The sequence below is a fragment of the Emys orbicularis genome, chromosome 6 (assembly GCF_028017835.1).
Source record: "Emys orbicularis isolate rEmyOrb1 chromosome 6, rEmyOrb1.hap1, whole genome shotgun sequence".
NCBI classification, from domain to species: domain Eukaryota; kingdom Metazoa; phylum Chordata; order Testudines; family Emydidae; genus Emys; species Emys orbicularis.
The window spans coordinates 136,053,574-136,197,752 of NC_088688.1; the positions used below are offsets into that span (position 1 = coordinate 136,053,574).

A 144,179-nucleotide genomic window follows, 5' to 3' on the forward strand; every position below is an offset into this window, starting at 1 on the left:
GGTCGCTGGGAGAGCATTGTATCCTAGTGAATGTTGCACCCCCTCTGATAAGGAAATTCTGTGTACATGCCCACATAATGTTCTAACGAATCTGTCTAGGTTCGAAGTGGCCATTACTGAGAAACTGGCGCACACGGAGCTGGTCCAGATGAACGATACCTACTGGTGTGTGACTGCCCAGAACCACTCCATCGAGCTAAATGGAAAGCCCTGTCCCTTGAGACACCCATCCGTGTGCATGACAGTCCCCTGAAGGGCAACCCTGACTGTTGACGGGACGCGGCTCCACCGTACTCCGCCCATGATGGGTGACCTAACCTGGGATCCGGAATGGCACTACGGCAGTAAGTATCTAGAGGAGGGTCTACAGGCCCTGCAGGCGAAGATCGAGGAGTTGGTGGCCGAGGCCCAGAGGCATACTGGGGAAGGCCGTCTGAGCTACACTCGGATAGGGGAAACCGTGGACCAGGCTGATGTGAAGTACTCGAAGGCAAGGAACCCGGCAGTGGAGGTTAAAGCGATGATTATGGGCGATGCCATCTCAGGTGATACGGTCCCCTAGGAATGGATCTGGGTGGTATTTTGTCAAGTTATGTGGGGAGTGTTATCCTGACGTTCCTGATGGTACTGGTGCTTTACCGGCGACTCCGCAGTAGGCTGGGTATATTAAAATTAGTATATTTGACCTGGTGGGTTAGGGAACCCTAGGGTCAAGAGGAGGGACTGAAGGGTTAAAATTCATGTGCTGTTATATAACAACTTGGTATATTGATTGTGTCAGCTCTCTTACAGGCCCAAAAGTCCAGAGTTTGGTCAAGAGACCAGAGGCCTAGCAAATAATGATTAGCTAAGAGAAGCAGAATAAACAAAAGATAACCTTGCTTTGTGTTAAGATAGTCTGGTCAGCAAAAATTGCCAGTTGTTGGGACAATAATTGTGTCTTATTCAAAGTTGCAAAACAAAACAAAGAAGCCCTGTTTCTGTTGTGTTTGTTTCTTTGTAAGGAAATGTTCTTCCCACACACCAACCTTGAGTTTATGAAAGGTTCAAGCATGTCAGTATAAGATATGGCCTCCTCCCACTTCCCTTTCCCAGGGACCAATGTCTGCCTTAAAATGAGCAACTTGAAAGACAATCTTTATTGTCATATACTTTCACTGTTTCTTTGCTTTATCCCCTAGATATGTATCTGTTGGACAATCAAAGGAGTTGCTTCATTCCTATGGACCCGAAATCAGAATTCAACATATATATTTTATGCTAATACATTTCATTACAGTATTAATTAAATGTTAACTTGCTAACTTGAGACCATGGGCGGAGACATTATGTAACCTTTTAACCATTGGCTACTGTGCTATCTTGTCTTGCTGCTAGAACCTATCCGGGGGTGTGGAACTGCCTACCCCATCACTTTCCCCGGCCCATGGAAAATCCATATATTCCAGTGTAATCAACTGATTGACCGTGTCTCTGAGCCTAATAAGCAAGGTAACACTCCGTCAGCGCTGTACGTAATAAACTCCTATGCTTGACTTCTACACGGTGTGGATTTATGTCCTTCAAAACCCTTCGTTTTACTCTTAACATTTCTTGCTAGCCTCAACTCCAAGTGTGATTTGACCTTTCTGATTTCACTCCTGCATGCCTGAGCAATATGTTTATACTCCTCCCTGGTCATTTGTCCAATCTTCCACTTCTTGTAAGCTTCTTTTTTGTGTTTAAGATCAGCAAGGATTTCACTGTTAAGCCAAGCTGGTCGCCTGCCATATTTACTATTCTTTCTACACTTCGGGATTGTTTGTTCCTGCAACCGCATTAAGGATTCTTTAAAATACAGCCAGCTCTCCTGGACTCCTTTGCCCCTCGTGTTATTCTCCCAGGGGATCCTGCCCATCAGTTCCCTGAGGGAGTCAAAGTCTGCTTTTCTGAAGTCCAGGGTCCATATTCTACTGCTCTTCTTTCTTCCTTGTGTCAGGATCCTGAACTCGACCATCTCATGGTCACTGCCTCCCAGGTTCCCATCCACTTTTGCTTCCCCTACTAATTCTTCCCGGTTTGTGAGCAGCAGGTATAGAAGAGCTCTGCCCCTAGTTGGTTCCTCCAGCACTTGCACTAGGAAATTGTCCCCTACACTTTCCAAAAACGTCCTGGATTGTCTGTGCACTGCTGTATTGCTCTCCCAGCAGATATCAGGGTGATTAAAGTCTCCCATGAGAACCAGGGCCTGCGATCTAGTAACTTCTGATAGTTGCCGGAAGAAAGCCTCGTCCGCCTCATCCCCCTGGTCTGGTGGTCTATAGCAGACTCCCACCATGACATCACCCTTGTTGCTCACACTTCTAAACTTAATCCAGAGACTCTCCGGTTTTTCTGCAGATTCGTACTGGAGCTCTGAACAGTCATACTTCTCTCTTACATACAGTGCAACTCCCCCACCTTTTCTGCCCTGCCTGTCCTTCCTGAACAGTTTATATCCATCCATGACTGTACTCCAGTCATGTGAGTTATCCCACCAAGTTTCTGTTATTCTAATCACATCATAATTCCTTGACTGTGCCAGGACTTCCAGTTCTCCTTGCTTGTTTCCCAGGCTTCTTGCATTTGTGTATAGGCACTTAAGATAACTCGCTGATTGCCCCACTTTCTCAGTCTGAGACAGGAGTCCTCCCCTCTTGCACTCTCCTGCTCGTGCTTCCTCCCGGTATCCCATTTTCCCACTTACCTCAGGGCTTTGGTCTCCTTCCTCTGGTGAACCTAGTTTTAAGCCCTCCTCACTAGGTTAGCCAGCCTGCTTGCGAAGATGCTCTTCCCGCTCTTTGTTAGGTGGAGCCCGCCTCCTTCTTGGAACACCATCCCATGGTCAAAGAATCCAAAGCCTTCTCTCCAACACCACCTACGTAGCCATTTGTTGACTTTCACAATTCGATGGTCCCTACCTGGGCCTTTTCCTTGCACAGGAAGGATGGACAAGAACACCACTTGCACCTCAAACTCCTTTTTCCTTCTTCCCAGAGCCACGTAGTCTGCAGTGATCCACTCAAGGTCATTCTTGGCAGAATCATTGGTGCTCACGTGGAGAAGCAGGAAGGGGTAGCGATCCGAGGGCTTGATGAGTCTCGGCAGTCTCTCTGTCACATCGTGAATCCTAGCTCCTGGCAAGCAGCACACTTCTCGGTTTTCTCGGTCAGGGCAGCAGATAGATGACTCAGTCCCCCTGAGGAGGGGGTCCCCGACCACCACCACCTGCATCCCCATGCTGCACCCCATGGACCCCTGTGTCCCAGTGCCCCTGCCATGGTGCTGTGCCTGCCTCCCTAGGGCCTTGTCTTTACTAGGAGAAGAGACGTTTTCTTGCCATGTGTTACACAGAACACGGTGACTAACAGGAGCTAACATCTGAGGGCACGTCTTCACTACTCGCCGGCTCGGCGGGTAGCAATCGATCTATTGGGGATCGACTTATCGCGTCTAGTGAAGACGCGATAAAATCGATCCCTGATCGCTCTGCCGTCGACTCCGGAAATCCACTGTGGCAAGAGGCGGAAGTGGAGTCGACGGCGAAGCGGCAGATGTCGACTCGCCGCCGTCCTCACAGCCAGGTAAGTCGACCTAAAATAGGCAACTTCAGCTACGCTATTCACGTAGCTGAAGTTGCGTATCTTAGGTCGACCCCCCTCCCCCCCCCCGTAATGTAGACCTAGCCTGAGTGAAGATGAGGCAGGTGTCAGTTTAACATGAGTTAGCTGGTCAAGTTAAAGACAAGGCTCCCCACTAGGCTGTCCCTTGACCTGTTAACGTGGGTGGAGATTACACGTGGCCTTGTCTTCAGTAGGGTTTTAGCACATGTTCCCTGACACACTGTGAGAAACACCTGTTGTCCAGTGTGGACACCCCCTACACCAGCAGACTGGCTGTGCTGAGTCAGGCTGAGAGCACCAGAAAATGAAAGTAGCCACTATGCGATAGCTATTGGCTTCCCTTTGTGTAGAATAATGAATTACTGCCAGGGATCCATTTCCCACTAAATCATCCTAATCTTCCCCAATGCAAATCCCACAGGGCCGTAGCCTCCTTGCAGACTGAGCTCCAGCCGTATCCATCTCCAGCTCAATCCCGCAGATGGTTTCACAGGAAGTTCAGTCTGTGTTCTTCGCTGGCGATCTTATCAGACCACTGACGCCTTTGGCCACTCTGTGTAGTGCCATTCCTTTGTAAACACGCTTTGGGAGTCATTGGTCCTCTATCCTCATAGATCCACACTAGAAAACGGCCGAAACCAAACCAGTGCTGATGGAAGAGATTGCTGGGGTCAGCTCCAAATATTCTCATTGCTGACCTTGATGGCCACTTAGTATGGAGCAGGTAATGAAGGCAGGTTGCCCCCTTCACACTATTTAGCATCATATTAAAATAAATAAATAAATACAAATCAATGTGGCCAAATTAGGGTTCGAATGAACAAGTGGTTACTAACATTTCAACCTTGCACCTTTCCCCCAATTCAAAGGTGTTAAGGACAGAAGGCTCCATTCTGATCATCTCATCTGGCCTTTGAGAAAGGCTGGGTTAGGAACGTGAGACAGGAGGGGACATTTTAAGAAATGATTGGTTTTTAACCCTATATTTAGCCAATTTTCCCCCAGAAAATTCAGCTGTCCTGTGACGTGTTGTTGTGCCAGAACTGGAGTCTCTGTGTAACGCTCACACCATGGTAGGGGGCAGGTCAGTCCTGCTTTTTGTGCATTTTCCAATCCAGGCTAAGTACAGAATCACGACTAATGACCCCAGAGACACTAGCTGGAGTACAGGTGGATCAGGAGGGTGTTGGTGCCCTCTGCTGGCTCCAGGACTCTTCACACCCCACTCCCAGCATTCAAGATCCCTCTGCCAACAGAATTTTCATTTATCCTATGTTTTACCATAGTGGCCATGGGCATGAACCAGGGTCCCACTGCGCTAGGTGCTGTACAAACACAGAACAGACTATCCCTGGTTTCTTTCTCAGGCTCTATTGAACTGTCTTAGTTGCATTATAGTTTGACCAGCATTGACTGTGATAATGAAGGCGAAAGCCCTGTTATAATGGGGGCTGGGAGGCAGGAACTATGGGGAGAGCTGGTCAAAACCTGAAATTTCTATTTTATGGGGAATTTTAACACATTGAAATTTGCTTTTGATCCAATTCAGAATGAAAACAAATATTTGTTTGTAAATGCCAATAGAGAGAATTTAAAAAAAAAGAAAAAAATTATTTTAGAAAATATAACCATGTTGACATTTCATTTATTTTAGTATATTTTTTTACATGATTTCTTGTATTTCACTGCCACTACTGACATATCCAAATAGACTATATAAAATATTTTCTTTTATAAAATCATTAAGGGCAGCTGCTACTTAGGTACCAGTAGAAACATTTTAACTTTCTAGATCAGCGGTTCTCAAACTGTGGGTCGGGACCCCAAAGTGGGCTGCGAACCCATTTTAATGGGGTCACCAGGCTGGCTTAGACTTTCCTGAGGGCTTCAGCGCTAGACGATGGGGCTCAGGTTACAGGCCCCCCTTGGGCTTCGACCCCCCCCCGAGCAGTGGGGCTCAGGTGGCCTTGGACTTTGGTCCCCCCTCCTGGGGACATGTAGTAATTTTTGTTGTCAAAAAGGGGTCATGGTGCAATGATGTTTGAGAACCCATTCTAGATCAAAACATCCCGTCAGCCGCTCGCTCACACAGAGCCACCGGGCTGCCTGAAACTGGCACAGTCGTCATCACAGCCACAACAGAGTGAAACTACACCAGATCACAGCAGCTACAACAGCCCTCCATCAAGAAGGGAACTCATCACACAGAGAGGAGGCAGCCCCAGCTCCTGGGAGACCGCAGGGGGGGTATGGATGAGCCTGGAGTGGGCTCCAGGATGAGGGATAGGCACAGGGAGTTCCCCAACCCAACCAACACCGAGCCCCCCCATCCCCACACCAACTAGTGCAAATCACTGTCCATGCAGCTCAAACGCTATTCATCTCAATGTAAAGGAAGATTTGAGGGGGCTTTTGACCTTTGAACTCTGGAGAAATAGGGGTAGGTAAGGGTACAAGGCCCTGCTCAGAGTGAGCTGTTTGATGCCAGCTCACGCCCTGCGATGGGTCAGAGAATCAGCTCCCTTTTGGGTGAAGGTGCTTGGTTCAGAGGCATCTTTAAGCCCAGCCACCCATGAGCAGAGGGGAAGGCTATGAAGTTTGCATTGGCTGCTCCTGTGCTCTCTGCCACTGGGAGAGATGAACCCTGGGCACTAAGCAGCCAAATTCCCAAGGGAGAAGCCACCAGCACCCGAGGCCCCACCATGTCCCTGTTACACTGTGGTGTGCCACACAGCCACGCAGGAGGTTAGGGCCCACCCAGCAAGTCCTGCAGGCTCCATGGGACAGGCAGAGGGGACTGGCCCAGTCTGTGGAAGCTGGTAGGGGAGGGGTCTCCAGGCCAACTCTGTCTCTTAGGCCTGGTCTACACTAGGCGTTTATGTCCAATTTAGCGCCGTTACATCGAATTAACCCTGCACCCGTCCACACCACGAGGCTATTTAGTTCGACATAGAGGGCTCTTAAATTCGACTTCTGTACTCCTCCCCAATGAGGGGAGTAGTGCTAAATTCGACATGGCCATATCGAATTAGGCTTGGTGTGGATGGAAATCGACGCTAATAGCTCCGGGAGCTATCCCACAGTGCACCACTCTGTTGACGCTCTGGACAGCAGTCCGAGCTCGGATGCTCTGACCAGCCACACAGGAAAAGCCCCGGGAAAATTTGAATTCCTTTTCCTGTCTGGGCAGTTTGAATCTCATTTCCTGTTTGGACAGCGTGGCAAGCTCAGCAGCACTGGCAACGATGCAGAGCTCTCCAGCAGAGATGGCCATGCAATCCCAGAATAGAAAGAGGGCCCCAGCATGGACTGATCGGGAAGTCTTGGATCTCATCGCTGTGTGGGGCGATGAGTCCGTGCTTTCCGAGCTGCGCTCCAAAAGACGGAACGCAAAGATCTATGAGAAGATCTCTAAAGCCATGGCAGAGAGAGGATACAGCCGGGATGCAACGCAGTGCCGCGTGAAAATCAAGGAGCTGAGACAAGGCTACCAGAAGACCAAAGAGGCAAACGGACTATCCGGATCCCAGCCCCACACATCCCGTTTCTACGAGGCACTGCATTCCATCCTAGGTGCGGCCGCCACCACTACCCCACCACTGACCGTGGACTCTGAGGATGGGATATTGTCCACGGCCGCTTCCTCGGACATGTTAGAGGACGGGGAAGATGAGGAAGGAGATGAGGCGGACGAGGCAGTCGGCAGCGCTTACCAAGCTGATTTCCCCGACAGCCAGGAGCTCTTCATCACCCTTACAGAGATCCCCTACCAACCCTCCCCAGCATTTAACCCGGACACAGAGTCAGGGGAAGGATCAAGCAGTAAGTGTTTTAAACATCTAAACATTTATTTTTAACAAAACTGGAATATTAAGAATAAGAACAATGTGTTCTTCATGATTTCTTAACCCTGGGCGCTTAAGTATTCAGTTCCAACTATTTAAAAAAAATCTAACAGTGTCCGGTTGTGCATGATTCTGCTGCCCAAGCTGCTCCACTCTTTAGTCCCTGCCACTGCAGCTATATTAAAATGCGGTCTATATGACCGGGGATGGAGCTGAAATCCTCCACGGACATCTCGAGGAAGCTCTCCTGGAGGTAATGGGAAAGCCTGTTCATCAGGTTCCTGGGGAGAGCGGCCTTAGTGGGTCCTCCGAAGTAGGAGACGTTCCCGCGCCAGGAGATCCTCAAGTACTCAGGGATCATTGCCTTGCACAGCATGGCGGCATAGGGCCCTGGTCTTTGCAGGCTTTCCCGAAGCATCCTTTCCTTCTCGCTGTCCGAGATCCTCATGAGTGTGATGTCGCTCATGATGACCTGCTTTGAATTAGGTAGGGGACTGTTAGTATTGGGACTGCTTGCAAGTTCCTTTACAGAACTGTAACCGCTGGTTTACAGCCACGCGGTGGAGGCGGGAGAGGGGCAGCATACAGGGATCTTTCCCTGGGACAGCCGCGAGGGGGTGGGACAGGGCCAGAGTTCATGCTTGGCCGATTGCTGGCAGCAGAGACTGGCATTGCTTTCAATGTGAAAGGAGGCCAGTGGTACTACTACAGTTTTAAGCAGCCACAAGTCTACGGCTTACCATGTCTGCCTGCTACAGAAATTCCTGTGTCCTGCCCCGCTTCCCAGATCGGCAGTGCAAGACCCCAGGCACTGAAGGCGAGGTCCGAAAATTCAACCTTGTCCTGAGTGCGCATGTGATAGGTGCGGTGCATGGTCTTGTTCACAGAGAAAGACTATGTTCTCTGTTCACAACTACATTTGTGTTTCAGAGGAATTCACTACCTTTTTCTCATTCCCACAGCCACATCTGCGACTGTCTCCCAACCCAGCCTGGCATCACACTCCCAGAGGCTAGCGCACATTAGGCGGAGGAAGAAGAAGACGTGAGAGGACATGTTCTCAGAACTAATGGGCTGCTCCCGAGCCCAGGCAGCACAGCAGAACCATTGGAGGGAGAATTTGTCCCAAATGCACTGGACACACATGGAACGTGAGGAGAGGTGGCGGCAGGAAGACCAGCAGGCGACTCAAACGCTGCTTGGACTTCAGAGGGAGCAAACGGACATGCTCCGGCGCCTTGTTGATGTTCTGCAGGAACGGAGGCAGGAGGACAGAGCCCCGCTGCAGTCTATCAGTAACCGCACTCCCCCGCCACCAAGTCCCATACCCCCCTCGCCCAAAGTCCAAAGAAGGAGGGGCGGCAGAGTCCGTGAAAACTCTCACTCCACCCCTGCAGACTGCTCAAGCACCAGAAGGCTGTCATTCCCCAAAATTTGAAAAGTCCTTTTCTGCCCGCCTCCCCCAAGCCCCCGTCCAAGTTTCACCCCCCAGTTTCATGTGTGGTTGTTAATAAAAAATACGTTTCTGTTCATTACTGTTTCAATCATGTTCTTTTGAGGGAGAGTCTGTCTGAAGGGGGGGAAGGGGCTTGGTACTTGGACAGGACAGTCACCTTTAGCAGGGTACAGAGGCGGGGGCAGGTCCAGCAGCAGGGCACATACACAGTGCAGTGACTAGTTACCCTGGTCAGTCTGGGAGGTGGTTTTCATGTTCTGTGCGTGGGGGGGGGGTTGCTCTGTGACTTTGTGGCAGGGGAGGGCAGTTACAGATCTTATGCAGCAGTCCTTGTCCTGGATCACAGAGCCACACAGCAGGGGATCTGTAACCCTCCTCCCCCTGCCATAAAGTCACATAGCCTCCACATACACGCAGTCCCGGTCAGGAGGGCTGGCAGGCTCCGTTCAAACAACCAGTCCGCCACTGCAAATCCTGTCATTCCTGGAGTTTAGAAGGATCATTTGCATCAGTACACTACACCCGCTCCCCACCACAGTCTGCGTCCCAGGTTTAAAACATTCCCGCGAAAACAGTAATAAAGACAACGGTGTTCATTAACAAAATAAAACTGATTTTATTTTTTTGGAAGGGGGTGGAGGGGGTCTGTAACTGGAGAGGATAGTCAACATTAACTGGGTAAAGAAACGGTGGCAGGTTCAGCTTCTCTGTACAGAAACTTAAAAGTCACTGGTTACCCTGCTCACTGTGGAACCTAGCTTTCAAAGCCTCCCGGATGCACAGCGCGTCCCGCTGGGCTCTTCTAATCGCCTGGCTGTCTGGCTGGGTGTAATCAGATGCCAGGCTATTTGCCTCAACCTCCCACCCCGCCATAAAGGTCTCCCCCTTGCTCTCACACAGATTGTGGAGCACACAGCAAGCTGCTATAACAATGGGGATATTGGTTTCGCTGAGATCACAGCGAGTCAGTAAGCTTCTCCATCTCCCCTTGAGACGGCCAAAAGCACACTCCACCACCATTCTGCACTTGCTCAGCCGGTAGTTGAACAGTTCTTTTTCAGTGTCCAGGGCGCCAGTGTAGGGCTTCATGAGCCAGGGCATTAGCGGGTAGGCTGGGTCCCCAAGGATCACTGTAGGCATCTCCACATCCCCAAGACTTATTTTGTGCTCCGGGAAGTAAAGACCTTCCTGCAGCCGTCTAAACAGACCAGAGTTCCTGAAGACGCGAGCGTCATGAACCTTGCCCGGCCATCCGACGTTGATGTTTGTAAAACGTCCCCGATGGTCCACCAGTGCTTGCAGCACCATTGAAAAGTATCCCTTTCTGTTAATGTACTGGCTGGCCTGGTGGTCCGGTCCCAGGATAGGGATGTGAGTTCCATCTATAGCCCCACCACAGTTTGGGAATCCCATCGCGGCGAAGCCATCTATGATGACCTCCACGTTTCCCAGGGTCACTACCTTTGAGAGCAGTACCTTAACGATTGCGTTGGCTACTTACATCACAACAACCCCCACGGTAGATTTGCCCACGCCAAACTGGTTCGCGACAGACCGGTAGCTGTCCGGCGTTGCAAGCTTCCAGAGGGCTATGGCCACTCGCTTCTGGACAGTCAGGGCTGCTCGCATCCGGGTGTCACTGCGCTTCAGGGCAGGGGACAGCAACTCACAAAGTTCAAGGAAAGTCCCCTTCCGCATGCGAAAGTTTCGCAGCCACTGGGATTCATCCCAGACCTGCAGCACTATGCGGTCCCACCAGTCCGTGCTTGTTTCCCGTGCCCAGAATCGCCGTTCCACAACATCCACATGACCCATTGTCACCGTGATGTTCTCGGCGCTGGGTCCCGTGCTTTCTGACAGGCCTGTGCTACTCTCTGACTTCAGGTCCTCACCGCGGTGCCGTAGCCTCCTCGCCTGGTTTATCTGCATCTGCCTCTGGTAAAGGTGGATGATAACCTGCGAGGCGTTGACAACGGCCATAACTGCAGCGATGGTCGCAGCGGGATCCATGCTCGCAGTGCTGTGGCGGCCGCGCTGTCACTGACCGGAAAAGTGCGCAAACTGATTTCCCGCCGGCGCTTTCAGGGAGGGAGGGAGGGCGGTAGTGACGGACGGATGATGACAATTACCCAAAAGCACCCTCGACCCTTTTTTTTTTACTCAGAAGGCATTGGCGGCTCGACCCAGAATTCCAATGGGCAGCGGGGACTGCGGGAACTGTGGGATAGCTGCCCACAGTGCACCGCTTCCAATGTCGACGCTTTCCCCATTAGTGTGGACTCACAAAGTCGAATTACTGTCCTTAGTGTGGACACACACGTTCGACTTTGCAATATCGATTCTACATTTTTGATTTAAGAGAAATCGAAATACCCTCGTAGTGTAGACATACCCTTAGCTGCAGCCCTCACCAGCCTGTGGTGGGTCCATGCAGCCCCACTATGGAAGAAGGAACAAGGCAGATCCCCTGCAGTGCTCCTGAGCACACTGGACAATAGTATCAGGTGCAGCATCACTAACAGGGACAGATACAGTAAAATCACAGATTCACTGGAACAGAAAGGATTATGGACACGCTAACCTGCAAGGTTCTTACTGGGCACCCATGTGAGTTTTAGTTAAAAGCTGCTTTTGCTGATAAGTGGAAATTATAAGGTTTTGCTGTTGCTAAAGAAATTGTTTTAGCCCATTAGGGGTTATGATTGGTTAGATGTAGGGTACAGCCATGCTTTGAGTAAAACAATTGGTGAAGGTATTAATAAGAACTCTCATTTTAACTATATGAGGGTGAGAAAACAAGCTCATTGGAACTTGAGCTGTATTCCCAAATTAAGACCAGAACGACTAGGATTTTTAACCCTTACATGACGTGGAGAAGCCAGAGCCCCAGATGACACAACTCTGACTGGCCATTAGGAAATGTCTGTCTGCTTTATTGGGAGTGATGAGCATTAGATGCTTGGTGTGCGTGTTCTGCTGATCAATTGTTGATTGCTAATAAATACATGAACATGTTTAAAAATATTCACTGTGTGATAAAGACTCTTTCAGTGGAAAAAGATCCTGTTAACCCGTAGAGGGTCATAGCACCCGGAGGGGGAGGAGAGAGCTATAAATTATGAGGGCAAAAGAGGAGGTCTTAAGTGGGATTCCACAGGGATCTGTTCTGGGTCCAGTGTTTAACATCTTTATTAATGACCTGGATGTAGGTATAGAGCATACTTATCAATGTTAAAGATGACACAAAGCTGCGGGGTGGGGGGAAGGAGGTTGCCAACACTTCGGAGGATAGAGCTAAAATTCAGAGGGATCTTGATAAATTGGAGAACTGGGCAACAGACAACAAAATGAAATTCAATAAAGACAAATGTGAGGTGCGCCACGTAGGGAAGAAAAACCAAATGCTCAAATACGGAATGAGGAAAACTGGCTTGGCAGCAGCACTGCTGAGAAGGATCTGGGAGTTGTGGTGTGTGTGTGTTTGTTATTGGAAAGGCTTGAATCATAAAAGATAAAGAGTTCAGGTGTACTAAGTGTTTCTTTCAAACTTTGATACTTATGGTAAATAAACCACAAAAGGCTAAAAAAGGTTTGAATATGTTTATCTATCCATAGGCAGATATGCCTACAAGAACTGTATTTGACAAAACTCATACAAAACTTAAAACTGTTGCCTGAAAGTATTTTTAATGCTAATATTTGCATCTATTTGACATTTTTCTAAATACTTTCTCAAAGTTTCAGATAAATTACATCTTTCTTGGAGACAAGTATCAGAGGGGTAGCCATGTTTTTGTGGATACAGACTAACAACGAGGAGTCCGGTGACACCTTAAAGACTAACCGATTTATTTGGGCATAAGCTTTTGTGGGCCCACAAAAGCTTATGCCCAAATAAATTGGTTAGTCTTTAAGGTGCCACCAGACTCCTCGTTATCTTTCTTGGAGGTTATTTTTAGGCTATACACTGATTTATATTTTTAGTGCATTAAATGAAAAATAAAATCAAACAATATAGGCCCTAGGTATATTTCACTGTATGTGTTCATTGAACAGGGGCACTTGTGGTGTGAAAAATGTTTCTCTTGAGTCTGGACTGTGACTATATCTTGACCAAGAAATTTGGACTTAGACAAAAATAATTAGCTACCCCTGCATTAAGGGCTGCTATGAAGAGGACGGTGATCAATTGTTCTCCACGTGCACTGACGGTAGGAGAAGGGAGAATTTAGGTTAGACATTAGGAAAAACTTTCTAGCTACAAGGACAATTAACTGTGGAACAGGTTGTCACAGACTCACAGGCCAGTGCTCTCTTGGCTCTGTATGGCCCCTGAGAGGAACCGCCCTTTAGAGTATTGACCCTATATCAGGTCACACTCTCTGCTTGGGGTTTAAGCTGTAGGCTTCTCCTCCGCCTCCCAGTACCGCATGTCTGAGCCTTCAGCATGCCTGCCTCTCTCTAGCCTCAGTGATTCTCAGCCAGCGCAACACAGAAGTGTTTATTGTATGTCTGGAGCACAGCACAAGATGTTCTCAGGGTCTGTCCCCGTCCAGGTGGGCTCAGGCCACTCTTCGTTCCCAGCCCAGAAGTGACTCCTCCTTTCTGCGGCCCACCCTATATCACCTCCAAGGCCCCTCCTCCATCTTTGTCTTCTTTCCCAGGCAAACAGATCTCCAGGTGACTCTCTCTTCAGCTCTTTGTTCTCTCTGCTGCCCATAACTGTCTGGCTCCAAGTTGCGATGGGCCTTCAGGTCATCAGTCGCTAAGTTACAAAGTGTCTAGGCCATGGTCTGGGGTCCAGGCTGCTAGACTGGGTCACACCTGGTCCTCTGCAACAATAGACACCCCCCCTCCCACTTTGGTTAGACATGCAGCACATAGAATCACAGAATATCAGGGTTGGAAGGGACCTCAGGAGGTCATCTAGTCCAACCCCCTGCTCAAAGCAGGACCTAATCCCAACTAAATCATCCCAGCCAGGGCTTTGTCAAGCCTGACCTTAAAAACCTCTAAGGAAGGAGAGTCCACCACCTCCCTAGGTAACCCATTCCAGTGCTTCACCACCCTCCTAGTGAAATAGTTTTTCCTAATATCCAATCTAAAACTCCCCCACTGCAACTTGAGACCATTACTCCTTGTTCTGTCATCTGCTACCACTGAGAACAGTCTAGATCCATCCTCTTTGGAACGCCCTTTCAGGTAGTTGAAAGCAGCTATCAAATCCCCCCTCATTCTTCTCTTCTGCAGACTAAACAATCCCAGTTCCCTCAGCCTCTCCTCATAAGTCATGTGCTCCAGCCCCCTAATCATTTTTGTTGCCCTCCACTGGACTCTTTCCAATTTTTCCACATCCTTCTTGTAGTGTCTTGGGGGAAACTGAGGCACACACAGGATACATACGCGACGTTAGGAAAATATCCCACTTCATCACACAGGTTGCCTAGAGAGGATGTGGAATCCCCGTCATTGGAGGTTTTTAAGAACAGGTTGGACAAACACCTGTCAGGGATGGTCTAGGTTTCCATGGTGTTGCCTGAGATCAGGGGTTGGACTTGATGACCTCTTGAGGTCACTTCTAGCGCAGCATTTCTCTGACTCTATGAATGGTGAAAAGGACATTAGAGGCTCTTATAAACTAAACACAGACACTTATTCCTGTCCAACAGATGTCCTCAGCTGATGATGGCAACAGCACTACCAGCTGCGAGTAGACCAGGCAATTTACCATGTTATAATCATGAAATTCTACAGAAAAAAAATACATCCCCACCACATACACACAAGCAGTTACTGCTCACATATCTAGCGTACTGTACAGGGTGTGCAAACACCACAGCACAGAGCACTGAGTGCACACACTAAATGTAGCAAGTACTAAACTCCTACTAAAAGAGTTTTTATCCATTAAAATTTTTGAAATTATTTTGTGCAAATAAAACATTATTACAGAATCTATTACATCTGAAAAGTAAAAAGTGGTTCAGTGAACAGATAGATGAGCCTAGAAATCCCACACAGGACGCTCCAAGTGCCAGAGAAAAGCTAGGGAGAGGTTGATTGATTCTTGTCGGGAGACAGAGCAGAGCTCATCAATTGTCCTCTCTGGGATCCCCTCAGGTTGTGGCACAGACTCCAACAGGCTCTGTTAAGCTGCAGAAATTAAACACAGGCAACGTCTATTAAAGGGAACCTGCCATAATGTTTTGCAATGACAGTGCACACTGCTGTGGGACGGTCACCCTAGTGGCTGCAGTGTTCAGTGGACAAAATCTCTAACCCTGCTGACAAAGAGACCTGTGTTCCTGGAGCCTCAGGTGCTGGGCTCTGTCCCTCCTGCTTCCTCCCTGCAGTTTCACTGTAGACTGTTCTCTGAAGCAGCTGGATTTATCATTACAAAAGCTGATCTCAGCCCACGCTGTATCAGCAGCCACAGCGAAATCCCTCTCACCAGAGTCTTTCACACCTAAATTCATCGCAGAGAAAACAAGGGGGATTTGGCTGCAAACCTGTTCCTGCACCCCCAGTGTGAATAAAAGGGAAATAAAAGATCCAGAACTCCCCTGTTCTGCTCCCTGGGGCTGGTTTGCTCGAGGGGCCGGGCCAGTGAGACTCGGGGTGCAATGACTTGGACGAGGTGTCTCTCTCCAGAGGCCAGAGACAGAGCAGTGAACCCCTAGGCTAGAGCCCCCCTCACTTACCCCTGGCAGATACGTCACAGCCACTAGATCCTTGGTCACTTGCTGCACAGAGGAGGAGGAGAAGGGAGAGGATATGAGCATCTCTCACAGGCAGGGTTCCAGCGTAGTTAGTAGATACGGGGACTCTTATCCAAAGGGACCAGTCATCACCTGACTCTTCCCTAGCAGTGAGGTGGTTGGTGCACAGACCAGTCTACAGTGCAGCTGCCCTGGATTTCCATTATTCACATGCAAAAACCGTTACCATTGTAGGGGGTCAGCACTGCTTTGTGCTTCTCATGCCTCTGCAGAACGGGAGCACTGAATACTCCACATTCGAAGGCTGGAAAAGTAGGGGATGCTGGGCTAAGGATACTCCTGTCAAACAACCGCAACTCTGCCCCCTTCGGTCTGTGCCCAGAGGGGTCCCTCAAGCAGACCACAGACTTCACCCTCACTCCCTGCCAATGAACAGCAATTCCCGCCTGAATCAATGCACTGCACAGAACAGTGTGGACGGTATGAAGAGACATGCTGATTTGGGGTGGTGCTGGGCGCACAGACAAGGGCAAGTTTGGTTTGGCCTGGTGCTGTTCTACTTCCTGTTCCTATTCCCAGACCCACTGGGGCAGAGTTTGAGTTGCGTGGGAAGCATCATAATTAAGACCTTACCAAATTCATGGTCCGTTTTGCTCAATTTCACAGTCATAGGATTTAAAAAATTGTAATTTTCGTTATTTCAGGTATTTAAATCTGAAATTTCACAGTGTTGTACCTGTAGGGGTCCTGACCCAAAAAGGGGCTGGGGGGCCAGCAAGGTTATTGTAGATGGGTCACGGTATTGCCACCCTTACTTCTGCACTGCTGCTGGTGGGGCACTGCCTTCAGGCTGGGTGCCCGGCCAGCAGCCACCGTTCTCTGGCTACCCAGCTCTGAAGGAAGCACAGAAGTAAGGGTGGCAATACTGTAATCCCCTACAATAACCTTGCAACCAGCCCCACCCCCCCTCACAACCCTCTTTTGGGTCAGGACCCCCAGTTTGAGAAACGCTGGTCTCTCCTGTGAAATCTGTACAGATTTCATGGTCCGTGATGCGTTTTTTATGGCTGTGAATTTGGCGATAATACCTCTGCATATCCTGGTTTGCCAACCTTTGACTTCTGGGAATTAAACACTCCCATTCTGAAAGGACACAGGGAGCCCAAGGCAGGGCTGAGCACCCGCAACCTTAACTCCATGTTAACAAAGTTCTTGCATGTGAATTTCCCTTGTTCTGGAGTAAAGAGGAGGAGTGAGGGAGGCTCCTCTGCCATGTACGTTGGCCAAACCGGACAGTCTCTACGCAAAAGAATAAATTGACACAAATCTGACATCAGGAATTACAACATTCAAAAAACAGTAGAACACTTCAACCTCCCTGGTCACTCAGTATCAGACTTAAAAGTGGCAATTCTTCAAAAAAAAAAAACAACAACTTCAGAAACAGACTCCAGTGTGAAACTGCAGAACTGGAATTAATTTGCAAACTGGACACCACCAAATTAGGCCTGAATAAAGACTGGGAGTGGATGAGTCATTACAAAACCTAATTTTACCATACTGATTTCACTGGTCTACAAATTTTGAGAAGTCGTCTGCTTCAGAGATAAAATGTGCTATTTATTATGTATTTTGATGTGCTGAATTCAAATACGACAATTAAAACAACTGATTGGCTACTGTTTCTAAGATATTTAAGTTTTTACATTTTATGTCTATGTATATTGTGTAGATAGTAGAGTTTTAATCATAAATTGTAAACCTAGGTCTTTTCATGTGTTTATGGTTGCTTTACGTGATAATATTTCACCTGTCCTGTTTATGTAACACTTTAAAAATCAGCAAAAGGGTTATATAAATAAAATTTATTATGAAACAAAAGGCAAAAAACTATTATGTACATAGTTTAGTCCTATTCAGTGTCTACTCGGTGCTTCTTGGCTTGTCTCTTGTATTCATTAAATGGAGCATCTCTTGTCACTGTCCAGCAATAGTCTGCAAGCATTGATGGGCTCCATTTGCCCTGATAGCGTTTCTCCATTGTTGCAACGTCCTGGTGAAATCGCTCGCCGTGCTCGTCGCTCACTGCTCCGCAGTTCGGTGGAAAAAAATCTAGATGAGAGTGCAAAAAATGTATCTTTAGTGACATGTTGCAACCAAGGCTTTTGTATGCCTTGAGGAGGTTTTCCACCAACAACCTGTAGTTGTCTGCCTTGTTGTTTCCGAGAAAATTTATTGCCACTAACTGGAAGGCTTTCCATGCCGTCTTTTCCTTGCCACGCAGTGCATGGTCAAATGCATCATCTCGAAGAAGTTCACGAATCTGAGGACCAACAAAGACACCTTCCTTTATCTTAGCTTCACTTAACCTTGGAAATTTTCCACGGAGGTACTTGAAAGCTGCTTGTGTTTTGTCAATGGCCTTGACAAAGTTCTTCATCAGACCCAGCTTGATCTGTAAGTGTGGTATCAAAATCTTCCTTGATTCAACAAGTGGTGGATGCTGAACACTTTTCCTCCCAGGCTCCAATGACTGTCAGAGTGGCCAATCTTTCTTGATGTAGTGGGAATCTCTTGCACGACTATCCCATTCGCAGAGAAAACAGCAGTACTTTGTGTATCCAGTCTGCAGACCAAGCAAGAGAGCAACAACCTTCAAATCGCCACAAAGCTGCCACTGATGTTGGTCATAGTTTATGCACCTCAAAAGTTGTTTCATGTTGTCATAGGTTTCCTTCATATGGACTGCATGACCAACTGGAATTGATGGCAAAACATTGCCATTATGCAGTAAAACAGCTTTAAGACTCGTCTTCGATGAATCAATGAACAGTCTCCACTCATCTGGATCGTGAACGATGTTGAGGGCTGCCATCACACCATCGATGTTGTTGCAGGCTACAAGATCACCTTCCATGAAGAAGAATGGGACAAGATCCTTTTGACGGTCACGGAACATGGAAACCCTAACATCACCTGCCAGGAGATTCCACTGCTGTAGTCTGGAGCCCAACAGCTCTGCCTTACTCTTGGGTAGTTCCAAATCCCTGACAAGGTCATTCAGTTCACCTTGTGTTATGAGGTGTGGTTCGGAGGAGGATGGGAGAAAATGTGGGTCCTGTGACATTGATGGTTCAGGACCAGAAGTTTCATCCTCTTCCTCGTCTGACTCAAGTGAGAATGATTCTGGTGCATCAGGAACCGGCAGTCCTTCTCCGTGGGGTACTGGGCGTATAGCTGATGGAATGTTTGGATAATGCACAGTCCACTTTTTCTTCTTTGACACACCTTTCCCAACTGGAGGCACCTTGCAGAAGTAACAATTGCTGGTATGATCTGTTGGCTCTCTCCAAATCATTGGCACTGCAAAAAGCATAGATTTCCTTTTCCTGTTCAACCAGTGGCGAAGATTTGTTGCACAAGTGTTGCAGCATATGTGTGGGGCCCACCTCTTGTCCTGATCTCCAATTTTGCAGCCAAAATAAAGGTGATAGGCTTTCTTAACCATAGTGATTATACTGCGCTTTTGTGATGCAAAAGTCACTTCACCACAAACATAGCAGAAGTTATCTGCACTGTTCACACAAGTATGAGGCATCTCTGCTCACTTTGGCTAAACAGAAATGTGTCCCTTTGCAAAATCAAACACTGACAAATAAGAGAGCACGACACTGTATGATTTCTAGAGCTGATATAGGGCAATTTGTTCAGCAGAGTGATGTAAGCTTCGTTATGATTGCATCATCCATGACTTCTAGGAATAACATGATGCAATTCATATCATGTATGACGCAATACCAGCTTCAGATTGCATCATTCATTGTTTTGCCTAAAAAGCAAGTACTGTCCAAACCCAGTCATAGATTTATTCATAGATCCAGTCAAAGATGTATTTTAGTCATTTCTGGTTTAAATTGAGATCCCTTCCCTTTATAACTCACTTATCCTCCGCCATTCCCAAGTCAAGGGTCGTATATACTGACCCAATAGCATATCTTGAAAACTAGAGCCAATCAACAATTTTAAGCATCATTTTCGTTCTCAGTGACCCAGAATTAGTAAAGTTTGACTACATTTATTTCAGAAGCATTTTGGCTGTAGAGCAGTGTTTCCCCCTACTGTTACTCACACCTTCTTGTCAACTGTTGGAAATGGGCCACCCTCATTACCACTACAAAAGTGATTTTTCCTCTCTTGATATTCTACTGTTAATTGAATTGTCTCGTTAGACTGACCCCCCACCTGGTAAGGCAAGTCCCATCTTTTCATGTACTACGTATAAATATACCTGCTCCTGTATTTCCCACTCCATGCATCTGATGAAGTGGGTTCTAGCCCACGAAAGCTTATGCCCAAATAAATTTGTTAGTCTCTAAGGTGCCACACGGACTCCTCGTTGTTTTTGCTGATACAGACTAACACGGCTACCCTTCTGAAACCTGTTATAGGCCATGTCTCTACAGCCACTCTACACTACTGAAGAAGACCTCTGCTGGGAAAATAACAGACCAGGGCACAGATTATCCAACAAATTCTTGGAATGTATTGGAGACAATTTTTCTTTCTGAATGTGGAGAAAGCTACTGGGGAGAGGCTGTTCTAGATTTGGCTTTGACAAATAAGAAGGAACTAGTTGAGAATTTGAAAGTGGAAGGCAGCTTGGGTGAAAGTGATCATGAAATGGTAGAGTTCATGATTCTAAAGAATGGTAGGAGGGAAAACAACACAATAAAATAATGGATTTCAAGAAGGCAGACTTTAGCAACTCCCTGAGTTTGCTAAGATAAGATCCCATGGGAAGCAGGCAAGCCTAAGGGGAAAAACAGTGCAGGAGAGTTTGGAAAGTTCTCAAAGAGATATTATCAAGAGCACAAGTGCAAACTAACCCATTGCACAGGAAAGAAATGAAGGATGGCAAGAGGCCACGCTGGCTTAACCAGGAGATCTTCAATGATCTAAAAATCAAAAAAAGAGTCCTAAACAAAGTGGAAACTAGGTCAAATTACAAAGGATAACTGTAAACAAACAACACAAGTATGTAGGGACAAAATTAGAAAGGCCAAGGTGCAAAACGAAATCAAACTAGCTAGAGACATAAAGGGTAACAAGAAAACATTCTACAAATACATTAGAAGCAAGATGAAGACCAAGGACAGGGTAGGCCCATTAGTCAATGAGGAAGGAAAGACAACAACAGAACATGTGAAAATGGGAAAAGGGCTAAATGACTTTTTTGTTTCAGTTTTCACCAAAATGTTTCATAGCGATTGGACGTCGAACATAGTGAACACCAGTGAAATTGATGTAGAATCTGAGGCTAAAATAGGGAAAGAACAAGTTAAAAATTATTTAGACACGTTAGATGTCTTCAAGTTACCAAGGCCTGATGAAAAACATCCTAGAATACTCAAGGAGCTGACTGAGGAGATATCTGAGCCAATATCTCTGAAAAGTCATGCAAGATGGGGGAGAGGACTGGAAGAGGGGAAATAAAGTGCCAATCTATAAAAAGGGGATTAAGGACAACCCAGGGAATTACAGACCAGTCAGTTTAACTTCAGTACCCAGAAAGATAATGGGGCAAATAATTAAGCAATCAATTTGCAAACACCTAAAAGATAATAAGGTGATAAGTAACAATCAGCATGGATTTGTCAAGAACAAATTGCATCCAACCAACCTGCTTTGGCTTCTATAAGGTGAGTGCAGAACTGGTTGGAAAACCATTCCCAGAGAGTAGTTATCAATAGTTCACAGTCATGTTGGAAGGGCATAACGAGTAGTGTCCCTCAGGGATCAGTTCTGGGTCTGGTTCTGTTCAATCTTCATCAATGATTTAGATAATGGCATAGAGAGTGCACTTATAAAGTTTGCGGATGATACCAAGCTGGGAGGGGTTGCAAGTGCTTTGGAGGATAGGATGAAAATTCAAAATGATCTGGACAAACTGGAGAAATGGTCTGAAGTAAATAGGATGAAATTCAATAAGAACAAATGTACATTACCCCACTTAGGAAGGAACAATCAGTTGCACACATAAATAATTGGGAAATGACTGCCTAGGAAGGAGTACCGCAGAAAGGGATCTAGGAGTCATAGTGGATCACAAGTTAAATGTGAGTCAGCAGTGTAACACTGTTGCAAAAAAAGCAAACATCCTTCTGGGATGTATTAGCAGGAGTGTTGTGAGCAAGACACGAGAAGTATTTATTCCACTTAACTCCGCGCTGATACAGCCTCAACTGGAGTACTGTGTCCAGGAGGGATGTGGACAAATTGGAGAAAGTCCATGGGAGAGCAACAAGAATGATTAAAGATCTAGAAAACATGACCTATGAGGAAAGATTGAAAGAATTGGATTTGTTTAGTCACAGAAGAGAAGACTGAGAGGGGACATGATAACAGTTTTCAAGAACATAAAAGGTTGTTACAAGGAGGAGGGGAAAAATTGTTTTCATCAACCGCTGAGGACAGGACAAGAAGCGATGGGCTTAAATTGCAGCAAGGGAGGCTTAGGTTGGACATTAGGAAAAAAATCCTGTCAGGATGGTTAAGCACTGAAATAAATTGCCTAGAGAGGTTGTGGAATCTCCCTCATTGGAGGTTTTTAAGCGAAGGTTAGTCAGGGATGGTCTAAATAATACCTAGTCCTGCCGTGAGTGCAGGGAACTGGACTAGGTGTCCTCTCGAGGTCCCTTCCAGTCCTACGATTCTATGGTACTAGAGCAATAGTTGGAGATTTCCCTAAAATCCTCAGTGTAGACAAGGCCTATGAGTGGGAGCGAGGATCTCCTGTCAGTGTCTCTAGGCTAAAATCCACAAGCAAATACTGATGGCTGTTCAGGGATGGCCACTTGAAAAGAGGTGATGGGTCTCTTGTCACTTACCCTGAGCTACAGCGTAGCCGTCTCCCTTCCTCCCTGCAGAGAGAAGGCAAATTTCAGTGAATGCAGCTCCCAAGGCAGGAACCGACTGCAATCGGTGTCCACAGCTCAGAAACAGGGGCCCCTGGCCCAGCACAGCCCCCTGGCGCTCAGTAATGGACTCAAGGTCCCAGGCGCTCACAATAGGCAGGAGAGAAAGACACAATGAGACACTTTCCAAAGACCTCAGTGCACTGGGTGCTGAGCTCTTTGGAAAATCTATATAAACTGTAACCCACACCCAATTTCTGGGTCTGGCCCTCCAGCAGCTCCCATGGGGGGTCATTAGCTCAGTCCCGCAGTGGGGCAGTCACACCGTACTGACACTGGCTCCTGTACTGCTGTTGCCCTTAGGGGTATGCGCAGGGCCCAGCAAGTCCAGGGATCCCCCCATCCCAGGCTTTTTACCTGGGCATCTCTTTTTCCAGACGACTACTCCAATTATAACACCTATCAGTGCAGTGATAACTCCAGCCACAATGGGAATCAGATTGTTATTTGGTTCTGAAATGGAATGGAGAGAATGATCAATGAGGAAAAATCCCCCCACACCCCACTAAAACCCTCTTACATCCCACTGCAGGGATCAGTCAGTCAGCTTCCCAGATAAGGGCTGAGTCCTGCAACCCTCCACCCCTTCCACTGCAGCCACCACGCATTACACCCCACCATAGAAAGTCCTGGACACTAGACCCAGCCTCTACCACTTCAATTCATAATAAATATTAATCAATCTTCATAAACCTAATTATGGGAGAGCAGGGATGTCAGTATTGTCCCTAAACGGGAAAGGGGGGAGACCTGCTGAAGATCACACAGTGATTCAGTGCAAGAGCCAGGAATAGACCCCAGCAATCCTGACTTCCAGCCCCTCCTGCTCTAACCCACTAGCCCCCACTCCCCTTCTAGAGCCAAGGACAGAACCCAGGAGTCCTGGCTCCCAGCCCCTAACCCCCCTTGACCATGCTGACTTTCATGACTAATGGAACACAATCCCATTGTGGGAGTCTGGTGACAAACTGGAAACTGACCTCAATGCTCTGGATTTCCCTGCCATGAATGGCGTTACAGACACAATGCATGTTTTTTGAGGGGGCAGGAAGTGAAGAGGGGATGACAGAGATATTTTAATACTATTATTGGTTTATATAAACCTGTTAAACCCCGAGTTCTCTATACACATTCAGTTTCACTAATCAGCTTCTCCTGTTGTCTGAAAGAGGCATATCATAATACAGCAAAAAGAAAAATATTTCTAAGAGAATAAGGAAATGTGGTTTAGGACACAAAAATTGGCAGGGGACGTGGTAGCAGGATTATGATGTGTAACCAGCTGTTGACTAGATTTCCAGAGCAGGTTGCCCTTTTAGAAATTGTTTGCACTTCCAAATGCTGCATTTTTCCACATCCTGATTAACCAAGCAAAAAGATGGCTGGAAGGCAGCTCCACATGTAATAAATTCTTCCTCAACATTCTTGTGCTAGGGGCATAGGAGACTCTCCCCCCGATGCAGGGCTCTAATCTGCCTCCTCGCTCCATTCCAAGGCCACACCCTCTCTTCCAGCATCACTGCGCACAGAAACAAGCTGCTCCCAACATTAAACCTCTCTCTCTGGCCACATGGGCAAGGATGAAGGGCCCGTAGAGCTGTGTTTCTGAGAACCTGCTGGATCATAGGACTGGAAGGGACCTCGAGAGGTCATCTAGTCCCATCCCCTGCACTCATGGCAGGACCACGAGTGCATGAAGTTGAGACCGGGCTGCAAGCTAAAGCAAGACCAATTCTGTCTGGAAATAAGGGGCAAATTTGAGCTTCCCCTGGGCTGTGGTAAATTCTCCATCCCTTGGAGACTTTACATCTGGAATGGGCATCTCTTTCTGAAGGATCAGATCTAGTTTGCCCACAGATGACCAGACTGGATGCTGGGGTCCCTGGTGTGATTCTCCCCTGCCCTGGGCTATGCAGGAGCTCAGATGATTAGAACGGTCCCTTCAGGCCTTAATGTCTCATGATTAATCTTCTCCCTTCAGAGACACTGTATTGCTGTGATGTATCCAACAGCACCAGAGGCAGCAAACTGGAGAGCAAGACATGAGTCCCAGGCACTGTAGATCCCAACTCTAGCACAAGAACTTGACTGCAGAGGGACAGGGCCAAAGGGGACAGGGCCTCACAGACCCTCAGGAAATTCCGGCTACAGCCTATAAATCCGAATGAGAATTTTTCAGGGGTTGAGTTTAATGGATTCCCCCTCTCCCACTAGGAAAACACACAAACACACAAACTCCTTACCCCAGGAGACAGAGAGTGGCTCTAACAGGCTTTCATGCTCCACGTGACATGAATAATGGGCTTTGATCTTGGGATCAATCTCCATTGTCACCCAGGTCTGGTAGGTCCCGTCCCCATTGGGTAGGATGCCTTCAGAGTAGGTCTCCTGCTGCCTGCTCTCCCCATTTTTCAGCCAGGTCACGGTGATGTCACGGGGGTAGAACCCACTGACCTTACAGGAGAGGGTGGTGAGGCCGTCATAAGATGACCTGTCACTCACTCTGGCTGTTGGGCGCACTGGAAAAAAGAAGAAACTGAAGTTAGTTGTTTTCAAACTCTAATCCAGGCACTCTTTGCTGGAACTTTGCAACATGAAATTCTGAGACCCCAGCAATGGGAGAGGATGAGAGTCCATGAGATAGAAACCCTCCTATGAGAGAGAACCACCATGTTAGAGAATTTCTGTGCCGAATTCACAGCATCAGCAACGGTGAATCCTGAATCCAGGTCCCTGACCTGGCCTCTGCTCCCAACCACAGTGACACAAGTACCTTGAAAGGCTTCACTAAGCTCCAGATACAGGTGTCAATCATGTGCTAGATTTGTGCCCATCTCCTCTCAGTCCCTGGATTTGAAAGAGAGAAGAATTTTTGCCCTGGCCTGGTTGCAAAAAATGGACTGGATAAACTGACCAATTAGAGATGGAAAGGGCCCATTAAACAAAAAGTGACACACGATACTAAATTGCCCCTCAAACTAGCTAATATTAATTGGCTAATTTCTTGTAGGTTGTTACCAAATCTATTTACCCCAATATTATGGATTTCAAAAGGAATTACGCTAATGTTGAAAAATCAGTTTACCAGCCCCTTAGCACTCAAATACACATAACATGGCTGTGTATGGCTTTTTCTTGTGGGCATTTGTAAAGATGGCAAAGGATAAGATAACGTTCTGCTCAGGTTTGTGAGAGAATAAGCAACTAGTATAACTGTTGCAAAAAACTGGGTACAAATGTCAAGTAACCTTGAACAGGAAGCGCAAACTGTTTGGGAAGGGAAAGATTAGGGTGTGAAATGATGCTAACTAATTTGGGAAATTTGTGTCCACGGTAACAGACAAGCTACATAAATGGGTAATAGTGAGTTAACATTTTGAAGCAGACGATGCTGCAACTGTCCTCCTGAGTCGGAGTGGTAAAGCATTTAACCTCTTCCCTTCTATGTTTGTGATGATTAATCTTTAACTAAAAAGCTTTGGTAATAAATGTGACTGAGTGTGATTATCTGATGCCTTATTGATAAAAGAATCAAGTAATAAGTATGAAAGTGTTACAGCAAAGGTAGGTCTGGAGGAGGAAAACTTTAAGGACAAGGGTAGCCTTCTTCCAGGTTAGTATGGGGAGGGCAATTCCACATGTAGGGGATGGCATGGAAGGAAGCACATAGATGACTGTGGGAGAAGTTTGGACAAAGAGGCAACAAGAACAAAGCTACCATCATTGGTGGAGCACAGGGGCTGTGGGTAACACAAGAAATATGATGCTGCAGACAGTGAATGAGTAAGAATTACATGGTGTTTGAAGCTGGTGTCCATAGAAGTAGTGGCACTTCCATAATTAAGCTTGAGTGGCACTTCCATAATTAAGCAAAGTGCTCTAAAATGCACATGCACAGGCAGATTGCCTTGATAACTACTGTGTCACACCAGGAGAAGAGGAAGAATTTGTGCTGCAAATTTGGGCTCATTTGGTCAAGTGGCTCTGGAGATGCAGCTTCTCTACAGTGAGCTGCTTTTAACATTTTCAATTTCTTACCTTTTTTTCCAGCAGAGCTGGGGGGGAAGGGGTTGTTTCCCCACCCATCCCTGGTACAAGGTTCGCTGAACAGCCCCCTACCCCCCGCTCCATTTTGGAACTGGGACTAGGGAATGGAAATGTAATTAGCAGTGACCTCCTGGGTGGGGCTTGTCCCCCTGCCTTACCTTTCCTCTGTAGCGTCTCCTTCCCGTACTCTAGAGCATTCCTTAGCCAGGGAATACAATCCTCCTCCAGGTAGCGTTTCCACTGCTGGTTGTCAAATACTTCAGCATGCCAGCTCCTCTTGGTGATCTGAGCCCCAATATCTGCTGCTACCCAAGTCATGGTCTCCTTATCGAAGGTAAGAAAGTCTCGTCCATCATATGAATCCTGGTGAAATCCCTGAAAGACGTTGTCTTCCCGGAGATCACAGCCGTATATCGTCTGGATAATGTGAAACCCTGAAACAGAACTGAGGGTCAGCAGCAGCCTCTCTCTGAAAATCTCACCAAGACCCCACTGCAGGTAGCCCAGTGGTTCTTCTCCTTGCTACTGGGCCCTCCCCTGAGAAATGGGGTTCCCACTTATGCTGTTGGGTCCTATACCCTCCCAGCTCCTTTCAGGAGGGAACCCAGACCCGCAGGAGGCACCCTCTCCATCTGTTGGGTCTTGTACACTAAAGACCCTCCACTGCATAGAGCTCACAACCTTCAAGGAGTACCTCACTGCTGCTTGTTCTTGTATGTCCCTGCAGGGGGTGCAGGGTGGCACGACCCCAAAGGGAGTACTCCGGATATTGCAGGGGTCTTTCCCCTCCAACTCCCTTCTGCTCTCTGAGGATTCCCCCAATTCTGGTAGTCAGGGTCATTTTAGGGAAGAGAGGGAGTGCAGAGGGTCTGTACCCCGCTCTCTCCTGCTCTGGTTGTATTAATTTTGCAGGGTCCTCAGGGTCACGTGGTGCCCCACCTCCTCCATTCACAGTACCCCCATGTCCCTGTGAGGAGGGGATACAGGAGGTCTGTCCCCCACACTAACCTCTGCTCTGATTTAATGACCTCACAGAATCCCCAGGTCACTCTGTTTCCCTGCCCCATCTTCCCCATGCCCCCAACTCAATCTAGGAACGGCAAAGAACCAACTTTGGCTGCTTGGCCTCTTTTTCGCATGGCCACTGTAAGGATCAGGCCATTGACAGCCCTTAGTTCAGCTGGCCACCATTTTCCCACAGCCAGGCTAATCTTCACAACAACGGCCCCCATCTCACACACAACCAAGAGCAGACTCAGTTAATACAGCCACCCCTGGGCTGACAGGAGGCAGGGAGGGAGACTCGGGGGGGGGGGGCAGGGGGATGTGGGGAAGGCGACAGAAGGAGAATTTAGGGGAGAGGGAGGGAGGCTGTGGTGAACAGAGAACACTGTGGGGATCATGAGGAAGCCTGAAACATGTGGGGAACGGATCAGACCCCCCTCGCTTGGCAAACAGGGCAGAATGTGGGGACACAAAAATAACCCACACAGGGTCCCAAATATTTTTCCCGCTCCCCACCCCCCCGCATTAGATACATCGAGGTAAATGCCTAGATTTTCAGCAATGATCAGTGATTTTGGGTGCCCAACTGAGACCCTTTAAAGGGGCCTGATCAGAAAGTGGGAGCACCCGGCCTCTGAATATCAGACACCCAAAAATCACTAATCACTTCTGGAAAAATGTAGGCCAAGGGGTTAAAATACAATTTGGTGTCACAGCCAGAGGTGAGAGCCAAGCCCACTAAGCCTATCCCTGAACTATGCCCCAGGTTTGGACAAAAAACAGTTACTAACCTTCCTGTAACGGTTGTTCTTAGAGATGTGTTGCACACGTCCATTCCACGCTAGGTGTGCGTGCCCAGCACACAGTCGCCAGAAACGTTTCCCCTCAGTGATACCCCTCAGGCTGGCTCTAGCGCCCTCTAGTGCAGTGCTCTCATGTCGCGGTGCAAGGGGACTGGTTGACCCCGCACCTTCTCACCAGCAACTCCAACAGAGGAGTAGGATGGTGGCTCGTGGAATGGACGTGTGCAACATATCTCAAAGAACAACAGTTACAGAAAGGTTAGTAACCATTTTTTCTTCTTTAAATGCTGGCACATGTCCATTCCATGTTCGGTGACTCCCAAGCAGTACCGTAAGAGGTAGGCTCCGAGTTCATGGACACGTGGATTACAACACTGCCCAACCAAACCCAGTGCATCTCTAACTTGCTGAGCGATGGCGTAGTTGGAAGAAAAAGTATGTCCCGACGCCCAGGTCGCCACTCTGCAAATGTCCTGGATCGGGCCTGGGCCATGAACACCACTGAGGAATCTTGTGCTCTCACAGAATGGGCCGTCAGGAAGGCAGGTGGTGGGACACCTGCCTGCTCATAGCACATGCGAATGCACAATGTGATTCAGGATGAAATTCTCTGAGCCTTTCATCCTATCAGCTACTGCCACAAAGAGCTGCGTGGATTTACGGATCGACTTTCTATATAGAATACTAGGGCTTGCCTAATGTCCAGAGTATGGAGATGTCATTCCTCCCTATTCTTGTGCGGCTTCAGGAAGAAAATGGGCAGGAAAATAGCCTGATTACTATGAAATGGTGAGACTACCTTTGGGAGGGCGGGGGGGTGACATTGTATCTTGTCATTAAAGAACACTGTATACGGAGGTTTTGACATAAGAGCGCTAATCTCCGAGACCCTCTTGATTGAGGTAATTGCTACCAGAAAGGCGACCTTCCAGGAAAGGTACAACAGAGGGCACAATGCCAGTGGCTGAAAGGGAGGCCCCGTGAGTTCTGACAGGACCAGGTTTAAGTCCCCCACAGGGATGGTGTCAAGGCTGATTCCCCACTCTGGCACTTCGGGTGCAGAAGGTGGGGGCCTGCAAAGAGTCTACAAATTAATACTGGCCACTCCAGGCTGGTAATGCTGCCACCACCCAAGTGAAAAACTGCCTTTTGCCAATCCAGAAAAACTCACTTGGGAAGTTTTTCTGAGGCCCCTCAGCTTTTCCACCCCTAACTCGGGGAAGCCGAGAAAGGAAACAAAAGAAAAGGGGAACCCAGATGTTGTATCAGCTGATTAAAATATGCACAATCTCTTTACCTCATAAGACACAGAAATCCAATCATGTTCTTAAAAAAAAGGAAACTTTATTTAAAAAAAAAAGAAAGAAAACACCTTTGGAAAACTTAGGTTATTGCTAGATCTTAAAAGAGCAACTGCAAGGATTAATTACCAAGAGTAGCTTTCTTGGGGTCCCAGCTTAACCGTAACAACAAAACAAAGGCACCTGGGGTTAGCACAGAGGAATCAACAAGCCATAAAAAGAGATAAGCCTAATCGCATCTACCTGAACATTTCCTGTTCTACTTCCATAGCTGTGGTTCCAAATGAGTAGTTTCTAGGTATGATCCTGATGATTTTTTATACCTGGCCCAGAGCTTTTTACAGCATAACTGCGGCCCTGTCCCTCTATAGCCGAGAGAACAAAAGACCCACATATCCAGCAGTTTTTCCCAATTTGAAAGGGTACCGCTTCCTTATTGGTTACACTGGTCAGGTGCCAACTCATTTATGTTTACCTCTTAACCCTTCACAGGTAAGGCAGTTAGGGTCCAGCTGCTAAGGAGGATTCTGTAGCTGACTGAATGGTTGGGCAGTTACACAAGGGTGCTACCCACCCTCGTTTATCACAGATGGGTTCCCAGATTTGCGGGTAAAGCCTTTCAAAGCCTTTGAGGAAGTGAATGGACATTTAATGTGAAAAAACTGATCGACCACCCAGCAGGGGGTAGAATGCCGAGATCTCTGCCAGGTGTACCTTAACAGATGAAATCGCTAGACCTTGCTGTTTCCAGACTGTTCTGGAGTATCTGCTTCATCTGCGAGATGACTCAGTGGGTGAGAGGCAGGGGTGCCGGAACAGGGGGACCAAGGGGCCATGGCCCTGCCACTTCAGCAGCAGGTGAGAGCAGGGGGGAAGGAGCGGAGCCTCAGGAGAAGAGGTGGAGCGGGGGGGCATCAGGGGAAGAGGCGGAGTCACAGTTTCAGCACTGGTGGCCCCCCACTCATAGGGAGGTTCTGGCACCGCATTGAGAGGCCTTGCTGGGGAGACCAAATGGAGAAACGCTTCCACTTGGCGAGGTAAGTAGCTCTGGTAGATGGTTTCCTACTGCCTAGCAAGACCTAACAGACCTGCTCCTAACAGGCCTGTTCTGCAGGTTTAACCATGGAGCTGTCAGGCAGATGGAGCATTTGGCCGTGATCTAGCGAGATCAGGTCCGGAAGCTGAAGGAGCGGCATTGGAGTTGCTACTGACAGGTCTAGAAATAAGCCAAACTAGTGCCGAGGTGGCCAAGCTGAGGCTATGAGAATAACCTTCGCCCTTGACCTTCAGCAATACCTTGTGCACAAAAGGAATGGGGGGGAAAGGCGCAGAACAGATGCTTTCTCCAAGGGAGTAAGAAGGCATCTGAGAGCGAGTCCGGGTTGCAGTCACACAGACAGCAGAACTGCTGATGTTTCCTGTTCTGTCTGGTTGTAAACAAGTCTACGAGGGGAGTTCCCCACCACTGGAAAATGGTCCTTGCTATGTCGGGGCATAGGGACCATTCGTGGAGAGAAGAGCTGATCTGCCAGCTCGTTCTGGGCTCCCGAAAGGTGAGAAGCTTCGAGGTGGATCAAGTGCTTTATGCAGAGCTCCCACAAGCAAATGGCCTCCTGACACGGGGGGAGAAGAGCAGGATGCTCTCTGCCTGTTGGTGTAAAACATGGCTGCCATGTTGTCAGTAAGAACTCGCACCGCCTTGCTTGCAATGTGAGGTAAGAACACCTGACATGCTAGACGGACCGCCCTGAGCTGTTTATCCGTAGCAAGAGTTCCTGCTGGGACCACTGACCTTGTGTCCTGAGGTGCCCGAGATGGGCTCCCAACCGAGCTTGGATGCATCCAAGATTAGGGATACCCAAGCCTACCAACCAGGGGTCTGTCCAGTAGTCGAGGGGGTCAAGGACTGGGGCAGGCACTGTGAGCAGTGAGTCCAAATGACGGCTGTTTGGCCAGTACAGCAAGGACAGCTAAGCCTGAAGGGGTCTGAGGTGCAACCTCGCATACTGCACCACGTATATGCACATGGCCATGTGAGCCAACACCGAGTGGGCCTTGACCTGTGACGACACCGACTGGAATTGGGCTTCTGGGAGGAAGGCCCTGGCCTGGGTAGAATCGAGCACCGCTCCGATAAACTCTATCCTCTGAACCGAGAGAAGTGTTGACTTCTGCTCGTTTATTAGCAGGCCCAGTGCTCAAAAGGTTGCTTGGATGAGGTGGATGCGGGCTTTCACCTGGGATTGGACGGGCCCTTGACCAGCCAGTCACTGAGGTACAGATAAACCAGCACCCCTCGCCTTCTCAGGAAGGCTGCCACTATTACCATGCATTTCATAAAGACCCATTTGGCTGCTGACAGGCCGAACGGGAGGACGGTAAACTGGTAATGAGTCTGGTTCACAACAATCCTGAGAAACCTTCTGTGGCCTCAGAAAATAGAGATGTGGAAATAATTCCCTGCATCCAGGGAAGGAAAGATGGAGGTGAGGGGGATCAAGCACAACTTCAGCTTTTGAGGTGCTGCAGGTCTAGAATGGGTCAGAGACCCACTTTGGCACTCAGGGTTAAGGAATTGTGACGTTGCATGCCATATGCTTTATGGAAATATGCTTATGAATGTGAATATGATGTAACTGGAATATGCTTTATGCAAAAGGTCTCTTGTATGATGTGTTCATGCTATTTGTTTGCATGTATGATTTCTATGTCTGGAGTTGAGGAAATAAGATATAAACTTGTATCACTGTTGTAGTCATACCAGGTGAGGGCTGTCAATGGGGCATTAGGAACTTGATGGCTCCCATTGATTAGGACAATTGATGGTAAATGGCTTATTTACCTGAAAGCCTTCCTGTGTGGAGGGGAGGGGGGGCAACCCAGGAGGAATGGAGACTAGAGGTCTGAGAGACATGTGACCCTGTAGTGAAATCCATCTTAAATCTGGTACTTTTCCATTTTACAGGAGGGGCGGGGACCCAGCGAGACAAAAGATTCCCACCTTGATCCAAAGTTATAAAAAGGGGGTGCCAGTCATGAGAAAACCCCTGTTTATCACCTGAGATGTCTGCTGGATCTAACAAAGACTGTACCAGGGGAAAGGATTGGGCCCAGACTAGGAAAGAGTCCAGTCTGTGAAGTAAACTTATTGGAACATTTTTGAGGGTGAGATATTTCCTGTAATCAGTTTCTTAATGTATTAGGCTTAGACTTGTGTGTTTTGTTTCATTTTGCTCTGTGACTTAGAATCATAGAATATCAGGGTTGGAAGAGTCCTCAGGAGGTCATCTAGTCCAACCCCCTGCTCAAAGCAGGAGCAAACCCCAACTAAATAATCCCAGCCAGGGCTTTGTCAAGCTGGGCCTTAAAAACCTCTAAGGATGGAGATTCCACCATCTCCCTAGGTAACCCATTCCAGTGCTTCACCACCCTCCTAGTGAAAAAGTTTTTCTTAATATCCAACCTAAACCTCCCCAACTGCAACTTGAGACCATTACTCCTTGTTCTGTCATCTGCCACCACTGAGAACAGCCGAGCTCCATCCTCTTTGGAACCCCCCTTCAGGTAGTTGAAGGCTGCTAACCCAGGTTCCCTCAGCCTCTCCTCATAAGTCATGTGCCTCAGCCCCCTAACCATTTTCGTTGCTCTCCACTGGACTCTCTCCAATTTGTCCAAATCCCTTCTGTAATGGGGGGACCAAAACTGGACGCAATACTCCAGGTGTGGCCTCACCAGTGCCGAATAGAGGGGAATAATCACTTCCCTCAATCTGTTGGCAGTGCTCCTACTAATACAGCCCAATATGCCGTTGGCCTTCTTGGCAACAAGAGCACACTGTTGACTCATATCCAACTTCTCATCCACTGTAATCCCCAGGTCCTCTTCTGCAGAACTGTTGCTTAGCCAGTTGGTCCCCAGCCTGTAGCGGTGCATGGGATTCTTCCGTCCTAAGTGCAGGACTCTGCACTTGTTCTTGTTAAACCTCATCAGATTTCTTTTGGCCCAATCCTCCAATTTCTCTAGGTCACTCTGGACCCTATCCCTACCCTCCAGCATATCTACCTCTCCCACCAATTTAGTGTCATCTGTGAACTTGCTGAGGGTGCAATTAATCCCATCATCCAAATCATTAATAAACATGTTGAACAAAACCGGCCCCAGGACCGAACCCTGGGGCACTCCGCTTGATACCAGCTGCCAACTAGGCATCTCTGACCCACTGGGCCTGCTGAAAAACGAGCAGAAGTCAATACTCCTCCCAGTTCAGACGATAGAGTTTATCGGAGCGGTGCTCGATTCTAGCCAGGCCAGAACCTTCCTCCCAGAAGCCCACTTCCAGTCAGTGTCGTCACAGGTCAAGGCCCACTCAGGCTTTTGGGTCACATGGGCCTGTGCATATACGTGGTGCGTTATGCGAGGTTGCACCTCAGACCCCTTCAGGCTTGGCTGTCCTTGCTGTACTGGCCAAACAGCCATCATTTGAACTCGGTGCTCACAGTGCCTGCCCATCTCAGGCACCTCAGGACACAAGGTCAGTGGTCCCAGCAGGAACTCTTGCTACAGATAAGAACCGAAATGACCAGGAGAACAAAAATAACGTGTGTAGGATCTAATGTCATTAATATGTATGTACATGTCACCAATATGTAAAAACATACTAGCCTATGGAGTAAGTGTACCCTAACATTTTTGTGGGTGAGGAATGAAGTTTGGGCATAGGAAGAAGGATTTCAGGCACCTACGCCATATAAAAGAGGTAACCCACTGTAGCAGGGAAGTCATCCCGCTCTGGTCCTGAAGGGGTTAAAACAGCCCTGGAAAAGGGCTGCCCTGGGGAGCCAATAGGGTAGGCTGAGTGGGAAGGCAGCCACAGCTGGGGCCACGCCCCAATCAGGCTACACCTGGCCCTGTTATAAGGGCTCAGGGAGGAGCTGCAGCACTCTCTCTCCAGGTTTGGAGGAAGAAGGACTTGGCTGCTTGGGACCTCAGGGTACAGGGAACTGAGCAGGGCTGGGGAGCTCTGGTCTGGCAACTCCCCAGCCTGCAGGCCTTGGGAAAAGGCCAAAACAGGTACTGGGGCTGCAGAGGGGCAGCCCAGGGTTAGGCAGAGGCAGCTGGTCTGAACCCCTTGCCAATGATGAGTGGCCATTACAGACTGCAGTCTGCCCCAGTGAACGGGGGCAAGAGGATGACTGGCAGTCGCCACTGAGGCAAGGAGGGTTAGATGGTTGGGGGTTCCCTGGGAGGGGAAACCCAGAGTAAGGGGGTACTGCTGGGGGCAGAACTCTGAGGTAAAGAGGCACCGGGGTCTGGGAGGGACATGGAGCCAGTGGCAGGCAAGACACCAGCCAGCAGAGGGCGCTCTGGGCTGGACAAGAGCTAATTCCCAAGATGGCCAGCAGGAGGTCCCGCACCAGTGAGTCTCACTTCACTACACCCACCTTGCTAGAGGACTCTATCTATTCTTTGACGATGACTACTATTAGTAGGCTGTACTTGGTTTTTCTCAAACTTTCTAAGTTCCAAGGGGACTAGGCTAAACTTGGTTTCCTTAAGATTTTGTTCTTAGTTTTGTTTATTAGGTTTTAATTTTAAGTTTGTTAGTTAAGTAAACTCTAAGTTAGCTTTGATAACTCTTAGTTACAGCTTCTTCTAAGCTTTGCACCTCTCACTCAATAATTGAGGAACCTGAACCACCAGAGGCAAGGCTGGTCCTGTGTCTCTCCCCACCAAGTTATCAAGGAAGGGTGTGAATGTTAACCAAAGCTTTGTAGCATATAACACCATAATATCATATGTATCTTTTGAATAGCAATAATACCATTATAACTTTGTAACTCCTGATTATTTTACCATTTAATTACTACTTCATTTATCTTCATAAAAAGTTTTTAAGGCTATATCTGTCTGAGTGTGAGCTTCCTGTCATACCCCCAAGGGTCCTTTGTAATTCTGTGGAGCCTGATTCGGGACAAGAACTTTTATCTTCTGATCCTACAGACTGGTGAGTCTAAATACCATACTATCCAAATTAATATGATTAACCTCCCAAATCAGGCAACAGACTGGCGAGCCAGTTAGGAGACTTGAGGAGTGTGTGACAGGAATTTTCAGGGATTCCAGGCACCCTTAGACCTCTGAGAATCTCACCTGAGGCAAAAGTAAACAGTTAAAGTTACAGAGAATTAGCAAGCAAAATCATGTGTCTTACTCACACACTCTTAGGAACCTGATTTCCTGTGACTGCTTCTTGGCAGCAATCCCAGTATTTCCTGTTATGTACTGTGGTTTGACTTAGAGTTTTAGCTTATAGGTTTTAAATTTAATCTTGCAAGATAAAGAGTAATAGTGTTATTATTTAAAGTGATACGCGTGTTTAAGGGACTTTGTTAAAGGTTGAAGTTATAACGAATGGTACTGATAAGATAGTGGTGGCGGGGTAGTTGATAATCTATGTATTAATTGCCACCAAGAGGCCGCAGTAACTCAGAACTTGTACAGTTCGCGGTACCTTATTTCAGTCCCCTCAACTCTCCAGGGCTGCTCCTCTGGTCTGTCTGCCTCAGTTTCTCCCAGCTGTTTGGCAGGTCCCGACAGAGGAAAGAGACCTCTCGATCAGCTATGAGCCATCAAGGGAAGAGAGGGGAACATACCCCCACCCCTCTATCGTTTACTTGGGACTTATTGAACTAAGTGTAAAAACCGGTTTGGGGTGTTTCCTGTTGTTTCTGTGAAGGGACACCTTCAGTTTTCAGAGTAAAGAACAGCATTCTATACAGTTCATTATATAGTTTATTACATAGGCTAGTCAATAGTGAAGTTTTAGAATTGAAATGAGTTCGATGTTATGTGTTCAGATGAGCGGAGCAAGGGCAAGAGTAGAGTCTGTTGGAGTTACCTGCAGTATGGCTTTAGAAAACTGCCAGAAAATACATTCAGGAACATGGAGGTTTAGAACAGCTGAGGAATAGCGAGATGATCTCTCAGCATTGTAACCCATGGGGTTTTGTGAGTGAGGTGTTTGATGTAGAAACAGAGCAGAAAAAAAGAGAGGCTAAACTGGTGAAGGGAATAGCTGTTGAATATCTGTTCATGGCTTGTAGTTCGCTGGGGGAAAAAAGTGAATAAAAAATTACTCAGGAAAGCCCACAAACTTTGGATGAGGGAGGAAAGGTCATTCAGGATTTAACAAATTGGCTACATATAGTGTCAGAGGAGCAGTCAGTACTTTTCCAAAAGAAACAGGACCTAGAGAAAACGTTAGAACCGTGTAGGTACCAGATACAGGAAGTAGGAGAGGAAGCACATTGTTGACAGGAGTGAGTGGATGCCAGCTTAAAATCGCTGGATGGCTATAAATCAGACCGTGGTCAGCTGTTGGAAAGAATCAGAGAATTGGAAAAGATAGAAGATGTGTTAGAGGAGGACAAAGAATCGGTTCCCATCCCTATTGGCATGGTGGAACAGACAGAGATAGAGAAACCTGCAGGGCCAATTACTAGAAGTAGGGCGAGAGAGGTAGTTCAGGCTGATACAGTACCTTTAGGAGCGGAGTTGGCGATTGAGTCTCAGAAGCCACAGGGAGAGTCAAAAGATAAAGTTAGCAGTGCAGAAGCTACTAGCAGTCTGCAGATAGAAAAAGGAAGTCCCAGGGTGGCACCACAGGAGGTGGTGAAAGGATGAAATGAGCAGAGCAAAGGGGGAGGAAATATCCTCTCCTGTTAGTGTCCGCCCCTAATAGTGAAGAGGGAGTGTCTTTAGAGACTGCGATGTTCAGTGACTAGAAGATGTGGTGTCACAAGTGTAGCCTGACCCAAAGTTGGGTAAATAAAATTGTAACTTGAGGATTAACAGGTTCTTATTCATAGATTTGTAGATTCTAGGACTGGAAGGGACCTCAACAGGTCATCGAGTCCAGTCCCCTGCCTTCATGGCAGGACCAAATAATGTCTAGACCATCCCTGATAGACATTTATCTAACCTACTCTTAAATATCTCCAGAGATGGAGATTCCACAACCTCCCTAGGCAATTTATTCCAGTGTTTAACCAGCCTGAGAGTTAGGAACTTTTTCCTAATGTCCAACCTAAACCTCCCTTGCTGCAGGTTAAGCCCATTGCTTCTTGTTCTATCCTTAGAGGCTAAGGTGAACAAGTTTTCTCCCTCCTCATGACCCCCTTTTAGATACCTGAAAACTGCTATCATGTCCCCTCTCAGTCTTCTCTTTTCCAAACTAAACAAACCCAATTCTTTCAGCCTTCCTTCATAGGTCATGTTCTCAAGACCTTTAATCATTCTTGTTGCTCTTCTCTGGACCCTCTCCAATTTCTCCACATCTTTCTTGAAATGCGGTGCCCGGAACTGGACACAATACTCCAGTTGAGGCCTAACTAGCGCAGCGCAGAGTAGAGGGAAAGAATGACTTCTCGTGTCTTACTCACAACACACCTGTTAATGCATCCCAGAATCATGTTTGCTTTTTTTTGCAACAGCATCACACTGTTGACTCATGTTTAGCTTGTGGTCCACTATAACCCCTAGATCCCTTTCTGCCGTACTCCTTCCTAGACCGTCTCTTCCCATTCTGTATGTGTGAAACTGATTGTTCCTTCCTAAGTGGAGCACTTTGCATTTGTCTTTGTTAAACTTCATCCTGTTTACCTCAGACCATTTCTCCAATTTGTCCAGATCATTTTGAATTATGACCCTGTCCTCCAAAGCAGTTGCAATCCCTCCCAGTTTGGTATCATCTGCAAACTTAATAAGCATACTTTCTATGCCAATCTCTAAGTCATTGATGAAGATATTGAACAGAGCCAGTCCCAAAACAGACCCCTGCGGAACCCCACTTGTTATATCTTTCCAGCAGGATTGGGAACCATTAATAACTACTCTCTGAGTACAGTTATCCAGCCAGTTATGCACCCACCTTATAGTAGCCCCATCTAAGTTGTATTTGCCTAGTTTATCGATAAGAATATCCTGTGAGACCATATCAAATGCCTTACTAAAGTCTAGGTATACCAGATCCACCGCTTCTCCCTTATCCACAAGACTCATCATCCTATCAAAGAAAGCTATCAGATTGGTTTGACATAATTTGTTCTTTATAAATCCATGCTGGCTATTCCCTATCACCTGTCCCAAGATCAGGCCCAGTAAGATTATTGTAAAATCATCATATAATTTGAGAACCCCGATGTGCACAGGTGCAACACTCACACTATAGGAACACACTCTCTATATCGTATATGATTTATTAATAACTTAAACTTAACAAAGAAGATAATGCAGAAAGTACATTTGGACATCCATACTTACAACCTTATCTTTCATATTTAACCATTATCTCTCATCACCATCATTGTCCTCATCTTCCCCAGTGGCCATCATTCTGGCCACTCCCAAGGTCTACATCTTTCCAACCTATCTGCTGCCCCTGGGATGTTACTTTTATAGTAGGTTACGCTGCCGCTGCCATGACCAGTGCATATTCAATAGAGGTCCTTATTTGTATTTCCTCCCCTTAAGATGTTCGTTTTCTATACGTTAGTATATGTATGCTGTTACCCTATTTGCATACATGTCAATTTGCTGTCATGGCAGCCTTGTGGTTGGAGGTCCTGTCCGGAACTTTCCGGATGCTGGTGTCAGCTATGTTCTGTGGGTGGCTGATGTCAGTATTCTAGACAAAATTCCCCCTCTTGCATGCTACTTTCAGTTCCCTATAACTTATGAGTTGCTTAAGTTTATCTATGCCAAAGGTTATAGGCCTCAAGCCTCACACTATCTACTAAAGCCAAATCTTACAGGATAAAAACCTGTACGTTCCTTGCATTACTACTAAATATAATAAAGCAGGGTAACACAGCAAATATAAAGCAACAGAGGGTCCTGTGGCACCTTTAAGACTAACAGAAGACTAACTTTCTGTTAGTCTTAAAGGTGCCACAGGACCCTCTGTTGCTTTTTACAGATTCAGACTAACACGGCTACCCCTCTGATACTTGACAGCAAATATAATACAGGTAAGCTGACCCACCAGGCTACACAAGTGACATGAGTAGCTACTACCTGTAATGTAGTAATCTCTAGGTTACAACAGAGAGAGAAACAATCATAGAATCATAGAATATCAGGGTTGGAAGGAACCTCAGGAGGTCATCTAGCCCAACCCCCTGCTCAAAGCAGGACCAATACCCAACTAAATCATCCCAGCCAGGGCTTTGTCAAGCTGGGCCTTAAAAACCTCCAAAGAAGGAGACTCCACCACCTCCCTAGGTAACGCATTCCAGTGCTTCACCACCCTCCTAGTGAAAAAGTTTTTCCTAATATCCAACCTAGTCCTCCCCCACTGCAACTTGAGACCATTGCTCCTTGTTCTGTCATCTGCCACCACTGAGAACAGCCGAGCTCCATCCTCTTTGGAACCCCCCCTCAGGTAGTTGAAAGCAGCTATCAAATCCCCCCTCATTCTTCTCTTCTGGAGACTAAACAATCCCAGTTCCCTCAGCCTCTCCTCATAAGTCATGTGCTCCAGACCCCTAATCATTTTTGTTGCCCTCCGCTGGACTCTTTCCAATTTTTCCACATCCTTCTTGTAGTGTGGGGCCCAAAACTGGACACAGTATTCCAGTTGAGGCCTCACCAATGTCGAATAAAGGGGAACGATCACGTTCCTCTATCTGCTGGCAATGCCCCTACTTATACAGCCCAAAATGCCGTTAGCCTTCTTGGCAACAAGAGCACACTGTTGACTCATATCCAGCTTCTCATCCACTGTGACCCCTAGGTCCTTTTCTGCATAACTGCTACCCAGCCATTCGGTCCCTAGTCTGTAGCAGTGCATGGGATTCTTCCGTCCTAAGAGTAGGACTCTGCACTTGTCCTTGTTGAACCTCATCAGGTTTTTTTTTGGCCCAATCCTCTAATTTGTCTAGGTCCCTCTGTATCCGATCCCTACCCTCTAGTGTATCTACCACGCCTCCCAGTTTAGTGTCATCTGCAAACTTGCTGAGAGTGCAGTCCACACCATCCTCCAGATCATTAATAAAAATATTAAACAAAACCGGCCCCAGGACTGACCCTTGGGGCACTCCGCTTGAAACCGGCTGCCAACTAGACATGGAGCCATTGATCACTACCCGTTGAGCCCGACGATCTAGCCAGCTTTCTATCCACCTTACAGTCCATTCATCCAGCCCATACTTCTTTAACTTGGCGGCAAGAATACTGTGGGAGACCGTATCAAAAGCTTTGCTAAAGTCAAGGAATAACACATCCACTGCTTTCCCCTCATCCACAGAGCCAGTTATCTCATCATAGAAGGCAATTAGGTTAGTCAGGCATGACTTGCCCTTGGTGAATCCATGCTGACTGTTCCTGATAACTTTCCTCTCCTCTAAGTGTTTCATAATTGATTCCTTGAGGACCTGCTCCATGATTTTTCCAGGGACTGAGGTGATGCTGACTGGCCTGTAGTTCCCCAGATCCTCCTTCTTCCCTTTTTTAAAGATGGGCACTACATTAGCCTTTTTCCAGTCATCCGGGACCTCCCCCGATTGCCATGAATTTTCAAAAATAATGGCTAATGGCTCTGCAATCTCATCCGCCAACTCCTTTAGCACCCTCGGATGCAGCGCATCCGGCCCCATAGACTTGTGCACGTCCAGTTTTTCTAAATAGTCCCTGTCATAACTATAAAGGGAAGGGTAACAGCTCTCCTGTGTACAGTACTATAAAATCCCTCCTGGCCAGAGACTCCAAAATCCTTTTACCTGTAAAGGGTTAAGAAGCTCGGGTAACCTGGCTGACACCTGACCCAAAGGACCAATAAGGGGACAAGATACTTTCAAATCTTGGGGGGGGGGGGGGGGGAAAGGCTTTTGTTTATGCTCTTTGTTTTGGGGGTTGTTCGCTCTTGGGACTGAGAGGGACCAGACATCAATCCAGGTTCTCCCCATCTTTCTAAACAAGTCTCTCATATTTCAAACTTGTAAGTAAAAAGCCAGGCAAGGCGTCTTAGTTTTACTTTGTTTTCTCAACTTGTAAATGTACCTTTTACTAGAGTGTTTCTCTGTTTGCTGTACTTTGAACCTGAGACTAGAGGGGGGGTCCTCTGAGCTCTCTAAGTTTGATTACCCTGTAAAGTTATTTTCCATATTGATTTTACAGAGATGATTTTTACCTTTTTCTTTAATTAAAAGCCTTCTTTTTAAGAACCTGATTGATTTCTCCTTGTTTTAGATCCAAGGGGGTTGGATCTGTACTCACCAGGAGTTGGTGGAAGGAAGGAGGGGGGATGGTTAATTTCTCCTTGTTTTAGATCCAAGGGAGTTGGAACTGTATTCACCAGGAGTTGGTGGAAGGAAGGAGGGGGGATGGTTAATTTCTCCTTGTTTTAGATCCAAGGGGTTTGGATCTGTATTCACCAGGGAATTGGTGAAAGGTTTCTCAAGGCTTCCCAGGGAAGGGAATTAGCTTTGGGAATGGTGGCAGCGGACCAGATCTAAGCTGGTAGTTAAGCTTAGAAGTTTTCTTGCAGGCCCCCACATTTGTACCCTAAAGTTCAAAGTGGGGAAGCAGCCTTGACAGTCCCGAACCACTTCTTTCTCCACAGAGGGCTGGTCACCTTCTTCCCATACTGTGCTGCTCAGTGCAGTAGTCTGGGAGCTGACCTTGTTCGTGAAGACAGAGGCAAAAAAATCATTGAGCTTTTTCCACATCCTCGGTCACTCGGTTGCCTCCCTCATTCAGTAAGGGGCCCACACTTTCCTTGACTTTCTTCTTGTTGCTAACATACCGGAAGAAACCCTTCTTGTTACTCTTAACATCTCTTGCTAGCTGCAGCTCCAAGTGTGATTTGGCCTTCCTGATTTCACTCCTGCATGCCTGAGCAATATTTTTATACTCCTCCCTGGTCATTTGTCCAATCTTCCACTTCTTGTAAGCTTCTTTTTTGCGTTTAAGATCAGCAAGGATTTCACTGTTTAGCCAAACTGGTCGCCAAGGGATGCAATTCCTGCTCCTCCACCAAATGTTACATTGGCACCATACAGATCAGGAGATCCAGCCCCTTTGGAGGGACACTTATTGGCATTTGGGCAATCTTCAACATTGCCTAGGTCCCTAGAATTTCGTGGACCCTCTACACCACCTTGATATATGCTGGTATCACCTGTTGTACTGGTAGAACACCCTACTACACCAGATCTTAATGGACTAAGATGTCCTGAGTCAGCGTGGAGATGCCTTGAGTATAGGACATAGAGGTTTTATGGAAAACTACCCTGCTCATCCAGGATTATTTCCAGAGGAAAGTTCTGATAGCTCTGATTAGGAAAATGTGGATTTGGGTAGGAGAACTCAAAACACAGAAATTATAGATTCAAACTCAGATAGAAGCTCAGATCCTGATCCGGAGAAAAGATCCTCAGATTCTAATTCTGATTGCCCTGTAGCAGTTGTTACAGATATTAAGACCCTAGATCTGGTAGCTAAGCAAGTCAGGATAATGGAGAATTCTTCGGCTGCAATGCATGCATAACATGTACAAGAAACAGCAAAAGTGTTTGGCTTCCCAAGGAAAGATTGGGTTAAAATCTTACAACTCAGTGAATCGAGCATTATGGAGTACTTTGCCACCTGAGTTTAGGGCAGGAGAGAGATCTTTTAAAGACACAGTAGCCCTATTGGAACATAATCAGCATCTGGGGCAAGCTGGAGTGGCCATCCTGTCTAACCTAAAGCAGAGACCTAATGAGTCCCTCCCCCCCCATCAATTTCACCTGCGGTTAAGGGCAGCATGGCAGTCACATGAAAAAGGAAACAGATGAGCCACTGTACGTTAGTTTGTTGGTCAATAACTCTCTTCCCCATTTGCAGGAAAAGGTTAACATGCATATACATGATGGCACTTCTTTGAAGGAGACATCAGCCTTACTGGCCAAGGCATATTCTCAGGGAGGCCCTAAAATAGATTGGCATGGAGCCCCTGTTGCAATACTTCAGGAACCACGAGCTAATCCCACAGTAAGGATTGAGGGACCCCCCCAGGGTTAGGCCAAGGTGTTCCTAGATTCCTTAGGTACCAGTGTTGGCAAACTGATCCTAACCCACATAATAATCCTGGACCTTCGAGTGGGCATGCCCCTCCACAGGGTTATCTGTTTGGATCCCATGTAGAGGCCCGGGACTGTGTTCCTTTCTTTTCAGATGCCACCCAGAACAATTCAAGCACGCAGAGATCCAAGTCACTGCCTCTCCCCAAAGATGAGGAGTCAGTTGAAATGATGTTTAAGACAGTGTAGCAGACGCTTGAGGCTCAATGACGGGATCTCCGTGTATGTGTGAATGAAGTGATGATGGAAGGCCAAGGCCCAGCACCTTCTAACTGTCTGCTGGCATCCGTTGACCCATCTCCTTCTCTTCAGTGGACAGCCTCTCCTCCTCCACAGTTAGAAGGAGAACCCATAGATTATTTGTATGCATACGCTACAAATTACTCAGCATGACGCCAACCGGCCCCGAGTGTAGTCATAGCTCCTTTAGGCAGGCATGCAAGTGGGAGACCCACAGTATCTGCAGTGGTAGGGGGCCGCCCCAGGAATTTTATTTTAGATACTGGGGCAGCAATTAGCATTATCCATGTCAAGGACCCTAGAGCCTCTTCTCTGTCATCGGGGCGTACAAAAACACTTTCAACTTTTGCAAGCAATCAGGTTACAACCACACTTTCTAAACACACTGAAGTACAGATTGCGCTGATAAAATTAGCAGACCCAAGAAATTGCTTATTGGGAACTGATTTCCTGTACAAACAGGGCTGTGTTCTTGATCTGGGTAACCAATTGTTGTGTCTTACTGTAGAACAGGCAAAGGCTGACTCACCAGTGATCATACCTGAGTGTGGCATGGTATCTCTAGTGGAGGACTCTGAACCTGAGGGGTATGATTTGAACAAAATAGTGGCTAATCATGCAAACCAACCTGAGTTACAGGCTTTACTTCGCAAGCATGCGGATGCCTTTGCTAAACACAAACATGATTGCGGATGTGTGGCAGTCACTATTGTATAAGGAGGAGATGTATCAGCCCAAAGACAATATTCTTACCCAGACCAGGCAAACCCATACATAGAAAAGATTATCAAGTCTTTACTGACACAGGGAGTACTATGTAGAAGTACTTCCACTGCCAATTCCCCTATTGGGCCTGTGAAGAAACCAGATGGCTTTTGGTGTCTCGATTAGACACCTGAATCGGGTCACACCCACTTGTGCCCCTACAGTGGCCAAGATGACAGATCTAATAAAGTCCTTTGATCCAGAGGTTGTGTGGTTTACTGTCCTTGACATCAGTAACAGCTTTCTGACATTACCATTGGCCAGCATTTTACAGTACTGTTTTGCATTTAGTTTCCAGAGGGTCCAATATTCCTGGACATGTTTACCCCAGGGGTATAAAAATTCTCCAGCTTTATTCCATGCGCAAATGAGGCAGGTACTGTCGCAATTTTCTAAACCAACTGTTCTGTTTCAATACATAGATGACCTTTCTTTGGCAACATGGACCAAAAAGGAGCATTTGGAAAGGCATGACGAGCTCCTGCAAATCCTAAAGGAAGCAGGGTTAAAGTGCAGTCTGGCCAAGGCACAGCTAATGGCCAACCGTGTCTCTTTCTTGGGTCTCACCCTGACAATATGGGGTAGAACATAGAGCGCAATAGAAAGTGGATGCAATCCAAACATTGCCTTTACCACAGGACCAATAGCTCTAAGATCCTTTTTGGGTTTAACTGGGTACCACAGGGATTTTATTCCCAACTTTGCTTCCATTGCAGGTCCCTTGTACCAACTGTTAAAGAAAAGTTGCAATGGAAATAGATTGAGCAGCACACAGGAGTATCCCAGCTGAAACAGGCCATCGTCAAGGCTCCGGTGTTGATCACTCCAAATCCTGAGATACCACTACCTCCAGATGATAGGGTGAGTGTTAATGCGTTAGCAGCTGTGGCTTCACAAGAGAAGCATGGGAAAATCAGACCTGTGGCCTATGCCTCACATTTAATGTCATCAATTAAACTTAAGTATGACAATTGTGAAAAGCACCTATTGGCAACCAGTTGGGCCATACAACACTTTTCTTTTCTAACTGGCCTCAGACCAATCATATTACACTCATCACACACTCCCCTTCAGTTCTTACTGTCCAATAGGGTAAAAGATGGGCAAGTCTCAAATATTTGCCTCGCCCACTGGGCATTGCTACTGCAAGGAAAAAATATTGCAGTAAAACCTGTTAGGACACCATTGTTGTTACCAACTGCCCTACTGTACCAAAGGGAGCCACATGTGTCCCAATCTTGATCAACTGGATCTAAGGGGGAGGAAAAATGAAAGCTTTTCCGACCATTGATCCAGGAGACAGATTCCATTAATAGGTATCATTTCTTTGATGACGGGTTTTAGTTATTACCATCAAGGCAAACCTTGTACCGGGTTTGGAATCTATGCAGTTCCTCCCGAGGGGAAAGGAGAGCCTTGGGAGAAGGCATATTCATGCATTCCACATTCGGCTCAATATGCTGAATTAGCAGCAGTGGCTTGTGTGTTGGAGTTCTGTGTGCAGTTCTCCATCACCACCACATCCCAAAGTATCTGTCTGTTTTCAGACTCTGCATGGGTATGCGATTCTCTCAGAGTTTCTACCATGTTGGGGGAGAAATGGGTTCACATCATCTGATGGCTCACCTATTAGGTATGCATCGCTGATTAAATACATCCGCTGCTTAGCAGTAACAATCACTGTTCCAGGGTGGCCGATTAAAGTTAAAAAAAAAAAAAAAACTTACTGGACATTAGAACCCTATGCTACAGAAAATGGGAAGTCTGATAAATTAGCCCAAGAAGGGGCCCAATCAGTGGAATTCTGGAAAGAAAAAGATCAGGAATATTCTGTTACCCCTAGTCCCAGATGCTCTATTGCCACAACTAAAGTTGTACAGGCTGACATACCGGATTTAAAAGATGCAGAAATCAGATCGAGACATAGTAAAAGTAATTCAAGAGCTTTCCAAGACAGGAGAAGGGTCGCTAACAGTAGATCCTTTGTACAGAAGATATGAGCAGCATTTGCAGGTAGTGGACGGAGTTCTCATGTATACAGAAAGTCTTTTCCCTGTATGGGTAGTTCCAGCTCACTTACAGAGGGAAATTATGTACATGGTTCATGACACTCCTACAGGAGGATGTAGTAAGTGAAGGCCCTAATAAAGGCCCAGTATGAGACCTGAACTAAAGTAATGGTCGAGACTTGGCTAGAAAGCAAAGTCAGACTGTGCGCTGAAGGCCGGCTCGGTTCACAGAAGCTGGCAGGAAAAGGGCTGATGTTGCATAAATATACACCTAGCAAAGTTAAAGTACAAACATGGTACCAAAACACACTATACTGGAACATTCCACAGATAACATGGAACAGGCCGACCCATCCCAATGACAGGGGCAAAAGGGTAAAATGATGGATAGAGTTGTTTTGATCAAACCAATCTGTACAAGGTGAAAGGCGGCACCTTGCTACGTAGAGGGGTTGCACCTCAATACGTCAGGAGTGATGTGTAACTTGTTTGTACCTGTGTATAAGAATGTATCCCTGGGGTGGTGTCTTTGTCCGGCCAAGGGGGCAGTGGAAAGTCCCGCCACTGACTGAGCCGGGTCCATTGCCAAGAGGCACTTTCTCGTAATAGGCCCTGAATTAGGCTAAGAAACCTACAGGGAACTGCTATTGTGTCCAAGATCGCAATAAACCTAGTCGACGTGACTTTGCATCTTACTAGACTCTGTGGTTATTGGGGGTTCTATTTGGGTCTGCTGGGTCAGCTATCTGCGCAGAGCTGGGGCAGCACACAGAGGGAACACACGCACGCAGCCGAGTGATATCAACATAGGAGAAAGCAGAGCACCACACCGGTAGCATCTGACAACACTGGTGACCCCGACCGCTGATCTGGTGAGTAAGCGAACCTGCCGTGGTAAGAATCGCAATCTAACATGGCAGCAAACCTCAAGCTAGGAAACCCCCTGATCCCTTCCCTTATAATCCCCACGGAGTTTGATAACTCTTGGACCCGCTGGATTGCCAGTAAAGGGGGTCCATATGAATTTAAAAAAGAGAGTGGGGAAACATGGACTGGCATATGTAGAGCGATGGTAGAAACCAAGGCACTAAAAAATAATAAAAGTAAAAAAGCAAGAATTCTGCAACTAATGTCTATGGCAGTGAGATGGTTAAAACAGCACACCACAAATTTGGCAGGGCAAGTAACAGTAACAAAGAGTTAAAAGAATAAAAAAAAGCTACACAGCCCTGGAATGCTCCCACCGCCCTTGCAGGATGGCAAGCAGCCCAGAGACAACCAGTACAGGAACAGAGTGAAACACTGAAAACAGCTGCAAGTAACCTACAAAAAATACATGTGCTGTCCCCTGTTATAAATATTGGTGGTAAACAGCAGGCTTCAGGTAGCTACCCTGTGCCTGAAGAATGGGGACAGAAGTGGAAAAAGGTGGTCCTAGTAAAATTAAAAGATGAAACGGGGTTCACTGCATTGCAACCACCACCTTATGATAAAAGCCAGGTTCCAGTTAAACTTAAACTGAGACCTAGACTGGTGCCTGTCAGAATGGGACAAGTGCACAGAAGGAAAGAGTAGCACATAATACTTTCACAGAATTAATAAATCCTATGGAAAAAAAAATATGGAACAGTTCACAGAGCACATTAGAAGACAGGAGCTGCGACTCAATCGCAGGAGAGTAAATAAAAAAGAATTTCAAAGTAAAAAACCAAAATTAAGTGGGTTAACACCTAGAATTAATGCATTAACACATGGAGATGCCCAAAACCAGTTAACTGCAGCAAAAAAGGGCACTCCCGCCATCCATCTGGCATGCACACAAAAGCAACAGACATTGGGGGAACAAATTCAGGTTTTACAAGAGCAGGTAACTACCCCCATTCTCCTCTCAAAGCCAGAATAAAAACCAGGGGCGCGGATCCCAACTGTGCAGGTTCCCAACTGCTTGACCCACAGAACCACACTCCGCGCTCATATCTGAAAATAGAACCTTCTTTTTAAAATATTTTTACATACCGGTTAAGTTTTGTCCTTTATATGCTTTCTTAGTTTGCTAAACTTGCCACTGCTGCTGCCTGTACTTTCAAATATCTTGATAGAGTTAATCTCTCTTGGCTCAGGTCTCGCTACCTTCCTAGGTTGCTCTTCACCCCCCCCCCCCCCCCCCTTCCCCTGCTTCTCCTCACTTCTGCTCTCTTTTTGTTTTAAAAGTTTAAAGTTATAGTTTTTACAGAAACCTCCAAAAAATAAAGCAATTGAAAACAGAATAAAACAGGAAACAAAGAAAACAAGGTAAAAACATTACTTTAAATAAATCCAGTAAATTAATTATTTTAACCCTTCAGGAATGCAACAGCTGAAATTATTCCTAACTTTCTTGACGATAGGGTTGCCAAACATCAGAAATGCACTCTCTGCTTCTAATCCTAACCACTAACTAATTTGAAACATGGGCTTTTCTTATTTCCATACAGCAGAGGTTTAAAATAATGTTAAATATAAAGTAATGCAAAATTCCTGGTTACCAAATTAATACAATACATTTAGCAAATATTAATATATTTTTAATCACTTTATGTTACAAATTTTAAATAAGGAAATAATTTGTTTATTCAAATGTTTAACCCTTTAAATTTTTTTATTTGCCTTATTTTGTATAGTTATGAATAGAATTCTGGCACCATTTGTTGTTAATTGTAAGTTTGTCCTGTATGTCATGTGTGTTGTCTTGTGTTGTATGTTGTGTGTGTTACGTGACTATTTTTTATTATTTTTATTTTGTTGCAACAAAAGTCAATTTTATACCCTTTTAAAAATATATGTATATGTGGTACCACATTATTTTAAGATCATGGTTGGGGTATAATCGTAGTATGATTAACACCAATTTTTGTGCAAAGTTCAGAAAGGTTTCAGTTAAAAATATATGTACATATATTTCTGCCTCAACAAATAATGCAACTGCATACAAAAAGCACTCTCTTATCAATCACAGTTTTGTTTTGTTTTTAAGTTGTTGTTTTTTTTTATTTGTTATTCAAAGAAAAATGTAAGGGGAAACCTCAACATTAAGGTAAAGATAATATTAACAAAATGTTAATTTCTTGTTTGGCCTTTTTATAAACTTGTTTGCACTTTTAAATATAGTTATAAGAATGTCATAACCAAAATGTTTTAAAACAACAATTTATGCATAAACCTAACCAAACAATTTCAACAGGTTTCCACCTTTGGCTCCCAAACATAACAAAGCATCATGAAAGAATACCCTCAAAGTATTTGCATGTACCTGTATTTAAAATTTATTTTGGTTTAATTTTATAGTTGGTTTAATTTTATGCTTTTCTTTTGTTATGTTGTGTTAATGGGAAGCAATGGTTGTTAAAGTTTGTGCATCTAAACCGTTAACAAGAGTGAAGTTAGTATCTCAAGCAAATTAATTCTAAAAAGCTTGTTAAAATTATGTTACTAACTCTTGCTGAAACAAAGTGTTGGGCAAGGGAAAGCAATACACCTTCTCATGGAAGATTGTGAGCATTTATTTTAGCCGTTAAGCATTACATTTTGTATGAAATATTAGTAATGCACCTCAAATGAAAAAGAATGTCTATACAACAATTGCAAAAGTATAGCTTGTGTTATAAAAGGCTCGGTCCCTCTTACCTTGTTCTTATTACATTGTAAACAAACTAAGTTAAACTGTGTATTAAATTTTGGGTTACTGAAAACAAAAAACAAAAACTTTACTCTGTTAACTAACACAAGTTGTTTAAGTTGCATCCTACAGACTAAAGACACCAGAAGACATCACGCCACAAAAATACCAGATGATATCAGTATACAGTGAAGAAACCCCCAAGCATCAAGAAAAGAAAAACGAAGTGCTTTATAAATAAGAGACTGGTCAAACACATCTCTATCTACCATATATGAACAATTAAGTTAACAATCAGCTAAAAACCACTAGCTGGACCAGAATAAGCCATCAATTAATTTCAACTTGGTTACTATGTAAAAACAACTGTATTATTGCTGTACTACTGTTGTACTGTTGTCTTATTGCTGTATTGTATTATTGCTGTACAACACTTACAATGTGCATAACCTTGCTAAACTGTTTAACCAACACACAGGTAAAAATTAACAAACAAATGGCAGCAAACAACATGAAGGCAAGGAAAAAACAAAGTGGTAAACAAACAAAACGTTACCTAGTAACTACAAATTGGGTAAACAAATTCCCTGTTAATACCAGTCATAATTTGGGTTACTGACACTGCATCCTAACTGAGGCACATATTATTCAAAACAATTTTGTTCAGTGACTAGGTACCACTATTAAATCTTGACACAGCAATATTTAATAAATTGGTTACTGTCCATTCAGCAGGTTATCTGGAAGACAGCATCCATAATAAACAACTGGATCTATGTCAACTACTGGTGTATCGCAGAGCCGCGCATCCAGTGGAACAGAGAAGCTAGCCACTTCTGTTTCCTGCCCAGTAAAGCATACCAGAGCGTGACAACCAGCAGTAAGGGTAACCTATAACATGAATGGACAGTACTGGGTAGTAACTAATTACAATATATTTATATATAAAGGCCTCAGTGGTAGTGTCACTACTCCAAATTTCTGTTTTACTTCTCATATACATAGCACTGTGGGACACACTTTCACAATCCCTATCCCAATATTTCAAAATACTCAGCTTACTACTAATGATAAGACAGATGATAACTGGAATTGCCCTAATAGGAGTGTGTTTCTATGTGTGTCACCAAAGTAAAAGGGCCAGAGTACAACACCAGACTGGAAAAACATGGTTATGCTTGGATACAAGGTGGTATCATATGTACACATACATATATGCCCATACACACTCCAAATATATATGCCATATCCATATAATTGATATATATTAATTATTTGGGAGTGCCTCTAAGGCTCAATCATAATAGTACATTCCTCAGTTATGGTCCCGGGCCTAACATTCCCAGGCCCACCATAAGGGACTGAAAATAAAATTGGATAATAAAATCTGTCCCTCAGTCGTATGAGGGAATGTGCAGACTAAAGAGACAGATGGGGCATGAGTGTATGAATGGTAAAATAAGGTAACCACATAAGTGTTTAGCCCACTGGGTTATCTTTAGTCCATGCATTATGGTTTGCCGGGACGATGGGTAAACATCCTCCCCATAAAAAGACCAAAAGTGGGGGAATGTAGTAAGTGAAGGCCCTAATAAAGGCCCAGTATGAGGCCTGAACTGAAGTAATGGTCGAGACTTGGCTAGAAAGCAAAGTCAGACTGTGCGCTGGAGGCCGGCTCGGTTCACAGAAGCTGGCAGGAAAAGGGCTGATGTTGCATAAATATACACCTAGCAAAGTTAAAGTACAAACATGGTACCAAAACACACTATACTGGAACATTCCACAGATAACATGGAACAGGCCGACCCATCCCAATGACAGGGGCAAAAGGGTAAAATGATGGATAGAGTTGTTTTGATCGAACCAATCTGTACAAGGTGAAAGGCGGCACCTTGCTACGTAGAGGGGTTGCACCTCAATACGTCAGGAGTGATGTGTAACTTGTTTGTACCAGTGTATAAGAATGTATCCCTGGGGTGGTGTCTTTGTCCGGCCGAGGGGGCAGTGGAAAGTCCCGCCACTGACTGAGCCGGGTCCATTGCCAAGAGGCACTTTCTCGTAGTATGCCCTGAGTTAGGCTAAGAAACCTACAGGGAACTGCTATTGTGTCCAAGATCGCAATAAACCTAGTCGACGTGACTTTGCATCTTACTAGACTCTGTGCTTATTGGGGGTTCTCTTTGGGTCTGCTGGGTCAGCTATCTGCACAGAGCTGGGGCAGCACACAGAGGGAACACACGCACGCAGCCGAGTGGTATCAACATAGGAGAAAGCAGAGCACCACAACGGTAGCATCTGACAACAGAGGACACCAGGGAGTGTACAAAACTGTCCAGCATCTTGCATCTGTGGGATGTGGCCACTTCTTAGGATGGATGTGCAACAATATTGTGATAACTGTCTGGCATGTGCCCAAGCCAATCCAATTCCATCCAAAAGATATGTGCCATTAAAATCTCAGGTTTATGGAGGTCCTTGGATGGCTTTGCAGATTGACTTTGTAGGTTTGAAAGCTAGAAGCCTCTGTTAATTGGCGGCGCTTTAATCAATGAGCAGGGCTATCAAGAAGGCAAGGGCTTTATAAAGCAGTGTGCAAGCGACCAGGGAGCTTTGCGACCAGAGGCTGCTAACAGGGAGTTTCGGAAGGGAGTTTGGAAGGGGAGTGGGAAGGGGGCAAGGTTCACTTGCTGTTCTTTAAACCCGTAACCCAAACTAAATCAAGAAGTTTTGAATGTAAACAAAACCCTTTCATTAACTAGGTAGCTGCAGGAGAGAATGCAGGCAGAAGCCCAGCAGCAGAGTAGTGGCTATCCAGTTTATTGCACTGAGTGTAGCATGTATGATTACCTGCCCTGTGGGCGGGTGGCATATGTGCGCCTTCGGTGCAAGGAGCTCCTGGCCCTCAGACTGCGTACGGGCTTTGAAGGCTAGGGTGGCGGAACTGGAGGAGCTAAGGGAGGCAGAGAGGTATGTTGATGAGGCTTTCCGGGACACTGTAGAATTGTCCCACCTCCGGTCAGACAGCCCCTGCGCTGTTGAGGAGGATGAAAGGCCCGGGGAAGCAAAGCAGTCAATGGGAGCAGAGGGAAACCTCCCCCTAGTTGGGACCCTCCTTCCAGATGGTGTTAGGGTATCCTCTTGCATTGACATTACCTCTCCGGGGGAGGGAACTCCAGTAATTGGAAAATGGCAGGTGTTTAGTAATGGGAAATTCAATAGTTAGAAACATAGCTGGGTTTGTGATGACCGGGAGAACTGTATGGTGACTTGCCTGCCTGGTGCGAAGGTTGCGGATCTCTCGAGGCATCTAGACAGACTTATGTGTAGTGCTGGGGAGGAGCCGGTGGTCGTGGTACATGTAGGTACCAATGACATAGGGAAGGGTAGGAGAGACGTCCTGGAGGCCAAATTTAGGCTGCTAGGGAAGAGACTGAAATCCAGGACCTCTATGGGGGCATTCTCAGAAATGCTCCCAGTTCCACGCGCAGGGCCAGGTAGGCAGGCAGAGCTTCAGAGTCTCAGTGCATGGATGAGATGATGGTGTAGAGAGAAGGGGTTTAGATTCATTAGGAACTAGGGAAACTTTTGGGATAGGGGGCGCCTATACAGGAGAGATGGACTCCACCTAAACCAAAGTGGAACCAGACTGCTGGCACTTAACATTAAAAGGGTTTGTTATAACTATAAAGGGAAGGGTGACAGCTCTCCTGTGTACAGTGCTATGGAATCCCTCCTAGCCAGAGACTCCAAATCCTTTTACCTGTAAAGGGTTAAGAAGCTCGGGTAACCTGGCTGACACCTGACCCCAAGGACCAATAAGGGGACAAGATACTTTCAAATCTTGGGGGGGGGAAAGGTTTTTGTGTGTGTCCTTTGTTTAAGGGGTTGTTCGCTCTTGGGACTGAGAGGGACCAGACATCAATCCAGGTTCTCCCCATCTTTCTAAACAAGTCTCTCTTATTTCAAAATTGTAAGTAAAAGCCAGGCAAGGCGTCTTAGATTTACTTTGTTTTCTCAACTTGTAAATGTACCTTTTACCAGAGTGTTTATTTTTGTTTGCTGTACTTTGAACCTAAGACAGAAGAGGGGGGTCCTCTGAGCTCTTTAAGTTTGATTACCCTGTAAAGTTATTTTCCATACTGATTTTACAGAGATGATTTTTACCTTTTTCTTTAATTAAAAGCCTTCTTTTTAAGAACCTGATTGATTTCTCCTTGTTTTAAGATCCAAAGGGGGTTTGGATCTGTATTCACCAGGAGTTGGTGAAAGGAAGGAGGGGGGAAGGGTCAATTTCTCCTTATTTAAGATCCAAGGAGTTTGGATCTGTATTCACCAGGGAATTGGTGAAGGTCTCTCAAGGCTACCCAGGAAAGGGAATTAGCTTTGGGATGGTGGCAGCGGACCAGAACTAAGCTGGTAGTTAAGCTTAGAAGTTTTCATGCAGGCCCCTACATTTGTACCCTAAAGTTCAAAGTGGGGATACAGCCTTGACATGGTGGCAGAGGTGGGATCGTTTTAAACCCAAAAGCCAGTAAGAGATTTTTTTTTCCTTCTAGCTGCTTGGAGAGCAAAGCTGAAGGTAGATGCATATCTTATCTCTCCTTGCCTGAAGGCAGAGGTGTTAAGTTTTTTTAACAAGGTCCTTTGTTAAGAGAACGGTTCAATAAGTGAGCAAACTTTGATCTGGTAAAGGTAATTTACAAGCTGAATTGTTTTTTTTTCTTTTTACATCCTCGGAAGTAGCTAGTTAGAAAGTCTCTGTTAACTCAGCAGCACTCAGCAGGAGCCTGAGCTAAATACATCCCAGTTTCAGTCAACTGCAGAGGGTGTGACCCAGCACAAGAAAACAGGAAAATGACTACCAAAGAAGCAGCTAACAAAATAGAACTGGCCAAACTAGAAGCAGAAGAAAATGAAAGAAAACATCAAAGACTGCTTCAAATTAAAAAACTTGAAGAGGAGGCCCACAAGAGAGAGATGGAGCTGGAAAAAGCCAAACATGACAGAGAAGAGAAAGCCAAACAGGAGGCCCATGAAAGAGAAGAAAAAGCCAAACAGGAGGCCCATAAAAGAGAGATGGAGCTGAAAAAAAAAGAGATGGAACTGGAAGCAGCAAGGACTAGGCAGGGTGCATCAGACCATCCTAACAACTCCTCTCCAGGTACCACTTCCCATCCCAGGAAATTCCCCACCTACAAGGCAGGCGATGATACTGAGGCCTTCTTAGAAAATTTTGAAAGGGGCTGCCTTGGATACGACATCCCTCCAACCCAGTACATGGTAGAGCTGAGGCTGCAGCTCAGTGGACCCTTAGCAGAAGTGGCGGCTGAAATGCCTAAGGAACACATGAACAGTTATGAACTTTTTAAAAACAAGGCCAGACTCAGAATGGGGCTAACACCCGAGCATGCCCGTCGGCGGTTCAGAACCCTAAGGTGGAAACCAGATGTGTCATTTACCCGGCATGCCTACCACATTGACAAAAATTGTGATGCCTGGGTATCAGGAGCAAATGTTAAATCTCTGGAAGATCTGCTTTCCCTAGTAAAAATGGAGCAGTTTTTAGAGGGTGTTCCTGAGGAAATAGAAAGGTACATCCTAGATGGGAAGCCCAAAACTGTAACCGAGGCGGGGGAGATTGGAGCCAAATGGGTGGAGGTGACAAAAAAGAAAAAAGCTAGTAGCAGTTGGAGCGAATATCAGAAGGGGCAAGCCGAAACAAAACCTTATCACCGGGGACAACCCAAGGCCCCACCCACATCCCAAGGGAAACCCCAGACGCCTTCTCACCCCACCACACCAGTCTCCATCAACCAACATCGCCCCGGTGATACCTTAGCAGGGCGATGTTTTAAATGTAATGAACTGGGGCATATAAAGGCTCACTGCCCCAAGAACCCCAACCGATTACAGTTCATTACACCCCAATCACACCAAAAAACCCCAGACCCAGATGCCTCTCTCATACCCTCGGAGCGAAGGGAAACCTTGAGAGTGGGCGGAAAGAAGGTTATCGCTTGGAGGGACACTGGGGCACAAGTGTCAACTATTCACCAATCCCTAGTGGACCCCAAACTCATCAACCCGGAGGCTACAGTGACAATTCAACCCTTCGTGTCACAGTCTGTAACCTTGCCTACAGCCCAGTTGCATGTCCAGTACAAGGGCTGGTCAGGAATGTGGACTTTTGCAGTCTATGACAATTATCCCATTCCCATGCTGCTGGGGGAAGACTTGGCCAACCATGTGAAGCTAGCCAAGAGGGTGGGAATCGTCACCCGCAGCCAGGCTAAGCAAGCTTTCACCCCCATCCCTGTTCCTGAGCCGTCCACCAGGGCCCCGTCTGTGTTACCGGAGACCCAAACACAGGTGGTGGAACCGGATCCCCTGCCAACGACTGCAACAGCCGTAGTGGATCCAATCCCAGAGACCCAGCCAAAGCCAGTCCCAGAACCGGAACTGGCAATGCAACCAGCACCAGAACCATTGCCAGCACTGAGTCCAGCGCTTGCAACCCCGTCTACAACTCCAATGCCAGAGGGCACCAGCGAGCCTAAACTGGCGGAAGCAGCAGATAACCCTACCCAAGAGGCTCAGCCAGAGCCTGAAATACCACATAGTGCACCAGCGGACAGCGGTTCACAGTCAATGAAAAAATCCCCAGCACCTGCATCGCTTCCAGAGGGACCAAGCCCCAGTCCACAGTCCAAGGAGGAACTGATGTCTCCAGCATCAAGGGAACAGTTCCAGGCCGAGCAGGAAGCAGATGACAGCCTTCAAAAAGCTTGGGCGGCGGCACGGAGCACCCCACCGCCTCTCAGCTCTTCTAACCGATCCCGGTTTGTTGTAGAAAAAGGACTTTTATACAAGGAGACTCTTTCTGGTGGGCACCAGGAAGACTGGCATCCTCAAAGACAGTTGGTAGTTCCCACTAAGTATCGGGTAAAACTCTTAAGCTTAGCCCATGATCATCCCAGTGGCCATTCTGGGGTGAACAGAACCAAAGACCGGTTGGGGAAGTCCTTCCACTGGGAGGGAATGGGCAAGGACGTTGCTAATTATGTCCGGTCTTGTGAGGTGTGCCAACGAGTGGGAAAGCCCCAAGACCAGGTTAAAGCCCCTCTCCAGCCACTACCCATAATTGAGGTCCCATTTCAGCGAGTAGCTGTGGATATTCTGGGTCCTTTCCCAAAGAAGACACCCAGAGGAAAGCAGTACGTACTAACTTTCATGGATTTTGCTACCCGATGGCCGGAAGCTGTACCCTTAAGCAACACCAAGGCTAAAAGTGTGTGCCAGGCATTAGCAAACATTTTTGCCAGGGTAGGTTGGCCCTCCGACATCCTTACAGATTCGGGAACTAATTTCCTGGCAGGGAACATGAAAAACCTGTGGGAAGCTCATGGGGTGAATCACTTGGTTGCCACCCCTCATCACCATCAAACCAATGGTCTGGTGGAGAGGTTTAATGGAACTTTGGGGGCCATGATACGTAAATTCGTAAATGAACACTCCAATGATTGGGACCTAGTGTTGCAGCAGTTGCTTTTTGCCTACAGGGCTGTACCACATCCCAGTTTAGGGTTTTCACCATTTGAACTTGTGTATGGCCACGAGGTTAAGGGGCCATTACAGTTGGTGAAGCAGCAATGGGAGGGGTTTACGCCTTCTCCAGGAACTAACATTCTAGACTTTGTAAGCAACCTACAAAACACCCTCCGACACTCTTTAGCCCTTGCTAAAGAAAACCTAAAGGATGCTCAAAAAGAGCAAAAGGCCTGGTATGATAAACATTCCAGAGAACGGTCCTTCAAAGTAGGAGACCAAGTCATGGTTTTAAAGGCGCTCCAGGCCCATAAAATGGAAGCGTCGTGGGAAGGACCATTCACGGTCCAGGAGCGCCTAGGAGCTGTTAACTATCTCATAGCCTCCCCCACCTCCAACATAAAGCCTAAGGTATACCATGTTAATTCTCTTAAGCCCTTTTATTCTAGAGAATTAAACGTTTGCCAGTTTACAGCCCAGGAAACAGATGACGCGGAGTGGCCTGCAGGTGTCTACTACGAAGGAAAAAGGAATGGTGGCGTGGAAGAGGTGAACCTCTCCACGACCCTAGGACGTCTGCAGCGACAGCAGATAAAGGAGCTGTGCACAAGCTTTGCACCGATTTTCTCAGCCACTCCAGGACGGACCGAACGGGCATACCACTCCATTGACACAGGTAATGCTCACCCAATTAGAACCCCACCCTACCGGGAGTCACCTCATGCCCAAGCGGCTATACAAAGGGAGATCCAGGACATGCTACAGATGGGTATAATCCGCCCCTCTACCAGTGCATGGGCATCTCCAGTGGTTCTAGTTCCCAAACCAGATGGGGAAATACGCTTTTGCGTGGACTACCGTAAGCTAAATGCTGTAACTCGTCCTGACAACTATCCAATGCCACGCACAGATGAGCTATTGGAAAAATTGGGACATGCCCAATTCATCTCTACTTTAGACTTAACCAAAGGGTACTGGCAAGTACCACTAGATGAACCCGCTAAGGAAAGGTCAGCCTTCGTCACCCAGGCAGGGGTGTATGAATTCAATGTACTCCCTTTCGGGTTGCGAAATGCACCCGCCACCTTCCAAAGACTTGTAGATGGTCTCTTGGCGGGATTGGGAGAATCTGCAGTTGCCTATCTCGATGATGTGGCCATTTTTTCTGATTCATGGACAGAACACCTGGAGCACCTGAAAAAAGTCTTCGAGCGCATCCGGCAGGCAGGACTAACTGTTAAGGCTAAAAAGTGTCAAATAGGCCAAAACAGAGTGACATACCTGGGGCACCAGGTGGGTCAAGGAACTATAAATCCCCTACAGGCCAAAGTGGATGCTATCCAAAAGTGGCCGGTTCCAAAGTCAAAGAAACAGGTCCAATCCTTCTTAGGCTTGGCCGGATATTATAGGCGATTTGTACCACATTACAGCCAAATCGCCGCCCCGCTGACAGACCTAACCAGAAAGAAACAGCCAAATGCAGTTCAGTGGACTGATAAGTGTCAAAAGGCCTTTAACCAGCTTAAGGCAACACTCATGTCTGACCCTGTGCTAAGGGCCCCAGACTTTGACAAACCGTTCCTAGTAACCACAGATGCTTCCGAGCGAGGCGTGGGAGCAGTTTTAATGCAGGAAGGACCGGATCAAAAATTCCATCCTGTCGTGTTTCTCAGCAAGAAACTGTCTGAGAGGGAAAGCCACTGGTCAATCAGCGAAAAGGAATGCTACGCCATTGTGTACGCGCTGAAAAAGCTACGCCCATATGTTTGGGGACGGCACTTCCAACTACAAACAGACCATGCTGCGCTACAGTGGCTTCATACCGCCAAGGGAAATAACAAAAAACTTCTTCGGTGGAGTTTAGCTCTCCAAGATTTTGATTTTGAAATACAACACATTTCGGGAGCTTCTAACAAAGTGGCTGATGCACTCTCCCGGGAAAGTTTCCCAGAGTTAACTGGTTAACAATTGTTCTTAAAATAAAACATATTGTTAGTTTTTATATAATCAGTAGTATGTCTAAAGGTACATGTGTTTTATTAACTCTGTTTTCTCCTAGAGCTCCAGGAAGAAATCACAGCCAGTGTGGAACCGGACGTCCAACACTATCTGTGATTTGGGGGGCGTGTCATAACTATAAAGGGAAGGGTGACAGCTCTCCTGTGTACAGTGCTATGGAATCCCTCCTAGCCAGAGACTCCAAATCCTTTTACCTGTAAAGGGTTAAGAAGCTCGGGTAACCTGGCTGACACCTGACCCCAAGGACCAATAAGGGGACAAGATACTTTCAAATCTTGGGGGGGGAAAGGTTTTTGTGTGTGTCCTTTGTTTAAGGGGTTGTTCGCTCTTGGGACTGAGAGGGACCAGACATCAATCCAGGTTCTCCCCATCTTTCTAAACAAGTCTCTCTTATTTCAAAATTGTAAGTAAAAGCCAGGCAAGGCGTCTTAGATTTACTTTGTTTTCTCAACTTGTAAATGTACCTTTTACCAGAGTGTTTATTTTTGTTTGCTGTACTTTGAACCTAAGACAGAAGAGGGGGGTCCTCTGAGCTCTTTAAGTTTGATTACCCTGTAAAGTTATTTTCCATACTGATTTTACAGAGATGATTTTTACCTTTTTCTTTAATTAAAAGCCTTCTTTTTAAGAACCTGATTGATTTCTCCTTGTTTTAAGATCCAAAGGGGGTTTGGATCTGTATTCACCAGGAGTTGGTGAAAGGAAGGAGGGGGGAAGGGTCAATTTCTCCTTATTTAAGATCCAAGGAGTTTGGATCTGTATTCACCAGGGAATTGGTGAAGGTCTCTCAAGGCTACCCAGGAAAGGGAATTAGCTTTGGGATGGTGGCAGCGGACCAGAACTAAGCTGGTAGTTAAGCTTAGAAGTTTTCATGCAGGCCCCTACATTTGTACCCTAAAGTTCAAAGTGGGGATACAGCCTTGACAGGGTTGCAGAGCAGTTTTTAAACTGGGAGGGAAAGCCGACTGCTGCAGAGGAGCACGTGGATCGGACAGACTTCTCAGAGGAGAGTCTATTGGTAGAAATTCTCTAGGTTATAGTCAGGAGCAGAGGATGGAGGAGGATAATGTAAGGGCCAGATCAGATGAGAAACATTCACATAAAGAATCGGACACATCATAAAAGGGCAGACAAATAAACAGTGGCAAGTTTTTAAAGTGCTTGTACACAAATGCTAGAAGTCTAAATAATAAGATGGGTGAACTAGAGTGCCTCGTGATAAAGGAGGATATTGATATAATAGGCATTACTGAAACCTGGTGGACTGAGGACAATCAATGGGACACAATCATTCCGGGGTACAAAATATATCGGAAGGACAGAACAGGTCGTGAGGGGGGGTGGGGGTAGGAGGAGTGGCACTATGTGAAAGAAAAATGTAGAATCACATGAAGTAAAATCTTAAGTGAATCCACATGTTCCATAGAATCTCTATGGATAGTAATTTCATGCTGTAATAAGAATATAACATTAGGGATCTATTATCAACCACCTGACCAGGACGGTGATAGTGATGATGGGAAATTAGAGGCTATAAAATTAAGAACTCAATAATAGTGGGGGATTTCAATTACCCCCCTATTGACTGGGAATGTGTCACCTCAGGATGAAATGCGGAGACAAAATTTCTTGATACTTTAAATGACTGCCTCTTGGAGCAGCTGGTAAGGGAACCCACAAGGGGAGAGGCAACTCTAGATTTAGTCTTGAATGGAGCACAGGAGCTGGTCTAAGAGGTAACTATAACAGGACCGCTTGGAAATAGTGACCATAATATAATATTTAACATCCCTGTGGTGAGAAGAACATCTCAACAGCCCAACACTGTGGCATTTAATTTCAAAAAGGGGGAACTATGCAAAAATGAGGGGGTTCATTAAACAGAAATTAAAGGGTACAGTGACTAAAGTGAAATCCCTGCAAGCTGCATGGGCACTTTTTAAAGACACCATAATAGAGGCCCAACTTAAATGTATACCCCAAATTAAAGAAACACGGTAAAAAAAACCTAAGCCATCGTGGCTTAACAACCATGTAAAAGAAGCAGTGAGAGATAAAAAGGCATCTTTTAAAAAGTGGAAGTCAAATCCTAGTGAGTTAAATAGAAAGGAGTATAAACACTGCCAAATTAAGTGTAAAAATGTAATAAGAAAAGCCGAAGAGGAGTTTGAAGAACGGCTAGCCAAAAACTCAAAAGGTAATAACAATGTTTTTTTAAGTACATCAGAAGCAGGAAGCCTGCTAAACAACCAGTGGGGCCCCTCGATGATAGAGATAGAAAAGGAGCGCTTAAAGACGATAAAGTCATTACGGAGAAACTAAACTAATTCTTTGCTTCAGTCTTCACGGCTGAGGATGTTAGGGAGATTCCCAAACCTGAGCCGGCTTTTGTAGGTGACAAATCTGAGGAACTGTCACAGATTGAAGTATCAGAGGGGTAGCCGTGTTAGTCTGGATCTGTAAAAAGCAACAAAAAGAGTCCTGTGGCACCTTACAGACTAACAGATGTATTGTAGCATAAGCTTTCATGGGTGAATACCCACTTTGTCAGATGCATGCTTATGCTCCAATACGTCTGTTAGTCTATAAGGTGCCACAGGACTTTGTTGCTTTTTACAGATTGAAGTGTCACTAGGAGGTTTTGGAATTAATTGATAAACTTAACATTAACAAGTCACCGGGACCAGATGGCATTCACCCAAGAGTTCTGAAAACTCAAATGTGAAGTTGCAGAGCAGTTAACTATGGTTTGTAACCTGTCCTTTAAATCGGCTTCTATACCCAGTGACTGGAAGATAGCTAATGTAACATCAATATTTAAAAAGGGCTCTAGAGGTGATCCTGGCAATTACAAACCGGTAAGTCTAACGTCAGTACCAGGGCAAATAGAAGAACAGAAATTGTTGGGCAAAAGTCAACATGGTTTCTGTAAAGGGAAATCGTGTCTTACTAATCTATTAGAGTTCTTTGAAGGGGTCAACAAACATGTGGACAAGGGGGATCCAGTGGACATAGTGTACTTAGATTTCCAGAAAGCCTTTGACAAGGTCCCTCACCAAAGGCTCTTATGTAAACTAAGTTGTCATGGGATAAAAGGGAAGGTCCTTTCATGGATTGAGAACTGGTTAAAAGACAGGGAACAAAGGATAGGAATTAATGGTAAATTCTCAGAATGGAGAGGGGTAACTAGTGGTGTTCCCCAAGGGTCAGTCCTAGGACCAATCCAATTCAACTTATTCATAAATGATCTGGAGAAAGGGGTAAAAAGTGAGGTGGCAAAGTTTGCAGATGATACTAAACTGCTCAAGATAGTTAAGACCAAAGCAGACTGTGAAGAACTTCAAAAAGATCTCACAAAACTAAGTGATTGGGCAACAAAATGGCAAATGAAATTTAATGTGGATAAATGTAAAGTAATGCACATTGGAAGAAACAACCCCAACTATACATACAATATGCTGGGGGCTAATTTAGCTACAACGAATCAGGAAAGAGATCTTGGAGTCATAGTGGATAGTTCTCTGAAGACGTCCATGCAGTGTGCAGAGGCGGTCAAAAAAACAAACAGGATGTTAGGAATCATTAAAAAGGGGATAGAGAATAAGACTGAGAATATATTATTGCCCTTATATAAATTGATGGTACATCCACATGTTGAATACTGCGTACAGATGTGGTCTCCTCATCTCAAAAAAGATATACTGGCCCTAGAAAAGGTTCAGAGAAGGGCAACTAAAATGATTAGGGGTTTGAAGAGGTCCCATATGAGGAGAGATTAAAGAGGCTAGGACTTTTCAGCTTGGAAAAGAGAAGACTAAGGGGGGATATGATACAAGTATATAAAATCATGAGTGATGTGGAGAAAGTAGATAAGGAAAAGTTATTCCCATAATACAAGAACTAGGGGCCACCAAATGAAATTTAATGGGTAGCAGGTTTAAAACAAATAAAAGGAAGTTCTTCACACAGCACACAGTCAATTTGTGGAACTCCTTGCCTGAGGAGGTTATGAAGGCTAGGACTATAACCGCGTTTAAAAGAGAACTGGATCAATTCATGGAGGTTAAGTCCATTAATGGCTATTAGCCAGGATGGGTAAGGAATGGTGTCCCTAGCCTCTGTTTGTCAGATGGTGGAGATGGATGGCAGGAGAGAGATCACTTGATCATTACCTGTTAGGTTCACTCCCTCTGGGGCACCTGGCACTGGCCACTGTCGGTAGACAGGATACTGGGCTAGATGGACCTTTGGTCTGACCCAGTACGGCCGTTCTTATGTTCTTATGTCCTTTGCCAAGGACTCAAAGAGGTAGCCAATATGTGTTAGTGAGTGTCGATCCTTTTTCAAAGTGGGTAAAGGCATTTCCTCTTAAGGCCAATACTACAACAGCCACCACCAAGGTCCTAGTAGAGTAAGTCTTCTCTCGATGGGGGATACCTGCAAAGGTGGAGTCTGACCAGGGATCACATTTTACTGGACAGTTCTTTAGGGACTGTCTTAAATTAATGGGAGTCCCGCAGAGACTACACATCCCATACAGACCACAGTCATCTGGGATGGTGGAACGAACCAATCAGACTATAAAAGTGATGTTGAGGAAACTGGTTGATGCCAATGGGCATAACTGGGACACTCTCATGCCTCTAATTTTAATGGCATTCAGAGTGACACCGGCTGCATCTACTGATAAAACACCCTTTGAAGTGTGGCCAAACTATGTGATTACCAGAACATTTAAATTGGCGCACCAGTGTCACTCAATTTGAGGGAATAAAAATGGATACCTACCTGCAGAATCTGCAAGAACATTTAAATCTGGTCCACTTGCAGGTAGCTGCTAAATTGGAGAAATCCAGATGAAAGGCAAAGGCCTACTTTGACAAAAACCCAGAGAGAGAATACTTGGGAGGTTGGAGACCAAGTAATCCTGTTACCATATAAAGCACCAGAGCATGGGCTGTGTAACCAATGGATCGGACCCTTCCGAATCATCTATAAACTCAGTTCAGCAGTGTATAAAATTAGGATAACAGGAGGCAAGTGTAATAGAGACAGAATCTACCATGCTAATCAGTTAAAGCTGTATCGATCATTCAGGTCGCAGGAGCAACTTCCTCCTCAGAACTTAAGTAAACAGCATCCGACAGAATCACGACAACTGGAGTCCAGCAGATTGCAACCATAAAACAGACATCGATATTTCTTATTTACTACACCCTTATTGTTGCTCTAAGGGTAAGAGAGAGCCAAAATCACGAATTTGGGACTGAACTGTTATAACCCCATGAAACCAGACAACACGGTCGTGCTCAATTACCTGAGCACGTGCAACAGAACATACCAACACAAAAGAAACGGACTATTATACTCAACCCAGAACTTATAAACAGTAAATTGCTCTTCCTGTGGATATGTATGACATAACCTAACTATTTAATGAAACCCAATGTAAAATTAATCTGCTGATTGCTTTAAACAATGATCAGCACAGGGAGGGGGAAGGGATAGCTCAGTGGTTTGAGCATTGGCCTGCTAAACCCAGGGTTGTGAGCTCAATCCTTGAGGGGGCCACTTAGGGATCTGGGGCAAAAATCAGTACTTGGTCCTGCTAGTGAAGGCAGGGGGCTGGACTCAATGACCTTTCAACGTCCCTTCCAGGTCTAAGAGATGATTCTCTCATATATATGAGAGAGATATACCTAACATTTAGGAAAGGAGATTATATGCTCTGCATATGGGCAAGATGTTGTAAATGCAATCACTGATACATTACAATCCTTAAAATTGGGAAAGGTTCCTGACTTAATTAAAAATGAGCAACTGTTAAGTTGGTACTGTCCCAAATGTTTTCAAAAGCTGGAAAAGGAACGATCCACATGTTTGGATTCATGCCAGCATTTATCAGTGGGTGCTATAAGAGTGATGGGATCTGTGACACCACACCCCAACAGAGACAGTTGTTCCTTTTCTAAAGATTGTATGATGGCACAATCCTTGTTTATGTCTCATTCACTGTCTCGTTACCAGTATTTGACCCAGACAAGGATGTGTACAGGCAATTACTTGCTGTCCATTCTATAGGTCACCTCGAAGATGACATCTATAGGGAACACGCTAATGCACCTCCCTTGGTGGTCTATCACACTCCAACTCAAACCTGGAAAGTGCCACAGATGGCCTGTTGCTCTGAAAAAGGGCCTCAGTATATCTGTAGGTATAACATGTTTAAGACAGACACTGTTCTGTATGGACTGCAGGGAGAGAAATTATGGAATTCATCGTCATGCCTGGTGAGGCTGACCAAGTGGAAGACTCCGAAGGAGAGGGTGACCTATGCTGGAAATAACCAATTTTGCATGGTTACCAATAAAAAAAGGTACCAATATGGTCCCTTGGCATGTCCTGTCACAAAACCAATTTTTTGTTTTACTCCAAAGCAACCCACTTTGATAGGGAATCAAGCTATTTCTCCTATTCCCACTTTTGAAAACATCACCATTATTCAGTCCAACCCAGCCTATCAGGATTTAACTATCCAAAGTACACCCACCTTTCTTGTCTACATTCCCACACTAGGGTTACAGTTAACATTATTATTGGCCCAAAATGAGACCCACCTCATACAAATTACTAACAATATGGACAAAGCCAAACAAGCTATTACCCACTTAATGAATGAGGGTGATGAACCTAAACAACTCCTGGGGAGAATTTTTTTTTTTAAAAGGATGGGGGGGGGGGGGGTTATTCAAAGAACTGCAATTGGAATTAATTTCCTTGTTTTAGGATGCCTGCAGTATAAATCCAACAGGCCTGAACAGAAACCTAGATAGGCACCACATGTTGAGGAACATGAATATGTACACATGATTCCCACTCCAGAAACATACCAGGGTCTAGAATACCATCTTTATAAAAATGGTGTTGAAACTGTCCCCACAAATACTTAACCACCTACATCCATACCTATGTGACAGGGTTCATTGTTGCAAACCACCCCATCAAAGGGGGGCGTGTAGCCTATAGAATTAACCTGCTTGCTTGCATAAATATATGTTTTCTTAAACTATAAGAAAACACACACATATATATGTACATATTTGGTTTATTGCAATAGGTTTATAGATATATATTAAAGTAAGTTCGGCTGTAATGCAAGGGACCTACAGGCCATATCATGTATGTTGAGCCAAGGCAACGTTAGCATATCTATGTCTGGGACCTTTCACCCAGATAGCAAGTCAACACCCACACATGTCTAAGACCTTTCACCTAGATAGATAATGGTAAAAGGGCATAGGGGGTTTCCAAGTCTGTACCCTCAGACTTAACAGGTACACCGCAAGGAAAGAACTGGGAGAACAAAAATAATGTGTGTGTATGATTTAATGTCATTAATATGTATGTACATATTGATGACATGTACAAACATACTAGCCTATGGAGTAAGTGTACCCTAACATTTTTGTGGGTGAGGAATGAAGTTTGGGCATGGGAGGAAGGATTTCAGGCACCTGTGCCCTATAAAAGAGGTAACCCACCTTGCTAGAGGAATCTATCTATTCTTCAACTACTACTACTATTAGTAGGCTGTACTTGTTTTTCCTCAAACTTTCTAAGTTCCAAGGGGACTAGGCTAAAATTGGTTTCCTTAAGATTTTGTTCTTAGTTTTATTAGGTTTTAATTTTAAGTTTAAGTTAGTTAAGTAAACTCTAAGTTAGCTTTGATAGCTCTTAGCACTAGCTTCTTCTAAGCTTTGCACCTCTCATTCAATAATTGAGGAACCTGAACCGCCAGAGGCGAGGCTGGTCCAGGTTATCAAGGAAGGGTGTGAGTATATTAACCAAAGCTTTGTAGCATATAACACCATAATGACATATGTATCTTTTGAATAGCAATACCACCATTATAACTTTGTAACTCTGATTATTTTACCATTTAATTACTACTTCATTTACCTTAATAAAAAGTCTTTAAGGCTATATCTGTCTGTGTGTGAGCTTCCTGTCATACCCCCAAGGGTCCTTTGTCCCAAATCAGGCTCCACAGAATTACAAGAACTTTTATCTTCTGATCCTACAGACTGGTGAGTCTAAAACCCATACAATCCAAATTAATATTATTAACTTCCTAAATCAGGCAACAGGAGCCCCTTTGCATGGACACTGCTGACGCCATAGCCCCAGCCGCCGCATTCACTGTGTCAAGGGTGGCTTGTGGGGAATCCCTGACCACTGCCTTCCCATCCACCACAGCAACAATCTCCTGCCTTGACTCTTGGGGAAGCGAGTCTTTACATTTCAACATGAAGTGAAAGTCATATCTGCCCAGAGGTGCCTGTTGGCTGGAGCTGTGGAGCTATAGACCACTGGTAGAATACATTTTCCTACCAAAATGGTTTTGTTTTTTTGTCTTTTTACTTGGGGGTTGCCCCTTACAACCCTGGCCCTTCCCTCTCATTGGCTGCTGAGGCCACCAAGGATCCGGGAGGGGGATGGGAACATATGTACTCCTACCTTAGGGCAGAGACATAGTACTTCCTATCTGCCTTCCTTGATGTGGGGGGCAGTGAGGAAGGGGTCTACCACAGGGTTTTAACTGGACCCATGATGGCCTCATTGAGAGGCAGAGCTACCTTCAATGGGGCTGGGCCATTGCAGCCCAGATGTTGATCAGGCTGTTGGAGGTAGTTAAAAAGTCCTCCACTTTCAGCCCTAAGCTCGAGGCCACCTTCTTCCATAACTCCTGGTGAGCCTTGAAGTGTCCTGGGGCAGCGAAACACCCATCCCTGCCTCTTCTGGGGAGGAGGAGGCAGCCTGCACCAGCATGGGACTTTCCTCCTCTCCTTCTGCACCAACCGGATCCCATAGCTCCAGGTTCTGAGAGTTGGTAGCTGTATCAATATCGTAGTCCGGGTCAGCTGCTGTTCGGTGTGACAGAGGAATCCTTCTCTCAGACACCACTGAGTAGGGGCATCTATGCGGGGGCAGGCAGCGGAGGAAAACCCTAGGGGTTCCAAAAAAGAGATTACATCTGCATGGCCATTGCCCACTGGACCAGGTGATCGGAGGAACCCCAAGCCAAGGATCCACCATTGCATAGGGCTGATTGGTGGGATACTGGTACCAGGCCCTCGGCTGGGTGCAAGATTCAAACTCCAACTTGGATGATGAGTCATCTTGTGGGGACAAGGGGGGTATGGTACCTGTCAGCTCCAAAGGACGGTGCTGAGGATCCAGGGATCGGTGCCGAGATGGGGAAGCCTGCTTTGAGATAAGTAAAGAGCAAGGGGCCTGGTACCAAACAGGAGCTCAGGGCAACATGCTCCCTTCTGTTCCCTACACTGCTGGCACCAATTGTTGTACTGCCGGCAATGGTGGTAGCAAACATGCCAACAAGTCCCTGCTGGTGCATCACTGCCCCTCAGGTGCCAGCAGCTGGTCAGGTGCTGAACTCAACAGAGCCTGTGAACAGGGTGGAGTCGACGGTATCGCCGGCGGAGCAGGGGCAGAGGAGTGGCCAGATACAGGTCACACTCCCCGATTGTCCATTCTTAGAGATGGGGAACCTCTCAGACAGCTGCTTCTTATGTTTCTTTCTTGTCACTGGTGATGGGGAACGGTGCCGAGAGTCCCATATGGACTCTCTCTGCAACAGCTCTTCATACCAACACTGAGGTACACAGTGCCAAGTTTGACTGGCTCGGCTCTGAAGAAGGTCTGAGCGCCACTTCCATCAGGAGGGACTTCAGCCTGGCCTCCCTGTCCTTTTTCATATGTGGACAGAACTGGTGGCAGAGCTGACAGAGATCCGCAATAGGAGTCTCACCCAAGCACTCCAGACAGCTCCAGTGCAGGTCGCTCAAAGGCAAGGGCTTGCCGCAGGAGGCTCTGGGTTTGAAGCCTGGAGACCGAGGCATAGAATATCAGGGTTGGAAGGGGCCTCAGGAGGTCATCTACTCCAACCCCCTGCTCAAAGCAGGACCTAATCCCAACTAAATCATCCCAGCCAGGGCTTTGTCAAGCCTGACCTTAAAAACCTCTAAGGAAGGAGATTCCACCACCTCCCTAGGTAACCCATTCCAGGGCTTCACCACCCTCCTAGTGAAAAAGTTTTTCCTAATATCCAATCTAAACCTCCCCCACTGCAACTTGAGACCGTTGCTCCTTGTTCTGTCATCTGCTACCACTGAGAACAGTCTAGATCCATCCTCTTTGGAACCCCCCCTCAGGTAGTTGAAAGCAGCTATCAAATCCCCCCTCATTCTTCTCTTCTGCAGACTAAACAATCCCAGTTCCCTCAGCCTCTCCTCATAAGTCATGCGCTCTAGCCCCCAATTATTTTTGTTGCCCTCCACTGGACTCTTTCCAATTTTTCCACATCCTTCTTGTAGTGTGGGGCCCAAAACTGGACACAGTACTCCAGGTGAGGCCTCACCAATGTCGAATAGAGGGGAACGATCACATCCCTCAATCTGCTGGCAATGCCCCTACTTATACAGCCCAAAATGCCGTTAGCCTTCTTGGCAACAAGGGCACACTGTTGACTCATATCCAGCTTCTCGTCCACTGTAACCCCTAGGTCCTTTTCTGCAGAACTGCTGCCTAGCCACTTGGTCCCTAGTCTGTAACAGTGAATGGGATTCTTCCGTCCTAAGTGCAGGACTCTGCACTTGTCCTTGTTGAACCTCATCAGGTTTCTTTTGGCCCAATCCTCTAATTTGTCTAGGTCCCTCTGTATCCTATCCCTACCCTCCAGCGTATCTACCACTCCTCCCAGTTTAGTGTCATCTGCAAACTTGCTGAGTGTGCAATCCACGCCATCCTCCAGTACATTAATGAAGATATTGAACAAAACCGGCCCCAGGACCGACCCTTGGGGGCACTCCGCTTGAAACCGGCTGCCAACTAGACATGGAGCCATTGATCACTACCCGTTGAGCCCGACAATCTAGCCAGCTTTCTATCTACCTTATAGTCCATTCATCCAGCCCATACTTCTTTAACTTGCTGGCAAGAATACTGTGGGAGACCGTATCAAAAGCTTTGCTAAAGTCAAGGAATAACACATCCACTGCTTTCCCCTCATCCACAGACCCAGTTATCTCCTCGTAGAAGGCAATTAGGTTAGTCAGGCATGACTTGCCCTTGGTAAATCCATGCTGACTGTTCCTGATCACTTTCCTCTCCTCTAACTGCTTCAGAATTGATTCCGTGAGGACCTGCTCCATGATTTTTCCAGGGACTGGGCATGCCCAGTTTCAGGAGCAGAAGAAACTTCGCTACGAGAGTCCAACTAACTATTTATACCAATCAACTAAAATCAAAAAGTGAGAAAACAACCAAGGGGAAAAGGGATGGAGTAACGAGAGAACCACTGAGAATCTGGAGAGGTGCGGGGCGGCTGGTCACAGAACACGCAGAGATCCCAAGCCAGCCGCCCAAGAAGAGTGGGCTGGGTCAGGCCTCCCCACCCACCCCTCTTCTCCTCCGTTCTGCACTCCACAGGGATGAGCAGGGTGGGGGCACCGATGGGGTCTCACAGGGACCACACCCCGAATTCCCCCATGTGCGTGTTGGGGGCAGACACAGCTAGAGAGGGGAACACTGTTGGTGGCCAAGATGCAGGACTCAGGACAGTCTCTGGCGAGCTGGCAGCCCTAGGACTGCAGGGGGGGGGTAAATGGGGGGAGGAGGGCAGGAGGGACAGTGGTTTGGGGAGAGGGTGGTGGGGACAGAACAGCAGCTCCCCAGCACAGGCTTAGGGGCAGGCAAGCGGAGCCCCTCTCTCAGCACTGGGGAGGCCGGTGTCTGTGTGAGCAGGTCAGGTTGGACAGGCTCAGCAGCAGGGGACCAATGGGCGAGACTAGTCAGGAGAGGGTTAAACTAGATACAGAGGGGGCGGGCTGGGGGGCAGACACTTGGCACCCTCTGCCCTGTCGCTTAGTCCTGGGGCAGGGCCGCCAGGAACCCAGGGTAGGACAGAAATTAGTTCTCATTGCTGCTGTCTCAGTGCTGGGAGCCAGGAGGGATTGGGGGAGGGGTACCAGGAAGGGCTGGGAACACTCCTGGGTGAGGACCAATGCGACAGGCCAGTACCACTGACATGGGGGAAATCAGGGATTTTCACTTGACAGTCTCCTGTCAGGAAGGGCAGAGCAATTACATCAGAGTCCCCCTCACCGGCCAGGGACAGTTCAGCAGTGCCAGGCACTGAACGCTTATGGATCATCACCGAGCTAAGTGAGACAGCCCAATCGGGGGCCTGGCCAGGGACTGAGCAGGAAGAACGGCTCTGTACACATCTATTGATAGCGTGCAGAGGAACCTGCCTGACCCCGGGGGACTCCAACCGGGGGACACGTGCTGGGGTTTGTGCTGCCAGGAGTAAGGAAGCCCGGGAGCCTCTGCACGTTGCAGGGGCTGATTATTTAACTAACTCTCCAGCCCAAGTCGATGTCAGACCCTCCTCCTGAGGAGTGAAGAGGAATCTGACCTTCGATCAACTCACTCTGGAAATAAGACAAAACGGACAATGAAGGAGGCTCACCGGTGAGCAGCTTCTCCCCAGGGCTGGGATGAATGCTGCACTGCCCACTTTTGTGACTTTACTGTGCATCTCATGATAGCGGGGGGGGGGGGTTGGTTATTAAATCGCCAGTTCCTGGACTCATGGGCTTAGAGGAGAGTCTCAGCTCTCTTTTTTTACAGCAGTAACTTCTAGTCCTTCTAGGAGCAGGGAAAACCCTGGAAATGTTTCCCCTAAAGGTTCAAACCAGAGGGCAAATAAGCTTCAATATTATTCCCAAAATACTCACGATATTTAAGCCAAACTCAGGATTTTGGGGGCCTGACTCATGATGTCTGAACACTTGGGGCTGTCGATATTGGGATTCCCCATCACTCAGTGTCTGGGAACTGAGACAAGACATCTCAGAGCCCTATTCTAGCTACAGGGTCTGACAGAGTCACTGTCATAGCCAGGAGGAACAAACCCTTCCATGCAGGAATCGCTGGGTATGATTCTCTGGCCTGGGTCACCAGGAGGCCAGACTAGCCGGGTCTGATGGGAACTTCTGGCTTTCACATCTCTGAGGGAAGTATGAGGGGTGGAGGGGTCCCCCAAAGGGCAGCAGAGGCAGCTGCAAGTGGGAGTCGTAGCAGAAATCTGGGGTGTTTGGGGAGGGGCAGTATGAGAGTCCCACTTTGGAGGGTGTCAAAAAATGACTTTTGCATGGACCCTCCATCCTGCAGCCCTTCCCCCCCCACGTTCACACTGACTCCAGCGAGAAAATGCTCCTGAGGGCTTTCCCCTCCCCCCATCTCCAACACGCATCCCTGTGTCCCTTCACCCTGTTTACATCAACCACATCCTCCCCCCATCTCCCTGCATCCCTAGGTCGGGTTGTGTCCTTCACTCACCCTCGCTCTGGTTGTAGAGCTGACCCAGAGCGTTCAGACTCGCGTTGTACCATTTCTGGAAGCGCCGTGCACGCCAGGTCCTCACGTGCCAGAACTCCGGATCCTCGTTCTGCGCCATCCACATTGGGCGGGGCTCTGCCCTCTGCATCTCGCTGGTGTAGATGTAGTTGACCTGATCATCAATGTACACAACACGTCTGAACCAGGGCAGCCCCGGGCCGGGCTCCGACACCACCGTGTCCAATATGCGCCTGGAGTGCAGGCCTGGGGGGGGGGGGGAGAGATTGGGGGAGGGGGAGTCAGACCCAACCAGACCCTGCCAGGGAGCCCCTGGCAATACACGAGAGGCGGCGCCAGCCCTCAGGAGCACTCCTGTGGGAGAGAGACCTGGGAAAGGGCTCACAGAACGGCCTGACCAGAGAGTAAAAGATGGTGGGGTAGAAGGAGAACGGGAGGAAGGGCTGGAGGGGGAGTGAGGAGGGAAAGGGGAGGGGAGGTACAGGGGGGCTGGAGCATGTGTGAGGAGTAAGGGAGCATATGGGGAGAGTGTATTGGGGTACAGGGGAGTGTGAGGAAGGAAAGGGGGCCCAGGAGGAGGGGCAGGGCTGGAGTGTGCTGTGGGGAAAAGGAAGGGGGTGTTATGGGAGAGGGTGGGGCAGGAGGACTGGGGGATAGGAGATGCAGGAGCTGGAGCTGGGGAAGGCAAGGTGGGCAGGGGGACGTGTCCAAGCTGCAGGTGGGAGCCAGGAAACTGGCTGTGCACACAATTTACTATAGTTTATTCAGAACATAAGAACGGCCACACTGGGTCAGACCAAAGGTCCATCTAGCCCAGTCTCCTGTTTTCCGACAGTGGCCAATGCCAGGTGACCCAGAGGGAATGAACAGAACAGGGAATCATCAAAGGATCCATCCCCTGTCACCCATTCCCAGCTTCTGGCAAACAGAGGCTAGGGACACCATCCCTGAACCATCGTGACTAATAGCCACTGATGAACCTATCCTCCATGAACTTAGCTAGTTCTTTTTTGAATCATGTTATAGTCTTGACCTTCACCACATCCTCTGGCAAGGAGTTCCACAGGTTGACTGTGTATTGTGTGCAGAAATACTTCTGTTTGTTTTAAACCTGCTGCCTATTAATTTCCTTGGGTGACCCCTAGTTCTTGTGTTACGTGAAGGGGTAAATAACACTTCGGTATTCACTTTCTCCATACCAGTCATGATGAAGAATATGGTTTTGTCATGGATATTTTTAGTAAAAGTCCTGGACAGGTCACGGGCAACAGAGAAAAACTCACGGAAGCCTGTGACCTATCCGTGACTTATACTAAAAATATCCATGCTACAGGTGGCAGGGGGACCCCACAGCTTCCGGCTGCCACGGGCTGAAGTCATGGAGTTTGCTGGAAGTCACAGATTCCGTGACTTTCGCAACCTCTGTGAAAAAAACATAGCCTTAGTCTTGGTTTTATAGACTTTCATCATAACCCCCTTAGTCGTCTCTTTTCCAAGCTGAAAAGTTCCAATCTTATTAATCTCTCCTCATGTAGCAGCCATTCCATACCCCTAATTATTTTTGTTGCCCTTTTCTGTACCTCTTCCAATTCCAATATATCTTTTTTCAGATGGGATGACTACATCTGCATACAGTATTCAAGAGGTGGGCGCACCATGGACTTATACAGAGGCAATATGATATTTTCTGTCTTATTATCAATCCCTGTCCTAATGATTCCCAACATTCTGTTAGCTTGTTTGATTTCCACTTCACATTGAAAAAACTAGGAGTTCTGTGGCAACTTAAAGACTAACACATTTATTTGAGCGTAAGCTTTCGTGTCTGCATCTGACCAAGTGGGTTCCAGCCCACGAAAGCTTAGGACCAAATAAATTTGTTAGTCTTTAAGGTGCCACAGGACTCCTCGTTGTTTTTGCTGAAACAAACTAACACGGCTACCGCTCTGAAACTGCACATTGAGTGCATGTTTTCAGAGAACTATCCACAATGACTCCAAGATCTCTCTTGAGTGGTAACAGCTAATTTAGACCCCATCACTTTATATGTATATTTGGGATTATGTTTTCCAATGTGCGTTACTTTGCATTTATCCACACTGAATTTCACCTGCCATTTTGTTGCCCAGTCACCCAGTTTTGCAAGATCATAGAATCATAGAAGATTAGGGTTTTTTGCTAGGCAGTCATTTCCCATTTTGTATGTGTGCAGCTCATTGTTCCTTCCTAAGTGGAATACTTTGCATTTGTCCTTATTGAATTTCATCATATATACTTCAGACCATTTCTCTAGTTTGTCCAGATAATTTTGTATTTTAATCCTATCCTCCAAAGCACTTGCAACCCCTCCTAGCTTGCTGTCATCCTCAAACTCTATAAGTCTATTCTCCATGCCATTATTTAAATCATTGATGAAGATATTGAACAGAACCGGACTCAGAACTGATCCCTGCAGGACCCCACTTGTTATGCCCTTCCAGCTTCACTGTGAACCATTGATAACTCCCCTCTGGTTTTCCAATCAGTTATGCGCCCACCTCATTGTAGCTCCCTCTAGGTTGTATTTCCCTAGTTTGTTTATGAGAAGGTCATGTGAAACAGTATCAAAAGCCTTACTGAAGTCAAGATATACCATGTCTATTGCCTGCCCCCTATCCACAAGGCTTGTTACCCTGTCAAAAAAAGCTATTAGATTGTTTTGACGTGATCTATGTTGACTGTTACTTATCACCTCATTATCTTCTAGGTGTTCACAAATTGATGGCTTATGATATTTTCTGTCTTATTATCTATCCCTTTCCTAATGGAGACACATCCTACCATAATCTAATCTCACAACTCTATGACTCCAAGGTCTTGTGAATGTTTTGGGTCAGCAGAGTTCCTCCTGCTTCTCTTTTATATTGGGAAAATACATGAACATTCAAGATTTGCCCCAGGATAGATATCAGGGTTTATCTTACTGAGAAAATCCATGTCCTGGTGGGTATACTGCATCTGATTCTGCAAGGATTGCATTCAATGGGGAGTCAAGGGCTTTAAGCACCTCTAAGTGTACTCATCGTTTCAGAGGATTAGACCTCAAATTTGTAAATTGTAGCAACAACATGGACTTGACTTATTCATGCTGTGGCTGCACCCCAGGTCCCCTGTAGGGATCGGGCCCCCTGTTGTGCCAGTCACTGCACAGGCCCTGCCCCACAGAGTTCACAGGCTGATCCCCCATCCCCACAGATCCACAGGCAGGATCAGGGCCAAAGGGGATGGGGAAGGACGACAGCTCCCAAACAGCCTGATGCTGCAGAGACTGAACCCCTGATCCCTTCACTCATGTGAGCGTCCCACTGACATCAGACCCAGCTCAGGGGAGTTACACACGTCTGGGGGTCGGGGGGGGGGGTCAGGCTGATGCAGGCTGGTGACTTATTTGGTCCCATTAGTTCCTCAGTCTTTCAGGGGTTATTTAGTCTCAGATCCTGCAAACTCTCAGCGTGGACCCTCACTCACTCACAGCCCCCTGGAGCCTTCCCTCACCTCAGTAACGTGACACACAGCGTTTGCAGGATCGGGGCCTTGTTCCCTAGTTCCTAATGGTCAGTTACAGACCAGACCCCCCGTGCTGGGCGCTGGACGCACACAACAGGCACAGCCCTGCCCTGGCTTATGTATGAGCTGAAGAACAGACGGATTTAACGGGGACTGAGCTCTCCCCTTTTCTTCCCCTCAGCTCCTCTGGCTGCCGAACGCCCTGCGTCCCTCCTGCCGGCACCAGCCACTGTCCATTTCACTCCCCTTCTGTCACAATCAGACGGCCTGATCCGGCGAGCAGGGCTGCTGATGCTGCTCATCCCTGGCTAATTAATTGAAGAGTCAGTGGAGCAGAGGGACCGGACCGGGGTCTCCCACCTCCCGGGTGAAGGCGCCAACCACCCGGCTACAGAACCATTCTCACACCCCTGCTCTCTGGCCCAGTTCTAGTTCTCCCCAGAGGAATGGCTCCCACAGGAGCAATGGAGGGGGCCCCACAGCAGAGTGCCCCACAGCTCAGGGACTAGGGCACCCTGTGAGATGGCAGAGCCTTGCTCAAATCCTGTCTCCCCGGCAGGCAGAGGGGGCCTGGAACCAGGAGTCTCCCACACCACAGGTGATGCCCAAACCACTAGGCTCCTCCCACACTGTTGTGTGAGCTCGTGTGCGGGTCCGATCCAGCAAGCGGCCTGAGCACACCCACTGCATCGGGCCCCCAGACAAGTTAGGTGGAGGACACCTGTCGTCCCTCGGTCCATGCATCGCTCTGGGGCTCAGGCGTCCGGGCACAGGCCCAGAGGCAGGAACACAGATCCCGAGGGAACTATTACTGCACAAACAAAGGTGCCAAGTGAGTTCAGGCACCTACAGAGCTCAGCAGCAGCCGGGGGGGTGGGGTGGGGAGGGGGGACTCTGAACCCCAGGGAGGCTGATTCTTGGATCTGGCACCTTAGCCCCTTTACAACTCCAGCCCTTGGACACTGCAGTGACGGGAGCAACAGGGACATCATAGATCACAGTCTGATCCCGCTCCTGCCTCTCAGAGACCTGGCTCCCTCCCTCTGACACTGTCCCTGTAGCGACCTCTGCTCCCCACTCGCCTGCTGCTTCCAGCCCCTCCTCTCCCCTCCTCACTCCATCTCTTCTTTTGCACGGCCCTGCACCTAACTTCTCTCCACACTGCTGTCGTCTACCATCCACCCCGCTCCTCCCCTCAGTCACCCTCTCTGACCCCAACCCCGGCTCTCCCTTCCTTTCCTCAGCTTCCCACACTCGTCCTCAGTAACTTCAGCTTCCAAGTCGATGGCCCATCCGACCCTCTGCTCCCATCTCCTCACCCTCCCCTCTGCATTCACCCAGCTGCCCTGGGTCAGCTCCCCCACTCTCCAAAAGGGCCATGAACTTGACTTGGGTTCACCAAGCCCTGCTCTCTGAGCTCTCCAGTGCTGACTCCCCTGCTCTGACCATCACCGGGTCTTTCTCAGCATCACCCACCAATCACCTCTCCCCATGATTTGTAATGTGTGTGCCTCAGTTTCCCCTATGAGCTGCATGGTTAAAGAGGTGGGGGGAAAGGTTTTTTACTCTACAGAGATCCAGGTGTGACTGACGCCTGGCTGTCTGGGCCCCATGCCTATGGGGAGTGCCCAGACATTTGGAACCTAGCAACTAATGAGACCCATCCTCTGCAAGAAGCCCGGTTGTGACCAGCTGGAAAACAAAGGGCTGAGGAGGCCAGGAGACAATGTTTGCCAGGAACAAGAACAAAGGATGGGGACGGTGGGGGCCCTTGGAAGGAGTGGGCTTTTGGAAGGAGAAGAAGCATCTGGACTGGGACTAGAGAGAGAGCTCTGGGTTCTGGACTGACCCAGGTCTTTACTAAGACCTGGCCTCAGAAACAACTCTGACATCATAATCAAAAAGGCTGACAAAGGAGGTGCTGTTGTCATCATGAATAGGTTGGAATATGAACAAGAAGCTGCTAGGCAGCTCTCCAACACCACATTCTACAAGCCGTTACCCTCTGATGCCACTGAGGGTTACCTAAAGAAACTACACCATCTACTCAAGAAACTGCCTGAAAAAGCACATGAGCAAATCCGCACAGATACACCCCTAGAACCCCAACCAGGGGTATTCTATCTCCTACCCAAGATCCATTAACCTGGAAATCCTGGATGCCCCATCATCTCCTGAGAGAGGCATTGGCACCCTGACAGCAGGATTGTCTGTCTATGTAGACTCCCTCCTCAGGTCCTATGCTACCAGCACTCCTAGCTATCTTCGAGACACCACTGACTTCCTGAGGAAACTACAATCCATTAGTGATCTTCCTGAAAACACCATCCAGGCCACTATGGATGTAGAAGCGCTTTACACCAATATTCCACACAAAGATGGACTACAAGCCATCAGGAACAGTGTCCCTGATAATGTCACAGCAAACCTGGTGGCTGAACTTTGTGACTTTGTCCTCACCCACAACTATTTCACATTTGGGGACAATGTGCACCTTCAAGTCAGTGGCACCCGCATGGCCCCACAGTATGCCAACGTTTTTATGGCTGACTTAGAACAACGCTTCCTCAGCTCTTGTCCCCGAACGCTCCTACTCTACTCGCACTACATTGATGACATCTTCATCATCTGGACCCATGGAAAAGAAGCCCTTGAGGAATTCCACCATGATTTCAACAATTTCCATCCCACCATCAACCTCAGTCTGGACCAGTCCATACAAGAGATCCACTTCCTGGACACTACAGTACTAATAAACGATGGCCTCATAAACACCACCCTATACTGGAAACCTACTGACCGCTATACTTACCTACATGCCTCCAGCTTTCATCCAGACCACACCACTCGATCCATTGTCTACAGCCAAGCTCTACGATACAATCACATTTGCTCCAACCTCTCAGACAGAGACAAACACCTACAAGATCTCTATCAAGCGTTCTTACAACTACAATACCCACCTGCTGAAGTGAAAAAACAGATCGACAGAGCCAGACGAGTACCCAGAAGTCACCTACTACAGGAGAGGCCCAACAAAGAAAGTAACAGAACGCCACTAGCCATCACCTTCAGCCCCCAACTAAAACCTCTCCAGCGCATCATCAAGGATCTACAACCTTTCCTGAAGGACGATCCATCACTCTCACAGACCTTGGGAGACAGGCCAGTCCTTGCTTAGAGACAGCCCCCCAACCTGAAGTAAATACTCACCAGCAACCACACAACAAAAACACTAACCCAGGAACCTATCCTTCCAACAAAGCCCGATGCCAACTCTGTCCACATATCTATTCAAGGGACACCATCATAGGACCTAATCACATCAGCCATACCATCAGGGGCTCGTTCACCTGCACATCTACCAATGTGATATATGCCATCATGTGCCAGCAATGCCCTCTGCCATGTACAATGGACAAACCGGACAGTCTCTACGTAAAAGAATAAATGGACACAAATCAGACGTCAAGAATTATAACATTCAAAAACCAGTTGGAGAACACTTCAATCTCCCTGGCCACTCGATTACAGACCTAAAAGTCGCAATATTACAACAACAAAAACTTCAAAACCAGACTTCAATGAGAGACTACTGAATTGGAATTAATTTGCAAATTGGACACCATTAAATTAGCCTTGAACAAAGACTGAGAGTGGATGGGCCATTACACAAAGTAAAACTATTTGCCCATGCTTATTCCCCCCCCACACACACACACTACAGTTCCTCATATCTCCTTGTCAATTGCTGGAAATGGGCCATTTTCATTACCACAATGAACAGCTTTTTTTCTCTCCTGCTGATAAAAGCTCAACTTAACTGATCACTCTCTTTATACTGTGTATAGTAACACCCATTGTTTCATGTTCTGTGTGTGTGTGTGTCTATCTATCTATCTATTTAGATAGATAGATAGATAGATAGATAGATAGATAGATAGATAGATAGATAGATAGATAGATAGATAGATAGATAGATAGATAGATAGATCTTCCTACTGTATTTTCCACTACATGCATCCGATGAAGTGGGCTGTAGCCCACAAAAGTTTATGCTCTAATAAATGTGTTAGTCTCTAAGGTGCCACAAGTACTCCTGTTCTTTTTGTGGATACAGACTAACACGGCTGCTACTCTGAAACCAGGTCTTTACTGTAACTTTCCATTCTCTATGTTAACTAAAGATTTTCTATGCTGTGTTCCAGACACCCAGTAAACCCTCCTGTTTGTACAGCGCTGGCTGAGAGTCACCCCAGGGTCTGGAAGTCAGGAGCACATTGTTCCCTTTGGGGGTGCAGGTCTTCCCCAGGTGTCTGGTTCAGGTGGAGTCACTGAGGGGAGCTCATGGCAGGAAGCGGGGTGCTGAAGGCTCGTAAGTTTTGTCCCAGGAGGCGGTGAAGCCAAGCGGCTTACTCCAATGAGAGAGTGTGTCCCTAAGGGGGTTAAAGCTGTGTGACTGCCCCAGTCGGTCATGTGGATTTGTGACAATGAAACATAACCTTCCCTCTCCTCTCCCCTTCCCTTCCCTCCTTCAATTCCCACCTCCCTCTCCTTCACAGATGCCAACATTTCTCATCTGCTCTCCTCCTATGCCCTCCACTCACCCCACTGACTGCATCCCATCTCCTGATCTCCCTCACACCCACTCTCCTCCCTCCCTTACTCTTCTCTTTAACCTCTCACTCTCCTCAGGCTCTTTTCCCTCACAACACAAACACACTTTAGTGTCTTCCATCAGAAAGACTTTTGACTCCATTTGCCTCCCCAGCTACCGCCCCTTCTCCCTTTCATCTCTCAGCTCATTGAATGTGCCTCTGGAATCACTGTCTGGAGTTCCTGTCCTCCGGTTCCATCCTAGATCCTACCTACCTCGGCTTCCACACCTTGCGCTCCACAGAAATTGCTCCTGCCAAAGTCTGTAATGACTCTTCCTAGCTAACACTCAGGCCTTGTCTACACCCAGCCGCTAGTTCGGCGGCTGGGAATCGAAGTTCCGGGTTCGATTTATCGCGTCTGGTCTGGACGCGATAAATCGATCCCGGAAGCGCTCGCCATCGACTGCGGTACTCCAGCTCGGTGAGAGGAGTACCGCGGAGACAACGGGGAGCCTGCCTGCCGCGTGTGGACCGCGTCTGAACCGCGGTAAGTTCGAACTAAGGTATGTCGACTTCAGCTACGTTATTCACGTAGCTGAAGTTGCGTACCTTAGTTCGAAGTTGGGGGTTAGTGTAGACCAGGCCTTAGACTCAGCGCTCCATCCTCACCCTCCTTGATTTACCAGCCACCTCTGACACCATTTACCACACTTCTTAAAATCTTGTCCTCCTTGGCTTCCTTAACTCTGTCTCCTCTGACCTCTCTAATCACTCCTTCACCATGTTCATCAGAGGATCTTCCTCATCCCGCCTCCAGCCCTCTGTGGGGTTCTGTCCTTGGTCCCCTTCTCTTCTCCCGCTACACCTTATCTCTGGGCAAAGTCATCTGCAAACACAAATTCAACTACCATCTCTGTGCTGATGACTCACAGATCTACCTATCCACTCCAGACTTGTCTCTTTTTGCCCAAACTACAATCTTGACATCAGAGCGACAGGCCTTCTTGTGGCTGTCTCGTCATCAGCTCAAGCTCGATGTGGTTAAAACAGAGTTCCCAATCTTCCCCCCCCAAGACCTCCTTACTACCTCCTTTGTCAGTCACTGTGGATAACGCCACCATCCTGCCTGCCACTCAGCTCCGTAACCTGGGCAACATCTTTGACTCAGACCTCTCTCTAGGTCCTCACATCCAGGTTATGTCTAAATCTTGCTGACTCTTTCTGCAGAACCTCTCTAAGATGTGGCCTTTCCTGTCCAGCCCCACAGCAAAACTCTGCTCCAGGCTCTCAGCATCTCGTGTCTCGACTGCTGCAACATCCTTTTCTCTGGCCTTGACAAATGCAGGCTCATCCCGCTTAGATCCATTTGGAAGATGCTGAAAAGATCATTTCCTAGCCCATTGATCTGACCACGTCACCTCTCTCTTTGCCTCCCTCCACTGGCTCCTCCTTCTCCACTGCATCAAATATAAACTGCCTGATTTCAGCTGTGAGGCCCTTCACAGCCTAACCCCACGACCTGTCATCTCTCATTTGCTACCAAAATGTCGACTCCCTCCTCCGATCTGCACACGATTCCAGCCTCCATCACCCACTTTTTACATTTTCAGAAGAGCCCCTTTTTGTCCCATGTTGCCCCTCCTGCCTGGGAGGAGCTCCTGGTAAATGTCTGCAAAACTACCCCATCCTCCAAAACCCTCCTCAATGTCCTCCTTTGCCAGGGTGCCTAAAAACGTAGGTCATTGGTGCTCTGAGACCACAGCCTGTCACATTGGCCAGTGCTGTCTCCTTATAATCCCCCATCTGTCTACATCCATCTGTTGTCTACTGTCTTATACTCCGATGGGACCGTATTTTGTTTTGTATCTCTCCAGCACCTGGCACAGTGGGGTCCCGGACCAGGACTGAGGAACCTGGGTGCTGCCATAAACCAATACTAAATAACGATGATGACGATAGCAGGGCAGGTAGCTTTACTTTTTTAAATTGGCTTGCTCTTCCCACTAGAAATCCCCGTCCTGTTGGCCCTGTTTTTCGTGAAAGACTCTATGGTCAGTTGGAGAACTTGAGGGGTGGGTGACAGAGGCCGGGATCCTGTGCAGATCTGCGGTGGGAGTCGACATTTTGGTAGCAAATGAGAGATGACAGGTCAGGTGGGCAGGGCCAGCTCCAGGCACCAGCTTGCCAACCAGGTGCTTGGGGCGGCCACTCTGGAGAGGGGCGGCACATCCAGCTATTCGGCGGCAATTCGGCGGACGACCCCTCACTCTCGCTGGGAGCGAAGGACCTCCCGCCGAATTGCGGCCGCAGATGGCGATCGCGTTTGTTTTTTTGTTTTGGGGTTTTTTTTTGCCGCTTGGGGCGGCAAAAACCCAGGAGCCGGCCCTGCAGGTGGGGTTAGGCTGTGAAGGCCCCCCCCAACACCCAGCTCCCCCCCTCCCTGAATCCCCCGGCCCGGCTCCCCCCGACACCCAGCTCCCCCCTCCCCGCACCCCCCAGCCCGGTTGCCCCCCGACACCCAGCTCCCCCCTCCCTGTACCCCCCAGCCCGGCTACTCTCCCGACACCCAACTCTTCCCCCGGGGTGTTTCACCCCGATACTCACGGGAGTTGCCCCCCTGCAGGGCTACAGCCCCCAGCAGCAGCAGGCGCAGCGCCAGAGCCATCGCCGCCCCCCTCAGCGCGGCAGGACTCGGCCCATGGACCCGCTCTCGGCCGGTCACAGCCCGGCCCGGCCCCGGGAACTTCGCTGCGCGAAGCCAGCTCCCGAGTCCCCGCTACTCACCGTGCGAACCTCTGCGCTGCGGGGATTGGCTGAGAGGAGAACATCCCGCCAATAGCGACGCACAGACCCATCTTCATCCCCGGTCGCTGGGCAGAACCCGTCTGGGCAGGCTGCGGCGAAGGGGAAAGTGAAAGTCGGAGCGGGGGGGGGGGGGGCGTTTGGCGCCGCGGGGAACTTGGCCCCGGGGCTGCAATGGCCAGAGCAGCAGTTAAGGCCCAGCCCAGTGATGCTCTGCCCATAGCTGGGCCCTGCTCTGCAGGTGTCTCTGTGAGAGGGGGTCCCAAGGCCAGCCACCGCTCCCAGGGGCTGAAGTGGTTCCCATCACACACAGGGGTTACAGTTCGGGTCAGTGGCTCTCAGCCCCCTCACTACACACATTGCTCCCTGTACACCCCCGGCACCGTCAGCTCATCTACTCTGACCTCCCGCAGCACCCAGGCCTGAGACCTTCCCACGACTGCCAGTAACTTGTCTGTGACAGGAGGGACTTCAGCACTTTATGAACTTAGCCCTTCCCGCCACTCTCCCTTTGTGGTGAGTGATACCACAATAATCCCTGGCAGGGTCGGCCCACAACATTTTGGCACCTGAGGCGGGGAGCTCAAATGACGCCCCCCATGCCCCCTCGCTTGGGCCAAAACTTTGCAAGGTCTCAATTCTGCTTTCTTCCTGTTCTACTCCTCTCATGTTACTGCTCTGCTACCTACCCCAATAAAGGAGAACTAACAACTTGTTCAAAAATTTTAAGTAACACTTAACTTTCAAATGCCTGAACAGCAAATGTAACTTTTCTTGTCTGCATAGTAAACACTGGCATTTTTATCTGTTTGAATAATCAAAGTGGTGCTTTCCGTGCCGCCTTGGTTGCAAAGATTTGAACTATTTCCTGAAGGTTCACAGTCTGGGCCAGCTCATGCTCTATTGAGATGGTTGCAAGGCCAACCAGCCTCTCCTGTGTCATTGTGGATCGTAGATATGTTTTTTATTAACTTCAGCTTGGAGAAGCTGTGTTCTCCACTGGCAACTGTTACAGAAAGTGTTAGAAGTACACCTCTGGTCCCCGGAGGCCAAAAAATCTTACTGCATTATAGGTGAAACCACGTTATATCGAACTTACTTTGATCCGCCGGAATGCGCAGCCCCGCCCCCCCGGAGCGCTGCTTTACCACTTTATATCTGAATTCATGTTCTATCGGGCCGCGTTATATCGGAGTAGAGGTGTATGCACAGAGCAACAAAAGCATTTGGAAAGAGGGTGGTCATCTTATTTGTGCACATATATTCCAGAACAGCCTTTGGAGTTGATCCTGCTGAAATGTACCTTGAAAGGGCTTTTAGTTCATCACCTAAACCACTCGCATCAATATCGTGCATGTCATCACGTGTCAACACTGTCTCTAGTGCCCTGCATTGCTGGTGTAGATCTTCTTCAGGTATAGTGAGGAGTTTTGGAATATCATACAACATCCCAAATATACTGCTGTGTTACTTGAGCTGCATGAAAAATTCTTCAACTGACTGTATTGCACAATCTAGCACCTGGTTAAAGAATTCAACTTTGAATTGTTGTTTGGGGTCTCTTATGGGATTATCCCGTGCCTCATAATCAAAATGTCGTCTTCTTTGGTGACTCTTGTATTCTTGAATGGGTGGGGAAATAGCTTCAGTGTGAAGTTCCTCTGCCAACTTCTGTGCACTCTTCAGAACGTTTTGAAATCCCTCATCTGACCGGTAAGACTGTAGGTATGACGTTGCTTTGTCCAGTTGTTCCATTGCTCCAGATATAGAAACGTCAACACCTTGGAGTCTCTTGCTTGCAACATTTATTTCAAACAGTATGTCATGCCACAACACTAAGCCACACAGAAATTTGAAGTTATGTATGTTTCTGGTTATTCTATTTCCCTCTGCCACTGTTCTCCCACGAACAGTTCCTGTCATAGCATTATCCTCCATAATGGCAACTATGGCATCATCTAGCTTCCCAATATGGTGTTTGATAGGCTTTATTGCCTCCACTTGACTTTACCATCGTGTGGCACTCAGTGGTTTCAGTGTCAGAGAGGATGTTCCCAGATGTTGCTTCAAAATTTGCCATCAATGAATTGATGCAGAGAAAAATGCATAGAAGCTTTGAATTACATTAAAAAATTCAGCAGCCTCACTAGAAGCTGATGCTGCATCATTGACCACCAATGAATGAGAACTGCATGGGACAAAAAAAGCTCGAGGGTTTAACTTTCGGATCCATGTCTGCACTCCTCTGTTCTTTCCTCTTATGCTGGCACCGTTATCGTAGCCTTGACCTCTCATGTCAGCTATCACAATTCCCGTATCTTCCAGCTTTTTAAGAAGCACATTTGTCAAACCAGCTCCTATAGTATCATCAATGTCAATACATTCTAGAAAATGCTCTCTGACAGTCACCATTGCAGGGACATTATCACTAGGTTCTGTTCTTGTTACAAAACGCACCATTAAAGTCATTTGTTCCATATGGCTGATGTCAGATGTGCAGTCCAGAATAACAGTGTAATATCTTGCTGACTTCAGATCTGCCACAATCTTCTGTTTAACTTTTGTTGCCAGTAACTGTATGATCTCATTTTGAATTGTTTTTCCAAGTTAGTGGTGTGCGTACATTTCTTGGATGGTGACTCTTCTGAGATGCTCCTGGAGTACAGCATCAAACTCAGCCATCAGCTCCACAATTTTAAGGAAGTTTCCATTGTTTGGCACATACAGCTGAGCTGAAGTGCCACGCCGTGCTAGGTTTTGGGTAGCAAGCATTCTCACAATGGCAATTAGCCTTTTCAGAACATTTTGCCAGTAAAGAGACTCTGATGCAATCTTCTCTTGATGCTGATCATCTATGGTGGCCTTTAACCTTAGTCTCATCTCAAGCTCTTTCCACCTATGGAATGCTCTCTGGTGATTTGCTGCTTTCTCATGGCATGCCAGATTTCTAGCCAGATTTTTCCAGTCCTTTGTTCCTGTAGAACCCAGTGTGGCTGGGACATTAGACTGGAAGAGTTTGCAACAAAAACAGTATGCAGCATTCTGGGTTTTTGAATACATAAGCCATGACCTCTCCACTTTGTCACCATTGGGGTTTTCACGCCAGTAATGTGTTGGATGGAAACTTCTATTTTCATTGTCTTTGTGGAACATGAAGTTTTTCACTTGCTGTGGCCCATGCAGTACAAGGAAGTCCCTCAGGCTACTGCTCAAGTGGGTCCACAGTCCTGGATCATCTAGACTTAAGGAACTAAACTCAGCAGCAGCTGTTTCTTGCGCCTCCACCACACTCTTCTCTGATCTACACTTTTCTTCAGGAATGTGCATGGTTACATCCATTTGAGATGGAGATAAGGATGCTGCAATAGCTGCCAGGTCACCTGCACTCTGACTAACTGGAAGATCAGGCATCTCCTCACCACTCACATCCTCACTGGGGCCGGAAGGCTCAGCGTGAACATTTGTGTCTATGTATCTCAGGAGAGCTCCTTCCTGCTTAGATAGAAAAGCTTCCTTTGCTTTCTTTCTTTTTCTGAATGCTGCCCCAGAGGGGTGTTTTCTTCTTTCACTCATGACTGCGGTTCTGTGCCAGCTATAGTGGCTCTCAACACGCAATTGAAGGGGACAAATAAGCAGGCTGGTATCAGGGCCTCAGTGAGGGAAGATATCAGCGTCTTAAGGGCCTAACTGGCTCCTAGTACTTCCTGTTCTCCTCAAGTGGGTTCAGGGAAGCAGCAGGAAACAGGAAGCTCCCTGAGAAGCTGGTGTGAATCAGTCCAGGCTCCTGGCGGTGCTAGAGAGGTACATAAGAGGCTCCTCCTCCTCTCTCTCCCTGCAGCTCCTGCTGCTTTCTGTTATTCCCTCTCACCTTTTCGCCTGCCTGCCTGTTATGTCTCTTGTGCCCTCCTTCCTCCAGCACAGCACTCCACCATCTCTGTGCATCTAGAGCAGAGAGAATACATATGCACCAGCAGCAGACACAATTTTCTACACTCTGGGTCCTAGTGGCGCCCCCCGCCTGCCCACAGTCTCGCACCTGAGGCGGCCACCTCAGTTCGCCTCATGGTAAGGCCAGCCCTGATCCCTGGCACTTCTACAGCATCACTGCCCCCAGTTTGTGGCTGGGGAGAGTGGCACAAAGAGAGGAAAGTGGTTTGCCATGGAAGCAGTAAATATAGGGATAGAACCCAGGAGTCCTGGCTCCGAGCCCCCTGCACTAACCCACTAGACCCTGTTAGCCAATCGGGCTCGTTTCCCCCTGGAGCTTGTTCAATTACCCCCAAGGAGGCACGGAGACAAGGATACGGGCACCAAGTCTTTATTTTCGATCAACTGAACGGGTGCTCTATCGTGGCCAGTGCCAGAGGAAAGAGACACACCTTACTGGCTCAGAGTACCCTCTTATATACTAGTGTACAAACATGTTTACGTGCGACGGTATACATTTCTTAAATTCCTTTTTGGAGATGCTAGGGGTCTGTTTAACATCTTTCCCCTAGGTATTTTTGTGTACGTGTATCTAAGAGAGATTACATACATGCAGGGATCAACTGGGATAATAAACAGAGGGTATGGATTAACTGGGGTGATAAGCAGAGGAATGTCATGAGTTAATTAACTGGGGTGATAAGCAGAGGAATGCCCTGAGCGGATAGCTGTCTTTAACTATTGCTCTAACAGTTATCCCCCCCTTAAAAGCATTTTGAGAGCTTCTAGACCCCCCAGTCCTCCGTTTTTATTGGTTGATATAGTGCCATCATTCGTTGATATACAATCTGATTAGTCATGCGTTTAACTAATGCAACTAAACAAGGAGCAAAGCAAGCTAGGGTTAATAGGGTTGCGATACAAAATACAACAAGGAGGAAACCCTTTCGGAGCCATCCTATTAGTGGTAGCCAGGAGGTAAACCAGTCTGTGTCCCACCCACCCCAAGTTTGGACTGGGACATGGGTTAACTTTCTCATTTCCTTTGTTAGCTGTTTTACCACCTTTCCATTATCATCTATTTATAAACAGCAATTGGACTCGTTTAATTTTGCACAGACTCCTCCTTCTTCTGCCAGCAAATAATCAAGGACCATGTGGTGCTGATAAATTGCATTTCTTATTTGAGTTGACTGATCAGCCAAAAGGTCGAGTGCTGTGGCTGTCTGGTTAGTGACTATTTCCAGAACAGCCTGCAATCTAATTATCCGGTTTAGGTTATAAATAGGCTCCCTGGCCCCAGATACTAACTCGCTAGGGTTCCAAGTGGCTGGTCCATAATGTTCTATAATTCTTTCAGGAGGCCACTCCTGAGCTCCCCACTTTTGGGAACTCCCGGCGGTTAAAGAGGAGTCCACGAACCGCTTTTCTCTAACTAGGTCATCATATACTTTGACTCCCAACTTATTTCCCAGTGTTTGGGGTAGCAAAAAGAACAGGGGCCTAATATACCCAACATAACATACGCCCGTCCAATTTGGAGGCAACCTTCTGTAAGCATATTGCCCGCAGATCCAATAATGACCTTTTAGGGCCCAAGTCCCTTTAGCAAAGGGACCATCCCAGGTTTCAGAATCCTCCACTGTTGTGTCAAAATACAAAGAATTACCAACTCGAAAAGGCGCTCCCATAATGGTAGGTTCACCTTCTGAGTCACAGTAGTGGCATTTCCAAGCTCCGGCCCCCGCCTTCCAGATACAATTACAGCCTAGTCTGGGCTTATCGGTGCTAGACCAAAAATAATTAAAGAAGGTCCGGGTCCCATTATGGTGCTGCCATGCCCACTGATGCCACCGTACCACATGATCTTTACTAGTGGTATTGTCTCGCTGGCAACTTAGAAAGAGAGCATCAAAGAACCCGTCTAATCCTACTGCCTCACAACCTTTGCCCCTGGGACGCTGATAGGAACATCTTACCCAGCTACTATTAGTAAGTTTCACATGGGTACGGTTCCATCATCCTTGGTACCTGGAACAATCATACGTGTTACAGTTGGAATCATAGCAATCGTATCCTAGGGATAAAGTCCAATCACATTTGCTTTCTCCTAAGTACACTCCCCCTTGCCTCGTCCGGTTAAGGCAAAAGGTTCCCGTTCCGGAAGAATAGAGTCGCCAGGGACTACTATCCTCAGTCCATATTCCCGTTCCTTCGTGTACTATACTTAAGTTACTGACCCACCATTTGGGTTGCACCGGCTGAGCTACCCAAGGCCATTCATTTAAACCTCCTGGACCCCCACATACCCAACATTTACTAAGATTAAAAGAGCTTGCTACTGTCTCCCCTAATTGTAAAAACCTATTTTCCCAACCATAGCAATAATGGGAATACATAAACAGAAATATTATAAATGACTTCATTGCTTCTTTCTTTTAAACAGTCCCTTTAGTCCGTCTAATCCTTGGTACTCCCAGATGGAGTCTTCGCCTGTGCCACCCCGGGCTTCCGGTGCCAGGGCGGGCAGAGGGCTGGTGTCCTCTTCTGTTGGCTCGTTCTCCTGACTTTCCTGGTTAGGGTTTAGAAAACGTTTTACCCGTGTATGGTGTGTCCACTTGTCGCTTCCAAGGATCTTAACTGCAGTCTGACTGATGAGCGAGACAGTATACGGGCCGTCCCAACGTGGAGTGAGGGGATCATGCTTCCACCTCCTGATAAGGACTTGATCCCCAATCTGGAACGGATGCACGGGCTGATCCAAGGGGAGGGCCTGGAAAGATGCCGCGTATCGATGTAGCTGTAACAAAACAGATTGCAGCCCAGATACCTGTTTCCATAAAGAATCGTTCCCCACTTCCCAGTTTACATCTTCCCGGAATCCTGGGATAAGTACTCGGGGGGGAAACCCAAAGACCAGTTCAAAGGGTGAAAGTTTAAGACCCTTACGTGGGGCCCTTCGAACGCGAGTCAGGGCAAGTGGTAGAGCATCGAGCCACTTTAAACTGGACTCTGTACATATTTTAGTAAGAGTGTCCTTGAGAGTTCTGTTCATTCTTTCTACCTGTCCTGAGCTTTGCGGCCTCCAGGGTGTATGCAATTTCCATTGTATACCGAGGGCCTGAGAAACCTGCTGAACCACTTGTGAAGTAAAGTGGCTCCCCTGGTCAGACTCAATTACCTCGGGGAGATGGAAACGAGGAAGTATTTCATGTAACAAAGCCTTAGTGACAGCTCGGGCTTGACAATGTCGAGTGGGATAACATTCTACCCATCCAGTGAGCTGATCCACAAACACGAGTATGTATTTATAGCCCCTACAAGGAGGCATTTCAGCAAAATCAACCTGCCATCTCTGAAAAGGGAAAGCAGCCCAGGGCCGTCCTCCCATTGGGGCAGGAGGGCCGCACCCTTTTTGGTTTGTTCGCTGACAAACAGGACAATTACTGACAATTCTTTGAGCTTCCATGTGCATGCCCAGCCCCTTAAGGGATCGGGTAGCTAAATCAACCATGGCTCCCGACCCCATGTGTCCCTCTCCATGCAAAAGCCGAAGAATTTCCTGAAGCACTGGTCGAGGGACAAAGATTTCTCCCCCTGGTAATTTCCACCATCCAGAGGAAATCTGCCTGGCTCCTGCAGCCTTCGCGTGGCCAATTTCCTCAGCTGTATATTGGGGAGGAGGAGCCTCAGCCTCTGTGTCTTGGACCATCAGAAGCCAAGAGGCCCCGTCTTGGGCGGCCTCCTTCGCAGCCTGATCAGCTAGGTGATTATACCTACGCTGCTCGGCCTCAGGGGCTTTTCCATGGGCGCGCACATGTATCACGGCAACCCGGAGGGGAAGCATCAGTGCCTCAAGAAGCACTTTAATGAGACTTCCGTGTGCAATCTTTTGGCCTGAAGCTGTAATAAACCCTCTTTCCTTCCATAGGGTTCCGTGCGCATGCACCACCATGTAGGCATAACGACTGTCAGTGTACAGGTTAAGAGTTTTCCCGGTTCCCATTCGGAGAGCCTCTATAAGGGCCACTAGTTCTGCTGCTTGAGCGGATAGATTAGGGCTGAGTTTAAACTTGTGCACTCCCTTGCCCTTAATCACTACCGCTGCCCCAGTAAACCGCTTGCCGTTCACCACATAGCTAGATCCATCAACATACCCCTCGATATCGGGATTGGGCCAAGGCAAGTCCGAAAGGTCAGGGCGGGGTTTGGTTTCCTGTTTCAAGACTTCAACACAGTCATGAGTGGGGCTAGCCCCACGGGAAGTCTGGGGATCAGGTAGCAAGGTAGCTGGGTTAAGGGAGCTAACGGTCTTAAAAGTTAAGTTAGGGGCCAGCAAAAGCCCTACCTCATACCTAGTATGTCGGCTGGGATTTAAATGTTTTTCTCCTGCGCCTGTTCCCAGTATTTGAGGCACCCCGTGGGGGACCACAACCTCAGTGTCCCCACCCAGGGTCAATTTTTCGGCTTCCTGGACAAGGAGGGCAGTGGCCGCAACAGCCCGTAGACAGGCAGGCCACCCCTTGGCGACAGGGTCCAACACCTTTGAATAATATCCAATAGGTTGCCATGTTGGTCCCGACCTTTGGCATAGGACTCCAGCTGCTACCCCCCCTCTTTCATGAACATACAAGGTGAAGGGTTTCCGGGGATCTGGGAGGGCTAGAGCTGGAGGCTGAACCAAGGCTTCTTTAAGCTCTCGAAATGCTTTTCCCATTTCCCTACTCCATGTCCAGTGAAGCAGACCCTCCTTAGTCAAGGATTCATATAATGGTTTAGCCTTTCCCCCATAATCAGGGATCCAGAGCCGACAGAAGCCAGTCAATCCCAGGAAAGCCCTTAACTCACGGGGATTCCGGGGTTCAGGGCTGTCAAGTATAACCTGGATTCTTTCCTTGCCCAAACTACGTTTCCCTTGGCATATATGATATCCGAGAAAGGTAACCTGTTGCTTAACCAATTGAGCTTTTTCCTTTGAAACCTTATACCCCTGTGCCCCGAGGTAGTTAAGGAGTTTTACTGTCTGTTCTTTACAGGCTGCTTCTGTTTCAGTGCTTAAAAGCAGATCATCGCAGTACTGAACTATATTGCATGAGGGGTGGTTAGCCAGAAACGGAGCCAGGTCCCTTTTCAACTGGCTGCCAAAAATCTCGGGTGCACAAGTAAGTCCCTGGGGGACCACAGTCCAAAGATACTGAGCCTTGTAGTGAGTATCTGGGTCTTCCCATTCAAAGGCAAACAGCCTTTGAGATTCCTCATCAAGGGGTATAGAAAAGAAAGCATCTTTTAAATCTATCACAGAGAACCAGCTATGGTTCTTAGGGACCTGTCCCAAGATAGTATGAGGGTTTGGGACTACTGGATAGGGGGCCTCTATTAGTTTGTTAACCTGCCTTAGATCTTGAACCAATCGGTATTGCCCATTAGGTTTAGGGACTCCTATTATCGGGGTGTTATATGGGGACGTACCTTCCGTGAGCCACCCATACTGCAGAAACTTTTGAATAAGAGGTTTTAACCCAATCCGAGTGGTTAGCTTAAGGGGGTATTGTCGAATTTGAACCGGGCTGCTCCCTTCCTTAAGAGGGATATGCACCGGTAAGGCATTTCTGGCACGGGCTACGCCTCCCTCCTCTGCCCATACTTCTGAATGGACCCCTTGCAGCTGGTTCTCATCCCTCCCCCGACCCTCCGGAGAGAGGTTTCTAGCACTCACAAGTGCCATCTGGTAGTTAGAGGCTTGTTGCTTAGGAAGCCTGACCTCCATAGTTCCATTATCAAATGAAATTTCTGCCTGTAACTTAGTGAGGATGTCTCGTCCAAGAAGTGCTATGGGACAGGAGGGGCTACAAACGAACTGATGGGAAATCTGATGGTCCCCTATCTTTACGAGGAGAGGCAAAGTCTTTTCCAAAGCTGTAGTTCGTCCCTCAATCCCCTGTACCATTGCACATCCCTGAGCCCTACTTCGGGGAGCCTTATTAAGGGGGAGCAAACTAAGGGTGGCCCCAGTATCAATAAGGGCTTCAATTGGGCGGCCCTCTATTCTGATTTTTACCGTGGGATCCAGGCTGGCGGCTTGTGCTGCCAGGAGGGGCCGCTGGGTCCCCCGGCCTCCCTATGGGGAGGATTCTTTCCCCGGGAGTCCTGTATTGTTGTAGAAGATAGGGAGGGGCGGAATTCTATCCTTACACTCCTTTCCTGCAACCTGTCGTTGGGGGCATTCATTTTTCCAGTGCCCCTCTCCCTTACAGATGGCACACTGATTCCGACCCAGACGGGGGCCTTTTCCCTTTCCCAGTGGCCCTGTCCGTCCCTTACTTTTGCCCCCCTTTTCCTCATATCCTCCCCTCAGGGCCATGGCCAAGGCGCGGGCCCCTTTCTTTCGCTCTTCATCATCCCTTCGATAGTAAACCTTCATGGCAATTACTAACAGTTCCTCTATATTTTTGCCCGCCGCCCCCTCCAGCTTCTGCAGCTTTTTCCTAATGTCCTCATAAGATTGCCCAATAAAGAGGGGAATTAGTACCTGTTTCCCATTAGTACTTTCAGGATCCAAGTCTGTGTATCTTTTACAAGTATTACAGAGCCGCTCATAGAAAACAGCTGGATTTTCGTTCTTTTCCTGTCTTATGTTATACAGCTTGGACCAATTCGGGTTTTTTTGGATGCAACGTTTCATTCCCTGTACTATGGCCGCGGCGTATTCTCTATGTTTAGGCTCGCCAACTTTATTCTGTGGCCAGTCAGGGGGGTTCTCAGGCAGCAGATCATCCACCTCTGTCGAGGATTTCCCTTGCTCAAGTAACTGTTCGCGAGCTTTTGAGAGAACCAAGCGTCTCTCCCCTGCGGTTAATAGAGTATTAAGCGCAACTCTCATATCGCCCCAGGTAGGATTATGAGCCGTAATTAAGGTCTCAAATACCGCAGTTAGTGGGGCGGGGTCCTCCGAAAACGGGGGATTCTGCTGCTTCCAATTATATAAGTCACTAGTGGTGAAGGGAACATATATCATATTAGTCTCACCATTGTGGGCCAAAACCTCTCGAAGGGGCGCTTGAAATACTGCGCCACCCTTCTTACCCGATGGACTAACAAATTTCATTTTCATTTCCCCAGGTGGATAAGTGGAATCTATGCCCCAGTCCTGGGAGCCAACCTTGCTCCTTGTGTGACCAGCTACCGGGCTATGCGAGGGGGTTGGGGTGGACTCTTCTTCGGAGGAGTCTTGGCTACTTGACTCATCCCCTGCTTGGTCACTTGGCTCCTTTTCAATTTTTACGGGTGAAGGGTCACTTGATTCCTTTCTTATTTTTACAGTTGAAGCGTTACCCTGAGGAGGCGGGGAGGGGCCCCCATTCTGGGGTGGGGAAATGGGAAGGCCAGGGTACAAGGGAGGAGGAGGCATAGGATCGGGGGCCGAAGGAATTATAGCTGGCGGGCAAGATTTCTTAACAGGAGGACAGGGTTTCTTAATAGGATCACGGGCCAGTAGAGTTTTAATGGTCCTTGCCTTACATTTTTGCAACCATGGGGGAGGGTTAGCCACCAGGTCCCGCCAGATGTCTATATAGGGGTATTGGTCCCAATGCCCATCCCTGATCACAATACTATGTACTGCCTGTACGGTTTCTGGCTTGAGTGTCCCCCCCTCAGGCCATTCTACCCCAAATGTTGTCCATTCAAGAGTACAAAACTTTACAAGATTATCCTTACATAATGCAATTCCATAATCAGTATGGTCTCTAAACTTCTTCCAGTTATTTAGCATACATCTTAAGGGTATCCCGGAAGAGGTACTCTGTCCGGACCCCATCGTGCTCTTATCCAACTTTCGAGATAAGGAAAAGACAGGGCTCTAGCCCTAATTTAGGGAGACACTTGGTCACGAGGTTCGGCTGACCCCCCTTGCAATCAAGATATCCTGGTCACCGGGTTTCCCCTCGCAGGAGTCTTGGGGCGGCTGAAGTCAGCTTAAGCCTCGGACCCGGTCAGTGTTATTTTACATGAATAAAATCACAGTCTTTTATATTTTTGGTTTCCAGCAGATCATTAAGAGGAAAAACAAGATTACTCCTCCTATGAACAGGAGCACTCCCTGGGGCTTTTCTAAGTCCCAGTAATTATCCAGAATGGCCCACGGACTCGTAGAGTTAGTGGAATTATACATGGGCCATTCCTTATTTACTTAACAACATAATAACAAGGTATACACAGAATACAACAGTGCCAATATACCCTTCCTTACACAGGCTGCCTAGAGGGCATCTACCATCCAACCCACACTTCGGGGGCGTTATTCCTCAAACCCAGGAGGTAAACGCACTTACCGCCCGGAGTGGCCGCGTCCGGCAGTTGGATCTTCCCTTCTTTGGAGCCGTCCTGCTTCCGTGTCTTTTGGAGTTCTCTTTAGAGGGGACACAGCCGCCCCGGCCGATTGTAACAACCTGAGGCCCGAGCAAACCAACGCTCAGGGTGGCCACTCCTCAGAATTGCCCTCGGCCGCCGGTCAGCGCCCCCTACAGGGAGAGAAGTCCCTTCGTGGTCGCCATTTTGTTAGCCAATCGGGCTCGTTTCCCCCTGGAGCTTGTTCAATTACCCCCAAGGAGGCACGGAGACAAGGATACGGGCACCAAGTCTTTATTTTCGATCAGCTGAACGGGTGCTCTATCGTGGCCAGTGCCAGAGGAAAGAGACACACCTTACTGGCTCAGAGTACCCTCTTATATACTAGTGTACAAACATGTTTACGTGCGACGGTATACATTTCTTAAATTCCTTTTTGGAGATGCTAGGGGTCTGTTTAACATCTTTCCCCTAGGTATTTTTGTGTACGTGTATCTAAGAGAGATTACATACATGCAGGGATCAACTGGGATAATAAACAGAGGGTATGGATTAACTGGGGTGATAAGCAGAGGAATGTCATGAGTTAATTAACTGGGGTGATAAGCAGAGGAATGCCCTGAGCGGATAGCTGTCTTTAACTATTGCTCTAACAACCCCACTCCTTTCCCAGAGCACAGGATAAAACCCAGGAGTCCTGCTCTAAGCACAGGGGATAACAATGACCTAACCCCAGTATTGTCTTTGCTTTTGCAAGTCACTGGGCTGTTTACAACATTTCTGGGAACTATTTTGGTTAGTTTCCTCCCCTGGGAGTGGGGACCAAGGCTCTGAGGCCTCCGAAGTTTTCCCTGTGCTGCAGTACAGTCACTATGGCTGTTAGTATCGATGGGCTTTGCAAACTGCCCTGGGCCAGTCTCTCCGGGTCTGGGAGCCAGGCTAATGGGAGACTCCGCTATCTGGGACACTTACCCCACTGGGGCGGGTCAGGGGGCTGAGCCCCAAGGCAGCTTCCTGTTTCTCAGCTCCCAGTGCTATCAGAGGGTCTCCCGCTTGCTTTCAGATTCTGCTCTATCACAGGGAACTTTGGACAGAAACCAACATTGCCCCCCTGCCATGCACACCTCTCGCTCCCCACAGCCCCGCTCAGAGCCTCCCCCTACACTGGCTGAGGGTGATGGTCAACCACAAGCCCAATCACTCCCAGACTGACTGTCTCCCATGGGTGGCTCTGAGCTGCTGGCACTGACCCTAAACGCGGGACATTTCTGGCCCCGTTCTGGGCCGGGCAGCTATTTTGTATATCTGACATGCATGAGTGAATGCAAGATGGTCACCTCAAAGGGAATCCCCCTTTTGTCTGATGATCGCCCTAATAAGTCTGTCCCGGGCTGTGGATCAGTGGCCTAGGGCTGTGGGGCAGCCCTTCTGGTGCCATTACAGAGCCTTGCCCTATGGATGGCCCGTAGTTTCAAAATGGCCTCTGATTCTGCAGGTTTACATTTTTAGGGGCCCAAATGGAGAAAGCCATGGCCTGACTTGCAGAGGTGCGGCACTCCCCTAGCTCCCTGTGATTTCCCCCAGCATTGTGGGTGCCCAGCACCCTGCAACATCAGCCTTAGGGTGGCTCAAAGCAGGGCCCCACAAAAGGAAGCATCTAGAGTTAGGGGGCCACTTTTGAGAGTGGGTCCTTAAATCCCTCACCCCTGGGGCCTCCTGCACGGAACGGGGCTCAGCAGTCCCCCCCCCTCTGACCCCCCACTCTCCAAGGTGCACCCACCGCCATCAGGGATCTCTTCTCCCTCCCCCTGTTCCAGAATGTGGAGTGGGAAAAACTCTCCCTGGGCCGAGATGTAGGCAAGAGGGGGCAGTGGATTCAGGATGGTCCCAGGTTCACCCAGCCAGGCCAGTAATTGACAGTTACAAGCTGGGAAAGCGGGCTCCTTACCTGCTTCTGAGCCACACTGGGGTGGGGGTTGTGGTCACAGGGAGACCATGAGAGCACCAGAGCCCTCCAGGCAAAGCACAGAGCCAGGGAGGGGGTGTCCTGTATTCCCAGCTCTCTATTAGCAGGGTGAGCACTCCCTACACTGGGGTTCACAGTGGCGTAGCCAGGTTCTAACGTCAGGGGGAGCGAACACATAAAAAAAGGCGCCATTCCAACCCCTTCCCCAAATCCCCAAATCCCCGGCCCCGCCTCCTCCCCGGGCGTGCCACATTTCCCCTACACCCCCCCCTCCATCCCAGGCTTTTGCGCGGCAAGTCTGGGAGGGAGGTGGGAACGGCAGCATGCTCAGGGGTGGAGGAGATGGAGCAGAGGTGAGCTGGGGCGGGGGGGCGCAAGGAGGGCCGCCCGTGCCGCAGCAGGTAACCTGGGGGGTGGGGCGGCACAGGGGAACTACTCCCCGCCCCAGTTCACCTCCGCCTTCTCCCTGGGCCTGAGCGCGAAGCCGTCGCTTGCTTCTCTGCCCTCCCAGGCTTCCCGCGCGAACAGCTGATTCGCAGGAAGCCAGCGGGGAGGGGTGGAGAAGCAGAGTGGGGCGGCACGTTCAGGGGAGGAGGCGGAGCCGGAGCAGAGGTGAGCTGGGGCTAGGGGCCAGGGCAGGGAGCTGCCGGTGGGTGCTCTGCACCCACCAAATTTTCCCCGTGGGTGCTCCAGCCCCGGAACCCCCAGGGAGTCGGCGCCTAAGGTGCCACTTTTGGAGAATGTGCTCAGGGGGAGCAGCCACTCAGGGCCGCTGAGGGCTGCTCCCCCTGCTCCCCACCCCAGCTACGCTACTGGGTTCACTGCTTTCCTGTCATTTCTATAGTTCCTTTAACCCCTAAGTGCCTCACTAACTGTGCATAGCCCCATGGAGATGCAGCCACCTCTGGGGAAGAGCACATCAGCCAAACACACAGGGGAAATGTCAGCCAAGGGCTATGGGGCAAACTCCTGCTCTTATGGAAAGTGCCCCCTGAGGTGCTGGGAGCTAAGTTCAGGGGGGAGGAAGCTGGGATTCCCCCCTGCAGTTCTAATGTGTCATCACAGCCCCAAGTCATCCCCGCAGGCTGCTGTGACGAGAAAGCACTGCCTGACCCCAGCATCAGCCCAGCAGCCATTTAAACAACTGACCCTTTCTTTAGCACGACTGTCTGTAGGGCTGACAGTGGGAATCCAGGAGCAAAGATACAGGCTGAGTTGGGGAGGGAGAGGGGGAATTTCATTCTAATTCCTCTCTTTGGCTGACTCTGCTGGGCCTTTTCTCCGTAGGTCTGGACTCAGATCCCCCCCTTCCTCTTCAATGCAGTGGGGAGACCATTCCTGTCTCAGGGGCCGGGGAACACCTTCCACCACTCATTAGAGGAATCACTCTGTGTTTATGGGAAACTTTAGCCTGACCCATATTTGAGCATTAGAGTGGGTCTAAACACAGTTCTGGCCATTGTATTGTATTGTATTGTATTGCAAATTTCACAATATTTGGCATTTTCCTAAGGGCCCCAGCTCTTAGACTCATGGGATGATGTGAGAATTTCAGCTTTTAAAAAAAAGTAAATTTCTAGCCCTCATAGTTGAGGGAGAATCTTGACAATGTGATTGCCCGAGGCTCAAAACCCAGAAGGCAAATGAACTCCCCACTTTTGTTCAAAGTCTCATTATTTGTGAATCAGTGTTCTGATTTTTGGAGGGTATAAGTGGCACATTGAGATCAGGGCCCCACTGAGCTGTATGCTGTATGCACATAGAGACACTTTCTTCCCCAAAGAGTTTACATTCTAAATAGACAAGAGGAAAGGATTCTTATCCCCATTGTACAAATGGGGAAACTGAGGCACAAAGTGACTCAGTGACCTGTCTAAAGTTGCACACAGAGATAGAGCCAGGAACTGAACCAAGGTGTCCTGAGCCCCAGGCCAGTAGCTTCACCACAGCCCATCCTGTTACTGCCCCTGCGTTACATTTCCAGACAGATGGCAGCCCCGTCAGCCTCGAGGGGGCTGTAGAGAGTGGGAGGCATTATTAAGGGGGAGCAATACTCAAGGATTTGGGGAGAGCTAGAATTGAAAGGGCATCATGCAGGGCTGGGCTGAGGGGAGCCCGGGGTCTGAGCCCAGACATCAGTTCCTGTCTGGCTGAGTCTAGCAATCCAAGGGAGAATGTTCCTGCTTAGCACTGACATGCTGCTGGGGCAGTCGTCCCCGCCCCACCATGTTGCCCCACCCTGGGGCAGGCCCTGCAAGTGAGGGATAACAGGGGCAGCCAGGCCAATGGCTCTCTAACCCCATAGGCCTGGGTTTCCCCTGCCAGGCACCTTGTACTGCCAGTGGTACCTCTGCAGACTGGGCATCGACACCCCCCGAGTCAGCCCCACCCTGGTGCCAGCATTTCCCACCGTTCTACGCTGGCCACCAGCAGGGCAACAGTGGGTGAACCAGGCCCCGTGCAATGGCTGGGCAGGGATCAGAGACACAAGGCTCCTTACCTCTCTTGCCTGAGAGTCTGGCCATCAGCCCCTCCCTGGGTAAGGCGAGTAGGCCAGAGACCATCCTGGAGATACAAAGCAGGCTGCAGCATAGCCGGAAAGCAGCGACTGAGATGGGAACAGCCCCATGGGAGGGTGGGGGGAGATTTGTGACCATGATTTGTGTCAGCAGCTACAGAGTGGGGTTTGTGGGTTAGAACAGGGGGGTCTGGGAGCCAGGACTCCTGGGTTCTGAGTTACAGCTGAGCCCTCTGTCTCACCAATCCTTACACTGTGATGTTGTGACAAGCTGCAAAGCCCTCCAAGCTTGCACTCACACCAACATCCACGTGCAGGGACCACGTCTAGCTATGTTCATGAATGGTCTGGCCAGCCAATCATGAACCCGCAATAGACAGGCTACAGCCAAAATACCCCCAAGCTCCTCAGTCTAGGACCCCGGAGCTGTACTGTCCTGCCCTGGTCAAAACCCAACCAGTATGAATTTATTAACCAGTTCATCACTTCTACAAAGGAAAGTGGACATGCACCAGTTCTTGTTCCTGGGCTGAGAGTTTTCCCTTTGCATTTCAAACAACACGCAGTGTTTTAGGTAAAGTATAAAACAGATTTATTAACTACAAAAAGATAGATTTTAAGCGATTATAAGTGATAGCAAATAGACCAAAGTACATGACCTAAGAAATAAAGAAAATTGCCAGCTAAGTTTTCTATACTAGACAGGATTAGTATCAAGCAGTGTCTTACCCAGTACACGCAGGTTAGCTTTTGCATACACAGGCAGGCTTCCTTCTTTCCTGCCTCAGACCAGCATCTCCCCTCCAGTTAAGTCTTTTTCTTCCAGTCCTTCTAGGTGTGGCATTGTGGGGAAAGCGAGGTCAGTTATGTCAGTTCCTTTCCCCTTTTATATCTTCTTCCAACTTGCTGGAAAGCTTTCATCTGGTGTCCTGGATCTTCCTCTCTGGGATCCCCTCAGGTTGTGGCACAAACTCCAACAGGCTCTGTTAAGCTGCAGAAGTTAAACACAGGCAATGTCTATTAAGGGGAACCTGCCATAATGTTTTGCAATGACAGTGCACACTGCTGTGGGAGTGGTACGGTCACCCTAGTGGCTGCAGTGTTCAGTGGACAAAATCTCTAACCCTGCTGACAAAGCTTTTAGCTCAAGTGTCAGAGACCTGTGTTCCTGGAGCCTGAGGTGCTGGGCTCTGTCCCTCCTGCTTCCTCCCTGCAGCTTCACTGGAGACTGTTCTCTGAAGCAGCTGGATTTATCATTACAAATCTCAACCCACGTTGTATCGGCAGCCACAAAGAAATCCCTCTCACTAGAGTCTTTCACACCTAAACAACAAGGAGTCCAGTGGCACCTTAAAGACTAACAGATTTATTTGGGCCTAAGCTTTCGTGGGTAAAAAACCCACACCTAAAATATTTCACACCTAAATTAATCGCAGAGAAAACAAGGGGGATTTGGCTGCAAACCTGTTCCTGCACCCCCAGTGTGAATAAAAGGGAAATAAGAGATCCAGAACTCCCCTGTTCTGCTCCCTGGGGCTGGTTTGCTCGAGGGGACGGGCCAGTGAGACTCAGGGTGCAATGACTTGAACTCGGTGTCTCTCTCCAGAGGCCTCAGTGAGAGCAGTGAACCCCTCGGCTAGAGCCCCCCTCACTTACCCTTGGCAGCCACGTCAGAGCCACTAGATCCTTGGTCATTTGCTGCACAGAGGAGGAGGAGAAGGGAGAGGATATGAGCATCTCTCACAGGCAGGGTTCCAGCGTAGTTAGTAGATACGGGGACTCTTATCCAAAGGGACCAGTCATCACCTGACTCTTCCCTAGCAGTGAGGTGGTTGGTGCACAGACCAATCTACAGTGCAGCTGCCCTGGATTTCCATTATTCACATGCAAAAACCGTTACCATTGTAGGGGGTCAGCACTGCTTTGTGCTTCTCATGCCTCTGCAGAACGGGAGCACTGAATACTCCACATTCGAAGGCTGGAAAAGTAGGGGATGCTGGGCTAAGGATACATAAGAGCAGCCATACTGGGTCCGACCAAAGGTCCATCTAGCCCAGTCTCCTGTCTTCGGACAGTGGCCAGTGCCAGGTGCCCCAGAGGGAATGAACAGAACAGATCATCATCAATGATCCATCCCTTGTCACTCATTCCCAGCTTCTGGCAAACAGAGGTTAGGGACACCATCCTTGCCAATAGCCATTGATGGACGTATCCTCCATGAATTTATCTAGTTCTTTTTTGAACCCTGTTTAATCTTGGTCTTCACAACATCCTCTGGCAAGGAGTTCCACAGATACCCCTGCCAAACAACCTTAACTCTGCCCCCCTTGGTCTGTGGCCAGAGGGGTCCTTGAAGCACACCATAGACTTCACCCTCACCCTGTATTCCCTCTAAGCTGCGTGGTCACGTGGCCACCCAAGAGTGAATCAAATGCTGTGCACTTAATTAGCAGAGCCAAGCATGGCGGCATAGGTTCAAGTGCCTCTCTCCCTGCTGCTCTGCAGCCACGCTGCTTCTGCACTTTGCCTTGGAGCCCTGGCCAGCTGCTCCCGGGACCCTCCTCCTGGCTGTGCAGAACGGGGAGGAGGGGGGTGGTGCTGATGTCAGGGTTTCCCCCTCCCCCCACCCATGTACCCCATCTCCACAGTACAGGGTGGGGGACAAGCCTCAGGAGCTGGAGAGCTCAGCTGCTGTGGTCTGAGCCTTCTGGTGTGAGTGCCTTAAAGACAGGGCCGGCTCCAGGGTTTTGGCTGCCCCAAGCAGCCAAAAAAAAAAAAAAAAAAAAAAAGTCCCGATCGCGATCGCAATCTGCGGTGGCAATTCGGCGGAAGGTCCTTCGCTCCGAGCGGGAGTGAGGGACCGTCCGCCGAATTGCCACCAAATAGCTGGACGTGCCGCCCCTGTCCGGAGTGGCCGCCCCAAGCACCTGCTTGCCAGGCTGGTGCCTGGAGCCGGCCCTGCTTAAAGAGACAGTGCACGGCCTCTCATAGACTTCCCCAGCAGCCAGCACACATGCACCCTGTCTCTCTCTCTCTCTCTCTGTCACACACACACACACACACAACACACACTTTCTCTTTCACACTCACCTCCAACACCTACTTGTGTTGTTCTTGTTATTTCTTGGTACTTCCTGCAATGCACATATATTCTCTGTAATTTTATTCTTTCCAAGTGCTGTTATTTTAGGTTTTTGACTGGTCTGTGCAGTTAAACATTTATTTCTCTTATACTTAAATTTAATTCTTTGAGTAGTGAGTTCTAAAATGCCTAACCTGTCCTGGCTGGAGTAATTATCCCTACGGTAACTTTTAATATATATATATTAAATCTAGGTTTTTTGTTTCTACTGGTGGCGTGTATCCGCACAGTACTTCCATATTGGTGCACATAACAAAATTCTTTGCACACAGGGATGAAAATAATTAGAGGGAACAATCCCTCTGCCAATCAACATCAATTCAATTCCTGCCCTAATCAATGGCACTGCACAGAGCAGTGTGGACGGTATGAAGAGGAATGCTGATTTGGGGAGGTGCTGGGCACAGAGACAAGGGCAAGTTTGGTTTGGCCTGGTGCTGTTCTACTTCCTGTTCCTTTTCCCAGACGCACTGGGGCAGAGTTCGAGTTGCATGGGAAGCATCATAATTTGGACCCTACCAAATTCACAATCCATTCTGGTCAATTTCACACTCATAAGATTTTAAAAATTGTAAATTTCATTATTCAGATATTTAAATCTGATATTTCATGGTGTTGTAACCTAAATTCCCTCTAAGCTGCGCAGCAGACTGTAAAGGTCCGTGCAGCAGCGGGCTGGAGAGGAGAGAGGTAGGGGGTGGGGTTGAACTGGGGAGGGGAGCAAGTTGGGCCATGCAGTACTGCTGTGGACCTCTCTCCCAGCCCCGGAGCTCCCGTGCTGCCTGCGGGGACGGGGGGCCCATCCCCTGGAGATTACTGCTGCCAGCAAGCTGAGGGCTGCGGGGAGTCCTCTGGCCCCAGCCCCAGGGCAGCCTGCCTGCACCCCAAACCTCTCATCCCCAGTCCCACCCCAGAGCCCGCAGCCCCCGTACCCCCAGCCACTGGGTATCATAATTTTATACAATTGCTGTACACAAAAATCCAAATATTGAAAATTAATTCCCTGATCCTGCAAACACTTAAACAGATGCATAACTGTACTCACAGAAACAGTCCCATTGTTTAAAGTTAAGTAAGCATTTGCAGCATCAGGGACGCGGTGTATTTTTATTAAGAACTTGTCATGTAGTGGCATAAAATCTGTGTCACTTCAACAGTGAAACAATTTTGTTTTAACAATAAACAGTTATTTAAACTCTCAGTAATTTACAGTAGCAATTTTTTTATACAGGCCAAAGTTTTCAAATAGTGGAGCCCACAATTAGGCTCTTCAGCCTGCCTTTAGCTATCTAAGGGAGGGATTTTCAAGAGTGCTTAGGGCAGAAGTCCCATTGACTTCAAACTGCAAAACCTGAGGGTTGAAGCATTTCAGCTCTTTACTTGTGGCAGTACAGTATACTGGATGGTGATGCTGGCCGCAAAGCATCTAGCTCTTACACATCGCTTTTCACTAGTAGATTTCAAAGCTCTTTACAAAGAAGGCGCAGAGCACAGGCCACTTGCTTTTCAATTCTGTGTCTGTATAGTCTCATAACAGGGGATATTAATGAGGCCTCGGGCTTGTCTTTTTCAGCACAGATGAGCATTTTAAGTGTGAAACTTCGTAGTAGAAAAAAAATCTACATAAAATCTGAAATTTTATTAACAATTGGGAAACTAAAATACCAAACAAGTAGAAAACATCCACTCTGACAATTTAAGACCATAAAATGGAAGAGAAGAACTAGCAATATGTAAATAAGAAATTTGATTTAAATTTTCATTTTAAATATCATAATTTAAATAAAAAATTTAAAGTTGTGATTTTTATCCACCCTAAGAAGAGGAGCTCCCAAAGGGTGCTGATGAAAATGTGGGCAGGTACGAGAAACACCAAAACAAAACCAAGACCTGTTGTTTGAAAACACAAGGCAAAGGAGAAAGTGACAACACTCAAGGCAACCGAATTAAGAAGATAAAATTACTCTTGCCTTTTGTTGAAAGCAACCTGAGCAGAAAGAGTAGCTGAAAGACAGACTGCAAGGGATAGAGAAGAGTTGGGAAAGGCCAGCTGGTCCCAATACAACAGTCTCTTTGATCCTATATAAAGGGTCACACTCAGCCATACACAGCACAGCTCTAGGGGTACAATAATTCAGTCCAAAACCACTGTATACATTCCTATTGCCTTGTCTACACAAGCAAAATTGGGACCCATACCTATCAAGAAATGCGATTCCACCAGAGATAGCAAAGGTGGAGCAATTGAGGAGATTGGGTTCAGGTGTTTTTAACCACTGTACCATCTAGACTTCCTCTGAGCAAGGTTATTGAACATGTGTCTACAGCCATTCTACACTACTGAAGAAGACCTCTGTTGTGAAAATAACACAGCACTGCACAGATTATCCAACAAGTTCTTGGAATGTATTGGAGACAATTTTTCTTTCAGAAGATGGAGAAAGCTACTAGGGGAGAGGCTGTCCTAGATTTGGCTATGACAAATAGGGAGGAACTGATTGAGAATTTGAAAGTGGAAGGCAGCTTGGGTGAAAGTGATCATGAAATGATAGAGTTCATGATTCTAAGGAATGGTAGGAGGGAAAACACACAATAAAATAATGGATTTCAAGAAGGCAGACTTTAGCAAACTCAGGGAGTTGGTAGGTAAGATCCCATGGGAAGCAAGTCTAAGGGGAAAAACAGTTCAGGAGAGTTGGAAAGTTCTCAAGGAGACTGTGACGGGGCAGAGCGGCCCCGCACCGGTACAGCAGGGGTTAACCCGTCCTTCCTAGCAGAGGAAGCCACACCCCGGAAGCTCTGCTGGGCATGCTCCAACTGGAGAACAGATATAAAAGCCTGCAGATCAGCTCAGTCGGGGCTGACCGCCGGAGGAGAAGGATGCATGCTGCTAGCTCCTGCAGAGGGAGGGCTTGCAAGCCAGGATCTGGGAGTCAGTCAAGCCGAGGCACTACCTGAGACCCTGACGGAGGACGTCCCAGGGGAGGAACCGACCGGAGGACCCCCCTGCCGCAGATGAACTGGTATTCATGGTAGGAAGTGACCCAGGGGAACTCTAGAGACAAACAGCGTTAGCGCTGCATTGACGCTCGGCGTGTTGCGGGCGGATCCCCACTGAGCGAGGGGCAAGGAGAGCTTGCCACTAACAGGGTCCTGGGTTGGGGCTCGGTGGAGAGGGCGGGCCCGAGTCTCCCTACCCCTTCACCTCCGAACCGTGAGGGATCTTATATGGACTCTGGCCGCTAGGCCACGCTTCCCCGCTCGTAAGGGGGTTTATAGGGACTCTGGCCACTGGGCCAGGCTACCCCGCTCGTAAGGGGGTTTCAATGGACTCTGGCCGCTAGGCCGCGCTGCCCCGCTTGTAAGGGGGTTTGTAGGGACTCTGGCCGCTAGGCCGTGCTACCCCACTTGAAAGGGGGTTTATAGGGACTCTGGCCGCTAGGCCGCACTACCCAGCCTGTAAGGGGGTTTATATAGACTCCGACTGCTATGTCGCGCTACCACGCCCGATAGGGGTGATAGTAGGGAGAAAGGCCAAGAGGCCGCCACTGACCGTCCGCAGAGAGGCGGACGTTAGGACTGGAGAGTGGTGAGGTGCCGGCACCCCATCCTACCCTGCCACAAAGGAGTGCTGGGGTACACGGTCCGCCACAGAGACATTATCAAGAACACAAGTGCAAACTATCCCACTGCACAGGAAAGAAATGAAGGATGGCAAGAAACCACGTTGGCTTAACCAGGAGATCTTCAATGATCTAAAAAATCAATAGTCCTACAAAAAGTGGAAACTAGGTTAAATTACAAACGATAACTGTAAACAAATAACACAAGTATGTAGGGGCAAAATTAGAAAGGCCAAGGTGCAAAATGAGATCAAACTAGCTAGAGACATAAAGGGAAACAAGAAAACATTCTACAAATATATTGGAAGCAAGAGGAAGACCAAGGACAGGGTAGGCCCATCAGTCAATGAGGAAGGAAAGACAATAATAGAACATGTGAAAATGGGAAAAGGGCTAAATAACTTTTGTTTCAGTTTTCACCAAAATGTTTCAAAGCGAGGGGGAGATATGATAACAGTTTTCAAGTACATAAAAGGTTGCTACAAGGAGGAGGGGAAAAAAATTGTTTTCATCAACTTCTGAGGATAGGATAAGAAGCAATGGGCTTAAATTGCAGCAAGGGAGACTTAGGTTGGACATTAGGAAAAAAAATCGTGTCAGTGTGGTTAAGCACTGAAATAAATTGCATAGAGAGGTTGTGGAATCTCCGTCATTGGAGGTTTTTAAGAGCAGGTTAGTCAGGGATGGTCTAGATAATACCTAGTCCTGCCATGAGTGCAGGGAACTGGATTAGATGTCCTCTCGAGGTCCCTTCCAGTCCTATGATTCTATGGTATTAGAGCAATAGTTGGAGATTTCTCTAAAATCCTCATTGTAGACAAAGCCTATGATTGGGAGCAAGGATCTCCTGTCAGTGCAGGGGCGGGCAAACTTTTTGGCCTGAAGGCCGCATCGGGCTTTCCAAAATTGTATGGAGGGCCGGTTAGGGGAGGCTGTGCCTCCCCAAACAGCCAGGCGTGGCCCAGCCCCACCCCCATCCGACCCCTCCTGCTTCTTACCCCTTGACGGCCCCCCAGGACTCCTGCCCCATCCAATCCCCCCCTGTTCCCTGTCCTGACAGCCAACTCCTGCCCCTGACTACCCACCCCACCCCATCCAATCCCCCCTCTCCTTCCTGACTGCCACCCTGGGGACCCCTGCCCCCATTCAACCCCCCTGTTCCCCACCCTCTGACCACCCCGACCCCTATCCACACCCCTGCCACCTGACCAACCCCCCCGCTCCCTTACCGCGTTGCCTGGAGCAAGCCACGCACCGCACAGCACAGAGCACCAGGTCAGGCCGGGCTCTGCAGCTGTGCTGCCCCAGGAGCTCGCAACCCTGCCACCCAGACCATTGCGTTGGAACGGCGGGGAGGGGCCGGGAGCTCAGGGGCTGGGCAGGAGGGTCCCATGGGCTGGATGTGGCCCGCGGGCCGTAGTTTGCCTACCTCTGTGTCAGTGCCTCTAGGCTAAAATCCACAAGCAAATACTGATGGCTGTTCAGAGGTGGCCACTTGAAAAAGAGGCGATGGGTCTCTTGTCACTTACCCTGGGCTACAGTGTAGCTGTCTCCCTTCCTCCCTGCAGAGAAGGCAAATTTCAGTGAATGCAGCTTCCAAGGCAGGAACCGACTGCAATCGGTGTCCACAGCTCAGAAACAGGGGCCCTGACCCAGCACAGACCCCTGGCGCTCAGTAATGGACTCAAGGTCCCAGGCGCTCACAACTGGCAGGAGAGAAAGACACAACGAGACAGTTTCCAAAGACCTCAGTGTACTGGGTGCTGAGCTCTTTGGAAAATCTAGCCCCATATAAATTGTAACCCACACCCTGGGTCTGGCCCTCCAGCAGCTCCCATTGGGGGTCATTAGCTCAGTCCCGCAGTGGGGCAGTTACACCGTACTGACACTGGCTCCTGTACTGCGGTTGGCCTTACGGGTAGGTGCAGGGCCCAGCAAGTCCAGGGAATCCCCCCATCCCAGGCTTTTTACCAGGGCGTTTCTTTTTCCAGATGACTACTCCGATTATAACACCTATCAGGACAACTGCAGTGATAACTCCAGCCACAGTGGGAATCAGATTGTTATTTGGTTCTGAAATGGAATGGAGAGAATGATCAATGGGGAAAAAATTTCCCCTCCCCCCCCCGCCCACTAAAAACCCCCTTTCATCCCAATGCAGGAATCAGTCAGTTAGTCAGCTCCCCAGATAAAGGCTGAGTCCTGCAACCCTCCATCCCTTCCAGTGCAGCCATCATGCATTACACCCCACCATAGAAAGTCCTGGACACCAGACCCAGCCTTTACCACTTCAATTCATAATAAATATTTAGCACTTAAAATAGAAGACTTTTGCAGCATTAATTAACCTTCATAAACCTAATTATGGGAGAGCATGGATGTCAGTATCGTCCCTAAACGGGAAAGGGGGAAGACTTGCTGAAGATCACACAGTGAGTCAGTGCAAGAGCCAGGAATAGACCCCAGGAATCCTGACTTCCAGCCCCTCCTGCTCTAACCCACCAGCCCCCACTCCCCTTCCAGAGACAGATCCCAGGAGTCCTGGCTCCCAGACTTCCTGCTCTAACCTACGAGACTCCACTCCCCTTCTAGAGACAGGGATAAAAGCCAGGAGTCCTGACTCCCAGCCCCTAATCCCCCTTGACCATGCTGACTTTCATGATTAATAGAACACAGTCCCATTGTGGGAGTATGGTGACAAACTGGAAACTGACCTCAAAGCTCTGGATTTCCCTACCATGAATGGAATTACAGACACAATGCATGTTTTGTGAGGGGGTAGGAAGTGAAGAGGGGATGATAGAGATATTTTAATACTGTTCTTGGCTTATATAAACGTGTTAAACCCCGAGTTCCGTATACACTTTCAGTTTCACTAATCAGCTTCTCCTGTTGTCTGAAAGATCCACATAATAATACAGCAAAAAGAAAAATATTTCTAAGAGAATAAGGAAATGTGGTTTATGACACAAAAATTGGCAGAGGACCTGGTAGCAGGATTATGTTGTGAAACCATCTGATGACTAGATTTCCAGTGAAGGCTGCCCTTTTAGAAATTGTTTGCACTTCCAAATGCTGCATTTTTCCACATCCCGATTAACCAAGCAAAAAGATGGCTGGAAGGCAGCTCCATGTGTAATAAATTCTTCCTAGACTTTCTTGTGCTAGGGGAATAGGAGACTCTCCCACCTGATGCAGGGCTCCAATCTGCCTCCTCGCTCCAGTCCAAGGCCATACCCTCTCTTCCAGCATCACTGCACACAGAAATAAGCTGCTCCCAACATTAAACCTCTCTCTTTGGCCACATGGACAAGAATGAAGGACCCGTAGAGCCATATTTCTGAGAACCTGCTGGATCACAGGACTGGAAGGGACCTTGAGAGGTCATCTAGTCCCGTCCCCTGCACTCATGGCAGGACCACGAGTGCATTAACTTGAGACCGGGCTGCAAGCTGAAGCAAGACCAATTCTGTCTGGAAATAAGGTGCAGATTTGAGCTTCCCCTGGGCTGTGGTAAATTCTTCATCTCTTGGAGACTTTACATCTGGAATGGGCAAGCTCTTTCTGAAGGATCAGATCTAGTTTGCCCACAGATGACCAGACTGGATGCTGGGGTCCCTGGTGTGATTCCCTACCCTGGAGTATGCAGGAGCTCAGATCAGATGGTTAGAATGGTCCCTTCAGGCCTTAATGTCTCATTGTTAATCTTCTCCCTTCAGAGACACTGTATTGCTGAGATATATCCAACAGCCCCAGAGGCAGCAAACTGGAGAGCAAGACATGAGCCCCAGGCACTGCAGGTCCCAACTCTAGCACAAGAACTTGACTGCAGAGGTTCAGAGCCAAAGAGGACAGGGCCTCACAGACCCTGAGGAAATTCCAGCTTCAGCCTATTAATCTGAATGAGAATTTTTTAGGGTTTGAGAGTAATGGATTCTCCCTCTCCCACTAGAAAAACAGAGAAACACACAAACTCCTTACCCCCAGGAGATGGAGAGTGACTCTTGTTGTCTTGGGATCAATCTCCATTGTCACCCAGGTCTGGTAGGTCCCATCCCCACTGGGTAGGATGCCTTCAGAGTAGGTCTCTTGCTGTCTGCTCTCCCCATTTTTCAGCCAGGTCACGGTGATGTCCCGGGGGTAGAACCCACTGACCTTACAGGAGAGGGTGCTGAGGCCGTCATGAGATGACCTGTCACTCACTCTAGCAGTTGGGTGCACTGGGAAAAAGACGAAATTGAAGTTAGTTGTTTTCAAGCTCTAATCCAGGCAGCCTTTGCTGGAGCTTTGCAGCATGAAATTCTGAGACCCCAGCAGTGGGAGAGGATGAGAGTCCATGAGACGGAATCCCTCTGATGAGAGAGAACCACCATGTTAGAGGATTTCTGTGCCAAATTCACAGCATCAGCAATGGTGAACCCCGAATCCAGGTCCCTGACCAGATTCTATGAGTGTGGTAACCAGAAGCCTCTGCTCCCAGCCACAGTGACACAAGTACCTTGAAAGGCTTCACTAAGCTCCAGATACAGGTGTCAATCATGTCCTACGTTTGTGCCCATCTCCTCTCAGTCCCTGGATTTGAAAGAGAGAAGAATCTTGCCCTGGCCAGGGAGCAAAAAATGAACTAGATAAACTGACCAATTTGAAATGGAAAGGACCATTAAACAAAAAAATGACACATGGCTGTAAACTGCCCCTCAAATTAGCTAATATTAATTGGCTGATTTCTTGTAAATTGTGAACAAAACTATTTACCCAATATTATGGATTTCAAAAGGATTTACACATGTGGAAAAATCAGTTTCCCAGCCTCTTGGCACTGAAATACACATTACTCTGCTGTGTATGGCTTTTTCTTGTTGGCATTTGTAAAGATGGCCAAGGACAAGATCATGTTCTGCTGAGGTTTGTGAGAGAAATAAGCAACTAGTATAACTGTTGGAAAAAACTGAGTACAAATTTCAAGTAACCTTGAACAGCAAACGCACACTCTTTGGGAAGGGAAAGATTAGGGTGTGTAATGATGCTAACTAATTTGGGAAATTTGTGTCCATGGTAACAGACAAGGTACATACAGGGGTAACAGTGAGTTAACATTTTGAAGCAGACGATGCTGCAACTGTCCTCCTGAGATGGAATGTTAAAGCATTTAACCTCTTCCCTTCTATGTTTGTGCTGATTAATCTTTAACTAAAAAGCTTTAGTAATAAATTTGACTGTGTGTGATTATCTGATGTCTTATTGATAAAAGAATCAGGGAATAAGTAAGCAGATGTTGCAGCAAAGGTAGGTCTTGAGGGGGAAAACTTTAAGGACAAGGGGAGCCTTCTTCCAGATTAGTATGGGGAGGGCAAATCCACATGTAGGGGATGGCATAGAAGGAAGCACATAGATGACTGTGGGAGAAGTTTGGACAAAGAGGCAACAAGAACAAAGCTACCATCATTGGTGGGACACATGGGCTGGGGGTAACACAACAAATATGATGGTATAGACGGCGAATGAGGAAGAATTACATGGTGAATGAAGCTGGTGTCCATAGAAGTGGTGTCACTTCCATAATCAAAGTTCAGTGGCACTTTCTCTACAGAGTTTATTTTTCAGAGTGCTCCAACATGCACATGCACAGGCAGATTGCCTTGATAATGCTGCGTCACACCAGGGGAAGAGCTAGAATTTGTGGTGTGAATTTGGGCTCATTTGGTCAAGTGGCTCTGGAGATGCAGCTTCTCTACAGTGAGCTGCTTTTAACATTTTCCATTTCTTACCTTTTTTTCCTAGAAGAGCTGGGGTGGTGGTGGTGGAAAAGGGGTTGTTTCCCCACCCATCCCTGGTGCAAGGTTAGCTGAACCGCCCCCTACCCCCTGCTCCATTTTGGAAATGGGGCTGGGGAATGGAGATGTAACTTGTAGTGACCTCCTGGGTGGGGCTTGTCCCGCGTCTTACCTTTCCTCTGTAGAGTCTCCTTCCCGTACTCTATTTCCTGGCTAAGGAGTTCTGTACATCTCTCCTCCAGGTAGTGTTTCCATCCTTGGTTGTCATCTACTTCAACATCCCATCTCCTCTTGGTGATCTGAGCCCCAATATCTGCTGCTACGCAAGTCATGGTCTCCTTATCGAAGGTAAGAAAGTCTCATCCATTATATGAATCCTGGTAAAACCATAGAATCATAGAATCATAGAATATCAGGGTTGGAAGGGACCTCAGGAGGTCATCTAGTCCAACCCCCTGCTCAAAGCAGGACCAATTCCCAACTAAATCATCCCAGCCAGGGCTTCGTCAAGCCGGGCCTTAAAAACCCCTGAATGACGTCGTCTTCCCGGAGATCACAGCCGAATATTGTCTGGATAATGTGAAACCCTGAAACACAGCTGAGGGTCAGCAGCAGCCTCTCCCTGAAAATCTCACCAAGACCCCACTGCAGGTAACCAAGTGGTTCTTCTCCTTGCTAATGGGCCCTCCCTCCCCAGAGAAATGGGGGTCCCACTTATGTTGTTGGGTCCTACACCCTCCCAGCTCCTTTCAGGAGGGAACCCAAACTCACACGGGCCGCCCTCTCCATCTGTTGGGTCTTTGTACACTAAAGACCCCCCACTGCAGAGAGCTCACAACCTTCAAGGAGTACCTCACTGCTGCTTGTTCTTGTATGTCCCTGCAGGGGGTGCAGGGTGGCACGACCCCAAAGGGAGTACTCCGGATATTGCAGGGGTCTTTCCCCTCCAACTCCCTTCTGCTCTCTGAGGATTCCCCCAATTCTGGTAGTCAGGGTCATTTTAGGGAAGAGAGGGAGTGCAGAGGGTCTGTACCCCGCTCTCTCCTGCTCTGGTTGTATTAATTTTGCAGGGTCCTCAGGGTCACTTGGTCCCCCACCTCCTCCATTCACAGTATCCCCATGTCCCTGTGGGGAGGGGCTACAGGAGGTCTGTCCCCCACACTAACCTCTCCTCTGGTTTAATGACCTCACAGAATCCCCAGGGTCACTCTGTTTCCCTGCCCCATCTTCCACGTGCCCCCAACTCAATCTAGGAATGGCAAAGAACCAACTTCGGATGCTTGGCCTCTTTTTCACATGGCCACTGTCTCAAGGTGATTCCCTGTCAGGATCAGACCATTGACGGCCCTTAGTTCAGCTGGCCACCATTTTCCTACAGCCAGGCTAATCTTCACAACAATGGCCACCATCTCACACACAACCAAGAGCAGACTCCGTTAATACAGCCACCCCTGGGCTGACAGGAGGCAGGGAGGGAGACTGGGGAGGAGGGGAACAGGAAGGAGAATTTAGGGGAGAGGGAGGGAGGCTGTAGGGAACAGAGAACACTGCGGGGAACACGAGGAACGGGTCAAACCCCTACCTTGGCAAACGGCAGAAGGTGGGGGCATAAAAATGACCCACACAAGGTCCCAAATATTTTCACCCCTCCCCCACCCTGCATTAGATACATCGAGGTAAATGCCTAGATTTTCAGCAATGACTAGTGATTTTGGGTGCCCAACTGAGACCTTTTAAAGGGCATGATCAGAACGTGGGAGCATCCGGCCTCTGAATATCAGACACCGAAAATCACTAATCACTTCAGGAATAATGTAGGCCAAGGGATTAAAATACAATTTGGTGTCACAGCCATAGGTGAGAGCTAAGCTGTGTCCCTGAACTATGCCACAGGTTTGGACAAAAACCAGTTACTAACCTTCCTGTAATGATTGGTCTTAGAGATGTGTTGCACACATCCGTTCCACAGTAGGTGTGCGTGCCCCGCACACAGTCGCCAGAAATTTTTCCCTCGGTCGTACCCCTCAGGCCGGCTCTAGCGCACTCTAGTGCAGTGCTCTCATGTCGCAGTGGAGGGGACCGGATGACCCTGCACCTTCTCAGTTCCTTCTCGCCAGCAACTCCAACAGAGGGGTAAGAGGGTGGCTCGTGGAATGGACGTGTGCAACACATCTCAAACAACAACAGTTACAGAAAGGTTAGTAACCATTTTTTCTTCTTCAAATGCTTGCACATATCCATTCCATGTTCGGTGACTCCCAAGCAGTACCGTAACAAGTGGGCTCGGAATTCATGGACATGTGGATTGCAACACTGCCCAACCAAACCCAGTGTCGTCTCTAGCGTGTTGAGCGATGGCGTAGTTGGAAGAAAAAGTATGTCCCGACACCCAGGTTGCTGCTCTGCAAATGTCCTGGATCAGGCCTGGGCCATGAACACCACTGAGGAAGCTTGTGCTCTCATAGAATGGGACGTCAGGAAGGCAGGTGATGGGACACCTGCCTGCTCATATCACATGTGAATGAATGCACAATGTGATCCACAATGAAATTCTCTGAGCTGAAATGGGTAGGGCTTTCATCCTGTCAGCTTCTGCCATAAAGAGCTGTGTGGATTTACGGATCGACTTTCTATATAGTCCTTTCTATATAGAACACTAGCTCGCCCTGCCTAACATCCAGAGTATGGAGATTCCTTCCTATTCTTGTGCGGCTTCAGGAAGAAAATGGGCAGGAAAATAGCCTGATTACTATAGAATCATAGAATCATAGAATATCAGGGTTGGAAGGGACCTCAAGAGGTCATCTAGTCCAACCCCCTGCTCAAAGCAGGACCAATTCCCAACTAAATCATCCCAGTCAGGGCTTTGTCAAGCCTGACCTTAAAAACCTCTAAGGAAGGAGATTCCACTACCTCCCTAGGTAACCCATTCCAGTGCTTCACCACCCTCCTAGTGAAAAAGTTTTTCCTAATATCCAACCTAAACCTCCCCCACTGCAACTTGAGACCATTACTCCTTGTTCTGTCATCTGGTACCACTGAGAACAGTCTAGATCCATCCTCTTTGGAACCCCCTGTGACGGGTCAGAGCAGCCCCGCACTGGTACAGCAGGGGTTAACCCTTCTCTCCTAGCAGAGGAAGCCACGCCCCGGAAGCTCTGCTGGGCATGCTCCAACTGGAGATCAGATATAAAAGCCTGCAGATCAGCTCAGTCTGGGCTGACCGCTGGAGGAGAAGGACGCACTCCGCTAGCTCCTGCAGAGGGAGGGCCTGCGAGCCAGAATCCGGGAGGCAGCCAAGCTGAGGCACTACCTGAGATCCCGACAGAGGGCGTCACCGGGGAGGAACAGACCGGAGGACCCCCTGCCGCAGAGGAACTGGTATTCACAGTAGGAAGTGACCCAGGGGAACTATAGAGATAAACGGCTTTAAAGCTGCATTGACGCTCGGCGTGTTGCGGGCGGATCCCCACCGAGCGAGTAGCAAGGAAAGCTTGCTGCTACCAGGGCCCTGGGTCGGGGCTCGGTGGAGAGGGCGGGCCAGAGTCCCCCTACCCCCTCACCCCCAAACCGTGAGGGATCTTATATGGACTCTGGCCGATAGGACGCGCTACCCTGCTCGAAAGGGGGTTTATATGTACTCTGGCCGATAGGCCGCACTACTGCTCCAGACAGGGGGACAGTAGAGAGGAAGGCCGAGAGGCCGTAACAGACCGCCCGCAGAGGGGCGGCAACAAGGACTGTAGAGTGGTAAGGCACCGAGACCCCATCCTACCCCTGCCACAAGGGGGCGCTGCGGTGCCAGGCCCACCACACCCCCTTTCAGGTAGTTGAAAGCAGCTATCAAATCCCAGTTCCCTCAGCCTCTCCTCATAAGTCATGTGCTCCAGACCCCTAATCATTTTTGTTGCCCTCCGCTGGACTCTTTCCAATTTTTCCACATCCTTCTTGTAGTGTGGGGCCCAAGACTGGACACAGTACTCCAGATGAGGCCTCACCAATGTCGAATAGAGGGGAATGATCACTTCCCTCGATCTGCTGACAATGCCCCTACTTATACAGCCCAAAATACCGTTAGCCTTCTTGGCAACAAGGGCACACTGTTGACTCATATCCAGCTTCTCGTCCACTGTAACCCCTAGGTCCTTTTCTGCAGAACTGCTTCCTAGCCATTCGGTCCCTAGTCTGTAGCAGTGCATGGGATTCTTCCGTCCTAAGTGCAGGACTCTGCACTTGTCCTTGTTGAACCTCATCAGGTTTCTTTTGGCCCAATCCTCTAATTTGTCTAGGTCCCTCTGTATCCTATCCCTACCCTCCAGTGTATCTACCACTCCTCCCAGTTTAGTGTCATCTGCAAACTTGCTGAGAGTGCAGTCCACGCCATCCTCCAGATCATTAATGAAGATATTGAACAAAACCGGCCCCAGGACCGACCCTTGGGGCACTCCGCTTGATACTGGCTGCCAACTAGCCATGGAGCCATTGATCACTACCCGTTGAGCCCGACCATCTAGCCAGATTTCTATCCACCTTATATGAAATGGGAGGAACATGGGGTGGGGGCGACGCAGTACCTTGTCGTTAAAGAACACTGTATACGGAGGTTTTGACATAAGAGCTCTAATCTCCGAGACACTCCTGACTGAGGTAACTGCTACCAGAAAGGCGACTTTCCAGGAAAGGTACAACAGAGGGCAGAATGCCAATGGCGCAAAGGGAGGCCCTGTGAGCTCTGACAGGACCAGGTTTAAGTCCCCCAGGGGGATGGTTCCCAGATTTGCGGGTAAAGCCTTTCAAAGCCCTTGAGGAACTGAATGGACATTTAATGTGAAAAAACTGATCGACCACCCAGCAGGGGGTAGAATGCTGAGATGGCTGCTAGGTGTACCTTAACAGATGAAATCGCTAGACCTGGCTGTTTCCAGACTTGTTCTGGAGTATCTGCTTCATCTGAGAGATGACTTAGTGGGTGAGAGGCAGGGGTGCTGGAACAGGGGGACCAAGGGGCCATGACCCTGCCACTTTAGCAGCAGGTGAGAGTAGGGGGCGGAGCCTCAGGAGAAGAGGTGGAGCGGGGGGGGGCATCAGGGGAAGAGGCGGAGTCACAGTTTCAGCACTGGTGGCTCCCCACTCATAGGGAGGTTCTGGCACCCCGGTGAGAGGCCCTGCTGGGGAGACCAAACGGAGAAACGCTTCCACTTGGCGAGGTAAGTAGCTCCGGTAAATGGTTTCCTACTACCTAGCAAGACCTAGCAGACCTGCTCCGAACAGGCCAGTTCTACAGGTTTAACCATGGAGCTGTCAGGCAGATGAAGCATTTGGCCGTGATCTTGCAAGAACAGGCCCAGAAGGGGAGGGAGGAGCATTGGAGTTGCTACTGACAGGTCTAGAAATAAGCCAAACTAGTGCCGACGTGGCCAGGCTGAGGCTATGAGAATAACCTTTGTCCTTGACCTTCAGCAAGACCTTGTGCACAAAAGGAATGGGGGGGAAAGGTGCAGAACAGGTGCTTTCTCCAAGGGAGTAAGAAGGCATCTGTGAGCGAGCCCGGGTCGCAGTCACGCAGACAGCAGAACTGCTGACATTTCCTGTTCTGTCTGGTTGTGAACAAGTCTAGGAGGGGAGTAACCCACCACTGGAAAATGGTCCTTGCTATGTCGGGGCATAGGGACCATTCGCGGTGAGAAGAGCTGATCTGCCAGCTCGTTCTGGGCTCCTGAAAGGTGAGAAGCTGAGGTGGATCGAGTGCTTTATACAGAACTCCCACAAGCAAATGGCCTCCTGACACAGGGGGGAGAAGAGCGGGCTGCTCTCTGCCTGCTGATGTAAAACATCGCTGCCATATTGTCTGTAAGAACTCGCACCACCTTGCTTGCGACGTGGGGTAAGAACACCTGATGTGCTAGGTTGACCGCCCCGAGCTCTCTGATGTTTATCCATAGCAAGAGTTCCTGCTGGGACCACTGACCTTGTGTCCTGAGGTGCCTCAGATGGGTAGGCACTGTGAGCACCAAGTCCAAATGCTGGCTGTTTGGCCGGTACACTGAGGCCAGCCAAGCCTGAAGGGGTCTGAGTTGCAACCTCGCAAAACGAACCATGTATATGCACGAGGCCATGTGACCCATGCCCTGAGTGCGCCTTGACCTGTGATGACACCGACTGGAAGTGGGCTTCTGGGAGGAAAACCCCAGCCTGGGTAGAATCGAGCACCGCTCCGATAAACTCTATCCTCTGAGCTGGGAGGAGTGTTGACTTCTGCTCGTTTATCAGCAGGTCCAGTGGGTCAGAGATGCCCTTTTGGCCTTAGGGATTAGGAAATAATGGGAGCAAAACCCTTTCCCTCTTAAGTTCTAAGGCACTTCCTCCATGGCTCCTACCCGGAGAAGGGCTTGCACCTCCTGGGCTAAAAGTTGCTCATGAGAAGGGTCCCTGAAGATGGACAGGGATAGGGTGTAGGAGGGAGGCGTGGAAACGAACTGAAGTGTATAACCCTCCTCCACCACACTCAGCACCCAATGGTCTCTGGTGATAAGGGACCTGCTGAGCTGAAGCAGGAGAGATGGTCCAAAAACAAAAGGGGGGCAGGACTGGTGTAATGCCCTTGGGTGCCCCGTCAAAAGTTCTGCTTGGAGCCCCCTGAATATCCGGGAGGGCCAGGCAGTGAGGCTGAGGCAGATGGGGGTGGCTGTCTGCGCCTATAACTTCTGTACTGCTTTTTGAACAGGTCCTGACAAGGCGGCGGGCCTGGGAAGCTCTGACAGGACCAGGTCTGTTGGGACTTGAAATGTTTCCTTGAAGGCACAAAGGCATGGAGATTCAAGGACTTGAGGGTGGCTCTGGAGTCCTTCAGGTTGTGAAGTTTGGCTTTCGTTTGCTCTGAGAAGAGCGAAGTCCTTTCAAACAGAAGGTCTTGAACAGACTGCTAGACCTTTGTCTGTAGGCCAGAGGACTGAAGCCAGGAGCCCCTTTGCGTGGCCACTGCTGATGCCATAGCCCCGGCCACCACATCCGCTGTGTCAAGGGTGGCTTGTGGGGAAGCCTTGGCCACCGCCTTCCCTTCCACCACAGCAACAATCTCCTGCCTGGACTCTCGGGGAAGCGAGTCTTTAAATTTCAACATGGAGTGAAAGTCATATCTGCCCAGCAGTGCCTGTTGGCTGGAGCTGTGGAGCTATAGTCCATTGGTAGAATTCATTTCCCTACCAAAATGGTCTTGTTTTGAGTCTTTTTTTCTTGGGCATTGCCCCTTACAACCCTGGCCTTTCCCCCTCATTGGCTGCCAAGGCCACCAAGGATCCGGAAGGGGGATGGGAGTATAAGTTCTCCTACCCTTTGGCGGAGACATAGTACTTCCTATCTGTCTTCTTTGACATGGGGGGCAGTGAGGAAGGGGTCTGCCACAGGGTTTTAACTGGACCCAGGATGGCCTCATTGAGAGGCAGAGCTACCTTTGACGGGGCCACTGCAGCCCAGATGTTGACCAGGCTGTTGGAGGATTTTTTACCTACTTTCACTTCCAGCCCTATGTTTGGGGTCACCTTCTTCCATAACTCCTAGTGAGCCTTGAAATGTCCTGGGGAGGTGAAACACCCACCCCTGCCTCTTCTGGGGTGGAGGAGGCAGTCTGCACCAGCATGGGACCTTTCTCCTCTCCTTCTGCACCAACCGGATCCTGTCGCTCCAGGTTCTGAGAGTCTGTACCTGGCTCAGTATCGTAGTCGGGATCAGCTGCTGTTTGGTGTGACAGAGGAAGCCTTCTCTCAGACACCACTGAGTAGGAGCACCTAGACGGGGGTACAGGCAGCGGAGGAAAACCCCAGGGGTTCCGAAAAGGCCATTACATCTGCATGGACCATTGCCCACTGGGCCAGGCGATCGGAGGACCCCCAATCCCGGGATCCACCATTGCATAGGGCTGATTGGTGGGGTACTGGTACCAGTCCCTTGGCTGGGTGCAAGATTCAAACTCCAACTTGGATGATGAGTCATCTTGTGGGGACAAGGGGTGTGTGGTACCCGTCGGCTCCAAGGGACGGTGCTGAGGATCCAAGGATCGGTGCCAAGATGGGGAAGCCTGCTTCGACATAAGCAGAGAGCAAGGCACCTGGTACCAAATGGGAGCTCAGGGCATCATGCTCCCTTCTGCTTGCCCACACTGCTGGCACCAACTGTTGTACTGCGGGCAATGGTGGTAGTGAACATGCCAGCAAGTCCCTGGCCACAACAAACGCCTCCAGGATGGATGGTACCGCAACCCTGCTGGTGCCTCACTGCCCCTCTGGTGCCGGCGGCTGGTCGGGTACTGGACTCAACAGAGCCTGTGAACAGGGTGGAGTCAATGGTATCACCTGCATAGCAGGGGCAAAGGAGTGGCCAGACACAGGTCGCACTCCCCTGCGCTCCCCATGATTGTCCATTCTTAGAGATGGGGAACCTCTCAGACAGCTGCTTCTTATGTTTCTTTCTTGGTCCTGGGCATGGGGAACAGTGCCAAGAGTCCCGTATGGACTCTCTCTGCAGCAGCTCTTCGTACCAACACTGAGATACACGGTGCCAAGTTTGACTGGCTCGGCTCTAAAGTAGGTCTGAGCGCCACTTCCATCAGGAGGGACTTCAGCCTGGCCTCCCTGTCCTTTTTCATATGTGGATTGAACTGGTGGTAGAGCTGACAGTGATCCGCAATAGGAGTCTCACCCAAGCACTTTAGACAGCTAGAGTGCAGGTCGCTCAAAGGCATGGGCTTGCCGCAGGAAGCACCAGGTTTGATGCCCAGTTGCAGGACCAGAAGAAACTCTGCTACGAGAGCCCAACTAACTATTTATACCAATCAACTAAAGTCAAAAAGAGAAAACAACTGTGGGGAAAAGGGATGGTGTAACGAGAGAACCACTGAGACTCTTGAGAGGTGCAGGGTGGCTGGTCACAGAACACGCAGAGATCCCAAGCCAGGCGCCCGAGAGGAGTGGAGTGGGTCAGGCCTCCCCACCCACCCCTCTTCTCCTACGTGCTGCACTCCACAGGGATGAGCAGGGTGGGGGCACCGATGGGGTCTCAGAGGGACCAGACTTCAAATTCTCCCATGTGTGTGTTGGGGACAGACACAGCTAGAGAGGGGGAACACTGTTGGTGGCCAAGGTGCAGGACTGCGGTGAGCTGGCAGCCCCAGGACTGCGAGGAGGGCAGGAGGGACAGTGGTTGGGGAGGGGTCGGTGGGGACAGAACAGGAGCTCCCCAGCACAGGCTTAGGGGCAGGCGATCGGAGCCCCCCTCTCAGCACTGGGAAATCTGACCTTAGATAAACTCACCTGGGAAATAAGACAAAGCGAACAATGAAGAAGGCTCACTGGTGAGCAGCTTCTCCCCAGGGCTGGGGTGAATGCAGCGCTGCCTGCTCTTGTGACTTTACTGTGCATTTCATGATAGCGGGGAGTTTTATTAAATCCCCAGTTCCTGGACTCATGGAATTAGAGGAGAGTCTCAGCTCTTTTCTTACAGCAGTAACTTCTAGTCCTTCTAGGAGCAAGGAAAACCCCGGAAATGTGTCCCCTAAAGGCTCAAACCAGATGGCAAATAAAAATAACCTCCAATATTATTCCCAAAATACTTAGGATATTTAAGCTAAACTCAGGATTTCTGGGGCCTGACTCGTGATGTCTGAACACTTGGGGCTGTCGATATTGGGATTCCCCATCACTCAGTGTTCCAGTCTTATTAATCTCTCCTCCTGTGGAAGCTGTTCTATACCCCATATCATCTTTGTTGCCCTTTGCTGTACCTTTTCCAGTTCCAATAGAGCTTTTTTTTCCCAATAGGGTGACCACATCTGCACACAGTATCCATGATGTGGGCATCCCATGGATTTATATAGAGGCAATATGATATTTTCTTATCTATCCGTTTCCTAATGATTCCCAACATTCTGTTCGCTTTTTTGACTGCCGCTGCACATTGAGTGCATGTTTTCAGAGAACTATCCACAATGACTCCAAGAGCTCTTTCTTGAGTGGTAACAGCTAATTTAGACCCCATCATTTGATATGTATAGTTGGGATTATGTTTTCCAATGTGCATTACTTTGCATTTATCCACACTGAATTTCACCTGCCATTTTGTTGCTCAGTCACCCAGTTTTGTGAGATCCCTTTGTAACTCTTCGCAGTCTGCTTCGGACTTAACTTATTCATGCTGTGGCTGCACCTAGGTCCCCTGTAGGGACCAGTCCCCCTCTTGTGCCAGTCACTGCACGGGCCCTGCCCCATGGAGCTCACAGGCTGATCACCCGTCCCTACAGTCGGGTTCCCCCCACAGATCCACAGGCAGGATCAGGGCCAAAGCAGGGGGTGGGGAAGGGCGACGGCTCCCAGACAAAGGGCCTGGTGCTGCAGAGACTGAACCCCTGATCCCTTCACTCCGGTGAGCGTCCCACTGACATCAGACACTGCTCAGGGGAGTTACACACACCCTTTCTGATCTCCACAACTGGCTCTCCCTTCCAGCCTCCCACACTCATCCTTGGTAACTTCAGCTTCCAAGTCGATGGCCTATCCGACCCTCTGCTCTCCATCTCCTCATCCTCCCCTCTGCATTCACCTGGCCGCCCTGGGTCACCTCCCCCACTCTCCAAAAGGGCCATGCACTGGACTTGTGTTCACCAAGCCCTGCTCTCTGAGCTCTCCAGTGCTGATTCCCCTTCTCCGACCATCACCAGGTCTCTCTCCGCATCACCCATCAGCCACCTCTCCCCATGTTTTAGAATGAATATTGTGTGTGCCTTGGTTTCCACTATGAACTGCATGGTTAACAAGGTGGGGGGCAAGATTAATGGCTCTGCAGAGATCCAGGTGTGACTGATGCTTCACTATCTGGGGTCTGGGCCCCATGCTGATGGGGAGTCCCAGAAGACAACTGCCCAGACATTTGGCACCTTGCAACTAATGACCATGATGACCCATCCTCTGCAGGAAGCCAGCCAGCTGTGACCAGCTGGAAAACAGAGAGCTGAGGACGTGGCCAGGTGACAATGTTTGGCAGGAACAAGAACAAAAGACTAAGGAGGGGCCCCTGGGAGCTAAGTGTGGGCTGTTGGAGGGAGGAGAAGCTTCTGGACTGGGACAAAAGAGAAAGTTCTGGGTTCTGGACAGACCCAGATGGACTTGGCTGTAACTTTCCATTCTCTATTGGAAAGCCTGTTGAGAGTCTTTAGGGTGCGTTGAGAGGAGAGAGCAACAAGGGTGATGTCGTTGTGGGCATCTGCTATAGACCATCAGACCAGGAGGATGAGGTAGCTGTCTGAAGAAAGCTTCGTCTAACAAGTTTCCTGGTCACAGCCCTGGTTCTCATGGGGGACTTCAATCATCCTGACATGTGCTGGGAGAGCAATACAGCAGTGCACAGACAATCCAGGGGCCGTGCTCCTCTTGACCTGCTGCTCACAAACAGAGAAGAATTGGTAGGGGAAGTAGAAGTGGGTGGCAACCTGAGCAGCAGTGACCATGAGATGATCGAGTTCAGGATCCTGACAAAAGGAAGAAAGGAGAGCAGCAGAATACGGACCCTGGACTTCAGAAAAGCAGACTTTGACTTCCTCAGGAACTGATGGGCAGGATCCCCTGCAAGGCTAATATGAGGGGGAAAGGGGTCCAGGAGAGCTGGCTGTATTTTGAAGAAGACTTATTGAGGGCACAGGAACAAACCATCCCGATGTGCAGAAAGCATGTCAAATATGGCAGGTGACCAGCTTGGCTTAAAGGTGAAAATCTTTGGTGAGCTTAAATACAAAAAGGAAGCTTACAAGAAGTGTAAACTTGGACAGATGACTAGGGAGGAGTATAACAACACTGCTTGAGCATGCAGGGATGTAATCAGGAAGGCCAAAGCACAACTGGAGTTGCAGTTAGCAAGGGATGTGAAGGGTATCAAGAAGAGTTTCTACAAGTATGTGAGCAACAAGAAGGTGGTCAGGGTAAGTGTGGGACCCTTACTGAATGGGGGAGGCAACCTAGTGACAGATGATGAGGAAAAAGCTGAAGTACTCAAGGCTTTTTCTGCCTCGATCTTCACAGACAAGGTCAGCTCCCAGACTACTGCACTGGGCAACACAGTATGGGGAGGAGGTAAGCAGCCCTCAGTGGTGAAAAGAACAGGTTAAGGACTATTTAGAAAAGCTGACATGCACAAGTCCATGGAGCCAGAGCTAATGCATCCAAGGGTGCTGAGATCGTTGGCTGATGTGATTGCAGAGTCATTGGCCATTATCTTTGAAAATTCATGGCCATCGATGGAGGTGCCGGACGATTGGGAAAAGGTAAATATAGTGTCCATCTTTAAAAAGGGGAAGAAGGAGAATATGGGGAACTATGGACCTCACCTCAGTCCCTGGAAAAATCATGGAGCAGAGCCTCAAGGAATCCATTTTGAAGCACTTGGAGGAGACGAATGTGATCAGGAACAGTCAACATGGATTCACCAATGGCAAGTCATGCCTGACCAACCTGATTGCCTTCTATGATGAGATAACTGGCTCTCTGGATATGGGGAAAGCGGTGCACGTGATATATCATGACTTTAGCAAAGCTTTTGATACGGTCTCCCACAGTATTCTTGCCAGCAAGTTAAAGACATATGGATTGGATGAACAGACTATAAGGTGGATAGAAAGCTGGCTACATCGTTGGGCTCAGTGGATAGTGATCAACAGCTTGATGTCTAATTGACAACCGGTATCAAGCAGAGTACCCCAGGGGGCGGTCCTGGGACCGGTTTTGTTCAGCATCTTTATTAATTATCTGGATGATGGGATGGACTGCACCCTCAGAAAGTTTGCAGATGACACTAAGCTATGGGGAGAGGTAGATGTGCTGGAGAGTAGGGATAGGATCCAGAGTGACCTAGACAAATTGGAGGATTGGGCCAAAAGAAATCTGATGAGATTCAACAAAGACAAGTGCAGAGTCCTGCACTTAGGACGGAAGAATCCCATGCATCGCTACAGGCTGGGGACCGACCAGGGCTGGCTCCAGGCACCAGCCGACCAAGCACGTGCTTGGGGCGGCACCTTGTAAGGGGCAGCCATCTTTGGGTGGCGGGGCAGCGCTCAGGGTTTTTTGTTTTTTTTTGGTTCGGCAGGGCGGCGCTCGAGGTTTTTGTTTGTTTGTTTCAATGGGGCAGGGCGGCGCTCGGGGAGGTTGTTTTGGCGGGGCATGGCGGCGCTCGGGGGGGGTTGTTTCAGCGGGGTAGGACGGCGTTCGCGGGGGTTGTTTCGGTGGGGCAGGGCAGCGCTTGGGGGGGGGGTTGTTTTGGCGGAGCAGCGCTGCTTTTTTTTTTTGCATGGGGGGCAAAAAAGTTAGAGCCGGCCCTGGGACCGACTGGCTAAGCCACAGTTCTGCAGAAAAGGACCTGGAGATTACAGTGGACGAGAAACTGGATATGAGTCAGCAGTGTACCCTTGTTGCCAAGAAGGCTAAAGGCATATTGGGCTGCATTGGTAGAAGCATTGCCAGCAGATCGAGGGAAGAGATTATTCCTCTCTATTTGGCACTGGTGAGGCCACATCTGCAGTATTGCGTCCAGTTTTGGGCCCCCTACTACAGAAAGGATGTGGACAAATTGGAAAGAGACCAGTGGAGGGCAACAAAAATGACTAGGGAGCTGGAGCACATGACTTACAAGGAGAGGCTGAGAGAACTGGGCTTATGTAGTGTGCAGAAGAGTGAGGGGGGATTTGATAGCAACCTTCAACTACCAGAAGGGGGGTTCCAAAGAGGATGGAGCTTGGCTGTTCTCAGTGTTGGCAGATGACAGAACAAGGAGTAATGGTTTCAAGTTGCAGTGGGGGAGGTCTAGGTTGGATATTAGGAAGAACTATTTCATTAGGAGAGTGGTGAAGCATTGGAATGGGTTACCTAGGGAGCTGGTGGAATCTCCTTCCTTAGAGGTTTTTAAGGCCCAGGTTGACAAAGCCCTTGCTGGGATTATTTAGTTGGAGTTGGTCCTGCTTTAAGCAGGGGGTTGGACTAGATGACCTCTGAGGACTCTTCCAACCCTAATCTTCCATGGTTCTATGACCCCGCAGGGCCAGGCTGCACAGGCCTAACCCTGTTTAGGTCAAACCAAGCCTGTTACTGAGGTGACACAAGGGCACCAATGTGCCTTAAACCACTTCAAACAAAACTCACCCCATAGCCTCACCCAGCTCAACACGGGCTGCTGAGCTCCCCAGGGTCTGAGCTGCAGCCTCATGGGGAACAAGGAAGATTCAAGTCCATGCAAGGAAAACCAGGACATGCCTTCCCCTCTTCTCACCCCACCGTGTTGGGATCTGGAAGCTCTTTATCCGGCAGTTATGGGAGATCCTAACAGCACAAATGCAGCAGCTGTTCTGTGCTCTGCAACGGGAGCTCACGCCCAAACTAAGACCTGATTAATGCACAGATCCAGGGGCTCCAACCTCTGCCCCCGCCTGGGGCGCCAACACACTGCCAGAGACAGAGGGGGTTAACATCTCTGTCCAAGGGGGGAAGGATAGCTCAGTGGTTTGAGCATTGGCCTGCTAAACCCAGAGTTGTGAGTTCTATCCTTAAGGGATCCATTTAGGGATCTGGGGCGCAAAAAAAAAAAAAACTGTCAGGGACAGCACTTGGTCCTGCTAGTGAAGACAGGGGACTGGACTCAATGATCTTTCAAGGTCCCTTCCAGCTCTATGAGATAGATATATCTCCATACATCTAACAACCTACTTCCACTAGAGATATGACCCATTGCCATTGCTGACTATGGGTGCAACTAGACTGGTGCTGACACAACTTAGCTGTATGTAGCCAAGGACAAGTCACACTCAGGAGTTCCAGGCACTGGGGTTAAACCCAGCATGAAGAACCTTCTGGGAGCCATTAAAGGTCAGAGATCCAAGAAGCCTTTTCCCTTCATTTAACCCTGGTCTACCTGGGAGGGTTATTTACTTCCTCTCACTAACCATTAGCCTGAGCTCTGCACACAGGAATCGTGTCTGAAATCCCCGCCCTGCCCTGAGATGATGGGAATGAAACAGCCTGGGCAGCACCTGAAACCGGGGATTTCCTGACAGCCTGGGAGCATCACGGGACTGCGACGGGATTGTCAGCGTGTGCAGCACCCATAGGTGCTGGACCCAACGGTGCCGCACCCCCTGGCTGGGAGTGGTTGGTTAGATGACGGAGTTACAGTTTGGGTCAGTGACTCTCAGCCCCCCCACTACACACGTTGTCCCAGCAGCGTCCCGGCACCGCCAGCTCATCTAGTCTGACCCCCCGCAGCACCCAGGCCTGAGACCTTCCCACGACTCCTTTATGGAGCTCAGTAACTTGTCTGTCAGGCCAGGAACTTTAAGCACTTTATGAATTAAGTCCTTCCCCCCACTCTCCCTTTGGGGTGAGGATAACACAATAATCCCTGGCACTTCTACAGCATCATTGCCCCCAGTTTGGGGATGGGGAGAGAGGCACAAAAAGAGGCCAGTGATTTGCCATGGAAGAAGCAAATATAGGGATAGAGCCCAGGATTCCTGGCTCCCAGCCCCCCGACTAGAGCCCACTCCTCTCCCACAGCTGGGGATAGAACCCAGGAGTCCTGGCTCCTGCCCCTGATCTAAGCACAGGAAGACAATGCCCTAACCCCTGTATTTTCTTTGCTTTTGCAAGTCACTTGGCTGTTTACATCATTTCTGGGAACTATTTTTGGTTAGTCTCCTCCTCTTGGGGGGAGAGGAGGTACCAAGGCTCTGGGGCCTGTGAAGTTTGCCCCATGCTGCAGTACAGTCACTGTGGGCTTTAGTATCCCTAGGGTTTGGATACTGCCCTGGGCCGGTCTCTCCTGGTCTGGGGAGCCAGGCTAATGGGAAACTTCCCCATCTGGGATGCTGTCAAGGCTGATTCCCCACTTCGAGTGCAGAAGGTGGGGGTCCACAAGGACTCTAAAAATTAATACTGGCCACTCCAGGCTTGTATTAAACTCCCAAGGTTACAGATCCCCCTGGCCTTGGGTTGGTAAATGTTGCCACCACCCAAACCCAGGAAGGCACACTTGGGAATTCCTTCCTGTGGGGTACCCCCAAGCTCTTTCACCCCCACTCTGGGGAAGAGCTGAGAGAAGGAAAAGAAAAAGAAATCAGCTGTTGCCACCAGCGAACTGAAAAACATGTGGACAGACCTCTTAAGACACAGAAATCCAATCATGTTCTTAAAAAAGGTAAATTTTATGAAAGAAAGAAAGAAAATCAGGCTGTTGCTAGATATTGAAAGAGCAACTGCAAGGATTAAGCACCAAGAATGGTTTTCTTGGGGTCCAGTTTAAAGATTACAAAAACACCTGTGTTTAGCACAGAGGAATCCACAAGCCCAAAATAAAGAGATAAACCTGATTGCGTCTAAACTAAACATTTTCTGTTCTACTTACATATCTGTGGTTCTAAATGACTGATTTCTAGGTATGATAATGATGATTTTTCATACCTGGCCCAAGCTTTACAGCATACCCTGCTGCTCTCTGTGTCTCTGCAGCCCAAGGAACAACAACAACACAGACAAAGTTTTTTCTCAATTTTAAAAGTTGCTAGTCTTCCCATTGGCTCTTTTGGCCAGGTGCCAACTCTCTTCCTCTTACCTAAGCATTTCAGTGAGACTTCTTAACCCTTTAAAGGTAAATCAAATAGAAAACAGCTACTGAGAAGGATTTTTATAGCTAACTGATGGGCTTCAGTGTCCATAAAAGGGTGATACCCCCTCTCATTTACCACATGCCCCCCCAAATCACAGACGGTGCTGGCCAGCCTGGTCCAGGTCGGGTTCACACCGGCTGTGATTTCTTCCCGGAGGTTTAGGAAAACAAAGTTAATAAGATACAGGCACCTCTAATTTTACTACTAATTACATGAAGGACTAAACAGTATTTTCCACATTTCAAGGACTACAATGACTTAGAATACAGGGACAGTTTTTACCAGTTGATTCTGGGAAACTCTCCTGAGAGAGTGCATCAGCCACTTTGTTAGAGGCTCCTGAAATGTGTTGTATTTCAAAATCAAAGTCTTGAAGAGCTAAACTCCACCGAAGAAGTTTCTTGTTAGTCTCTTTGATGGTGTGAAGCCACTTCAGTGCAGCATGGTCAGTCTGCAGGTGGAAACGCCGTCCTCAAAATATATGGATGTAGCTTCTCCAGAGCATACACAATGGCGTAACATTCCTTTTCTGAGACTGACCAGTGGCTTTCCCTCTCAGAAATTTTTTTGCTGAGAAACCCGACAGAATGGAATTGTTGATCTGGTCCTTACTGCATTAAAACTGCTCTTACACCACGCTCTGTGGTTACGATGAAAGGTTGGTCGAAGTCCGGGGCCCTTAGTACAGGGTCAGACATAAGGGCTGCCTTAAGCTGGTTAAAGGCTTTTTGACACTCCTCAGTCCACTGAACTGCATTTGGCTTTTTCTTCCTGGTTATGTCTGTCAGTGAGGTGGCAGTTTGGCTGTAGTGTGGTACAAATCGCCTGTAATATCCGGCCAAACCTAAGAAGGATTGGACCCGCTTCTTTGACTTAGGGACAGGCCAATGTTGGATAGCATTTACTTTAGCCTGTATGGGGTTGATAATTCCTTGACCCACCTGGTGTCCAAGGTATGTCACCCTCTTTAGACCTATCTGACACTTTTTATCCATAACTGTTAGTCTTGCCTCCCTTATGCACTGGAAGACAGCTTGGAGGCGTTCCAGGTTTTCTGCCCATGAATCTGAGAATATGGCCACATCGTCAAGATAGAGAACTGCAAATTCCCCAGATCCAGCCAGAAGGTTATCTACAAGTCTCTGGAAGATAGCGGGTGCATTTCGCAGTCCGAAAGGGAGCACATTAAATTTGTACGGCCCTACATGTGTGGTGAAGGCTGACCTTTCCTTGGCTGGGTCATCTAGCGGCACTTGCCAGTACCCCTTAGTTAAATCTAAGGTGGAGATAAACTGGGCTCATCTGTGCGTGGCATTGGATAGTTCTCTGGGCAAGTTACAGCATTTAGCTTATGGTAGTCCGTACAAAAGTGGATTTCCCCATCTGGTTTGGGAACCAGAACCACTGGAGAGGCCCAGGCACTCTCAGAGGGGTGGATTACACCCATCTGTAACATGTCCTTGATCTCCCTTTCTATTGCGGTTTTGGCTTGAGGAGCCATCTGGTAGGGTTGGGCTCTAATTGGGTGAGGATCACCTGTGTCAATGGAATGGTATGCCCGTTCTGTCCGTCCTGGGGTGGCTGAAAACATTGGTTCAAAGCTGGTACACAGCTGCTGGATCTGCTGTCGCTGCTTATGCCTGAGTGTCATGGAAAGGCTCACCTCTTCCACGTCGCCGTTGCTTTTCCCTTCATAGTAGACTCCTTCAGGCCACTCAGCGTTGTCTCTCTCCTGGGCTGTAAACTGGAGAGTCTTGATTTCGTGGGAATAAAAGGGCTTTAGAGAATTAACATGGAACACTTTAGGTTTTAGGGTAGGGTCTGGGAACGCTATGAGGTAATTAACAGCTCCCAGGCATTTTCGGACCGTAAATGGCCCATCCCATGTCGCTTCCATCTTATTGGGCTGGAGCGCTTTCAGGACCTTGAGTTGGTCACCTACTTTGAAGGAACGCTCTCTGGTATGTTTATCATACCAGGCCTTTTGCGCTTGTTGAGCCTCCTGTAGGTTTTCTCGAGCAAGGGTTAGAGAGTCTTTGAGGGTGTTTTGTAGGTTGGTTACAAAGTCCAAAATGTTAGTTCTTAGGGAAGATGTAACCCCCTCCCATTGCTGCTTCACCAACTGTAATGGCCCCCTAACTTCATGGCCATAAACAAGTTCAAAGGGTGAAAACCCCAAACTGGGATGTGGTACAGCCCTGTAGGCAAAGAGCAACAGCTGCAACACTAGGTCCCAATCATTGGAGTGCTCATTCATGAATTTACATATCATGGCCACCAAAGTCACATTAAACTTCTCCACTAGGTCATTCGTTTGATAGTGGTAAGGTGTGGTAACCAAGTGGTTCACCCCATGAGCTTCCCAAAGACGTTTCATGGTCCCTGCCAGGAAATTAGTTCCCGAATCCATAAGGATGTTGGAGGGCCAACCTACCCTGGCAAAAATGTCTGTCAATACCTGGCACAAGCTTTTAGCCCTGGAGTTGCTTAGGCCACTGGGTGGCAAAATCCATGAAAGTCAGTATGTACAGCTTTCCTCTGGGTGTCTTCTTAGGGAAAGGACCCAGAAAATCCACAGCTACATGCTGAAATGGAACCTCAATTATGGGGAGTGGCTGGAGAGGGGCCTTGACCTGGTCTTGGGGCTTCCCCACCCTTTGGCACATCTCACAAGACGGCACGTAGGTAGAAACATCCTTGCCCATTCCCTCCCAGTGGAACAACTTCCCCAAATGGTCTTTGGTCCTGTTCACCCCAGCATGGCCACAAGGGTGATCATGAGCTAAGCTCAAGAGCTTTACCCAGTACTTAGTTGGAACTACCAACTGTCTCTGAGGATGCCAGTCCTCCTGGTGCCCACCAGAAAGGGTGTCCTTGTATAAAAGTCCTCCATCTACAACAAACCGGGACCTATTAGAAGAGCTGAGAGGTGGTGGGTCACACTGGGCCACCGTCCAAGCTCCCTTGAGGCTTTCATCTGCTTCCTGCTCTGCCTGGAACTGCTCCCTTGATGCTGGAGATATCAGCTCCTCGCTGGGTTGTGGACTTGGGCTTGGTCCCACTGAAAGTGATGCAGGTGATGGGGGTGTCTCTGTTGACTGCGATCCGCTCTCCGCTGGTGCACTAGGTGGTATTTCAGGCTCCGGTTGAGCCTCTTGCGCAGGTGTAGCTGCTGCTGCAGGTGCAGGCTCTGTGGCGCCCTTTGGTGCTGGCTCCCCTGACTCTGGTGGGGTTGCAAGCACGGGCTCTGGTACTGGCTGCTCCGCCGGTTCCGATCCTTGGGCTGGTTCTGGCTGGGGCCCAGGAACTGGATCTACAACCGCTGTCATAGACTCTGGTCTGGGGTCTGGTTCCACCACCTCTGGCTGGATCCCTGGGCCTGTGGTATCTGGGGACACAGACTGGGCTCTTGTAGGAGGCTCAGGAATGGAGTTAGGTGTGGAGGCCTGTTTAGTGGCTGCGGGAGACCATCCCCACCCTTTTTGTTAGCCTCGCATGGTTGACTAAGTCTTCTCCCAGCAGCATGGGAATGGGATAATCATCATGGACCACAAAAGTCCATATTCCTGACCAGCCCTTGTACTGGGCAGGCAACTTGGCTGTAGGCAGGTTAAAAGAGTTGGCCTTAAAGGGTTGCACCGTTACTTGGGCCTCTGGGTCAGTGAATTTGGGGTCCACTAGGAATTGGTGGATAGCTAACACCTGAGCTCCAGTGTCTCTCCACACAGTAATTTTCCTCCTTCCCACACTCATGGTTTCCCTTCACTCTGGGGCATCCGGGCCTGAAGGCTCTTGGTGGGACCCCAGGGTGATGAGTTGCAGTAAATTACAAAAGGGGGAGTGAAGAACCAAGATGCCAGCACCATCATCCTGAGACCCTGATGGCTGGACGAGAGTGCAAGATTGACAACCCTAAAGTGCGAAGGCATCCATCCTACATCAAGAACAAGAGACAAGATAAGGAAATGGAGAATAGCTGTGAAAACAAAATGCCGATGATGAAAGAGAAACTGCGGAAACAACTAGTTTGTGATTAATGATTCAAGCATGACATAGCAAAGTTCATAAGCTTACATGAGGATTTGTTGCTATAAAAGATAGGCAAGAGCTGAGAGGCTTTGGGTTCGTCTTGCCACAACTTCGGAGCATCGGATCGCGACTGACAGGAGCCCGCTCCCGCACTCATGACCAATCTAACTGGCCATTAGATTAGTCCAAGCTACAGACTGGTAACTATAACATTGGTGGAACAGTGCATGAGTCTGAGTGTGTGTGTGTTTATGTGAGCATATGCTAGCTGCTTTACTATTGTATGCTTAATAAACGTTTGTGAGAATACAGAAAATGAGACCTCCATTGCTGATCTGTGCTAGGGACAAGTTTCTCAAGGAATCTTCGTTTAAAAGCCATTAGGATGCTCTGCTACTGGTTTGAAAGTGATCGGTTCCAAACATTTAGAAATGCATCCCAATGGCTCTCGAAGCAGGATTCCACGAGAAACTTGTCCATAGCCGAGATCAGGGATATAATTCTCATTTTCTGTATTTCTCATGGCCCGATCTCTTTCAAACCACTAGCAGAGCATCCTAGTGGCTTTTGAAGCATGATTCCATGAGAAATTTGTCCTAGCACTGATCAGGAATGTATTTCTAATTTTCGTCTTTCTCACGAACACATCTCTACGAAATGACCAATAGTGCATACTAATGGCTTTTCAAGAGTGATTGCATGAGAAATGTGTCACTAGCACAGATCAGCAATGGAGGTCTCATTTTCAGTATTCTCACAAACCCATCTCTTTCAAACCACTAGCAGAGCATCCTAATGGCTTCTGAACCGTGAGTCTATGAGAAATTTGTCACTAGCACAATTAATGAAGATTTCTTCACATTTTTTAATCTTTCTCAAGAACCGATCTGTTTGAAACTGGCAGGAGACATTCCTTATGGTTTTTAGACAAAGAGTCCTTGAGAAATTACTCCCTAGAACAGAGCAGGAATAAATATCTGATTTTCATATAGCTCACGAACCGATCTCTTCCAAATGAGTATTATAGCATCCTAATCGCTCTCGAAGCAGTATTCCTTGAGAAATGTGTCACTAGCACAGCTCAGGAAGGATTTTCACATTTTTTGTATTTCTCACTAGACGATCTCTAGCAAACCATTAACAGAGCATCCTAATGGCTTTTAACGAAGATTCCTTGAGAAACTTGTCCGTAGCATAGATCAGTAATGTATTTCACATTTTCACTATTCTCACAAACCCATCTCTTCCAAACCACAAACAGACAATACTAATGTCTTTTGAAGCATGATGCCTTGTGAAATTTGTCCCTAGCACAGATCAGGAATGAATCTCTCATGTTTTCTCACTAACCGATCTCTACCAACTGACCAGTAGTGCATCCTAGTGGCGTTTAAACAAAGATTCCTTGAGAAATTTGTCACTAGCACAACTCAGGAATACATTAAGACGTTGTGCAGTCTATATGGTTTTATAAAAACATAATAAGAAGTGAATATAATGTAACTGGAATAGTTTTATAAAAATATGATAAGTGAATATAATGTAACTGGAATATGCTTCATGCAAAAGGTCTCTTGTAAGGTATCATTACAAAGCTTATAATCTACTGAGTGTGATCATCCTATTTGTATAAATGTACCACTCTTGTATCTAAAACTAGAAATATGAAATATAACTCTGAGGGCCTATTGTAATTATGCAAAGTGTGGGCCATTAATAGTGGTTTGGAATCTTGATGACTCCCATTAACCAGGACCATTGTCTGCAGATGGCTGTGTTTACCTGTTAGTCTTCCTGTATATGTGTGTGCTGGCAAGTGAGTAATGAAGTCTTGCAGTGACATGTGATCATGTCACCTGACCTGGAATCCATCTTTAACCTGGGTGCTTTTCCAGTGAGTGGGGGGTGGAAACCCAGAGGGACAAAGGGTTCCCGCCTTATGCAAAAGATATATAAAGGGGTGGAAGAGAACAAGGGAGAGAGGAGCCATCATGAAGAATCCCCTAGCTATCACCTGAGCTGCAACAAGAGCTGTACTGGGGAAAGAATTGTGCCCAGGCCTGGAAGGTGTCCAGTCTGAGAAAAAGCTTACTGAAGCATCTCTGAGGGTGAGATTATCTGTATTTAGTTTGATTAGACATAGATTTGCGCATTTTATTTTATTTTACTTGGTGACTTACTTTGTTCTGTCTGTTACCACTTGGAACCACTTAAATCCTATTTTCTGTATTTAATAAAATTACTTTTTATTTAGTAATTAACTCAGAGTACCTGGGGGAGCAAACAACTGTGCATATCTCTCTATCAGTGTTATAGAGGGCGAACAATTTATGAGTTTGCCCTGCATAAGCTTTACGCAGAGTAAAACGGATTTATTTGGGTTTAGACCCCATTGGGAGGGCATTTGTAAAGCATCCTAAGGTCTTTTCAGGAATTATTCCATGAAACAGTAGTCAGCAGCACAGATCAGGAATGTAGATATCATTTTTCTCATTTTTCACAAACCCATTACTTCCAAATCATTTGCAAAGTATCCCAATTGCCTTCAAAGCATGATACCATGAGAAATTTGTCAGTAGCGTAGCTCAGGAATGAATTTTTCATTTCCTCTTTTTCTCACAAATCGAGTTTTTCGAAACCATTAGTAGTGCATCCTAAGGTCTTTTCAGGACGTATTCCATGAAACAGTAGTCAGTAGCACAGATCAGGAATGATTATCTCCTTTATTGACTTTCTCAAGAACCGGTCTTTCAAACCGACAAGTGACATTCCTTATGGCTTTCAGATGAAGAGTCCTTGACAAATGACTCCCTAGAATAGAGCAGGAATAAATATCTGATTTTCATATTGCTCACGGACCCATCTCTGTCAAATGAGCATTATAGCATCCTAATCGCTCTTGAAGCGTCGTTCCTTGTGAAATAGATCAGGAACGAGTCTCTCATGTTTCCTTTTCTCACGAACCCACCTGTCATAACTATAAAGGGAAGGGTAACAGCTCTCCTGTGTACAGTACTAAAATCCCTCCTGGCCAGAGACTCAAAAATCCTTTTACCTGTAAAGGGTTAAGAAGCTCGGGTAACCTGGCTGACACCTGACCCAAAAGACCAATAAGGGGACAAGATACTTTCAAATCTTGCGGGGGGGGGAAAGGCTTTTGTGTGTGCTCTTTGTTTGAAGGGGTGGTTCGCTCTTGGGACTGAGAGGGACCAGACATCAATCCAGGTTCTCCCCATCTTTCTAAACAAGTCTCTCTTATTTTCAAAATTGTAAGTAAAAGCCAGGCAAGGCGTCCTAGATTTACTTTGTTTTCTCAACTTGTAAATGTACCTTTTACTAGAGTGTTTATCTTTGTTTGCTATACTTTGAACCTAAGACAGAGGGGGGTCCTTTGAGCTCTTTAAGTTTGATTACCCTGTAAAGTTACTTTCCATACTGATTTTACAGAGATGATTTTTACCTTTTTCTTTAATTAAAAGCCTTCTTTTTAAGAACCTGATTGATTTCTCCTTGTTTTAAGATCCAAGGGGGTTTGGATCTGTATTCACCAGGAGTTGGTGAAAGGAAGGAGGGGGGAAGGGTCAATTTCTCCTTGTTTAAGATCCAAGGGGGTTTGGATCTGTATTCACCAGGAGTTGGTGAAAGGAAGGAGGGGGGAAGGGTCAATTTCTCCTTGTTTAAGATCCAAGGAGTTTGGATCTGTATTCACCAGGGAATTGGTGAAAAGTTTCTAAAAGCTTCCCAGGGTAGGGAATGGTGGCAGCGGACCAGAACTAAGCTGGTAGTTAAGCTTAAAAGTCCTCATGCAGGCCCCTACATTTGTACCCTAAAGTTCAAAGTGGGGATACAGCCTTGACATGGTGGCAGTGGTGGGATCGTTTTAAACCCAAAAGCCAGTAAGAGATTTTTTTTTTCCTTCTAGCTGCTTGGAAAGCAGAGCTGAAGGTAGATGCATATCTTATCTCTCCTTGCCTGAAGGCAGAGGTGTTAAGTTTTTTTTAACAAGGTCCTTTGTTAAGAGAAGTGTTCAAATAAGCAAACAAACTTTGCCTGGTAAAGGCAATTTACAAGCTGAATTTTTTTTTTCTTTTTACATCCTCGGGAGTAGCTTGTTAGAAAGTCTCTGTTAACTCAGCAGCAGCCAGAGCTAAGTACATCCCAGTTTCAGTCAACTGCAGAGGGGTGTGACCCAGCACAAGAAAACAGGAAAATAACTACCAAAGAAGTAGCTAACAAAATAGAACTGGCCAAACTAGAAGCAGAAGAAAATAAAAGAAAACATCAAAGACTGCTTCAAATTAAAAAACTTGAAAAGGAGGCCAAAGAGGAGGCCCATAAAAGAGAAGAGAAAGCCAAAGAGGAGGCCCACAAAAGAGAGATGGAGCTGGAAAAAGCCAAAGAGGAGGCCCATAAAAAAGAAGAGAAAGCCAAAAAGGAGGCCCACAAGAGAGAGATGGAGCTGAAAAAAGCCAAAGAGGAGGCGAGAGAAAAAGAAAGGAAGCATGAACTGGAAGCAGCAAGTGCTAGGCAGGATGCATCAGACCATCCTAGCAACTCCACTCCAGGTGCCACTTCCCATCCCAGGAAATTCCCCACCTACAAGGCAGGCGATGATACTGAGGCCTTCTTAGAAAATTTTGAAAGGGCCTGCCTTGGATACAGCATCACTCCAACCCAGTACATGGTAGAGCTGAGGCCGCAGCTCAGTGGACCCTTAGCAGAGGTGGCGGCTGAAATGCCTAAGGAACACATGAACAGTTATGAACTTTTTAAAAACAAGGCCAGAATCAGAATGGGGCTAACACCTGAGCATGCCCGTCGGCGGGTCAAAGCCCTAAGGTGGAAACCCGATGTGTCATTTACCCGACATGCCTACCACATTGGGAAAAATTGGGATGCCTGGATATCAGGAGCAAATGTTAAATCTACGGAAGAGTTGCCCTTCCTATTGCAAATGGAGCAGTTTTTAGAGGGTGTTCCTGAGGAAATAGAAAGGTACATCCTAAATGGGAAGCCCAAAACTGTAACCGAGGCGGGGGAGATTGAAGCCAAGTGGGTGGAGGTGACAGAAAAAAAAAAAGCTAGTAGCAGTTGGAGCGAATATCAGAAGGGGCAAGCCGAAACAAAACCTTACCACCGGGGACAACCCAAGGCCCCACCCACATCCCAAGGGAAACCCCAGACGCCTTCTCACCCCACCACACCAGTCTCCATCAACCAACATCGCCCCGGTGATACCTTAGCAGGGCGATGTTTTAAATGTAATGAACTGGGGCATATAAAGGCTCACTGCCCCAAGAACCCCAACCGATTACAGTTCATTACACCCCAATCACACCAAAGATCCCCAGACCCAGATGCCTCTCTCATACCCTCGGAGCGAAGGGAAACCTTGAGAGTGGGCGGAAAGAAGGTTATCGCTTGAAGGGACACTGGGGCACAAGTGTCAACTATCCACCAATCCCTAGTGGACCCCAAACTCATCAACCCGGAGGCTACAGTGACAATTCAACCCTTTGTGTCACAGTCGGTAACCTTGCCTACAGCCAAGTTGCATGTCCAGTACAAGGGCTGGTCAGGAATGTGGACTTTTGCAGTCTATGACAATTATCCCATCCCCATGCTGCTGGGGGAAGACTTGGCCAACCATGTGAAGCTAGCCAAAAGGGTGGGAATAGTCACCCGCAGCCAGGCTAAGCAAGCTTTCACCCCCATCCCTGTTCCTGAGCCGTCCACCAGGGCCCCGTCTGTGTTACCAAAGACCCAAACAAAGGTGGTGAAACCGGATCCCCTGCCAACGACTGCAACAGCCGTAGTGGATCCAATCCCAGAGACCCAGCCAAAGCCAGTCCCAGAACCGGAACTGGCAACGCAACCAGCACCAGAACCATTGCCAGCACTGAGTCCAACGCTTGCAAACCCGTCTATAGCTCCAATGCCAGAGGGCACCAGCGAGCCTGAACTGGTGGAAGCAGCAGATAACCCTACCCAAAAGGCTCAGCCAGAGCCTGAAATACCACATAGTGCACCAGCGGACAGCGGTTCACAGTCAATGGAAACAGCCCCAGCACCTGCATCGCTTCCAGAGGGACCAAGCCCCAGTCCACAGTCCAAGAAGGAACTGATGTCTCCAGCATCAAGGGAACAGTTCCAGGCCGAGCAGGAAGCAGATGACAGCCTTCAAAAAGCTTGGGCGGCGGCACGGAGCACCCCACCGCCTCTCAGCTCTTCTAACCGATCCCGGTTTGTTGTAGAAAAAGGACTTTTATACAAGGAGACTCTTTCTGGTGGGCACCAGGAAGACTGGCATCCTCAAAGACAGTTGGTAGTTCCCACTAAGTATCGGGTAAAGCTCTTGAGCTTAGCCCATGATCATCCCAGTGGCCATTCTGGGGTGAACAGAACCAAAGACCGGTTGGGGAAGTCCTTCCACTGGGAGGGAATGGGCAAGGACGTTGCTAATTATGTCCGGTCTTGTGAGGTGTGCCAACGAGTGGGAAAGCCCCAAGACCAGGTTAAAGCCCCTCTCCAGCCACTACCCATAATTGAGGTCCCATTTCAGCGAGTAGCTGTGGATATTCTGGGTCCTTTCCCAAAGAAGACACCCAGAGGAAAGCAGTACGTACTAACTTTCATGGATTTTGCTACCAGATGGCCGGAAGCTGTACCCTTAAGCAACACCAGGGCTAACAGTGTGTGCCAGGCATTAGCAGACATTTTTGCCAGGGTAGGGTGGCCCTCCGACATACTTACAGATTCGGGAACTAATTTCCTGGCAGGGACCATGAAAAACCTGTGGGAAGCTCATGGGGTGAATCACTTGGTTGCCACCCCTCATCACCATCAAACCAATGGTCTGGTGGAGAGGTTTAATGGAACTTTGGGGGCCATGATACGTAAATTCGTAAATGAACACTCCAATAATTGGGACCTAGTGTTGCAGCAGTTGCTTTTTGCCTACAGGGCGGTACCACATCCCAGTTTAGGGTTTTCACCATTTGAACTTGTGTATGGCCGCGAGGTTAAGGGGCCATTACAGTTGGTGAAGCAACAATGGGAGGGGTTTACGCCTTCTCCAGGAACCAACATTCTAGACTTTGTAAGCAACCTACAAAGCACCCTCCGACACTCTTTAGCCCTTGCTAAAGAAAACCTAAAGGATGCTCAGGAAGAGCAAAAGGCCTGGTATGATAAACATTCCAGAGAACGGTCCTTCAAAGTAGGAGACCAAGTCATGGTCTTAAAGGCGCTCCAGGCCCATAAAATGGAAGCGTCGTGGGAAGGACCATTCACGGTCCAGGAGCGCCTAGGAGCTGTTAACTATCTCATAGCCTCCCCCACCTCCAACATAAAGCCTAAGGTATACCATGTTAATTCTCTTAAGCCCTTTTATTCCAGAGAATTAAACGTTTGCCAGTTTACAGCCCAGGAAACAGATGACGCGGAGTGGCCTGCAGGTGTCTACTACGAAGGAAAAAGGAATGGTGGCGTGGAAGAGGTGAACCTCTCCACGACCCTGGGACGTCTGCAGCGACAGCAGATCAAGGAGCTGTGCGCAAGCTTTGCACCGATTTTCTCAGCCACTCCAGGACGGACCGAACGGGCATACCACTCCATTGACACAGGTAATGCTCACCCAATTAAAACCCCACCCTACCGGGAGTCACCTCATGCCCAAGCTGCTATACAAAGGGAGATCCAGGACATGCTATAGATGGGTATAATCCGCCCCTCTAGCAGTGCATGGGCATCTCCAGTGGTTCTAGTTCCCAAACCAGATGGGGAAATACGCTTTTGCGTGGACTACCGTAAGCTAAATGCTGTAACTCGTCCTGACAACTATCCAATGCCACGCACAGATGAGCTATTGGAAAAATTGGGACATGCCCAATTCATCTCTACTTTAGACTTAACCAAAGGGTACTGGCACGTACCACTAGATGAACCCGCTAAGGAAAGCCTTCGTCACCCAGGCAGGGGTGTATAAATTCAATGTACTCCCTTTCGGGTTGCGAAATGCACCCGCCACCTTCCAAAGACTTGTAGATGGTCTCCTAGCGGGATTGGGAGAATCTGCAGTTGCCTACCTCGATGATGTGGCCATTTTTTCTGATTCATGGACAGAACACCTGGAGCACCTGGAAAAAGTCTTCGAGCGCATCCGGCAGGCAGGACTAACTGTTAAGGCTAAAAAGTGTCAAATAGGCCAAAACAGAGTGACGTACCTGGGGCACCAGGTGGGTCAAGGAACTATAAATCCCCTACAGGCCAAAGTGGATGCTATCCAAAAGTGGCCGGTTCCAAAGTCAAAGAAACAGGTCCAATCCTTCTTAGGCTTGGCCGGATATTATAGGCGATTTGTACCACACTACAGCCAAATCGCCGCCCCGCTGACAGACCTAACCAGAAAGAAACAGCCAAATGCAGTTCAGTGGACTGATAAGTGTCAAAAGGCCTTTAACCAGCTTAAGGCAACACTCATGTCTGACCCTGTGCTAAGGGCCCCAGACTTTGACAAACCGTTCCTAGTAACCACAGATGCTTCCGAGCGAGGCGTGGGAGCAGTTTTAATGCAGGAAGGACCGGATCAAGAATTCCATCCTGTCGTGTTTCTCAGCAAGAAACTGTCTGAGAGGGAAAGCCACTGGTCAATCAGCGAAAAGGAATGCTACGCCATTGTGTACGCGCTGGAAAAGCTACGCCCATATGTTTGGGGATGGCGTTTCCAACTACAAACAGACCATGCTGCGCTACAGTGGCTTCATACCGCCAAGGGAAATAACAAAAAACTTCTTCGGTGGAGTTTAGCTCTCCAAGATTTTGATTTTGAAATACAACACATTTCGGGAGCTTCTAACAAGGTGGCTGATGCACTCTCCCGGGAAAGTTTCCCAGAGTTAACTGGTTAACAATTGTTCTTGTAATGAAACATATTGTTAGTTTTTATATAATCAGTAGTATGTCTAAAGGTACATGTGTCTTGTTAACTCTGTTTTCTCCTAGAACTCCAGGAAGAAATCACAGCCAGTGTGGAACCGAACGTCCAACACTATCTGTGATTTGGGGGGCGTGTCATAACTATAAAGGGAAGGGTAACAGCTCTCCTGTGTACAGTACTAAAATCCCTCCTGGCCAGAGACTCCAAAATCCTTTTACCTGTAAAGAGTTAAGAAGCTCGGGTAACCTGGCTGACACCTGACCCAAAAGACCAATAAGGGGACAAGATACTTTCAAATCTTGGGGGGGTGGGAAAGGCTTTTGTGTGTGCTCTTTGTTTGAAGGGGTGGTTCGCTCTTGGGACTGAGAGGGACCAGACATCAATCCAGGTTCTCCCCATCTTTCTAAACAAGTCTCTCTTATTTTCAAAATTGTAAGTAAAAGCCAGGCAAGGCGTCCTAGATTTACTTTGTTTTCTCAACTTGTAAATGTACCTTTTACTAGAGTGTTTATCTTTGTTTGCTATACTTTGAACCTAAGACAGAGGGGGGTCCTTTGAGCTCTTTAAGTTTGATTACCCTGTAAAGTTACTTTCCATACTGATTTTACAGAGATGATTTTTACCTTTTTCTTTAATTAAAAGCCTTCTTTTTAAGAACCTGATTGATTTCTCCTTGTTTTAAGATCCAAGGGGGTT

The 144,179-nt window shown here is 48.1% G+C and overlaps 1 protein-coding gene and 1 long non-coding RNA gene across 3 annotated transcripts; one reads left to right on the forward strand and one right to left on the reverse strand.

Annotated features, from left to right (window-relative positions):
* The first annotated feature begins 214 nt into the window (after positions 1-214).
* LOC135879916 (uncharacterized) lies at positions 215-1,537 on the forward strand. Its single transcript, XR_010561481.1, has 2 exons — positions 215-344; positions 1,182-1,537. It is a non-coding gene; the product is annotated as an uncharacterized LOC135879916 (long non-coding RNA).
* A 12,756-nt stretch (positions 1,538-14,293) lies between these two features.
* Positions 14,294-84,530, reverse strand: LOC135880348 (class I histocompatibility antigen, F10 alpha chain-like). Of its 2 annotated transcripts, none has more exons than XM_065406615.1 (8): positions 84,513-84,530; positions 73,567-73,830; positions 26,841-27,116; positions 24,879-25,154; positions 22,993-23,088; positions 22,549-22,581; positions 15,644-15,685; positions 14,294-15,095 (listed from the first exon to the last, which is right to left on the reverse strand). In XM_065406615.1, exons 2-8 carry the CDS (start codon positions 73,712-73,714, stop codon positions 15,091-15,093), a joined length of 876 nt encoding a protein of 291 aa, XP_065262687.1. In that variant the 5' UTR covers positions 73,715-73,830; positions 84,513-84,530; the 3' UTR covers positions 14,294-15,090. The 2 variants fall into 2 exon arrangements, with proteins under 2 accessions (XP_065262687.1, XP_065262686.1); XM_065406614.1 differs by lacking the exon at positions 84,513-84,530 and adding an exon at positions 84,333-84,427.
* Positions 84,531-144,179: the final 59,649 nt, after the last annotated feature.

Bases quoted from the DNA above. Each gene is read 5' to 3' on its own strand.
- LOC135880348 (XM_065406614.1), bottom strand. From the start codon at position 84,393: ATGGCTCTGGCGCTGCGCCTGCTGCTGCTGGGGGCTGTAGCCCTGCAG. The intron at 73,831-84,332 runs GTGAGTATCGGG...CCCCCCCCCCAG, and splicing joins CCTGCAGGGGGGCAACTCCC to GCCTGCACTCCAGGCGCATA. The intron at 27,117-73,566 runs GTGAGTGAAGGA...GTTCTGTTTCAG, and splicing joins GCTCTACAACCAGAGCGAGG to GGTTTCACATTATCCAGACG.